The sequence below is a fragment of the Harmonia axyridis genome, chromosome 3, assembly GCF_914767665.1.
Source record: "Harmonia axyridis chromosome 3, icHarAxyr1.1, whole genome shotgun sequence".
Lineage (NCBI taxonomy): Eukaryota > Metazoa > Arthropoda > Insecta > Coleoptera > Coccinellidae > Harmonia > Harmonia axyridis.
The window spans coordinates 53,603,959-53,748,137 of record NC_059503.1 but is presented as its reverse complement, the minus strand read 5'-3'; the positions used below and the strand labels follow the sequence as shown (position 1 = coordinate 53,748,137).

At 34.8% G+C, this 144,179-nt stretch overlaps 8 protein-coding genes and 1 long non-coding RNA gene across 9 annotated transcripts; 4 read left to right on the top strand and 5 right to left on the bottom strand.

Moving 5' to 3' along the window:
- Positions 1–32,314: 32,314 nt before the first annotated feature.
- LOC123676359 lies at positions 32,315–37,019 on the bottom strand. Its single transcript, XM_045612222.1, has 3 exons — positions 36,557–37,019; positions 36,011–36,148; positions 32,315–32,574 (listed from the first exon to the last, which is right to left on the bottom strand). The coding sequence occupies exons 1-3, from the start codon at positions 36,611–36,613 to the stop codon at positions 32,452–32,454; spliced, it is 318 nt and encodes a 105-aa protein (XP_045468178.1). The 5' UTR covers positions 36,614–37,019; the 3' UTR covers positions 32,315–32,451.
- Positions 37,020–39,903: 2,884 nt separating this feature from the next.
- Positions 39,904–41,832, top strand: LOC123676358. Its single transcript, XM_045612221.1, has 4 exons — positions 39,904–40,048; positions 40,107–40,673; positions 40,815–41,016; positions 41,103–41,832. The coding sequence occupies exons 1-4, from the start codon at positions 39,998–40,000 to the stop codon at positions 41,384–41,386; spliced, it is 1,104 nt and encodes a 367-aa protein (XP_045468177.1). The 5' UTR covers positions 39,904–39,997; the 3' UTR covers positions 41,387–41,832.
- Positions 41,833–46,601: 4,769 nt separating this feature from the next.
- LOC123676480 lies at positions 46,602–52,723 on the top strand. The gene is made up of 5 exons (XM_045612382.1): positions 46,602–46,760; positions 48,664–48,822; positions 48,903–49,053; positions 49,138–49,462; positions 52,638–52,723. Exons 1-5 carry the CDS (start codon positions 46,689–46,691, stop codon positions 52,642–52,644), a joined length of 714 nt encoding a protein of 237 aa, XP_045468338.1. The 5' UTR covers positions 46,602–46,688; the 3' UTR covers positions 52,645–52,723.
- Positions 52,724–62,520: 9,797 nt separating this feature from the next.
- Positions 62,521–67,681, top strand: LOC123676441. Its single transcript, XM_045612321.1, has 2 exons — positions 62,521–62,659; positions 65,269–67,681. Exons 1-2 carry the CDS (start codon positions 62,606–62,608, stop codon positions 67,555–67,557), a joined length of 2,343 nt encoding a protein of 780 aa, XP_045468277.1. The 5' UTR covers positions 62,521–62,605; the 3' UTR covers positions 67,558–67,681.
- A 2,181-nt stretch (positions 67,682–69,862) lies between these two features.
- On the top strand, positions 69,863–85,778 carry LOC123676384. Its single transcript, XM_045612260.1, has 3 exons — positions 69,863–69,992; positions 70,185–70,258; positions 85,510–85,778. Exons 1-3 carry the CDS (start codon positions 69,921–69,923, stop codon positions 85,697–85,699), a joined length of 336 nt encoding a protein of 111 aa, XP_045468216.1. The 5' UTR covers positions 69,863–69,920; the 3' UTR covers positions 85,700–85,778.
- LOC123676385 lies at positions 77,754–78,465 on the bottom strand. The gene is made up of 2 exons (XR_006746929.1): positions 77,980–78,465; positions 77,754–77,927 (listed from the first exon to the last, which is right to left on the bottom strand). It is a non-coding gene; the product is annotated as an uncharacterized LOC123676385 (long non-coding RNA).
- Positions 85,779–88,602: 2,824 nt separating the features above from the next.
- LOC123676141 (splicing factor ESS-2 homolog) lies at positions 88,603–91,657 on the bottom strand. The gene is made up of 6 exons (XM_045611864.1): positions 91,388–91,657; positions 91,069–91,222; positions 90,507–90,948; positions 90,188–90,445; positions 89,582–89,716; positions 88,603–88,904 (listed from the first exon to the last, which is right to left on the bottom strand). Exons 1-6 carry the CDS (start codon positions 91,532–91,534, stop codon positions 88,622–88,624), a joined length of 1,419 nt encoding a protein of 472 aa, XP_045467820.1. The 5' UTR covers positions 91,535–91,657; the 3' UTR covers positions 88,603–88,621.
- Positions 91,658–92,833: 1,176 nt separating this feature from the next.
- On the bottom strand, positions 92,834–137,190 carry LOC123676140 (gustatory receptor 68a-like). The gene is made up of 4 exons (XM_045611863.1): positions 136,273–137,190; positions 94,820–94,891; positions 93,183–93,272; positions 92,834–93,000 (listed from the first exon to the last, which is right to left on the bottom strand). Exons 1-4 carry the CDS (start codon positions 137,143–137,145, stop codon positions 92,908–92,910), a joined length of 1,128 nt encoding a protein of 375 aa, XP_045467819.1. The 5' UTR covers positions 137,146–137,190; the 3' UTR covers positions 92,834–92,907.
- Positions 137,191–141,367: 4,177 nt separating this feature from the next.
- On the bottom strand, positions 141,368–142,420 carry LOC123675470 (craniofacial development protein 2-like). The gene is made up of 2 exons (XM_045610829.1): positions 142,299–142,420; positions 141,368–141,914 (listed from the first exon to the last, which is right to left on the bottom strand). Exons 1-2 carry the CDS (start codon positions 142,418–142,420, stop codon positions 141,368–141,370), a joined length of 669 nt encoding a protein of 222 aa, XP_045466785.1.
- Positions 142,421–144,179: the final 1,759 nt, after the last annotated feature.

The window sequence follows — 144,179 nt, the reverse complement described above, 5'->3', positions numbered from 1 at the left end:
GATTTCTATGAATAGAAATGCGTTATGGTTTCCTCCAAAGTGGGAATTTTGTAGAGGTATTCGTTGAAAATTTAATGAACTTCGTAAAATTCATGAATGAAATGAGTGTAATCTCTTGTTCTATTTCAATGTGAATATAATGAGTAAAGCTCATTACTTGAGGAGTATCTCAGATCTTCTTTTTGTTTAATGTCCGGAATTTACATTCCCTTCGCCTCTAATTTAATTTCTCCTATTTTCTGCTGTTGTCTGATCGGGAGGGTTTCCTCCCTACTTCATGTCACTTTTTTCTTCTATTTAGTTCTTTGAAAGAGGTTTTTCCTCTTATCGGTCTTTTTTACTTTTATTTGTATTATCTTTCTTAATTCCTTATTCTCGTGCTCTTTCAGCGTCTCTATTGTCTTCTTTCTTTGTTTATTGACTATTTCTTCAATAGTTTCAATTTTCAGTTCTTCTCTGATTTGTTGGTTAGTTATATACCATGGGGCGCCATCCGCTGTTTTTATTACTGAATTTAGTTTACTTTGCAACTGATCACTATTATTGTCTTTCGTATTGTACCAGGTAACTCCTGCATACGTAATGCTTGGTATTAGCACTATTTTTATTATCTTCAGCTTGTTTTCTAAAGAAAGTTTACTTTTAGGGTTGAGAAATGGGTACAACCTGCCGTGCAATTGCCTCGTCTTTTTTCTGTTTTCTTCTATCTGTTTGTTAAAATTCATTCTTTCATCCAGTATTACTCTCAGATATTTTGCTTCCCTTTTCCATTCTATCGTCTGGTTTTCTATTTTGACGTTTCCTGCTCTCTTTCTCTACTGTTGTTCCTCCGAAGTAGATTGCAACTGTCTTCGATGTGTTCACTTTGAATCTCCATTTCTGGAAGTGTTCCATCAGTTGAGGAGTATCAATCTTCACACAGTATCCATTCATGAAGAATCATGAGCTGAGTGCTGTCGATTCCGTCAAAATTTGAATCATTCTCCTAACCCAAAATCTACATGAGTTATCGACCGATCGGGCACTATTGACTCACCCTATATATACATATATACGAAATATAAGAAAATAATTATATGAACTTCGCTTCGCGTCATTCCTCTAAGGGTATGACTGTATGTTCTTACGCAAAATAGCAATAAGCGCACTTGTAAGGAGAATAACTATTTTTCACATGGGAAAACGCTATCTGCCCATACATCTATTTTAGTTCCTGATTGAAATTTTGGCTCATTTTTTTTTTAAGAATGATTCAAACTGACTAATATATTTGTTTAGGAAAATGAAAAAGTTACTGATATATATGCACATCATCAAAAGTCTTGCCCCCCCAGGTTTCTCAAGAAATAAACAATCTATGTTCTGGAGATGACATGATTTTTTTCCTTTATTTCAACTGCAATATATTTGATACAAAAAAAAAGTTTGTTTGTTACTCTTTGCTTTATGAAGAATTACACAAAATAGGAAAATATCAGAAGAAATTCTACATTTAACGATTATTTATTTTTGATTAATTATGGTTATTTGACAACAGAATCCAAATTCAATGGTTCTTGGTAACACATCTGCTTTCAATCAACTGCCTAATATGCCTAAGCATCCCACGAAAAAGGTCATTAATGAAATTTTTAGGCATATCGTTCCATTCTTCTTGAAGGGTTGAAATCAAATCCTTAAAAGTTGAAGGTGGGTTTTGGAGATTGGATTTGCTCTACCTCAGTAATTCCATACAAGGTAAATTGGATTCATGTTTGGCGAGTTGACTGGCCAGGTCATTCTCTGAACAATGTTTTGAACCCTTCGTGCGCGGTGTGGTGGGGCGTTATCATCCTGATAAATTAAATTATTCCCAAATTCGGTGCGCAGAGGAACATTGATTGGTTCACTGATGTTTTCTATGTAGATGGCATGAATTTGAGGAATGCAACCGTCTCCTTAAGGCACTAGTTGATACCACCTGTCTATAGGTTCTCAAAAAATGACTTCAAAGGGCTGTTACACATACCGTTCGATTTCTTTCAGTAAAATTTGCGATATTATGGTATTTCCTTCCAGATGTTACACTGGGTCGACCAGGCACCGGTCTTCGGGCAACGCTGCCGGTTTCCACAGGAATAGCATACAAACACAGAAGAGCAAATATCATACACCAAAGATTACAAGAAGGAGCAGATGAAATAACCAAATGGTGCATTAAATGGAAGATTGAAATAAATGGACAAAAAAGCCAAGCTATCCTACTACAACACAGAATATTAAAAATGGAGCAAAAATTATCAATTGACGGCAACGAAGTTGAATGGCAAAAAGAAGCAAAATACCTAGGTGTGATCATGGATACGGGACTATCGTGGAAACAAAATTTTAAGTATGCGGTGGATAAAACAAACAAAGCGATGAACCGTCTATACCCATTCATCGGAAGAAGAAGCCGAATGGACATAAACAGGATAATTAAAGCCGTTGCCAGACCCCAACTCACGTACGGCTCAGTGGCTTGGGGATACGCGGCAAAGAACCACAACAAGAGAATTCAATCAACGGATAAATAGATGGGCAATAGATGCCCCTTGGTTTGTTAGAACAATAACCACAGAGACCTTAAATGGGACAGAATAACTGACCAAGAGATAAATGGTTTATAGGCTTTATGCCCGAAACCTAAGAAGCAGCAGGTTAGGTTTAGTGAGTATTCTCGCTCTTCATGAGCCAGGACCCTCACACTTGTTCCTTTGATGGATAACGTTCGTCTGTAAATGGTTTCCCCCTGCTTCAACAACAAAAAAAAAAAAAATTCGGCTCATTTTTTTTTCAAAAATGATTCAAACTGACTAACATATATATTAAGTAAAATAAAAAAAACTGACTGATATACGCACATCATCAAAAGTCTTGCTCCCCAGGTTTCTCAAGAAATAAACAATCTATGTTCTGGAAATGGGATGATTTTTTTCCTTTATTTCAACTGCAGTTTATTTGATAGAAAATGTTTGTTTGTTACTCTTTGTTTTATGCAGAATTACACAACATAGGAAAAAATCAGAAGAAATCTACATTTAACGATTATTTATTCTTGATTAATTATGGTTATTCCTCCCAACAGCCTGTTATACCAGGTGACTAAGATAATACCAATTGAAGAACGAATAAAAAATCTCTGGAAAGAAGAAGCAGAGTAATACAGATATATTGAAAACCTACAGCATTAAAAGAGGTCCAAACAGAAGACCCAACAGAAAGACACCGCCGAACACCATATGTGAAGAACTCCAAAAGTTGTCCGCAACACCATAGTTCACTGTTCATAAAAAACTAATTTTTTTTTTTACATTTGTTTGCAATTAATTTTTTTCAAAATTTTAACATAGCATATTATGTTTTCAAAACTGGCTGAAGGACTTCGGTCTATAGCCTTTTGGATTGTTCCAATAAAGAACTGTTAATAATATATGGTTATTCGACAACAGAATTCAAATTCAATGGTCCGTGTTACCACATCTGCTTTCAATGAACTGCCTAATATGCCTAAGCATCCCACGAAAAAGGTCATTAATGAAATTTTCAGGCATATCGGTCCATTCTTCTTGAAGGGTTGAAGACAAATAATGAAGAGTTGAAGGTGGGTTTTGAAGATTGGATTTGCTCTACCTAAGTAATTCCATACAAGGTCAATTGGATTCATGTTTGGCGAGTTGACTGGCCAGATCATTCTCTGGATATTGTTCTCTTGAAGAATGTTTTGAACCCTTCGTGTGCGGTGTGGTGGGGCGTTATGATCCTGATAAATTAAATTATTCCCAAATTCGTTGCGCAGAGGAACAATGATTGGTTCAATGATGTTTTCTATGTAGATGGCATGAATTTGAGGAATGCAACCGTCTCCTTAGGGCACTAGTTGATACTACCTGTCTATAGGTTCTCGAAAAATGACTTCAAGGGGCTGTTACAGATACCGTTCGATTTCTTTCAGAAAAAGTTGCGATATTATGGTCTTTCCTTCCAGATGTTACACATAAGTTCTGCTTCGAACTGATTAACCTTCTGACCTTTCGTGAAAAAAAGTAGAAATAATTTTGTAGTTATAAATGAGCAAATGATCCATGAAAGAGTTTATGTTCTAAAATTTAACTCAGTTCCATCAAATACAATCAGAATTCAACCTTCAATTGTCAACCTGTTCAGTTCGGAGTATTTCATTGTTGATTGTTCTGTTTTGCATCTGTTTTTCTGGACGATAATTCACTTGAAACTAAACGTAAAAGTCATAAAAATGACGCAAATTTCACGGTTGAGAAATTCATGTTCTCATTCAATGGATTGGCTGTTCACTTGATGAACTCAGATTATAATATTTTGTTGTAGGTGGTGGTTCATTATAATAACGATTGAAAACGAAAGGTCAATGAAGAGTCTCCGATTGATTCGTTCTTTGCTTGAGGTGAATTTCTTCATTATATATAGGAAAAAAAATAATTATGAAATTCTTTCGAAAAAATGTTTGAATCACCGAAAAGAGTGTGACGGTAGAATTGGTGATAAGAATCGTGAATTTCTTGTGGAAATTGAAATTAATTTCTAATTCAGTTTATCCATGAAGAATCATATCTGAATTTCTCAAAATTATTATAAAAGGAGAATAGAATCCAATTCAACATTATTCGTTAAGAATTATAATCTGTCAATAAATATCAAAAATTGATCACCCCAAGTTTCAACATAGTTACCTGAACTTTTTTTACAATTGATTTGATGCAGATTTGAGAATCTGATTACCATTAGCATTATTTCTAATGATGAATCCATGCAATCAAATAAAATTTGAGCCTCCTGAAACACAATTCTCGTGTTGGCTTCTATAGAATCTAAAAATAGAATAAAAAAATTCATCTTTTTGCCGTCCAGGAATTTTTTTCAAAACCATATACAAAAGTATTGTTCTCAAATCCAATAAAAAATTTATTGATAAACTGCAATGATCTTCTAGTTGAATAACATGGGAAGATCCGTCTTTTGAGGAAGTTCGAGTTATACAGTCATGAAATAATGGTTGCTAACGTCTGTAATCATTGAATAATAATAATTATAATAATAACAGGCCAATTGAAAAGTTCCCGGTCTACCATAGTAAAAAACATTTTTTAAGCAAAATTCGATTTTATTATTCAACATAGTTGCCTTCGAGGGCGATAAAGCGATTATAGCTATCTTCTAACTTTTCGATACGACTTTTATTTCTTCATTGGCGCTATATTTCTTTCCAGTTCGCATTCTTTTGAGGTCTGAGAACAGAAAAAAGTCGCTGGGAGCCAGATCTGGCGAATACGGTGGATAAAGAACCAATTCGAAGCCCAATTCATGTAATATTGTCATTGTTTTCATTGACTTGTGTTACGGTGCAATGTCTTGATGAAACAGCACCTTTTTTTTCTTCAAATGGGGCCGTTTTTTAACGATTTCATCCTTTAAACGATCTAATTACGCTATAAAATGGATATTATACCTTCGGCATCCCAGAATACTGCTGCCATAATCCTGCCAGCTGACTGTTGTACTTTTCCTCGCTTTGGATGTTTCATCCGTTGTCACATATAGACGCAAAAATTCAGGTTTATTGCATTTAAACATCTTCAAAAACTGCTCAGAATCATTAACACTTTGTTGCTTTCGATCGATTGTGAGCTCGCGCGGCACCCATATTGCACACAGCTTTCTCATGTACAGGGTGGGCAAATTTCGATGTTTTAGCACTACAACTTTTAAACCAGAGGTGATAGACAAAATCTGATACCCACTTCTCGATCTCTTTTTCTGAGAAACTATCAAGGGTAGTATTCATTTTTGGCCACCTTCTTTTGTTTTCGAGTTATAAGCGAAAATTGGAAAAATGGCGATATCGAAAAACATTCATATCTCTGTTGATATTGATGATAGAGCTCTGAAATTAAAACATTATACAGGCACTTTTTTACGTAGAATCCAGTGGCGTACTCGTCTTTTCAAAAGGGTTTTTAATTACGAAGCTATGACCCAAAGTTATGTTTTTTCAAATGGGAACACTAGATTTTTGTGTCATTTTCTGAAAGCTTGATTTTTCCTGATTTCAAAAATATATAACATCGTATGATTCGAAGTAATATAAATAATAGAAAATGGCCAAAAACCTCTTTTCACCTAAGAGTCTCAATATTTCTATGGTTTCAACTGTTGATGAACACAGAAAAATTGAGCTTTCTACAACAAGACCAGTGTCCTTCCGTCAATCTGATTATTTCTATGCTTTTCACTTATTTCTACAAAATTCGAATCAAGATATGTTTTATAAATTTTTTATCTAAAAATTGATTTGGAAATAACGGAGAAACCACAAGGTCGAATTTTTCAATCGAAAGAGTTGTATTGAGATGCATGTATCAGGAGATTATTCACATATAGGTCTCCAGAATCAATACGCACAAGTACCAATCCATTTTAAACAGCATATGAAACAATGCATATATGATTGAACTCAACATTTTAATTACGAAGGGACAAACAAGAACTAATATTTAACCTAATAATGACAACAATTGCACAATGCACAGTCGACACCTCTTCTCGATATTTCAATAGATGAATATTTGAAACTGTGTTCGAGCTACCTAGGAAACTTTTTCCAAGTTCGTTCATCTTTTCGAAACTATATGTATAAAATAAATATAGATTCGATACTTGTAGAAATAAGTGAAAAGCATAGAAATAATCAGATTGACGGAAGGACACTGCTCTTGTTATAGAAAGGCTCATCAACAGTTGAAACCATAGAAATATTGAGACTCTTAAGTAAAAAAAGGTTTTTGACCATTTTCTGTTAAATATTTTGATACGAATCATACGATGTCATATATTTTTGAAATCAGGAAAAATTAAGCTTTCAGAAAATGGCACAAAAATCTAGTGTTCCCATTTAAAAAAACATAACTTTAGGTCATAGCTTCGTATTTAAAAACCCTTTTGAAAATACGAGCACGCCACTGGATTCTACGTGAAAAAGTGCCTGTATAATGTTTTAATTTCAGAGCTCTAGCATCAGTATTAGTGGAGATATAAAAGTTTTTCGATATCGCCATTTTTCCAATTTTCGCTTATAACTCGAAAACAAAAGAAGGTGGCCAAAAATGAATACTACCCTTGTTAGTTTCTCAGAAAAAGAGATCGAGAAGTGGGTATCAGATTTTGTCCATCTCCTCTGGTTCAAAAGTTGTAGTGCTAAAACATCGAAATTTGCCCACCCTGTACAAATATTCATGAATGATATGATGTACACGTTCAGATGATATCTACACAATGTCTGCCATCTCGATCAACTCCACTTTACGGTCATTCGAAATTAATCATATAACTTTTTTGATTTTTTTGTCGGTGACAGCCTCTATTGGGCATACACCACGTTCGCCGTCTTCGGTGCTCATTTCAACACGTTTAAACTTAGCATACCAATCAATGATGTTGATTTTCCTGGTGCAGACCTCGGAAACTCTTCATCAAGCAAGGATTTTGCTTCTACTGTATGTTTTCTCTTCAAAAAGCAATATTTTATCAGCACATGAAATTCTTTTTTTTTTCTTCATCTTTTTACGAATAACAAAAGTAGCTATACTCACAACGAAATATCTCACAAACTAATGGTCGGACTGCTGTCAAATTTTGACACGTATCGTTTGAAGGTTGGTACTAACTAAAAATCATGTGGATTTAATACTAGCATCGCCATCTGTACATCAGACCGGGAACTTTTCAATTGGCCTAATATAACCATATATAATAACAACCATTACTTCCTAGTTCATCTATGGCTTGAATTGTTCGGTAGGTCGAGGATTCAAAAAACCTGTATCTGATGTCGCTATATGTAGACGACGACACCTTGGAGGAAAGGTAAATAGAATCCTAATGATCACCGATAGTGTATGAGTTTCCTTCTAATATCTAAAGATTCTTGCAAAAAACACCGTAATTTGTAGGGGATACTATTAATCTTTGATTCTGAGAGAAGTGGTTCCTCGATATAAAACAAACGTTCAGCTTCCTCGGTAGCTCAGTTGATAGAGCTCTGGACTAGTGATTCGGAGGTTGTGGGTTCGAGTCCCGCTCGGAGAGCTACATTTTAAAAAGTTGTCTGCTATGCTGTGATATTTTTATTGAATTTGTCGCTCTAAGTGCCATTTTGTAACATGGCAGTGAATTTTATCATGCGAATGGTGATTTTATCATCCCATATGAAGCTCCTGATGGTATTTCACCATATATGTACTTGTCAAATTATGATTTCAATAAGCTTGCAAGATAATATAAGTAGTCTTCGAATGGTTTGAATTGGATTCGATATATGTTATTTCAATGATGTAAAAGTTCGAATTTCTATTTTGTTGTGATGGTTTTTGAATGAAAAATATATAATCCTCTCTTGATCGTTTAGAAATGTATAGATTCAAAAATTACCAGTAATAAACTTGGTTTGTCCCATGTACAGAGTAGTTATTCCCATTAAGCTGGGAAAAATATTTCATGAAAGTTTTCCAATGTATCAATAGAGAAAGAATTAATTTCCAATTGATCAATTTCTTTCCAATCCTTATACAATCTCTAAGTTTTCATGTCCTATCGTTCAAAACGGAAGTGAAAGAAAAATTCTCACACTGTCAAAGATGCCTCACCTGTTGGAATAATTGAATAATTATTCGAAAAGCAGTGATTAACACTCGAGGTATCATTATATGTAAATCACTTCTAGAACAAGATTAATAACCTGAAGAACAAAAGCGGAACAGAAACTGATCTATACGGACGATAGGGAGATGGAACAATTACAACGCCATTACCGTAGCAATCGATGTATTAGCGTATGTAATTCTATTAGAGTCGTTCTAGATGAATGGGCTGTCGGTTAGAAAGATTTGTGATCTTTTACTTGACCAGATAAGTGATAATAAGGTATTATCTTATGAGATTAGATACAGGTTAACTTATTAGAGTGATCGTCTTGGTATTATGACATGATATAAAATGGTGTTTCTCGAGTAATAAGAATGTTAATGAAATGAATCAAAGAAGAAAATGTTGAAAAACGATAAGGCTGAAGTGTGAGTTGATAATGTAACTGTTATACCCTACAGAGTGAACAAATTTTATGAAACCAACAGGGTATAAATGCGACACCCGGTATTGATATTATAGGAGTTTTTATGCACAAACGGTTTACACATTAACGTTCAGGAGAAAATAACTTGTCACTCAATAAAAAATACGACCAAATTGGACAAGTAGTTTGGACGAAAATGTATCTTGAACTCTTGCCTGATTTTCATATAGTTGCGCGTTAATTTATTGGTGAAGTGTATTATTTCACTTTGAATAATGGGAAACTACTGACATGAAGCTTTCGAGCGCTCGTTCAATCATGCGCTAATCTCTCTCTATACAAAACAGTATATAGGTATACAAGGTATTGGATAGTTATCTCTTTTCATCATCTGTGTGGTAAACTGAAGTTAGCCAAGCAATCGCCTGCAGTCTTTAGGGTAGTGGTCCTGAGTAAGACCGATTATTTGGTTCTGAGAAGAACCATTTGCCAAACTAGGTCTGTTTGGACTTGTACGCATCATAATTTCTTGGGTACAATTCCAAACAGACGCTACAGAATACTCCATAGTTCAACGGGGATATCTAGTGAAAAGAAATTTCGCTGATTAATACAAAATATACTCAATTTGACCTTATTAGACACTTATTACCTGGGCATATATTCAAATTCAGTTAAGATGGCTAACACAAGGAATATCAGGATTCAAGGCATAAACTTAAGTTGTGTTTCTACGTTCAGCTTTTATTGTTAAAAAGACAGTTATTGAAATATTTTCGAGCGAGGATTTCATCAATCGAATCACACCTTCTATAAAAGATAATAGGTATTGAAAAAAACTAAAACATATGGGAGATAATGTGAAAACAATGACTGAAATGTTGAAGAGCCAGGCATAAGGTTCATATGAATTTACAAAAGCTGATGGATCTTGTTTTGAAGTTCAGTTAACACTGCGTCAAAATGATCTGGATTTTTATTGAAAAATATCATTATTGACGTCAATGAACAATACCAATAGTAAAAGAAAAACTATAAATGTATAGAATTCAGTTCTAAACCAAGACAATCCTCTACTCAATTATTAACCACTTCTTCAAGCGGCGGAGTGCTGACAAAGGAAATCCATGTAATTGACCCTACGATCGCAGGTTCACCAACAGTCAGAGGAACTCCTTTTACGTACGAAATCTCATAAAACGACCGCGCTCAGCTCGAACAATGAATTTCATATTCACACGACGATATTTGATAACAACAAAAGAATATTTATCTCAAAACTAGGTTACCTTGTTCCTTTGTGCACTGCCGTGTACCGACAGAGTAACGTGATCGACAGTATCAGACTTCTTTGCAGCAGGCATGAAATCGTAGCTGTCTCTCTCTCTTTCGTAGCCATAAGGTCTATCACGACGTTTCATTCATTAACACCTAGGGACATGGAATTGATTGTGGGATCTTGTTACGATTCCATTCCGAGGAGGTTCTTTTCAATTTCACCCGGACAAATAATGATCTAATCGCATGAACGTGATTGTGGTATGGTCAATCGTCATGAATAGTGGCTAATTGGAAAAAATGTATTGCCCCTTGGCTTCAAGATATAGAAACGAGAGTTTGAGGAATTTTGCAATCTTGAATATTGCAAATAATTAGAGAAGTGTTGGACTTACTATGTTGAAACTATTTTAGTAACATAATGTAGAAGGAGATGTTTTTGCTACCTAATTAGTCTATTGTGATTCTTTCGATTCGATATGAATGACAACATAAAATGAATTCAGCTATTCAGACTTGAAATTTTGAGTCTGAGAAAATTGCCAATCACCTTATTAGAAGGGTTTCTGCTATTCCTTATAAAAGGTTTTCCATTTTCTTGAAAAAAAACTAGTATATGCAAAGATAAATCAGTCGATGTTTACATATTTCATTGCTATTGACGATGGAAAACGATATCACTATATCCTTTTTATGAAATTCCCAATGATCAACTTGATGATTTGCAACTGTGGTATGTTTTCGAAAATAATATAATAATAATGCGATTCTGTCCTTGTTTGTCTGGCCATCGTCCACTTCTATATCTTCCAATTCCAGCCATAAAAAATAAACAATCATAGTTCTTTAACACAACTAAAGAACACCATAACAATTGCACCAGCTCCATTTTTGAATAAGTGAGGTCAATATCTCCTCAGACTAAAAACCACAACAAACAGTGACACGTGGAGATGGAGATGTTTTTCAACAATCATTCTTAAATTTTACGAGCCTCAAATGTGGTTATTCTCCGAGCGTCCGAGGTTAAGAGGCCTCATTACTGAAAATAATTGTTTCTACATGAGGACGAAAAGTTTGTTGGCTAGTATACCTATAATGAGAAAGTTTCACTGTAATTTTATCAATAATATTTGAAATCTTCTTTTTTTTCTTCTTCGTCATACGTTAGGACTTCATTCTGTGTTTACATCAATAGTTTTCTAGCTGCAGTTGGGAAGATGAAGACCACCTATCATACCATCTCGTAGGTCGTGGTCGGGATGCATTTGGCCTATTCTCCTTTACAATCTTTGCCAACTGTTCATCTGATATTCTGTCTACATGGACTCTTCATTCCCTTTGCCGGTTTATTGTTCATCTTACCATATCCTGGATGCCACATATCTCCCTTATTTCCTAATTCTTTTGGAGTTAAATAATATGTGTCCCGCTATTGATCTCAACGTTTGCATCTCAGTGGTTTTTATAAGATGTTGTTCTCTGCTCTATTTGAAATCAGTTAGCTCAATATCTATAAGTCCATTCTGTTCTGACTAAACATAACAAAGGTTTTTTCAATTAGAGATTTCATTTATAGATATCGAAGAAAAAACAGAGAACAGGAGAAATCAATGAAAGCTTATTCCATTGTAAAGAGAATAATATGCCAAATGGACGTCACGGCTACGGTTGCAGCATCATATCCTCTTTATGACAAATTCGCACAGTTGCGGATATACAGATTTGGAAAATTCACTCGGAACCATGGGATTTCTCGTACAAATCTGCGAGTCGCTCTGGCTCCAATCGAAACATGAGTGCGATGCCATATGAAATAACGTGAACGTCTACTGATTCCATCGCGCACGCAGGTCGAGACCGAGAGACTTCAGACTAGGGCTGGGACTTTTTCGCCTTTTTGTATTCGAATATTCATTCTTAAATTTATTCGATTATTCGAATAATTCATTCAAAAAAATATTCATGCTTGATTATTCATGAGTAGTCATGAATATTCAACTAGTATAATTGATTATTCAGTGATTATTCAATGATTATTCAATGAATATTCAATAATTATTCAATGAATATTCAGTAATTAATCGCTAAATATTCAGTGACTAAACTCATGTTTTAATGAACCAATGAAATCCGCGCGTTTTGATATAGTGAATATATTATTGGAAAGTCGGGAGTACTCTGGTTTTACCGAAAAAATTAGTCTACAGGTACAAAAAGAATGATCCAGCGTATTCAGAGAACATTTAATCCTTCAAGAATACACTTAGTGTTTGATTATATGAAATTTTCAACAAATTTTGTTTTCTGATTCAGTTTTGTTGAGGGCGGATGTTACTCCAGTTGATATGTGTACATTTTTAGACTTCAGATTTAAAAAAATAGAAAGATTCATTGGTTCGCAATTCAGAATCAAATAATATTTGTCCACTGAAATAGAGTAAAATCTAGAAATGGCAATGCATACGGAATAGGAAAGCAAGGTTTCAAATGAAAGACCTCTGCAATCGATTGAAAAGACGGCATTTTATTTCGAATGAAGAATCTTATATAACTATTAAAATTCTTTATTTTAAATTCATATGTTAGAATCTTATATTCCATTTTCATATTTTTTCATTGATATTTTTCCTATTCGATTCATGTTTCTTTGGATGAATACCAGTTTCTACTATTAAATGAATAATTTTAATTCAATTTCGATATATGTTTTTTGGAAAATTTGTCCATAGTAAATTACAAAACCTTGTGAGTTAAATGATTATTCAAACTTTCATTCGTAACTCCACAAATGATTAATTACTCAACTAACTACTCATTACCAGTGAATATTTATGAATAGTAACGAATATTCATAAATTCAACTACTCGCTGAATAGAAAACTATTCACTGAGTAATCAGTGAATACTCAACTATTCACTGATTATTCATGAATAGAAAAGTAGTCATTGATTATTCGACTATTCAGTGAATACTCAACTATTCACTGAATATTCGACTATTCAGTGAATATTCGAATAATACAAAATGCAATTATTCGAATAATCATTGAATGAATATTCGAATATTCAAATCATTCATTCATGATTCCCAGCCCTACTTCAGACCCGACTAACTAATCTCGCACTATGCTTGCCAGCGGCCATTCGCGAAGACCAGATTTTTATTTGATATGGCATCGCACTCATGTTGCGATTCTTCCACTGTTCCATTGGAGCCAGAGCAACCTGCAGATTTGTACGCTAAATACTAGATTTCCGAGTGAATTTTCCAAATCTGTATATCTTTAATAACTCCACGAATTCCATTTCTAAAGTCTTGAATCTATTTTGGATCATTGGCATAGACCTAATCTTTCCCAAAGAAGTCTAAAGGCGGTAAGTCACAAGATATCGGTGGCCTAATGGTTAATAAGATGACGGTCCCTAAGAATGTAATCAAAAAAATATTCATATCCCATAAAATGATTTTTTTCAGAAGAGTTGAGATGTTTTTTGACCAAAGAAAGAAAAGACGGCAGAACTTGAAATCCTTCACGCGTTGGAGATACGAAAGTTTTTCTTTCAGATCTGAATGATAACGAACAATTTCGTCATATGTCCTATTTTAAATTTTACAACTCTATTTCATATGAAATCAGCATAGGTAGTAAAAGAGATGCGAAATTCAAATTTATAGATAAGCTATCTGCAAAAACCAGAGTATCAATAAATCCTTGTTATGTGAGACGCAGTACGGAGTGAAATGAATGAGATAGAAAACCAAATGGCTAGCCTAATGGTAATATACGTGGCCAGAGGGTTCAACACTTGATTAGAATGGCAACACTGACTTATGCTAAATTCTATGATTATACGTTTCGATGTTATCACAAATGGACTTGTTTGTGATATTTATTGGCGCGTTACCTATTTTCGATCAATTTTGTGACCGTAGGCGAACGTTGCCCTATAATTTCGTTGCGCCTTTTCGAGTAGACGTTTCTTTTTTGCTACGTGGTGGCAGTTTTTGCACAGGTTCCAGTGAATTTCTCTCATTTGCATTCCATCTTTGGGGAATAGAAGGAACGTTGTAGGTTTTGAATTGGGTCGTTTTTCGCTACTTCATGTTGGCGTAATTGTGCGGTTTGATTTTATAGAAGCGTGAATCTATCGAGCGTTTGAATAAAAAGTAATCAGACATTACGTAATATAGGGTTCAAGTTCTAACATTAGAATATGAAAGAAATAACGAGAAAGGCACCGACTTGGCACCAGTATTGCTAATTTCTTGCCTATCTCACCACATCCTGGATCTAGATATGTCCCTTATATTTCTTCATTTCTCTTGTGGTCGAATAATTTGTCCTGCAATTGATCTGAACGTTCGTAGTTCATTTGTTCCTCAAAGTTTAGTTATGGTGTTCGCTGGTCTATATAGGTAACCTATGTCTTAAGCAGGTCTCATATATTCTGACTTCTTCATTTTTTTTTTCTATATGATGAAACTGAATGTTTACTCAATTATCTGAATCGTTTTTTTGCCCATTCCTTTATATTTTATTATTTATTTACTTGATTCAGGTGAAAATTCATTTTCGCAGCTATTAATTTTCAGTACAAAATCAGTTCTGTCAAAAAGTTGAAAACATATAGTTAAGTAAAGAGTATGGCCTCCTCGAACATCATCCGCAGCTTGAAAACGCCTTTGCATACTTTCGATCAGATTGTTGAAATGGAATTGATCAATTTCTCTTCAGAGTTGCGGTTAAAGCCAATTGAAGTATATGTTTAGGTTTTGCATTATAAACCCAAGCTCTTTGTAGCTGATTCCAAACGTATACAATGGGATTGAGGTCTGGCGATCGCAGGGCCAAATTCGGAATACCATGGATTTCAAGAGGTTCATCGACAATTTTTGCACGATGAGGTATTATCGCCCAAAAAATGAGAACTTTGTCCCAATAGCAGCATGAAACAAAGGAATAATATTGTCAATAACTTGCTCCATGTAAATTTGTGCATTCATGGTAGCATCAAGAACCAACATTTTCTAACGTCCGTTGAAGCAAATGTCTACCCAAACTGTAACTGTACCAACTCTGAACGGATGAACTTTCTGAACCGATCTACAATTTCTGGACACCAGAGGATTGTCGACTATCCATCCAAAAACCGTCCATATCCCGACTCATCTGTGAACAGTACCTCCAAATTCACTTGCTCATTGGCCCATTCCATTTGAAGTCGCATAAGATTTTGAAGTGATTGTATTCAATAAACCTGGAACAAATAGAAAATTCCCGCGAAACTACAGGTCGATTAGTCTTTTACCAGCCCTAGGAAAGATTATAGAAAGAGAAGTTGCCAAGAGACTCAAAGAAGAAACCGAAAATCTGAATATTCTACCAACAGAACAATTCGGATTCAGAGATAAACATTCAACTGAACAACAACTTCTTCGACTAACAGAGTTTATCACCCAAGGCTTTCAAAATAAACAAGCTACTGGACTGTTATTACTAGATGTAACAAGAGCATGCGACAGAGTATGGCAGGAAGGACTAGCCTATTAGATGAGAAGAGTGGGATACTCAATTAAGATGCCGAATCATCAGAAATTACTTAAGGGATAGAAATTTCTACGTTAAATTAGAAGATGAAAAATCAACTCTATAACACTATGAAGCAGGAGTCCCACAAGGATCAGTATTAGGACCTCTCCTGTATGATATATACATACATGATATACCAAGGAATCCGAGGAATTTGCTTGCCCTTTATGCGGATGACACAGGAATAGCAGTCAAACACAGAAGATCAAATATCATATACCAAACATTACAAGAAGCAGCTGATGAAATAACCAAATGGTGCATTAAATTGGATAAATGGACAAAACAGTCAAGCCATCCTACCACAAAAGAGAAGATTACAAATGGAGAAAAAATTATCAATTGACGACAACGGAGTTGAATGGCAAAAAGAAGCAAAATACCTAGGTGTGATCATGGATACGGGACTAACGTGGAAACAACATGTTAAGTATGCCGTGGATAAAAACAACAAAGCGTCTATACACCAAACTCAGGATAATTAAAGCCGTTGCCAGACCCCAACTCACGTACGGCTCTGTGGCTTGGGGATACACGGCAAAGAACCACATCAAGAGAATTCAATCAACGGAAGATAAATATCTAAGATGGGCAATAGATGCTCCTTGGTTTGTTAGAAACATCCAAATCCACAGAGACCTGAAATGGGACAGAATAACTGACTTCATGAAGAAAAAAGCCGGAAGAATATTCGAAAAATTGATAGAACATCCCAACGAAGAATTGAGAAGATTAATTGATTACGACCCTGCCGAAGATGCAAGAAGAATGAATACCTACCGCAAAAGACCCAGGGATCAATTGCGAAACGATGACCTAAATATATAGGAAACTCAAGAAAATACATCAAATTGAAGAAACAATCCGAATAAAAAGGACTCCCGAATAACCCAGCACAATAGTGTGCAAGTAGAAATTTATCCGACCAAGAGATAAATGGTTTATAGGCCATTGATGAGCCAGGACCCTCACACTTGTTCCTTTGGATGAGGTTCGTCTGTAAATGGATTCCCCCTGCTTCAACAAAAAAAAAGAATAAGATTTTGAGTTTGTGGAATCCTTCTCCAAAGTCCTCGAGAATGTAGATTAATGCCTCAAAGTCTTCGACGAACTATTTCAATCAAAACCAAAACACCAGAAGTGTTCAAAAGCCACCTTTGTATGATTCGACAAGTACTCAAAGGCTCTATACCTACGTCTACGTGTAGACAAAGTCAGAAACTGAAAATTTCATGCATGACTCTTCTCGGTCACGTTTCCAGTTTCTCGATATCGATGAATGAGTCGGGAAACTACGCTTTCACTAGCTTGAAAGAAATTTGCAACATATTCCTGATTATGTCCTGCCCCGATCATACCAATACTCCTATTGGCTTCATCAGAACTAAGTTTACGTCTAGGCATTAATGGAAAACAAATTTTCAGATTTTGAATCAAAGTTATGAATATGCTAAGAACTTGAAACAATAACCTATCCAAAATCTTTAGAAACGCAAATGACGACAATTTACCTGAAAAGAAAACAGTTATCAAACGAGAATAAAGAAAAAACATTTAGATTTAAGGTTTCCAACTTTGCTTCCTCCGTTTTGCAATAGATGCCTGTAGCGCTAAGTGGTAGTCGGAATAAATAGTTCGTAGATTCCATACAATAAGCTTAGTTATTTGTAAACATAATGCCAACGAAATATAAGTCGATTTGTGTATGCATCATAAGGTTATTCTCGATTAAACACGTCAGCTCATGAGCCAAATCTGCTGGCTCGTCGATTGCTCTCAAATACCTATGAGTTGTTAAAACCGACTGAAACAGGCAATCGTTATCGAACGCAATTAATGCGTTTGAGCCGAGAATTGAAAGACAAACGGCCGCAATCAAGGTGAGACATGATAAAGTGATTTTACAGCATGACAATGCTCGACCTCATGTTGAGAAAGTAGTCAAGATATACTTGGAAACGTTGGAACGGGAAATCCTATCCACCCGTCGTATTCTCCAAACACTGCTTCCTCGTACTATCACTTGTTCCGATCAATGGCACACGGCCTAGCTGACCAGTACTTCCGGTCTTATAAAGAAGTAAAACATTGGATCGATTCGTTGACCGCTTCAAAAGATGATCAGTTATTTCAACGAAGGATTCGTACGCTTCCCGAAAGATGGGAGAAAGAAGTGGCCAGCGATGGACAATACTCAGAATCATAAATGTATTACCAGTTTTTTACAATAAAGCCTCGAATTTCGGAAGAAACGGCGGAAGCAAAGTTGTCCGCCTATGTAACAATTATTCGGCATTATTTGAAACGTAAACAAAATTTTTGAACTTCCTTAACTTTTGTGAAGCAACATATTCATTTTGCCAAATTATAGGTATCTCTCAAGTCCTCTGATATTAATGTTAACAGTGTTGTTTGAGATTTAACTTCATTATTTAGATTTCTCGAGATATATTATTCTATGTAAAAGAAGAATATAAATCATGGCTTGAATCAAAATCAATTCTGCAAGAATCTACGCTGTCTAATGAATAAAATTATTGGTTGTTAGGCAACCAAACATACGATATTTCGATTTCGCACTACGTAGAATCGTATCATATTTCAGAAATAAGTGTACATGTTTTCAGGCTAATGAAAAACAATTTGAATAATCAGAAAATTACGCTGATTTAATTTAATTGTTGAACGATTTCATAGATTCCCATGAAAATTTCAAGGAGTAAGTCTAGGAAAATAACCAATATCCAGTTCTAGTTCCTTATTCACACTGATTTGAAGTATTATGTATATTCCATAATTTATACTACATAATATGTGAAAACACAGTTTTTCAGTATTGTCAATCGTCTCGTTCAATAGATTAATCAATGTGGTTTTTTAGAATAATGCACAGGTTTTGTTATCATTTTTTCGACCTGATGGCTTTAAAAGCGTCCATACTTTCAATAACAAGACATTTTGAACATTTTCGGAAATAAATGCAATATAGTAATCTATAATAATAGGCTGAATAGGCCATAGAAGATACGTAGAAACACCGATTTTAACAACGTTCATAGAATAGGTATATAGCTTAAACCATAAGTTTATACATGATCAGTTAATCTGGAAAATGACATGGTCTTTTTCGCGGTAACGACGTAACACGCTAACACTACTACTGATTCATCTTCTGAAGTTACAGCACGAAAATAACATGTGAAAATTTTCAGTCTGAAATTTGTTGAAACGACGCTTGAAATTTCTGCTTTGAACTGAATTCGAATCTTATTATTTACCTTTTGAATCCATTCGAAAATGATTCATTAGGCATTATGATGAAAGGAAAGTCATTGATCTTTCTAATGGCAAAGCTAATTCCATATGCACGGTTTTTTAGAAGACTTTGTTACAACTGAGCTATATTATTCGAAGCTGAATCAATATTAAATCCATTTAGAGAAACATTTTTTGATAAATGTCAAAGTGACTCTTAGAGATTGTTTTTAGTGTTGATGGGAATGAGAAACACTGAATGATCTAATAATAAATAGATAATGCGTAGAAATAGAAAGAGAGGAATCAAATCAACATAGGAGTGAGACGAAATATGTTTTCATCAGCTGACTCTGATCACAACGAAGTTTTGATTGGTTCTGATTATCGAAACAATCAATATTATTCTATCATTGGTTGTCATTCAATCTTCTTCACACTTCATGCTTAGTCACTTGACAGGAGGCTCAACCTTTTCTTCTTTAATGGTGGAGTCGATTATCAGCACAGCACGATCCTCCATCTACGTATTAGGCATTAGATTATTGGTAAAGCTTCTGTAGGATATCAGATAATCAATTATTATTTATTTGTCCACTCATTGCAAGGAATTGATATGTAACAATGGGAGTTAGAGATGAATTTCAATCAGGAAAAACAAACTTCAGGGCAATTATAAAGTAAATGATATTTGTGATTCATATATTTTTCACATTCTTCCAGTAACAGTGGTACATAGATATTAATTCAAAGCGTAAAATCCTTCCAAACTCAAATTAATAGTCGAAGATAAATCACTTGAACTATCCTAGACTAAATTATGATATTTTGAACGATACCTAGAGTTCAGACCAGGTCAGATTAATATTATTTCGTATCACCCAGAGCAATGTTCAAACCAATAAAATAGATGTAGATCTCCATACAATAACCAACTCAATATCGAAAAAAAAATTGTTTCATTAGATTGAATTACCAAAATAGCTGTCACGTCAATGTTTCGTCCGAATCAATAATTTATTTGCGTTGGCGTATTAAGATAAGGCTATGCTCATTAAAATCATCGGCATGTATCAATCACTAGCACACTGTTTGAAATCATTTATATATCTTATGAATGACAAATCGAAGAAATGATGAAGGAGAATTTATTCCCATTAGTTAATGAACAATGAAACGATATTTTACTTGTATCTATTGTGAATTTGAACATTTTCTCCAATAGCTCAAATGAGTTCTCTCGATAATCTGGATCTAGGCCTGAATTTTTCACTCTTCTTCCAAGTTTATCGACATATTATGAGAAAAAAATTATTTTGGTTTATTAGTAGGAATATCCTGAATATTACATAGGCGTACAACTTTGCTTCCGCCGTTTTTCTTCCGAAATTCGAGGCTTCATTTCAAATAACCGGATATACATTCATTATTCAAATAATTGTCCATCGTTGGTCACTACTTTCTCCCATCTTCCAGGCAGCGTAAGAATCTGCGTTGAAAAAACTTGTCATCTTTTGAGGCGATCCACGAATCGATCCAATATTTCCCTTCTTCATAAGATCGGAAGTTCTGGTCAGCCAAGCCGTGTGCCATTGATCGAAACAAGTGATAGTTCGAGGAAGCAACGTCTGCAGAAAACGGCGGGTGTGGTAGGATTTCCCAGTCCAAAGTTTCCAAGTATGTGTTGTCCACTTTCGCAACATAAGGTCGAGCATTTTCATGCTGTAAAATCACTTTATCATGTCTCTCGTTGTATTGCGGCCGTCTGTCTTTCAATGCTCGCTTCGAACGCATAAATTGCGTTTGATAACGATCGCCTATGATTGTTACAGTCGGTTTTAACATCTCATAATACACTACACCGAGCTGGACCCAACAAATACTGAGCATGACCTTGGAACCGTGAATATTCGGTTTGGCCGTAGACGTGGAAGCATGACCGGGATATCCAAATAATTTTCTGCTCTTGGGATTATCGTTATGAACGTATTTTTCATCTCCAGTCACAATGCAATGCAGAAATCCCATCCGTCTTTACCTTGCAAGTAGCTGTTCACAAACAAAAGCCGTTCAACAACTCCGGTTTCAACTCGTATAGCACCCAATTTCCTTGTTTGTTATCATTCCCATTACTTTCAGACGTATTGAAATGGCGTCACTCCCAATGATCCTGAAATTCTTGTTGCGCTTGACACGAGTCTTGATCAAGTAATGCATCTTCGAAAACCTTCTCTCTTCCTCCTGGTCTTCGACGTCAAAATCACTGTTTTTGAAGCATTGAAACTACTCTCGGCACGTTCTTTCACTAATAGCGGTCTCACCATAGGTATTTGAGAGCATTCGATGAGCCTCTGCCGCAAATTTCTTTATATTAAATTAGAAAATTAAAACCTCCCGCAAATGACGAGAATTTGGCTCGTAAGCTGGCATGTTTAATCGAGAATAACTGTATGATGTTGACATAAATCTACTAATATTTCGATGGCGTTATGTTAACAAATATCCAAGCTTATCGTATGATATCTACGATCTATTTATTTCGACTACCACTTACCGCTACAGTCATCTATTGCAAAACGGCGGAAGCAAAATTTTATACCAATACATTCGAAAATAGGTTTGTTTTTGGTATCCAAATTGTTCTGTAAAAGTGAACTCATTCTGGAATATAGAATAAACTCTTCATCTGTGTATTGAAGTACCACGTTTTCTCCAAGTCTTTCTAGTCAACCTTTTACCTGACGATTTTCCTTTCACTTGGAGATAAGCTCATTTTTCAGCGATCTTTTCCCGAAAATATCGATCTATTCTACTTCACGATGTTTAGTGTTTCAATTTTAAACCGCCTATGGTCTCAAATATATATATATATATATATATATATATATATATATATATATATATATATATATATATATATATATAGAGAAGTCACATTTTTCAAGGGCGCATTAGACATATGAATGAACAAGCGCTCAGAAGTTCTTAACACAACATGGATTATTTATTATAATAATCTTTCACAGCATTTATTTTTCAAATGGATGTTCAACAACTAAGGACCGAATTTATTAAAGAACAGACCTATGTTAATGTATTTTTCTCGAAATGCTCAAGTTTGAATAGGTAAATGGAAGAAAATATTTCTCAGTACCTAGATATCTAGATTCCTATCAACTGCAGGGCAGTGTCAAATGAGATCACCGACGTAAAAACTTTTTTGCATTTCAAGTACTTCATGAATATACATACCCAATTTAAAGTATCCTGATGATTGTTCTTTGTCGGTATTGCTTTTGAAAACCTGTATTAATCCTACCATTCATCATCTTGACGCTTAATCCTTGTATTCAATCAGTTTTCATTCTAGATGTGAAAAGAATACCAACTACCAGCAATACGAAATAATTATTGTAATGCATTTGTTGATTATATTGCTTTCGAATGAACTGCTCAGGTGATCAAAACACAAGAGAATTCACACATTCGGTCGAATATATGAGATGATTATTCAACGCTTCAAATAATGAAGAGAAGCACTACTTCCCTCGAACTTTCTTAATTGACAAGTTCCATAGTCTTCAGTTAAAACTGATGGAAATCATGTGAAAAAGGTGTATTGGCTCATAAAAAGTTGAGAATTTTTCATTCAATTATATGATATGAAGTTTTTTCATCAATAAATACATCACCTGGATGATTGCTATCTTCCGGATATGAAAATAAACAAATGGACGGTTATGCAATGAGGAAATGTATTGTTTATGGTTGTTTGTCTGTGGGTTCTATTTATTGTTTATTCGTTTAGAGAAAGTAACATATCGTGGCAAAAATATGTACAAGTTTTACACAATGACTCATCATTTCTTATTCTCGTTTAATAAAATGAGAAACAATCCCATTGGCCGTAATAAATTAGTATAATATGGAGTTTAGACTCGGTTTTTTTCTGAATGTTATTCTCAATAATTTTTATCAATAGTGGATTATTACCTACTTCTAATATAGGATCAGACATTTGTGTTAAGAATATTGAGAATAAAATTAAAATAAAAAACTGTCCCTCAACCATCAACTTTTTCTGGAAAGAGCAATGATCATTTACAAAAAAATTGTTGAGGAAATTTATTTTTTCGGCAACCGTCCGGGAAGTGCTCACTTCCCGGACGCTTCTTCTCTGAGAAAGTAGCATTTCCCGGCCTAGTCCGGAAAGTACGTACTTTCCGGACTAGGCCGGAAAAGAATCATAGAATCCATAACAACCGAGATAACGGCTGACAGTTCATATGAAATTAGTTGTCAAAAATTTGCATGTTTTTTGATCGCAATCGCATTAAAATATGGAAAGCAGCAGCGATAGTGTTATTTTACATGGTTGCCGAAAAAATATTGTACGCAACACGCCCGAAAATGGTTTTTTTGGACTCAAATTCTTCCAAAAAAACCATATTTTCCGGACTTGTTACGTAAATTACTATTTTCGGCAACCGTCCGGAAAGTGCTCACTTCCCGGTCGCTTTTTCTCTGAGAAAGTAGCATTTCCCGGCCTAGTCCGGAAAGTACGTACTTCCCGGACTAGGCCGGAAAAGAATCACGTCGTTTGTGTCATTGTGAATATAAAAATCTTGATAGGTATATTTTTAATAAATGCAGTTGATCATTACCTTAGCAACCGAGAAAACGGCTGACAGTTCATATGAAATTAGATGTCAACAATTTTTATGTTTTTGATCGCAATCGTAATAAAATATGGAAAGCAGCAGCGATAGTGTTATTCTACATGGTTGCTGAAAAAATATTGTACGCAACACGCCCGAAAATGGTTTTTTTGGACTCACAGACTTCCAGGACTCGCTTACGCTCGTCCTGGAATTTTGTCTATTCGTCCAAAGAAACCCTATTTTCCGGACTTGTTACGTAAATTATTATTTTTCTGATTTCGAAATATAAAGTGACAGTTTTTGAAACTGATTGACGTTATGAAACGTCTTACTACTAGTTAGTTGCATGAAGTGAAATATTATGAAATTGGCGACAAAAAATGGATTTCAAGTTTATCGACAAAAATTTTTGAAAGTTTTACCAAATATTTCTTGGACTATCTACTAGTTTTTTAATATTTCTTGGACTATCTACTAATTTTTTAACATATACCTCCGCAACAGGGTTAGATTTTCAATCTCCGTGTCTCTTCAATTTTGAAATATCAGCGCCACTATCAGCTAGGAAAGTGGCAGAGATTCTTCTGAATTGGAATTTGAAAGGCGAAGAAATTGTGCGATAACTTTTGGCAGGTTGCTGAATTTGTTAACTCCCACAGGATTTCTCGTACACACATTTTCAATTTCCATATTTTACAAAAAATCTTTCGTGTTTAAGATTCTGAGGACGCAACTCAATATACAACTTGCCAAAAAAGAAACGTAACTCGTTATTAAATCTCGAACGAAGAATTATTAAGGAAAATCCTGGCACCTGTCGATTTTTAATTTCAAAAGCAATTCATCCTATGCTTTTTTGAATTCGATATTCCTCAAATGGGAATATATTGATTGTGATATATCAAATAAAAGGTAATTTGATTACCTACTCAACGGATCGAATGAAAGGAGAATTCGTTGTGCCGTTTTTTTTATTAAAATATTATAAAATAATGAATTGGGTATGGTTACTCGCTTTTTGAAATCGATGAGTTTCCTATTCAGGTATGGAGAATAATTTTAATGTATTAAATGTTCGAATTGAGCACTGTTGACTGCTTGACAATGTGCCAACCTTTCTTCGAAACTGCTCAATGAATTATTCAACGCAGCAACAGGTATTCGTCTGACTTATCTCTGAATTGTCGCAGTTCTTCCAAATTATCTGGCCCATTTCGGTAAACAGTAGGTACTCTTCAAATGACCCCACAGAAAATTGTCGAGAGGGTTCAAATCTGGAAATCGGGGTGGCCATTCAACTGATCTGATTCTCCTACAAATCCATTTCTCAGATAATGTGCCAACAATATACCTCCTCACTTCAATTCCATAATGCGGAGGCGCACCATCTTGTTAGAACCAAATATCAGAACTGCAGGCATTTCTCGAATGAAAATAGAAATCGGCAGGTGGGAGAGAGTATATTCCCAAATATTTATTATTTCAAGAATAAGAACCGGACACCAATCACAACTTGTTAATTTGTAATAAAAAAAATAGCTTAACAAATTCTTTTTCCAGTCACACTGCTCATTTTAATGCAATCGAATGTTTTTTTTGTTTTGATTTACTATATCACAATCTATATTGTATTCCTATTTGAAAAAAACACTAGAGGGGTGTGGAGCTTTAAATCAAAAAAACATAGGGAGACCGGCTTTTGAAATTAAAAATTCATAAATTTGTAGATTTCCCTTAATAGTAATTAGTGAAAAAATAATGGTCAGATTGCAGTTACCCCCTAATCACAAATTGTAAATTATTTCCTAATTTTTTAATAAAAAACGGTACATTCAATTCTACTTTTAACCATATCGCTGAATAATTTAATTACCCTAGCAACTTAAATGAGGTATACCTTTTTTGACTAGAAAAGTCAGGGATAGCACAGAAAAGTTGCAACGGTTTAAAGGGGACGAAATGATTGCCAGTGGCGTCCTCTAGAGAAAACAACCAAATCGACCACAAATTTGAATTTCTCACCTCGAAAAACCCTATGTACCAACTTTCATGCAATTATTTGGAATCAGTCGAAAGATATTAAAGAAAACGCGAATTATTTTTTCAACTTCAACACCCTGTACCTCGAAAACGAAGCATTTCCGTACCCATGTTCATAGGAACTTTTTTGCTTAAAATGATGTGATCTATCACCCGTTTCAGTTTGTCGGAAACAAATCAGAACACCCGGTATGTATTCCCATTTGAAAAAATTAAGTAGAGGGGTGCAGGGCGTAGGGAGTGAGAAATATCAAATTCAAAAAAGCACAGGATAAATTGATCTTCAAATTACAAATGGACAGGTGCGAGGATTTTCCTTAATAATTCTTCGTTCGAGAATTATTGACGAGTTACGTTACTTTTTTGGCACGCTGTATATGAAGAAACATAATATCAGAGAATAGAATTTTACGTTAAATAATGAAATTCCTTTATATTTATGGAGAAGTATCAATGTAATTAATGTATCAATGAAATCAAGTTGATGATTGTCATTTTTCAATCCTGTGAATAAATTTTTTTCAGTATGCTCAAACCATTCAAAGCGCTGTAATTTCTCTCGAAATTGAAAGAGAAAATATTCAGAAAAGATGAGGAAACATTACAGTGTTTGTAAACAATTTTGTCTCTCAACGAATCACTTTATAGGGTGTTCTGAATAAAAAATTACTTTTCATTTATCTGTACGCCTTTGATTTGATAAATAACGAAATGACTGAGGACGGCATCTAAACATTTATGTTGCCGAGTTTCAATTCGAAAGAAAATTGCTAAAATCAGCCGAAGGATTCGAGTACAAACTTTGTTGAGATATTGTCCGTTCGCCTCATTTTACCGGTGTGCATATTTTGAAAGAAACGTTGACTTTCATTCAAAGGATAATCCTTTTTCACAAGTCTATTGATCAATCAGATAACATTGAAATACTACAAAATTACAATAATTTTTTTCTGATAACACCTATTTTCCTAACCTCAAATTCTAGCGATTCTCAAATTGACAAGACCTCTACCGAGCACACTCACCTCTAACATAACTCATAATTCTAAAACTACTAATCTCTTCTAAACCCTAACATCACATTGAATATCACAAAGAATTGTATTATGACGAACATACTGTGTCGAATTCAAGGCCACGAAAATCCTCCAGTTTCTCATCTCATCAAGTCCACTTTTCCGACATTATCAAAGTTTTCCGACCGAGGCGAATGAGAGACTGGAACAGGAGAATCGGGAAAGCCAACGGTAAGTCTGGTTCTGACGGGCATAGCCGTCGCTGAAACATGTGATTAGGAAAATCAATACTTTCCCTGAAGGTTTAGTGCCTGTCTAGTCTTCGGATTGTGGGTTAGGTGCAAGGGCGTCGATGAGAATGGGTCATGGGAATTTCCCTCCCATTTTCATGATCAAGAGAATTTATCTAACTGGAATTTCTCAAAACAAATCAAGGGCGTATATCTTTTTTTTTCTTAGGAGGGTAATCGAAAAAAAAATTTTGACGATATTGTTTACTCATACCTATAAAGTGAGAAAAAGGGGTTTGATAACAAAGGTTGAACCAAATTATTCCAATTCGATTGTTCTTATCTTATACTGGGTATTCCTGAATCGGAGTTACGAAGGAAAATGAGTGATTCTTTGGATAATTTTAAAAATAAAATTGCCCATAAAGATGAGGCCGTAACGCTTTGTTTTCGAAATACAGGGTGTTTCTTGTAGTCCTACTTTTTTTTTGACGCTTAACCAGTTTATCGCATCTTTATCAATCTTCGCCACAGAGTTGGTAAATAAGTACCAAAACTTAAAATTATTTTATTTATTACAGCTCCGACCTAACTCGATCTTCATAATGATTTGGATTTTCCTGAGATTCACTATAGAGAGATGTTTGAATTTATTTCTCGAAATCGATTGCAGATACGACATAACTACAACAAACCAAAAAGTGTAGTACTGGACCAGAGTTTCTTTTCAAATTTTTCTAAACTACCTGTGGTTCACAAAAAAATAATTCTGGAGGAAAGAAGCGGGCACCCTTCTAGAAAAAATTCACCCTGTAGATTTGCATTCAAAATTAGGATATCACATAATGAAAACTTATAAAATCTTGTGAAGGGAAGGTGCTATGAGAGAAAAACTTGAACTTTAACACCTCTATCCCAAAAACAAAGCGTTTGTGTACTCATGTTATAGGACTATTTTTTCTTGAAATGATCCGAGAAATTTGTCATTATCATTTGTACCTCCAAATTGGGAACACCCTGTAGATATCAATTCAAAACTGATATCTTCACTAATAAATTGCAATTTGAATGAAACACAATAAATTGTACCATACAGCCCAGACAATTTTTCGATGCGAATTACTCAGTTTAGTTCTTTGATAAATACATCTTGAAATTTTGTGACGAGAATGATACAAAAATCCGAAAACAACGGATAAGTGTATACCGATGACGAATGCAAAAATCACAAATGGCAAATAAGGATTATCGCTAAGTAAGCGGATAAGAAAAGGAATATACCTCGGACAAAGACGAGCTCGTAGTGCAATAAAAAGACTCATCTTGAAAACGATAATAAACTCATAAACCGTGAAGGGGTCCGATTTTTTACTGACGTGTCGATTTCAAAGGAAAGTAATATGATTATTGTTTGGTTCATTTTATGGAGAAATTTTCGTTCTTCGTCTTTGCGAGTTTTCTGAAATTTTATATTCTGAAAATCTTGAGGGATAATTACACGTATAACCCCCCCATTTCTACGCCCTTGAAACAAATTGTAAATTTATTAGCTAGTTCTCTGAGTCGATAGAGTGTGTGGATAATGTGGGGAACAAAAATCATAACATTATTGTATATTTTCAAGAAAGACGCTTAAAGTTATGACATAAAAGTGTTACTTACACCTACTCACATTTTTACAGAGAGATGTCATAATTTTTTTTCTAAATGACCACTCAATTTTTTATGCTGATTTATTAGACGCAACTTGATGCCAACACACTTGCCAGAAAAGGAACACAAACTCCTTTCATCGGCCCGGAACCTTTCTGTGGTGTAGACAAATGCACCTACACAAAAGAGTTTCAGGAAAAGGGGGTAACCGAAAGGGAAAAACTCTGGCGGAATCTTCCTGGTCTGGATCTCTCCAAAAAGTTTCTTCGAAACTTTGACTCTACAAGTTCCAAGAAGTATCTGGATATTAGTAAGAATATGCTATACCTCCTCACTGGATTCCTCACAGGGCATTGCCGCCTTAGGAAACACCTCATGAGAATGGGTCTAACAGAAAATGACGAGCGCAGATTCTGTGGGGAGGAGGAAGAAACTCCGGATCTCCTGGTGATGGAATGCCTCGCCATAGCTAGCCAACGCAAAAACTGCCTTGACACGAAACTTATAGAAGTGAGGAATTAGCCTTCTTGAAGCCATCCCAGACATTGGAGTTCATCAGAACTCCGGAACTGGAAGGTGAGCTGTAGATCACGTTATGGAGAGAATAGCTCTGATGGAGGGCACAATAGACCTTTAGGTCGCAGTGAAACGTAACCTTCTTAATTCAATCTAAATCTGAATCTACCGAATTGATGGTGTGAAAAAATTGGTAGATAATAATTTTCTTGATAAAATAACACCTTTACTGTGTAAGTGTTACTTACACCAACTTACATTTTTACAGGGGGACGTCATATTTTTTTTAAATGACTACCCCATTTTTTTATGCCGATTTACTAGACGCAACTTACCGAATTGATGGTGTGAAAAAATTGGTAAATAATAATTGTCTTGATGAAATAACACCTCTACTGTGAGGGTTAAATAATAATAATCATTATTCAACAAATGAAATAATACAACATATTATAGGAGGATGTCAAATTTTGCAGGAAATGAATATAAAGAGACACGATGCAGTAAGGGAGATACTTCACAAAGAATTGGCAACCATATTAGAACTTATTCATTCTGAAAAAGTGCCATACTACAAATACCTGTAGGAGACCTTCTTGGAAAATAAACTCTTTAAAATGTAATGGGATTATATAGTTTCGACTAATTTTAAATGTTCCCCCCAAAAAAGAAGTATAAATGTGTCAATTCTGGTGAACGCGGTGGTCATTCAATAGGTCCTTCTCGTCCTATCCACCTTCCAGGAAATGTGGCGTGAAGTAGTATTTTCTGAGGAAGCCACTTTTTTTCTTAATGGAATAGTAAATCGTCATATTTGCAGGTGAAGGTCAACGCCACATTTCTTGGAAGGTAGATAGGACGTAGAGGACTATTAAGTTTCAACCGCGTTCCCCAGACTTGACTACCTTAGACTTTTTTTGTGAGATCCTTTGAAATCAAAGTTTCCTTTTAATAGGTGATATTATGAAATTACAGCCAAGAATTCGCGTTGAAGTGGAGCAGATCACTCCTGCAGTCGTGAGCCTAGTATACAAAGTGTTTACAATCGTATCAGTCGGTGACAAATGGTAAAGGAGCACAATTTGAACATTTGCGCTACATTTCATTTGTTTTTGGGTGATTAAAGATTTTCTCACAAGAATTTTTATGACGTTCTCTGTAAAAAGTGGAATTTTAATGTCACAAACCTATGTATATTATATAATATTTCTCTTCGGAGCAGAAAGGAATATGCTGAGGGACCTACAAGTTGATTAGTACGCTCTGCAAGATAAAATGAAAACAAGCATTATAGTTACTTTAGCTACCCAGACACAATATTCATTACCAAATTTCTTTACTTCCCAAGTAAATTTCTTCTTTATGTCTGGATATTTTCGAGATATTGACTTACCTGCTGTGGTGATATAACTGGTATCTGTGGTTACCAAAAAATATTTACTAATTACCTAACTATAAGTATACATAAGGGGTAGTAAAAATGAATCATTTTTGCATGAAAAACAAGGTTTAAATTACCATAGCAAGAATGATCCGGTTAAGGTCTGTTCGATAATTTGTGGCCATTTTGAAGGTTAAATCGTTATACTTCTCTCATAGAAGCCCTCGCCCTATTGGAAAAAATTGAGGCAATTGATATTCAAAAGCCTTTGTTGAAGCGAATGTTTCAGTTTAGAGTTAACAGTTGTGCCGTAGGGGAGCAGCTCATAGTAGAATAGTCCTTACCAATCCTAGCAATTACACAGAAAAAACTTTCTAGCCATCAATTCTAGCTTGGCCACCGTTTCCTACCATTTTTACTTGCCGTTGTCGTAAGTGATCCAATTTTCATGAAAATTTGGTACATGAGGTTTTTTTGCGTTAACTCCTGTAGTACTCTTATCTCGAGCTTCTTTGTGGAACCAAACGGTATTGCTCTTGGGCAATCGAAACAGTGTTTACATGACGGTCGGATTCGACAATGTCCATGATTTTATCGACAATTTGCCATCCATTGCATGGTGCATCTTTGACATCGCAACACATGATTGGCTGTTGAAGTATCAGAACCATAAACACCATTTACATTTTCAGCCACCTGGCTTGCATTTTCGCCTTTATCGAACAAAAACCATTGAATTTTATCTTATTTATTTATTTTATCTTTGCTAGTGTCCATCGTTGATGCGCGTTCAGACTAAACTGAATTAAATAATCGAAAAACTGTTGAAAAAGTTGTAGTGATTATGTCTGCTCACAGATGGCGTTATGAGTTTATAGTGACTTAATTAAACATAGTGTCGACAATTCGTTCAAATTGTCAGTATTTGATTGTATACATATAAAACGGATTTATTCAAGTGAAGAATACAAAAGTGACTGAATAAATTGGCCTTAGATTTTGAATAAATCCCAAAAATCAGCTAAATGGAGAAAGTGAACAAAAAGCCGCCATATTTAATCTCAGCCAATCAAAAACGAAACCACGCTTGTCACCACAGTGGTTTATTAAGTCACTGTACCGCGCCACACATACTTTGGCCACGGTGGATTTATTGGGGTCATAGCGTTGTAACAGAGTCACCTCTCCACGATGGTGTGAGAGGGTGTGTCTTAGGCAGAGATAGCAGGATAGCCTAACTGAAGAGTCTTACAGCAGAGAGGGCGCACCTTGTGACTTGGCTTGGAAAAAAAAATGTTTGTACAACGAAATCTCATCTTTCTAAAGCCATCTAGTGGAACCCGATCGGACTCATATATTACGAGATAAGTCATAAATAATGGTTTTTTTTTTACTACATCTAATATATCATGTAAGTTCGGGAAATCCTGAGGGGACAATTCTATTAATTTCACTTATAAACGACTCAAAATTAAAGAAAAATATCTCACTCAATAATTTTTCGATCAGCTTTAGTTTAAAGGAACTTGAAAAATGTATAATCAAGACAAATCATAAAAACTAAAAATAAAATTTACCATAATACTAACACTATCTTTATAATTGAAAAAATAAAGTATGTACAGGAAATCTCAGATGGGATCTTAAGTTTAATCTGTTGGCATTTTGAGGTTGAGATCATGGAAATATTGAATAATATCGATGGATCATCTACCCCAAACAGTCCTTTCCATTTTTCTGAAGTTCTCGAACAGGTCGAGTAGACCATCACTAATTTCGTCGTCTAATTCTTCTAGTTTGGTTTTGATGGAGCCTACAGCATCGGCAAACTGAAAATAAAAATGCAGGTCGAAGAAAAAGCTTCATTTGTTACATTTTACATGATATTGCATAAAATCCAAATACATATTATAAAAAACATCTGAAATCTTTTCATGGAAATTACAAGACCTATGCTTGAAATCGGTTGTATTTCTGTATTGATCCAGTCTGCTCAAGAATCTATTCAATTCTATTTGCAATTAGGTATTGAAGAATTTTTCACATGATAATATATTCAAAATTTATTTATATGACGCAAAGGCAACAAGTCTAGGCGTCACGCTGAAAAATCTAGGTCGAGCTGAAAAGTACTTTTGAATTTTTATGCTATATCACCGTACTCGGAAAAAAAGGTATTGAAAGTTAACAACAAAAATTCCTGGGTCTTCAAAGACTCTGAAGAATTTCACTCCCAAAGAGCTGGGATTGGTGGGAGATTTCACATGAGATTGTATAATATAATTATGATAGGTGTTGAGAAGATTCCATCCTCCTCCTGCTGTAGGAACCTTGGAGTATTTTTCGATTGTCGACTGAGATTTAGGGAGAATGACTCGATGCTGTTGAGAAATTCTTTTCTGGCACTACGTTATTTGTATAGCCAGAGACAGTTTTTAGATTTCCATTCAAGTAAGTATCTCTGCGAAACTCTTGTGTTGTCCAAGCTGAGCTATGGAATGACAGTTTCTCATCCTTGCCTAGATTCCATCGAGATATAAAGATTGCAAAAAGTGCAGAATTCGTGCTGCTGCTACGTTTTAGGTTTGAGGTAATAAGATAGGGGGATCAGTGATGGAATAAATGGGTTAACGTGGCTCAGGGTCGAAAATATTTTTCGGCTTCAGATGAGTATTACCTACTGTATATCGAATTTTGAGTACGGGCATTCCTCCTTATTTGAAGGCCAAGTTAATCTACAGAAAGATGTTCACCGTGTTGCCTCGATTTGGTTCAGCCATGTTTCAGCGCTCTTTCACCTTTAATGCGGTGACATTGTATAATGAGATGCTAATTGCGTGTGGGAGTTCTTCTTTGAACTCATTGAGAAAAGAATTGAAGAATGTTTCGTTTTTAAGCCAATTACAGATTTTGTAGATAAGTTCCATTTTTGGAGGTATTCGTGATGTATATTATTTATGTAGTATTTCCTTTCATTAATTTTTATTTTTGTTTTTTTCCTTTATTTGTATTTTGTTGGGGGGGTTGAGTGGAGTAGCCTTGGCTAGACTTCGCCCCTAGAATTTGCCAAATGAAGACTCTATTATTATTAATCGATGTTGATTTTAACGACTGAAGTACCTGGCATTTTGATGCAATGTTGAAAAACGCCCGAAGAAAAGTACATTACAGAGTTAAGCAGTAAAGTTCGAAAGATTATTTCGCAGCTCAGAAAAAAAACCCTTCGAGCCGATGATTTCTCCAACAAGACTCTGAAACGGTTACCAGACAACCCCGTTGAAGTTCTAAGAAATACGTTTATATACAAGTGAAATATAGATATTTTCCAGATAGATGAAAGAGAGCCACCGTGATGTTCATCTTGAAGTCAGGATAGAACTCGGGAATTAGAGACAATGAAGAGGCCAACACACTTTCCAGAAAAGGAGCACAAACTCCTTCAATATGCTCATAACCTTTCTGAGGTGTAGGCAAATGTACTTGAAAGAAAGAGTTTCAGGATTAGTTAGAGAATCCCTCTAAAACGAAGAATCTTCGACCTGACATAAGCGTCCAAAGCTTGCACTCCAAAATGAATTTTTTGATGATTGTCAATGGTGCGCTGTATCACTCAATCTGGTGACAGGCAATCCCAATATCTGCCATTCGAACCCTCTCAGATCGGGATCAAGGAGGCAATGACTCGTATATTCCAAACAGCAGTAAAGTTTAGTGAGAAAAAATTTCATACTGTTGGTCCATTCATAAGGCAGTTCATTCATGAGGCTTGCCTCTGCTTTCACCACCATTTGCCACTATAATGTCAAAGCGTCAATATCATTTTGCCAGGCTGCCTCCCAAAATAAATTAAGACAAGTATCTATTTTTAAGGGCGTATCTCTAGGTACCAAGGTGGGTGGGAAACCAGGAAGCTATCAACAGTTGTTGACAGTTTGAGTTGGTGACGATTGAGCAAGTGAAATGGGTATTAGAATTCACATTCTTTCCTAACGTTAACATTGCAGTAAATTTCCATAATTGTCTATAGTAGAGACTAGTGTTTATCTATTTCTTAAGGTTACAAGTTTGTTTCCGCCGTTTTGCAATAAATGTCTGTAGCGGTAAGTGGTAGTCGAAATAAATAAATCGTAGATATCATACAATAAGCTTAGGTATTTGTGAACATAACGCCATCGAAACATTAGTCGATTTGTGTATGCATCACAGAGTTATTCTCGATAAAACTTGCCAGCTTACGAGCCCAATTCTCATCAACTGCTTTATTCTGAAAAAATCTGCGGCTGAGGCGCATCGAATGTTCTCAAATACCTATGGCGAGCCCGCTTTTAGCGAAAGAACGTATATGGCATAGCTGGACCCCATGTTGCGAAAGTGGTCAAGACTTACTTGAAAACGTTGAAATGGGAAGTCCTACACCATCCGCAGTATGCTCTAGGTGTTGCTCCCTCGGACTATCACTTGTTTCGATCAATGGCACACGGCCTAGCTGACCAGCACTTTCGGTCTCATAAAGAAGTGAAACATTGGATAGATTCGTGGATCGCTTCAAAAGGTGACCAGTTTTTTCAACGCAGGATTCGTGAATCATAAATGTATAACCAGTTTTTTACAATAAAGCCTTGCATTTCGGAAAAAAAAACGGTGAAAGTAAAGTCGTACACCTATGTATATGAATACTACCCATACGACTACCATAGACGCAGATACTGAAAGATTTTTGCTAACCATCTGTTTTTCAACTGAATGTGTTTCAGCAGATTTTTTTCACTAAAAAGCACGGAAAAAATGCTCTGCATTGTGCCAACACCTAGCCATATAGTCTCTTTTGATGAGCAGAATACCTTCGAAGTTATTTATTATTTACTATAGAATAGAGTAGGTGTTCCACCCATAAACTACTAAAAACTAAAGAAACCTGCACATTTTCAAAGTCACCCAACTAAGTGAAGTCTAACTTACAAACTAAGTTGTAAATTTTGCAATAAGCTCAAAATATTTCCACGTCAAACTACCTGACGCCTAGACTAAACAATGCAATTAGAAATATGATTAATCTAAATATATCTTATTTCAACCTTACACTCCAAGCTTTATGCTTCAAATTTTCGAAAATTTTATTCAGAATTTGGAAGAAGGTTTTAAATCACAGAAATAATAGATTTTTTTTTTTTGAATTAGTTGGAATAGTCTATTTGATTTAGGAACCAAATGATCTTATATTTTAGTATATTCAAGAATGTACCTATTAGAAAATCTATTACTTACTGGAACACGGTTCATATTGTGTATGAAATTATTTCCGTATTTCCCAATGAAATTTCTTGTTCGTATTCTCAGTGGAAACCCATAAATTGTTCTGGTCTGGCGTCGTATCGTGAATGCTGAGGTATTCTCCACTATAATCTGAAATAAACAAAGTTTAGCTTGAAAAGTAATTCATTTTATCCACTAATATCAATTACCCAATCGAAAAAATTTGAATGATTTTAATTCAACAAAATTCATTTTATCTATACACGCAAAATTTCATCCCGATCAAATCTGTGATCACGGAAATAGCTGGTATTTCTTTTACAATATCCTTCAGAATTTTATTTTACGCCTTGAAATAATGATGTAACCTTAGTAAACAGCATGCATTTTTCAACAAAGAATCGTTCCACTATTTGATGCCTAAGCTAAAGGATATTTTTCAACACATCACGGCAACTGATTTTCACAGTGCGCCACCAACTTTCTAAAGGGTCCCCAAGAGTGTCATGTAAAGAGCGCTGGAAATAAAAAACAAAAGCAAATGAAGTAGGTACTCACTGCAAATGTGAGGGATATACACACTAACTGCATGAATTCTCTGTGGAAATTCTCCATGTCGTTTTCACTTCTTTCTTCAGAAAATAATGAACCATATTCTTCTGCATCGAACGATCGTTTTCTTCTCTAGATACACAACATAGTAAATTCAATAAAATACAATGTTATCGAATGGCACCTTATGATTTGGAATTTTTTATTGAGATAATGTGGAGAAATTTATGATATATTCGTCACAATTATTTATTTATTTCAGATATAACCTGGATTCATGATTATTTCCAGGAGTGTTATTTGTTTCATTATCAAATACCTTATGTAACTGACGATTTGTGCAAAGTTAAACTGAACTGACTTTGGTTTCTGGTATTGCTACTACCTACGAGTTGATGTGATAATAAGTTTTCGCGAATCCAAACAGAACAGTGAACTAATAAGACACATTTAAGTAATTTTTCCAAAAATTTGTGGAAAATGTAAGTAAAGAAAAGTATTAACCTCAACTTGAAAATCCTAATAAACTATTTTTATAGTTTATTAGGATTTTCAAGTTAAGGTATCTATTGGGAAGAGTGAAGATTTTGAATGTATACAGTTCTGTATATACAGAGTGGCCACTTTTTTAATGGCTTTGTATTGGTAACTTTCAAACCATAAGAGTTAGAAGGTCGGTCAAATGGAGAAAAAGGTGCATGCATAGAAGCATTATCAAGCAGTTCAAACAAATCGCGAGTATCAGGGCCGGTTATTGAGATATCATAAGAAAAGTAAATTTTGTCATTTTGATTTTCCTTTTTTTTCCAATTTATTTCAAATATTATCAAAAAATGTTACAGGATTTTTGTATTCGACAGTAAATTATCTCAATTTCAACGATATATTATACCATGTCATTGAAAGTTGATTTTCAGGTGATTGAATTCAGCGTTTAAAGTTATTTCGAGAAGTGTCATAAAATATGCAGGTCCGTATTAAAAACATGAGGTTGAGGGTGGCATAGAGAGTACGAAACGTTGGATACGAAACCTGATTACGTCAAATTGAGGATAATTTACTGTCGAATAAAAAATTCCTGTAACATTTTTTGATAATATTTGAAATAAATTGGGAAAAAAAGAAAAATCAAAATGACAAAATTTACTCATCTTATGATATCTCAATAACCGGCCCTGATAATCTCGATTTGTTTGAACTGCTTGATAATACTTCTATGCTTTTTCTATACCTTTTTCTCCATCTGACCTACCTTCTAACTCTTATGGTTCAAAAGTAACCAATACAATCCAATTAAAAAAGTGGCCACTCTGTAGATCGAAGACAATTATGAAATATCTTTCATAGTAATGTTGAAAATGTTTATTCAATATTCATTTAACGCATCTCGTAGGGATATTTCTTCATTCAAAAATAGATTTGCACTAATTAAAAGGGGCCTAAAAATATATAAAATGAATACTGTACATCTTATGTATCATGCAGTAAGTATAAATATAAAAAATTGACATATTTGTGTCTATTCCTCCACAATAATATATCTTTATGAATTATGATATATTTGGTTAATTTTTGTCTTGGAATCTTATTCCAATTCTAAAAAGGACAAAATTAATAATCAATCAAAAGAAAATTTCCAAATATGATATCTAAAACTGTACAAATTGAGTAAACGGTCAACAAATTGAATAACTACATTAACAAAAAGACAGACGTACGTTTCGGAATGTTTGTATTTAAAAATACAATTTTTCCTCATCAGTGCCTCATAGTTCAACAAAATTACTGAATTTACCAACTCACCATTTGTAGCTCTACTTCATGCAGAAAGTTCTAAATTCAATGAATGATTGAATTTGGATCTTCTTGCATGAGTCCCTCAGTTGATAATTTTTTCAATGGAATTTCGTCAACGACTACTTAGGTCATTGGCCTGTAAGGATTGCTTTATACATGCAAAATGTGAAGAAATAAAGAAGAAAAATAAATATAGGCTAAACCACAAAAATATAAATAACGCGATACAAATTTAGATAAAAGTGTGGGGACATACATAGATGGAAACTATAAAATATATAGATTAAATAAAATTGAAATAGAAGGTGCTAACGAAAATATCTGAAATGCTGAATAAATAAACATGAGAAATGAATAAACAGAAAAAATATCACGAAACCTTGAATGTACTCGATTGAATAGTTCAATACTCATTTTTGGGGTGAGTTAATTTTTCTTCAGTAATTGTATTTGATGGAGAAATTCCATTTTTAAAATGAATTCTAACAATTTCACTCATTTTTGTAGCGTGTATCGTTCCATTTTTAGTAATGGTGTAGTTTTCTCTTGTCAATTGTCAAAAGTGTCAGTACCTAGCCTAGGTAGCGGGATATTCAAAATGAAATGTCTTATTGGAAAACCCTGTATGATAAATCAATCTCCACTCAAATCTTATCCTGTGGTTGATAGTGATCTTGTCTCAGACCAAAAATATCTAGAAATTGTATTATATACAGGGTGATTCACGAAGACCGACTCGATATAAACACTTGAAATGTTATAGTTAAGCTTTTTTGAAAGAGATTAATTCTTGGAAAAACGTGTTTTTACGTTTTTGTCATGGCTGAATTTGATGTTCAAATCGAAGAACCCTGTATGGTCAATCGAATTTTTAATTAACGGAGAAGAAGCATTGGTATGTCTTCTGATAAAAGCAAGAAAATTGAAAATTTTCATGCAAAAATCTCAAAGTTGTTGATATTGAAACAAAGCCCCATTTGAGAATATTTGAGAATTTTTTCAGACAAATTTTATGGGAAAAAATATGCAGATGAAACATTGAAACAATGTAGAACTCAATGATTATCAATAAAAATACTGGGTTTCTTTGTTTTTCCGACAGTTATCTTATGTACAAACAGAATTCAATTTGACGACAGATTCGTCATTAACAACTCGAAACTCATCAGTTAAGACCTTCCTCGACTCAAAATATAGATAACGTGACGTAATTATATTTTTATCACTCTGTTCGAGAAGTGAGCGCTCAAAAAAAGGAAATCCCGTCTAAGATATAAAATCTTTCTGAAATTTTTCCATATGCATCGAAGTTTCCATTTTCAGCAATATTTCATATTCATTGAGATCCTACGACGTCAACAATATAAACATCATTCCAATAATTCTGACTCACTGAAGCAATATACTCAACTTTTAAGGAAAATACTATTAGTGCATCGACCTCAAAATCAATCCACGAATATAGCGTCTTCCTAACACGCTCTCTAACTGAAAATGGAACCTAAAGATGACCTTCTAGAGAACACGAAACGTTTAAATCCAATTCAAACAATATAGGATTGAACGAAACGTATAAAAGAATTTTTCGCAAATTGTTTTAATCAGTCCTAGTCACTGTAACCCATCGGTTTATAGTGCACTTAGTGCAAAATGTACAAAAATATCGTTGTTCTCTTCTTGGTGGCTACCGCCATCAGCCAGGTATATAACTTTCATCAAAGACGACAAAACGGAGAATTAATCTGAATAATTCTTACAGATCGAAGCTTCCTGCTTCAGAGGATGCGGCATTGGACCAGGATCTGATCCATGCTCTGACAACTGTCAACCCTTAGTTGTCAGACCCCAAGAAATTCCCAAACCCCCACAAGCAACTATTTCTGTTCCCGGTCCTCCACTCAAAGTACCACTCCCTACAATCCCACTCGGTGGTCCCTGCTTCTGCAGAAGGCCAACTGTTAAACCAGCAGTCCTTCCAAAACCAGTTTGTGGCTCATGCAGAAGAAGGGTCTGCAATACCTGCAACTCCTGCCAATGTCAACGCAACCAAAGAACCGAGGAGGAAGTCATTGAGAATCTTGGATGTGGTGCAAATGCCTTTGGAGCTTATGGCTCACTCCCTGAATATGGTGGAGTTTCTCCCTACGGACCTGCAGGTTTTGCACCATACCCAGTCCCTTTACCAGAAACCCGTGAACAACTTGCTCCAGCCGATCCTGTCTCTGTATCTATTGCTTACAATTTGGCCAAACAGGCACAAAATTTGAAAGAAGACATCTTAACATTCGGATTTAGGCAGATCCCTAAAGAAATCCCAGTTCAACAGGTGAGGATTCGTGAAAATTGTAACTTCTATTGATCCTTAGGATTGTTAGTCCATATATTTCATCATCTCTCTATTCATCATTCATTGTTGCACTACTTCATTCATTTGAATAATAACTCAATAACTTCTCTTTCTCAACAGAGACAGAGAGACAATATCCCTGAAGAGAACTTGTACAGTTTGAACGGAGCTGTGGTAGAACTCAAACCAGTGACAACTCTTGGCAAATCCGTTGATGAAGAGGCAGCCGAACAACTCATGGAGTTGCAAGAAGAAGAGACCGTTGGTGAAGCTGGTGTTCGCAAGCTCACTCTTGGAGAAGTTGGATACGGTTTAGCTAAAGGTGAGTGAATAATTATTTTCACTGGATATTCAGTGAAGCTTGGAGATCCGAATGGAGGTTTGAAAACAATTCACTTTTTTTTCTAGTTGAACCAAAAGCAACATACGTGAACGTACCACCAACCCCTCTCACTGTACCAGCATGCGCAGATCCAGGATTTATCCCCGGAAAAGTCATCACCGACTTGGTGCCAAAACTTGAACCTATTTTGATTCCTCCCGGCCCTCCAGAACCATGCGCACCAGAATGTCCATGCAGATATACCAACAAGGGTGAATTCGGCAGTTTCGGAAGTTTCTCGTCAAAGATCTCTTCCTCCAGCTCCTCTAAATCTCACTCTGGAATCCTCATCCACAAGCTTTTCGACTGATCTCTCAAATTTAAAAAGCCAACATTTAGTAACCTGGTTCTTATAGAAATTCTAAACTTCCGGAACTATCCAAAAGATTTTCAAAGAAATCAAATTCAAGGCTCTTGATTGCTTCAGATTCTTCTTTCTCAACATTTTTCAAACACTACATAACTCTTTCCTGGAACTTTTATGTTGTACCTTTAGTCATTTGTTTCAAAACAACCTCAGAGTATTTTCTTGACTGTATATTTTTTTTTGTTATTTTGTTTTTTGTACATTTTTTTTCAATTCTCCAATTTTTTTTTCATCTATCAATTTGAAATTCAAATCTGATCTTCGACTGTTATTTGCTATGCTGAACAATTTTTCCTGTATATTCCTCTCTGTAGTATAGAACTAGGTTGCTGTTTTATCTGTGATCTCTTAACCTACTAGTAAATAAAATTTCAAACGAATACATTCTATGTTATGATATTTTTTCCAGTTTTCCCTATCAGTACCAACAGTTTTCTTTGTTTCAATTACATGTTAAATTTCACGATATTCTTTTATATTATCAACTTCTTGATGTATACAGCATTTGTTGGAAATATTTTTTTTCCAATTATTTCTAAATTGAATTGAAAAATTAACAAGACTTAAGGAAGTCATAACCTTCAATACCACAGAGATATTTAAATTATGTATCAAGCCAAAACAATTATGAATAAACATACACATACACAAACAAGGTGGTTTCTCTTTAATTGGCCCTGACGTGTTTTCTATAGTGCATATATTGGTAGATATTAATTTTTAATCGATAATTAACGTAAGGGATGGAAAATAGTGAATAGAGTGTCTTACAACAAACTATTGAAATCAATGGAAGAAATATTGTTGAAAAATTGGTCATTTTGATTGCAACTGTTGGAGTGCAGGTCACAATGTTGTAACAATGGTACAACAAGCCAACCCAACGCAACCGTTTTGGCTTTATTGCTAGAAAAATTCCTAGGATGCGTAATTTTTTGTTTCGGCGATGTCAATTGGCAATCAAGATCTTGTGATTTATCGCCTTTGGATTTTTGTAGTGTTGTTTACTACTGACAATCAGAAAACCAACACTCGTTATTGGTGATATATTGCCCAACATGTGTAGACGGGTCATCGAAAATTACCTCACAAGGATCGAGTCCTGTAAGAGATTTAGGACATTTAAATGATGTTTTTTCCCCACATAATAGATCCAAACATTTTATTGAAATAAAATATTGTTCGATACCCTTAATGAAAGTTTTTTTATTAACGTTTACTTTCGCAACCTCAAATTAGAGAATCCTTCATATATAATATATTTTTTTAACAATGCTATGAAATATCGCATTCGAAACATCATTTATTTGCATTCAAAACAAAAGATTCTACATTTTATACGTTTACTTTCGCAACCTCAAATTAGAGAATCCTTCATATATAATATATTTTTTTAAGAATGCTATGAAATATCGCATTCGAAACATCATTTATTTGCATTCAAAACAAAAGATTCTACATTTTATGCGCAAAAATCATGTCTTTTCAAACTGAATGGTTAAAAGCCGTTTGTACATAATTATTTCCCAGAAAATATGTAAAATGATTCCGAACAGTAATAGATCAATGAAATCAGGCTTTTGAAAAGTCTTCATTAAAGAAACCTTAGAAATGAATTTGAAATAATAATTTTCTGTCTGAAAATAATTAAGCGAATATATAAATTGGTATGACTGACACTTCACAATTCTGGAAAAAGTGCCTCCTCGTGCGGGAATCGAAACCGCAACCTCCAAATTACTAGTACAGCCAATGGAGAGAAATACTATCCAGTGTCATAGAGATGTTAGAATCTAGAAAACGGGCGAGACCAGGGAAGAGCGAAGCCGTTCTTTTCAGCAGAAAGAAAAAAGATCACCAAGGACACGTCGTAATGTTCGGTAGGAAAATCGAATGGAAAAACGAGACCAAGTATCTGAAAGTGATACTTGACAAGAAGCTGAAGAAGCTCACTTGGAATCTCAACACCTCATATCATCTGTGACCAAAGGAGAGGCAGCAGCGGCAGTGTTGCAACCGCTACTTTGCAAAAGCAGCAAAATGTCTCTTTCCAACAAGCTCTTATTCTATAAGTCCACCATTCGGCCGGTCATGTCTTACGCATGCCCGGCTTGGGGATACGGATGCAGACTTCAAGCATAGTATACTATGCTTCAAGTCATGCAGAATACGATCCTGAGACGAGCCTTAACTGCACCATGGTTTGTCAGCAACGTACGGATCCATGAAGACCTGCAAATACCATTCCTAGACTCGGGGTTTCCTCGACCCTTCGTCGGTCCCACATAAAATTTCGAATTTTATATCAGAAAGGTGGCCAAAATTGCTGATATCTCATCCGAAAATAGGTTTTGACCCAACCGCGAGCACAAGATCGATCTACGAAAAATCAGTAACTTATTTAACTACCTCATTTTGTTCATACAAAACAAAGCACAATGTTCGAAAATGTCATCCTGAAAATGTAACAACTCAATCAAACCGAACCTGTGAAATAAACAGTTTTTCAATAAGAGGGTTCATTTTGATATGAAATAGTATATTATTCAACGAGCGGTAATGTAGGTCATAACTCACGCAGATGATGTTTGCAGCACGAACCGCAGGCGAGTGCTGTAATTCATCAAGTGAGTTATGACCATTACCGCAAGTTGAATACTATACTTTATCTACGACTATATCAATAAATACTAAGGAAAAAATACAGACTTAGAATAAAGACAGAAGGAACGGGAAATAAACATAATGTGCTCGATCCCGTACAAGAGAGATGGAAACTTATTGCTACCAATCACAATCGAACTAGCTTCGGCTAGCTCGAATCCAGTACAGAGTACAGACATAGAAATTTATTGAAAAACCTTAATAATTGCCTGTAAAAATGCATTAAAATATACCAAAAAATATTCCCTGTAAACGATGACTTAATGATCTTACTGCTACACCAATCTTGAAAATTTTTTCAAACTCCTTTATATTTTTTCGGGCAATTAATTCTGTATGGTAACATTAGCTGTTTGCCTTTTGGAAATGTATACCTTTATAATATTTCATCTTCACTATCTGAATTAATCGTTTTCAGCAAAACATTCACAATAATTAGATATCAACTTAATTTGAAAACGTCAAAAGTGACATTCCCTCGGACATTCCTCCCCTCAATAACAATAATGGAATGTTCCCTTGCGGCCAATCGAATAGAAGTAGAGAAGTATAGAAGCACAGATCCATATTTTCCGATTTATAATAGTGAGTTATAGTAGTGAGTTATTATAAATCACGCTGTTTGTTAATAGATACTATTAATTGCTCAAAAGCAGTTGAATAATGAGTTTATAATTCAATAGGAGTAGATAAAAACGATTATATTATGACAGAAATCAATAAATGTTTTTATTCAGTTGTAAATGAGAAGGTATGTCATTAACAATAGAAAACGATACCAGCTAAATGTATGCCACGGCTATGGTTGTTGCACCATATTTTTTTCTTTAAATTTTTCATGACTTATTCACACATTTGCGGCTGTATGTCTTCGATAATGAATTCCATCTTGAAGGGCTTGAATCAATTGTGGAACATTGGCATTTTTGGCATAGACCTTATCTTTCATGCGACCTCATAGAATAAAGTCTAAAGGTTTTAATTCACAAGATATCGGTGACGAATTGTAATCACCTCTTAATGAAGAACACGGCCAGGAAACTTTTCTTGCAAAATTGTAATTGTTTCGTTGCTTGTATAGCAAGTAGCGCTGTCTTGGTGAAAATGAACTTAGTCCACATCAATATCTTTCAATTTCGGCCATTAAAGATCATTTTTCATAGCTAATTCACAAGATCGACGAGGAATCGATAAGCCTGGGTTCCTACTACAGCAATATCCTCAGTTGCTCTCGAGCGACGAACACAGTTTCAATTCTTAACATCACTTACTTATCCCAAAAGTGCTTTAGTTTTGAGAACTGTGATGTTAAATTTGTACCGTTTTTGTAGTGAATTTTAACAATTTCAATGCATTGTTGAAACGTGTATAGTTCCATTTTAGCAATAACATAGTTCAAATTATCAAATGTCAAAAGATGACACCTTCAAAAGTGTCAGCTGGCCAGATAGCGAGCTATTCAAATTGTAATCTTTTGAAAAATACTATACATTGTATCTATTTTTGATTTTAGTTTCGATTGACTTCGATCATCATTCTTTACCATGTGTAGTTATTTCTCATTGGGCTAACTTCATCTTTAACGACTACAAAAAACCTACCGTTTCTGAATATATTTCACCTGATAGTTAATAGTTCAATTATACAATTTAGACATAATTCTGGTTAACTTCGTTCAAAAGTCTTTCATGAAGATCTCGTAAAGATTGGATATACATTACAAATGAATTTTTTTCTTTAGTCAAATACAAGGATACAAACAGATAAAGTACAAAACAGTAGGTATCCACTTTATTATTGAAACTTATCATAGTTTTATTTAACAGATCTAAACACCAAAAATACATTGGAAATAATAACAAATTTCAAAATTCACAATTTTCCACCTGAAAACCTGGAAATTCCACAATAACACTATGTAACTCACTGAAAATTTTCAAGCAGGCTTGATGAAACTCGAATATGGAGCATAGAAGAAGCATAGTTTTTGACATAGGGCTAGAGATGAATTTATGCCTAGGTTCTTCAAAAATGTTGAACATTTCATGTAGTCTTGATGAATCTTGTCATGTTCTTGCTGTTGAGATGAGTTTTCTTGACACTTCTTATGAAGTTGTTGAATCTAAACCTGATGAAGTACCTAATAATTAGGCAAAATTATTGCTGTAGGTATTGAATATTGTAAAAATAGAACTATTCAATCCAGGTATCCATCTTCAAGTGAGAATAGATATTAAATATAAGAGGATGATGGATGATCATTACTAAAATATAATTAACTTCAAAATGGAATATAGAAGTTCCTGGTGATCCAAATTGAACCCATCCACATGTCAAATCAAACAGTCTGCATATTTCACCGACCTTCACCTACAAATCGGTCAGAGGTATTTGAACCGCGAATGTCTACAATTTTTCTTCGCTACCATGCATTGGAACAACATCACGTCCTAGGATTCAACCAAAACTGAAATCGTGAAAATTTGTACAGGTTGAACTCGACTCGTTGGGATCTGGATGAAACTATATAATTGATGGAAAAATCGAACATCCACCATTTGAGTGCGAGGAGGTACTCGAGATGAAGGTTTTCTTAGGTTTGTGCGTTTTGGCTATTTTAGCCGGTGCTTCTGCCGACTGCGGTTGCTTAAAAGTGAGTAAAAAGATGTTTTCGATTGATTTTTCTGACAATATTTGGTCCCATTTAACTTGAAATAGGGATTGGTTTTCTGTGGCTACTCTTTGAGTAGGTATTGAAAAAAATCATTACTCAACCCATTTAATTAATTTCAAAAGTTTTTAGTACAAATGACTCATATAAGAATAATGAAAATTGAAAAGAAGAAACTGATGAGGTGCACTTGTTGGTGTCATAATAATAATAATAAGTCCTTTATTTCCAACAGGGTTAACCCCCAATTACAGGAAAACACAACTTTAATTACAGTACTTTAACAATATAACAATCTTATGTTTGTTTTTTCAAACACTTTTTCTGGGAATTATATTGGGTTTTTAATGAGCTTGAGAACTTTAGATGATAATACAAGACAAAAACATTGTTGGAATTAATTTTTCATAAATGTGGTTCTTTATCTTGTTGATGAGAAGAGTAAAATTAGTTCTATAACGATCAATAACATGATTGCTTGCTCCCTAGGCCGATTATGTTGACCGTAAAATGGAGGAAGGAGCCCCTATATTATCTAGCCATCTTCTTTGCGGTCTTCTTTACATCAGTTTATAAAGATGTTGTTCTTAAATAAGTACTTTTCGCTAAGCCGATTATGCTAGTCTTTTTTCTCTACTGAACTCAATTATTTCCAAGACAAATATATTTTGCTACGTTATCCAGCTTTGTAGTATGTAAGTATGTGTCCTTTTTACTTTTACTCCTTATCTCGAATTTCAACATATTAATTTCTGATCCAAACTTTTCTACGGTATCGGCTAGATCTTTCCACATTGCTGCAATTCATCAAGTCATAAACCGAATTATTTGAGACGAATATCTTTGTCATTAATAATATCTGCAATTATTGATGATTATTAATTCTTCAAGTCTTCGAATGTTAGGTACATTTTCTGTTGTCCCATCAATGCTGATGATGAATATGTTTATGCAGTCGTGTCTTACATACCTCCTCACATAGTGATATTTGCTACTACTTCATTTTAGGCAAATACCTGAACGAATTCTTCAATTGTGTCTCAATCTTTGAAATTTCATACATCGAAGTTTGAAAATTAATCAATCCATTCATCTTGAAAAGTAGTGGATATTTTATGTTATTCTTCTAAAGTAACCAAACTCCAATCATTCAGAAACTAAAGTCTTCTTTAGTTTCTGAAAATAACAACATCGCTTTGGAAAAGATCGTTTTGCGCTTGCAAATATTTTGTGGATTAGAATATAATAACTGCAACTTCAATTGATATATTTGTTCCTCTAGAAAAACTACTAATGAGGGATAGGATATGCAAGTAAAGAATGAGCTATAAGTTGTTCCCATGGGGTCTCCCAAAAATAAATCAAACTAAACGCCTACCCTAATTGTATCCTTTGTATTATCATCCAGGAGAGTTCTTCAATAGTTCGAATCAAATGACGTCAAAGAGGAGTCAACTTTCCGCAAAAAATTGAATATGTCATCAAAAGTCTTAACAATATCCAAAAATACCGCCAACTCTTAATTTTAGTGGTTTGTTCAAATATTACTTGTAAAATCAGGAGTGTGATTAGTACTTAAATTCTCAGGAATACAAATCACCTATAGTAGATAGTGTACTATTTATTTATTTTTTTGGAAAAAATCAACGTTTCTCTATGGATTTTTCTAAAATCAGAGTGAAATAGTTAATAGTGTATATCAGGCAGTAGTTATCTTATCAATTTGAATTGTCTGATTCAAATAATTGATTATTCAATTCAATTACTTACTTCATGTTATTCTTGATTTTTGAGTGGTGTTTTTGATTGATGTTTTGTTTTCAATTCTGACGAACATATGATTGTTCTTTAGTTTCCATTTCAGAATTTTATCATTTTCTTTCAGTGTAATCCAAACTTCCAAGTGGTCTCTCCAAGGTATAGCCCTTGCAAAGTTATATACAGAAACAACAACCTGAATCTCCCAAGTATAGCACCATACAAACTTCAAGCAGCAGTTCCACCACCACCTCCAGTTTTTGTACCCAAAGAATACGATTATAAGGTGAGTACATTAAAATATCTTCAAAAGTGCAAAATATATATCTACCCACAGGGAAAACATACTGACTATTGTTTCTTCAGATGCAATTCCTTCCTTATGCCACCAACCCTTACGTGGGTTCTGTCTATGAATATGGTCTGCAAGCTGCTGTAGTCCCCCCACCTGGACCATTGCACATTCCTCTCCAAAACTTGAGAACAGGAGTAGAACGTGTTGTAATGGATGCACCAGGTAATTACCTAAAAATATTTTTGTTCCCATTCAAAACTTTCTACAATACAATCTTTACAGTATAATAATTTATAACGTTTTTAGCAAACGCTTTGGGCTGTGGTACCTCAACTTGCCACCCAGGTTTCTTCAAAAAATCTCCCTTACCTGTTCCCTTACCTCTTCATCTTCACCATCATCACCATCACGATTGTGGATGTGATTCATGCCGAAGTGATTCTTGTGGATGTGGCTCATCCCGACGAGATTCTTATGGATATGATTCTTATGATGGAGACTCCTGTGGTTGTGACACTTGTGGATGCGATTCTTGCAATAGAGACCGCAACACACTCCTGAAAGAGGAAGATGCAGATGCTGGTTACAAAGGCCCAATAATAGAACCCCTACTGGCTCCACTCTGTTCAAGGTATGCACAAAATTTCATCAGAAATATCCTCCATAGCTCACGGAGTATGTTCGAGGATAACCTCAATTCAAATTGTAAGAAATTCAGAAGAAAAAGGAATACAATCGAAACCACAAACCATGTATCGAGAAATAAGAGGGATATAATCGATTTGCCAATGAATTTTATGTTTAAGTTCGTTCCAAATCTAGTCAGAGGTCCTATCATTCATGCAATGCATACTATTCAGCATAATGCCAATCCTGCTGTTATTAGAGCTAGAGCTAATGCTAATAAACATAAAATTCAAGCTAACTTAGCAAAGTCCAAACTTAAAATGAAAATGCATAATAATCATCTTCCTCGAGGTAACATCAAAACCAAGCCTCTGAATGCAATGAATCTCCATCAGAATTTCAGAAAGAACAATCCACTTGACTGTACCAAAACTGAAAAACTACTTCTTCACGTTTCTTCCAAACCATCGACAAAAACTAATAACTTAGGATACAAAACGAAAAATATTTTTGATCATTTCGTAGCATCAAAACCACCAAATCGATTGAATCATAAACATGCTGATGATGCAATAGATCAAACTTCTTCAAGATATTGGACAATCCAACCAAATCTTAAGAGCAAGTACAACATAGGCGATAGTGAGAGAGATGATATGGCTGAAGATATTCTTGGCAAAACAAATAATATCCTGAGAGAAATGTTCAATACTTTCAGTATACGAAAGAAATTACCTAGAGGATATTTGAATCATCAACGCCATAGAACTCTAGATGAAATGAAAAGGAGTTTTCGACAAAAGGGATATTCAGATGAAGATATAAGAAATATTTTACTCTCCAAAATGCAAAGATTCAACGAAATGTACGAGAAGAGTGCTGCAAACTCTATAGAACCATATAAGGATATAATTCATGCAAAAAGCAGAAAAAGACGAGGAATTTTGTTAGACACTAATCAGTTCCAGTTGCCCTTCTTCGAAATAGAAGATGAGGTATTAGATAACTATAACCAAGACTCTCAAGATCAAATAGTTTCACTTAAGCATAAAAAGAGGAGAAGTAGAAAACACTATGACGATTCAGAAATGGAATCTGGGGAAGAAATACTTGGAGCTGGGCATCCTCTGTATGACCATCCATTCGTAGTCTTGCTTAGAACCCCTTTAAAACTATTGCATCATTTTCATGACATCAGAAAAAATTTTCATCCTATACTATATAGTTTTCCAAAAATACTTCAATCTTCTAGAAGATATTTAAAAGACTTTGGAAAAAACCTGCAGACCGGAGTGCTTGACTTCGCTAGTAACATCATGGGTGACTTCAGTAACCAAGTACCGAAGAAGTATAATTCTTTTTTGATGCCTAGTAGACAACGACGAAGTTTAGTTGAAAGGATGCCACAAAGCCATCAGAATAAAGCTAGAAAAAAGAGATACATATTGAAAGTTGTTGATGAAAAGGAGGTTCAAGAATTCTTAGAGGAAAAACTTGGTGGTTATTTCGGTGATGAAGAAGAAGACGAAAAAGAAGATAAAGAAGACGAGGAAGAAGATAATAAGTCTGAAGAGAGAGTTGGAAAAGCTGAAACTAAAAAACACACCGGAGAGAAAAAATTCATCGTTAAAAAACTATCACCAAAATTAATACTTGACAACAATGGAAAACCTTTTATAGAAATAAACGGGAATAAGAGGCCTTTATTTTTCGGTAAAAACAAACATAAAGCACCTATTCTGCAGAAGTCTAAGCAGAAAAAACCCGAAGCGAAAGATTCGGGTGAAGATGTATCAAATAAAGAAGAAGACACAGAACATGAAAATAAAAACGGCAAAATAGACGAAATTATTGCTCAAGCTAAACAAAAATTGAGTGAAGAGCAAATTTTGAAAACAGTCAACTGCGATGAGATGCCAACACAAACTATAAAGGAAAAAATCAATCAAATATCTTCCTACATACAAGATCTAGTGAATCTGGATTGTTCAAAATATGCAAACTTGTTCGAGAATTTATCCAAATTAGAGAAAATGAGGAAAACAATTGCTGAGTATTGGAAGAAAGTTATGATTAATGAAAAAACGAACGATATACAATGTAAAATAAAAATACTTAAAAGTATAAGAGAGATGCAAAATGAAAAAGATGATGCAACGAAAAAAATTGCTGAAATTTTAAGAATAGGAGATAATTTCATTGTTAAGAAACTCGTGAAATTGTTAGTTAGGCTTCAAAAGCTACAATGTCTCATTCAGAAAGTTGTAGATCATTTTGAAAATCGTATGAAAATAGGGACAATTTCAGATACAGAAAAAGAAATCAAATTCGTTGATTTTCTTTCTTCTCTTTCCTTTGAATCGGCCAAAAGTGAAGAAGAGTTCGTTTCCTCTTTAAAAAAGGAAAAACATGAATATCTCCATAAGGAAATTCAATTCTTGGAAAACTTAAGGTTACTTTTACAAAAAGATGACACTTACATAACTAATGAAGTCGCTAAACAGATATGGGAAATGAGAAATGTAGAGAAACTACAGCAAGAAGCAATTGAAGAAATGAATACCAAACTTGAAAGCAACATGAAAATTAGAAAAGAACTAAAAATACTTTTTGACCTTCTGAAACAAGTAGAAGCTTCAGAAGATGCTTGCGAAAAACTATTGCAGAAGGTTGGTGAAAGTAACGTAGTGGGTTCGAAACTTCTTCTGAGGAATAATAAACGACAAAAACAAAGTTTATCAGAAATATTAGAGAAAATTAGACAAAACGCCAAATCAGCATTGTCGGCACGGAAATCATCGAGGAAAACTTGAAGCTATTTGAAATGATTCATAAGAAGGCTTAGGTATTAATTGATTTTATGCATCAATCGATAATATCTTGAATATCTTGAATATATCTATCTAGGAAATGAATCCTATGTGTAACGTCTTTGTTGAAATACTATTATGAAATTATTAGGATCAGTATTTTTCAATGTTCATTCAGTAATTGAAATATTTGCACAAGAATAATCAACCTGTGTTATTGTAAGTATTGTTCATTTGTGAAATAAGAGTTAAATTTTTGTATTTTTTTATATTTATTGTTGTTGTCCTTGTTTACCATTGATTTTCGTTCCAACAAAATTTCAATGACTCTTATTCTTCATCTACTAATTTTTTTTTCGTTTGTTTTAGGATCTAAGGACCGAAATCAATGGCAAACATCGGAAGAAAATTTGATGGATCTTAAAATTGAAGCCAGAATAAAAGAATCAAACCTATTTCTCTTTGTTCCTAAAATTTCTTCACCCCTGTCCTGAAATATTCGAAAAAAAAATGAAAGGAATGAGAAAAATAGAATATCATTAGATACATCAGTTAACAATTCAAAAGGTTTCAAAGTTTTTCCACATAACTAAATGCTTTGAATGTGAACTACCAAATGAAATATTGAATAGAAAAATCTCGTTCCAAGTTATAATTAATGGTGGGAGATATAGGTCTTAGGAACAAAAAATTTATCAAGTCTTACTCCATTCTGTCACAACGTTTCATCCTATTGGGCCTTCTTCAGGCTGAAAAATAATAAGTTGAAATCAGTGTCAAATGAACATGGAGAAATCGAATATTATGTGCCTTAAAATGATTACATAAATTATTAAAAAACATAAAACACCTGAATTGAATACTGAAAGTGAGAATGTGAAACGAAAAAATGCAAAACTGAGTTATAAATAAAATGAAAAAGAGAGAATAATAAAAACTTCGATATTTTCATCTACAGAACATAGTCATTCAAAAATAATCGATGCTCAGGTTCAGTGGAACTCGTTTTCGTGTGTTATTTTCGATTTCGAATTTTCCATTAATGAAAATATTGAAGTTTTTATTATTCAAATTTTTTAATTTTTTATTTTTTATTTTATTAATTTTTATTATTTTTTCTTTTTTGTTCTGTTTCTCCATACCGATGTTTTGCTTGATCTGCTTTGAAGTTGGATAACTCAATTTTCGTTTTACATTTTCACTTTATCAGTATTGAATGCATGTGTTGTCATTTATCTATAGTTTTCATGTTTTTCAATAATTTATGTTATCATTTTGAGGCACATAATATTCGATTTCTCCATATTCATGTATCACTGATTGTAAATTATTATTTTTTAGCCGGAAGAAGGCCTAATGAAGGCCGAAACGTTGTGGAAAAATGGAATAAGACTTGTTAAATTTGGTTGTTCCAGAGACCGATATCTCCCAACTTCAAAAAAATATTATTCCAAATCATTGGAAAAGTAGGTTTTTACAAAAAAAAATAACAATCAGATATATTACGTTTCTATGAATATTTTCCAGTGCTAACTTTTGCAAAAAATATCGAATCAAAGATGAAATAGTAAACCCATTCCACAACACAAAAAATGAACAATATTCATGTTCAAAACAATGCATTTTTTTGATTCGTCTCAAAAAAAATTAGAATACTTAAAGAAAATCAGTTTACCATTCGAGCGTTCTGCTTAATTTTATAATTAACAAAAATTCGAAGCCTTGAAAGGAACTACAGAAATTTACGTATTCGATATTGTAGTTCGATAAAATAATCTATAAGTTTGAAGACTTGATATAAGGTACCTAATACTATATCTCAAAAAAAACTTCCAAATCACTGTATAACTAGAAATGTTGAAGTTACAAATAAACTTGTTTCTCCCCAGAATTCTTCATAATAATAAATACATTTTCGAACATTTCAATCGATCAATCAGAGTGCAGAATAAACAATAGTCGAACACCATCATATTTATTATGAAAAATTATTGTGGTAATTCTCTGATAAGGAAGGACTTTCTTAGACTGAGGAGATGGCAGCAAAATCCCATATACTTGGTGTCTCCCTGTATAATAACTTTCCTGATGGTGGTGTCAGAACTCAGAAATCTTTCAACTAAGCAGCTCAACTAGACTAGCAAAATTTTTCACACAAAGAAGTTTATATGCTTTCGATGAATTTAATGAGATTACGATGGGTGTCACAGATCTTTCATGAATTTTATTTATTGTTTATTTATTTGTGGATTTGTTTCAAATGTAATGTGCATAAATTCCTTGACCTGTGAAAATACCAATAAAGAATCAAACTATCAAGGTATTGAATGGTGAATATTTCGAACTCATAAGGATCCATCACTACAAAGAAATTAACAACAAAATATAAAATTGTTGAACGAGATAAAACTTGTTTTAAAAATTGCTTGATGTTGTCTATTCATAAATTATTAATATAATTACTGTGCATATCGGTAGAAATATAAAACGAAACCTCAACTCAAGTTAAGTGCGTAGTTTTAGAGCAGAATGAAAAAAAAAAAGATGCAAGAACATTCTATGGTAGGATCTAAAGGTATCACACAATCCGTATGTGTCGCTTTTAAATAAAAAAGTTCAGCTTATCCAAGTATCTAGTGATTTAGAGGACCAAGAACGGTAGTGTCTCCTTCTCCACCTTATGAATAGATGTAAGTCATCAAGCTGGGGGAGAAAATCATCCGTCTCATTAGAATCACGAAAAATATCCATAACAATAAAGTTTTTGGGTATAGATGTCCCTCAATGATCTTCATGAATATATCGCATAATGAAGATGAGAATATTACATGCCATTGCCAAAACCCTCTCTTGTCTATATGAACTATATTGAAATTGGTGAAAATTTTGACTGAGTTTTTAATTTAGCAAGATTTATAAGTTCATACATTGGTTGAACAGACTATGAAAAAGAGAATGTTTTTAACTCTATGCAGCCATCAGGTACTCTACTAGAAAAAAAGGTTAACTACTTCGAAATAACCCAAAAAAGAATGTGATGGATGAAACAGAAAAATGGATGTTTTTTTTTCAAAAAAATCGAGGGAATTCTTACCAACAAAAAATAAAGGATTTTCCAATAAGTGATTTCATTTTGATATAAAAAAATATCAAAAAATTCAACGTAACAATTGCATCAGCCTCATTTTCGAATGAGTAAAGTTCAAACATACTACCAGCTCAAAAACCGCACTGAACATTGAAGATGGAGAGGCTTTTCAAAAATCATTGTTGGATTTTCCGAGCCCCAAATGCGACTATTCTGCTCATTAAAGTAGTTTCCGAAGTGAAAATGGGCCATTCCTGAAGATGATTTTTAAATGGAAATCCATTCATTTCGATCATTGAAGAAATGACGAGGACGAAGTATCGACAAACTTAGATCGGCGTCAACACTTCGGATTAAAGCATCAATTTTCTTGATCGACGCACACGGTTTTGATTCGTCACATCACTAACTTCTTCAAACAACTCAAATTTTTCCACCAGGTTCACTATTGTCGGCCGAGAAGATTACCCAAGTGCTTTGGTTTTGTAAACTGTGACTGCCAAATGTCCATCATTTTTGTAGTGAATTTTTACGATTTCAATGAGTTGTTAAAGCGTGTACTGTACTATTTTAAATTATGGCGTAGTTTTTACTTATCAAATACCAAAATATGACATCTTCGAATGAGACAGCTGCCAGATAGCGGGAACCTTTTATTGGAAATCTCTTCATATAACGGGTGTTTTTTTTCGAGGTATATAACTTTAAGTTGACATTACTGTTCAAGATGGCGACCGATTTGACAGTTGTCAAGTGATTTATTCTCAGTTTGGTTTGGCAATTCATCTTGAATAGACTCACGCCTGAACAACGTTTGAAAATAGTGCAATTTCATATCGACAATAATGGTTCTGTCCGGAATACGTATCGCGCCACTATGTCCATTTTATCGTCGACAAAATCGTCCATCAGAGCTGTTAATTCGATTAACCATGGAACGTTTCCGCACCACGTTTACTCTTATTGATAACTCGCATCCCCAGAGACGCCGTACGGTGCGTACAGAAGAAGCTATTGCTGCTGTAGAGCGTAGCATTGAGGAAGAGCCGAATGAGTCTATCCGCCATCGAGCACAGGAATTGGATCTGTGTCCATCCACTTTATGGAAGATTTTGCGGAAGGATCTTGGTTTGCGTGCAAAATCCAACTCGTGCAAGAATCGAAGCCAAACGATCATCAAGTAAGGCGTAGATTCGTCGAATGGGCCCAAAATGAGATTGCCGTTGTTCCCGATTTTCATAAGCGAATTTTGTTTAGCGATAAAGCGCACTTCTGGTTGAATGGTTACGTCAACAAACAAAACTGCCGCATTTGGAGTGAAGCTAATCCTCAAGTGTATGCCGAAACACCGTTACATCCAGAAAAACTGACTGTTTGGTGCGCTTTATGGGCTGGTTGAATCATTGGTCCGTATTTCTTCAAAAACGATGATGGCCAGAACGTTACAGTCAATGGTGATCGGTATAGAGCCATGATTAATAACTTTTTCATTCCTGAATTGAAAAACCATGATGTCCAGGAGCTTTTGGTGACCGCCTAATTTCACGTTTCGGACCTGTGAATTGGCCTCCAAGATCTTGTGATTCAACACCGCTAGACTACTGTCTGTGGTGCTATGTAAAGTCATTGGTCTATAAGGACAAGCCACAAACCCTTGACCATTTGGAAGACAACATTCGCCGTGTTATTGCCGATATACGGCTACAAATGTTGGAAAAAGTCATCGAAAATTGGACGTCCAGATTGGACTACACCCGAGCCAGCCTTGGCGGTCATATGCCAAAAATAATATTTAAAATGTAATGCCACAAGATTATCTAGCGGATAAATAAAATTCATGTCAATCGAATAATCCATCGTTGTTTGATTGCAATTTAGTTCTATAGCTCTAAAAAAAAAACCCTTTATAATCAATAAATAAAATCAAATCATATGTATTTACATGGACGGTTCTAAATATAGCTGAGATCTGCTATTTTAGAATTTGCTGAAAATGTTTGTGCCGAGTAGTATAGAGGTGAGACTGAAATCATAAGAAATTTTATAGTTGCAAATATATAAGAATGAGCTTGTTGAAAGTTCTTGACCTTAAACCTTGGCTACAAAACGAGTGAAGTCAAGGTCATACATTGACTCTAAGAATCTTCATTTTATTATTATTTACTAATAATTATTTCCTCATTGAAATTCTTCGTTACCAAAATGCTGTGTTGCTTCTTCTGATTATGTAATAAGTTACTATTCTTATCAATGCTCCTTAGATTAAACATGCAATATTTACCTATATAACGAGGTTGAATACGATTCTCCAATTCTAATACCACTGCAATTTTCACATTTTATGTACAATACTTCTTCAGGAAAAACCTAACTTAGTGGTTGAAAAAAAAACAAAATCTGGTGGAGCGAGTCAGACATTTGAATGAGACGGCATCAATAATTTTTGTGGGAGGAAAACGCCTCTTTAAAAGGAAAGCTTACAGGAAGAGTAGTCCAATCCATTTCTTCAGCAGTTTCATACAATGAATATAAAAACTCCCTATTTTTTCATTAGGATTATGCGTTTCGTACGGATGAGAAACTGTCATCTAAGGAGATTGTCATATAGCTAACGGATGTTTTTCAATTGCTTAAGAACTTACGATAATGTCAATGGTTTGACAGGTACGAATATCAACTTGTGTTGACATTTCTGTTCAGAAAGGTTGCTGTTAACGCCAGATCAACTCTTCAAAAATGGTGAAAATTCACTTTGAATAAATAAATCTATTCGTGAACCTTATAGAGCACTTTTTCCATTTCACGGTCAACATAATCGACCTAGTGTTCATCTTTGTTGATCGGAGTGTATGAAATACAAGCTTTGCTTACATTTCTAATCGGATACTTATGTATTTTAGAATATTGTATATTATATATTGTGATGAATAAATTAGAATTAGAATTTGAATTAGTGAGCAAGCAGTTCCTGCAGTTATGGATCGTTTTCTCACAAACTCTACTGTTCTTGATTCAAACCCATCAAGAAGACAAAGAAATGTGCGCACCAAAGACAATATTGCTGGAGTATTGAAGAAGACGATAAAATGTCGATACGTCACCGTTCTCAACTTGTTGACCTTTGTCTTTCGACTATTTTGAAATTTTACGTAAGGATCTTGGCTCACGTGCCTATAAAATACAGCTCGTGCAAAAATTAAAGACAAATGGCCATCGTTCACGTAGCATTTTAGCTAATTGGGCTAATTCGAAATTTGTCGAAGATGAGCATGTTTCTGGAGAATTATATTTGCAGATATATCTCATTTCTGGTTAAATGGCTTCGTCAATAAGAAAATTACCGTATATGGATTATTGAAAATTAAAACACAACCTCATCCTGTTTTTGAAGGGAGAGGGGATGATTTATATACAAAGACAATCCTCAAGCCACTAACGAATCACCATTACATCCTTTAGAATGACTTTTTGGTGCAGTTGACATGCTTGTGGCTTCATCGGTCTCTATTCCTTCCGAAAGCTAAACATCGCAGTCATTTGGTTTTAACAAGACGATGCAACTTGCCATATAGCGTGCTCAACCATCAATTTATTGCAAAATGAATTTGGTGACCACTTTATTTCCAGAAGTGGTCCTGCTAACTGACCTCTTCGTTCGTGCTACTTAACTCCTCTCGATTACTTTGTATGGGGCTCTGTTGAGTTCTGGATTAATGCCGACAAACCATCAACTCTTCAAGCATTGGAAGCCATTATTCAAGCCACCATCGACACCATACGGCCAGATTTATCGGAAAAATTAATGGAAAATTGGTCTGTTCTAATGGACTCGTAACCGCGGCGGCATATGCAGGAAATCACATTTAAAAAAATTAATGCCATGAAATTATCTATCAGATAATAATAATAATAATGAAAAATTCATTCCAACAACGTCCAATTAGCATTTTGCCTGCTGCCTCTAAAATATTCGAGAAGATTTTGAATCACCAGATTATTGAACATCTAAATGAGTTTGATTTACTTCCGTCAGGTTTACTAAGTAGATTCAGTTGCATGACTGCTCTTCTCAAAATAAGTGATGATATTATAAAGAATTCGGATAATGGACTTGTAACAGCGTTAGTCTTGTTAAATTTTTCTAAGACATTTGATACGATCTCTCATAAGTTATTACTTGCCGTGTTGTCTTTCGTAGGATGATGCAGTAGCATTGTTTCGGAGCTACCTTTCCTTCAGAAGCCAGCATGTCACAATCAATGGTTCTCTGTCTGATTATTTGCCTATATCCATAGGAATGCCACAGGGGTCTCTCCTGGGTCCCCTGCTCTTCATCATTTATACTTACATGTTTTGGAGGTTCTTTAAATTCTATAATGCCCATTTTTATTCTGATGACACTCAGTTCTATCTCAGTTTTGATGCTGATGATGTTGAAGAAGGAGTCAGGAAGTTAAATCATGACATTGCGACCATCCAGGAGATATCTGAGCAACACAACCTTTCGATTAATCCCAGTAAATCTTGAGCAATACTTTTCTGCAATCAGTCTGTATGTGATAGGTTAAGTGAGGTGATCCATTTTTTCATTGGTGGTGATGAGATCCCTATTGTGAAGAGTGTTCGTAACATGGGTTTGATAATGGATTTTTTTTTTCGTTTCAGGTTTCATATTGCAGGCTGTATTAGCAGCTCGCTGTATGCCTCGAGGCTTATCTATCCTCACCGCTCTATTTTGCCTGTTGAGGTGAAGAGGGCAGTTTGTGATTCCTTGGTATTGTCCAACTTTAATTATTGTTCACATGTTTTTTTTTCCTGTTTGGATCAAGTGACCTTGAACTCTATCCAAATAATTCAAAATTCTTGCTTGAGATTCATATATGGAATTCGAAAGTTTGAACGTATATGTCATAAATTGGTGGATGTCAGGTGATTGAACATGCGTAACAGATTTTTGGTGTGGGCTTTAGTCTGTTACCACCTTATTCTTTTATCTAAAAAAGCATCATATCTGTATCGAAAGATAATATTCAGGTCTGATGTACATAATCTTAACACACATAGTAGAGGACTTATATCCCCTCCTCCTCATAGATCACTATTTGAAAGATCTATTAGTTTTTCCAGCTATAGATTTTATAACAGATATATTTGTAGTTCATTTGTAAATTTGTCTGTATAATCTTTCAAAGCTCAAGTCAGGGATCAGTACGGGCTCAGTAATCAGTAATTTTCTTTTTTTTGTCATATGACTCACTTATAATTAATTTTTGAAACTGGAAAGTTATTGAATTTTTTTTTCATATATTTTTCGTCAGGGTTTGAGTGGAAAAGCAGGGGCGTATGGCTTCATCACCATCTGAAATCCGCCCTGTGATAATTTTTTTTCTGATGTGTTTTTTGGATTTGTAATATTTTTCATCTACTCCTATTGAATTATAAACTCATTATTCAACTGCTTTTGAGCAATTAATAGTATCTATTAACAAACAGCGTGATTTATAATAACTCACTATTATAAATCGGAAAATATGGATCTGTGCTTCTATACTTCTCTGCTTCTATTCGATTGGCCGAAAGGGAACATTCCATTATTTTTATTGAGGGGAGAAATGTCCGAGGGAATGTCACTTTTGACGTTTTCAAATTAAGTTGATATCTAATTATTGTGAATGATTTGCTGAAAACGATTAATTCAGATAGTGAAGATGAAATATTATAAAGATATACATTTCCAAAAGACAAACAGCTAATGTTACCATACAGAATTAATAGCCCGAAAAAATATAAAGGAGTTTGAAATTTTCAAGATTGGTGTAGCAGTAAGATCATTGAGTAATCGTTTACAGGGAATATTTTTTGGTATATTTTAATGCATTTTTATAGGCAATTATTAGGGTTTTTTCAATAAATTTCTATGTCTGACTCTGTACTGGATTGGAGCTAGCCGAAGCTAGTTCGATTGTGATTGGTAGCACTAAGTTTCCATCTCTCTTGTACGGGATCGAGCACATTATGTTTATTTCCCGTTCCTTCTGTTTTTATTCTAAGTCTGTATTTTTTTCTTAGTATTTATTGATATAGTCGTAGATAAAGTATAGTATTCAACTTGGGGTAATGGTCATAACTCACTTGATGAATTACAGCACTCGCCTGCGGCTCGTGCTGCAAACATCATCTGCGTGAGTTATGACCTACATTACCGCTCGTTGAATAATATACTATTTTCTTCTCTTCAATAAAGGCATTATTAATATCATTATTATTATATTTCTGTATTGTTTTTTTATTTAAAGTTCTCACGCTCTAGAAAGTCTTTGTTCGAGGTAACATGACAGCGCAGCGTTACCTTCAAGAAATAGTGGAGTCATATGTTCTTCCTCCCTTCAACCGGCTCGAAAATCCAATATTTCAGCAAGATAATGCCCGACCTCATGTTTCCAGAGTTAGTTTAAACTTTTTCGACGCGACCCATGTGAATCTCTTGCCATGGCCGCCCAGTTCCCCCGATCTTTCGCCCATAGAGCATGTTTCGGACATCATGGGTAGAAAGGCTTGGAAAATTTACCCCAGTCCCCACGGATTTTGGCGGCTCTGAGACATGATAGTACAGGTAGCTTGGGATAGTATCCCTCTAGAAGAAATAAACCATTTTATTGCATCAATACCAAAACGCGTTGGGGAGGGCATAGATAATCGCGGTGGACAAACACATTATTCACAGATTTAATTAAAAAAAATGGTAAACCTCTTGTTTTTTTATCCACATTTCAATTATTTACTGCTTGCTAAACTATCTACGTTTTACCAAAAAAAAAATTCAATTTAAACAGCTCCTTCTGGGTGTTGCAGTTTCTTTTGTCAGTTAGTATATGTAACTGAAGAAATCTAACTGATGAATTGCAACCGAGATTGCAACGTACTCATTCGTACTCAACCAACCATCGAAGTTCCTGAAAGCTCTCGGCATGAAAATGTGGAATGGAAATTCTGGTATAGGTAATCCTTTCTCGTGTTGACAATCCACAAAACATGAGTAGGTGAGTTTTTGTTCCAGTGAACTCCAAATTTTGTGATACATATTCTTCCAGAGTTCAATGTCATTCGTTTCAGTGCAATGAAACACGAACTGATTTAATATTATTCAATGACAAATCCGAAGACGTGACGATTCCGTTTTAAAAATATCGCTATCATTTTGTTCGAGAAAACTTTTATAAACCAGAGGAATCGAAAATTATAGTCAGTCATGATGTTGAAGTGCTTCATTTTTTCATTGCTTTGTTTGCTGTTGGTGTATACTGTAAGTACTAGAACATTTTGCAAGCATCCCTTAAACCAGAGAATGTTATTCTGAACTTCAATTAATCAAAAAATATACTAACTGACAAAGACACTGCACCACCCAGAAGGGACTGTTTAAATTTTTAATTTTTTTTTGGTAAAACATATATAGTATAGCAAGGAGTAGGAAAATGATTGAAATTTGGAGAAAAAACGAAGGGTTTACAATTTTTTTTTTAAATTTGTTACTAATGTATTTGTCCACCGTGATTATCTATACACTCCCCAACACGTCAGGGCATTGATGCAATAAGATGGTCTATTTCTCCTTGAAGGTTACTATTCCAAACATGCTCTATGAGGGAAAGATCGGAGGATCTAGGCGTCTATGACAAAATATTCACAAATATGCTCGAAAAAGTTTAAACTAACATTGGCAATATGAGGTCGGGCATAATCTTACTAAAATAATGGATTCTCGAGCCGGTTAAGGTAAGGTAGAACATAGGACTCCGCTACTTCTTGAAGGTAACGCAGCGTTGTCAAGTTACTTCGAATGAAGACTTAAGGTGACCTACTTGCATGTGCAATAGCACCCCATACCATAACACCTAATTTCGGTGTACAGGGTGAGCAAATTTCGATGTTTTAGCACTACAACTTTTGAACCAGAGGGGATTGACTAAATCTGATACCCTATTGTCGGTCTCTTTTTCTGAGAAACTAACAAGGGTAGTATTCATTTTTAGCCACCTTCTTCTGTTTTCAAGTTATAAGCAAAAATTGGAAAAATGGCGATATCGAAAAACATTTATATCTCCGCTAATACTGATGATAGAGCTCTGAAATTAAAACATTATACAGGCACTTTTTTACGTAGAATCCAGTGGCGTGCTCGTATTTTCAAAAGGGTCTTTAATTACGAAGCTATGACCCAAAGTTATGTTTTTTCAAACACTAGATTTCTGTGCCATTTTTTGAAAGCTTAATTTTTCCTGATTTCAAAAATATATAACATTGTATGATTCGTATCAATATAAAAATAGAAAATGGTCAAAAACCTTTTTTCATCTAAGAGTCTCAATATTTCTATGGTTTCAACTGTTGATGAGCACAGAAAAGTTGAGCTGTCTATAACAAGAGCAGTGTCTTTCCCAACCTAGGAATGTTTTTTCGAGTTCATTTACATTTTCGAAACTATTTATAAAATGAATCTAGATTAGAATTTCGTAGAAATTAGTAAAAAGCATAGAAATAATCAGATTGACGGAAGGACACTGCACTTGTTATAGAAAGCTCAATATTTCTGTACTCATCAACAGTTTAAACCATAGAAATATTGAGACTCTTGGGTGAAAAAAGGTTTTTGACCATTTTCTATTTTTTATATTGATACGAATCATACAATGTTATATATTTTTGAAATCAAGAAAAATTAAGCTTTCAAAAAATGGCACTGAAATCAGTGTTCCCATTTGAAAAAACATATCTTTGGGTCATAGTTCGTAATTGAAAACCCTTTTGAAAATACTAGCACGCAACTGGATTCTACGTAAAAAAGTGCAATTTCAGAGCTCTATCATCAGTATTAGCAGAGATATAAATGTTTTTCGATATCGCCATTTTTCCAATTTTTGCTTATAACTCGAAAACAAAAAAAGGTGGACAAAAATGAATACTACTCTTGTTAGAATGGGGTATCACATTTTGTCTATCTCCTCTGGTTTAAAAGTTGTAGTGCTAAAACATCGAAATTTGCCCACCCTGTACATGAGGCTCAATCATGAGGATCCATCTTTCTCCTGGCGTAGTGTAACCCTTTTTTAGACCGTCATGTGCACCCAAGGAGAATCGATATTCATCAGAAATGACGACCTGATGCTATTCCATATTCTAATGTTGGTGTTCTCTCCACCACTGTAATTGTTGCCGGCGATGCTCAACCGTCAGAGGTAACCCATGATGGGGTCGATAATGCTGCAGTCCAAAAGACCTTATCCGGCGGTAAACCGTTCGGACAGTTACAGGATGGCCTTGTTCTCCTAACCACTCATCAGCCAAAATCGAGTTGTCGCAAATGGATCTCTAATGGTCATAAGTATTAGATCTTGAACTTTTGTGTCCCTTTGACGTCCGGTGCATACTCTTCTCCAATTTTGGGCATAATCAAACCACGCTTGACAACATCTCATAACAATAGTTGGATTTCTGTTCGTACAATTAGCGATTTCTGGAAATTACAACCCCGATCTCATTCAAATTCACTTAGCTGGCGATAAATTGCGCGTACACGTGCTCTAGGCATTTTAACAACAACTGAACATCGACCTTCGATCTCCTCAAACAGCTGGTTTGTTGAAAAATTCAAAAAACTTGCGAAAAACGACTGCAATATTTAAGTAACAAAAATTGTTCACATGAAGAAACCTTCACGATTTGTTTCCCCAAATTCAATCATTTACTCCTTGATATGGGTACTATCTATATTTTACCAAAAAAAAAAAAATGAACAGCTCCTTCTGGGTGTTGCAGTTTCTTTGTCAATTAGTATAAGTTGTCAATAGAAAAAACTCTCGAATTATACATCATTAAATTCAAATTTTCTAAAAATGCTGTTTTGTTGAACAGACAAAAGCTGACACAAAATGTAACCTGAGAGCTATCTTCAAAACTCCAAGAAGGAGCAACTATGATGAATTCGAGCTGATGGAAAGGTCCAGTTTCTTGAGCGAAGATCCAAAGATACGACCTGCCGAACCGAACATTCCAAACACGTACTCCAACGCTCGAGTTCTTCTAAGGCTTGGAGATTATAAAAATGCCGTCAAGAAGAATAACAATAACGTCAACACCAAAATAACCCTTGCTGGTCCCAACCACAACAATTATTATCAACCCCCATTCGTTCATCCTTATTATCCACCAGTAGTCCCTTCAATGGGATATCCCTGGAACTATTATTACCCTTCTCCCAGAATCCCACAATACACCCCTCAATACTACGTTATTAACACCCCAAAATACTTGCCTCAGTATCCAGTTCCTCCACCAAATGCTCCCGTACTAAGTCCATATAATATTTCCCCACCACAACCTTCACACAAACCAAAACTGGTGATAAATGATCCTGTCCTCCCTGTCAGCTCTGTGATACAACACATTCCAATTGCTTCGATTCAACCCAAAAGCTCAGCATCAAATGGATTGAACACGATGACCGTTATTCCCAAAATCCTCCTAGATTCTATATCTAAACCAACTTCTGTGAATGATAAAATGGAAAACGAAAAATTGTCAGAGCCTGCTAATTCACTTCCTGAGAACATAACGAACATCCAACCATCTACTGAAGATTCGAAAAGCGATAGTAAAGAACCCGTCATACAAGAGGATAGTAAAATACAAGATTTAAAAATTGAAGGAATTCAGATTAACACTCAAAATGCAACACCAGAGGTACCAGTACTTGTAGAATTTTCTCCAGAACTCGTTCAAAATATACCCAAAGAGGTAGCAAATATTGGGATTGTGGATCTATCAGCTGTTAACCCAGAGCCTTTACCCTCAAATAACAATTTGAACGAACCACATGTCGGTGATGCAATCAATAAAGCTACCGATGAGGACGCAAATCGAGATAATTTTCAAATTATTGAACTTTCACCTTTGAATTCGAATACTGTGCCATCAGACAGTAACTTGAATGTACCAGATGTTGATAATTCGATAAATACCCCTGTTGAAGAAAAGAAAGAACCTGATGTGGTAGTTGAACAGGAAATACATCTCTCAGATCCTATACCAGAACCACCTATAGAACCTATTCAGCCTGAGACACTGCCAGAGGATACTTCTATACATAACATGAACCATCCACGCGTGCTTCATCCTGTCACACTCTCCAACAATATAGAAAATGTGGAAATAGTAGGCGCAGGCAATGTCAACATTAGTTTGAATGGAAATGCTAGACCTACTATTGAAAATTGCACCAATACTAAAGACTTCGAGCTTGTAAACCTTCTGCAAAAATCTTTGGTACCTTTTATCAACTTGAAAACCAACGAGGAACCCAAACTTTTGGTCAGTTATCCAGTCATCAACAATGTCGATAAAAACATTCCTGATCATCCTTCAGCTATTATTGTGGAGTCATTAAGGAGAGAACCAACATTCTGTGCTGGTTGTGCTGATTGTGGAAAGTCCAAGAAGAAAGATGTTGATATCGATAATTTGAACATATTCAAAATTGCTTCGATGATGCCTCAAGTGTTTTCAGATATTCACGAATCTTCTAGTGGTTTTTCACTTTCCTCATCCTCGGCATCACAGTCTGTACCTTCATTTAATGTTGAACCAAAAACAGTGGTTAGTGGATATTCAATTTCGTCTGCTTCTGGATACTACGAAGATCCTTCAAAGAGGATTGTTTACCAGAAACCGACAGAAATAACTGTAGTGCCTCCCCAAATAACAGAAAATATTCCTCATCTCAGTCAACCTACTTTGGTTCCTCATCATCCAATTTACTCGTCTCCAGCACAAGAAATAATACCGCTAACTTCAAGACGTTATGCACAACCAAGACCACAACCACAAATTATAGAAAGATCGAAATTGGTCGATCTCTTGAAATATCTCCTTTCAGAAGTTACTTCTGCTCCGTCAACATATTCAAAACCAAATGTATGTCCTTACTGCGCTAATGTGATAAGGGTACCAACAGTAGTGAGGTGCCCACATTGCTCGAACTATCATGACGTATCAAGAGCTTATTCCTATCCCGAGATACAGAGAAATTTCTGTCCACATTGTATGGCTCACAGTCAAATGGCTCAACTTTGGAATCCACCAAGACTTCATCAAAGATGCCCTTATTGTGCCAAATATAGAGGTGAACTCAATCAACTCGGCTGAAATATGGGAATTATATAATAAACAGATTTGAAACCTGGAAAATTGGTCAGTTGTAATATTAGAGTAGAGTAGTTCATGTAATGCAGCTTTTGAAGTTATGAAAAAAATAGAATTTGAAAATGAAGCTCTTTTGTATGTTTTCAATAAATGATAAAATATAACCTTTTTTTCTATATTTTGAAATCATCGCATCTGAAGATGCAATCAAGCTCATTTATAAAGGTATTCAGCTATTTCGATTCATTATCACTAAAACATTTTTACAATATTCTACTGGAATTTTTTTCTGGTTTTGGCAACGCGATCAACATGAAAATTTGAATAAACATGAAACTGTTCAAACGGGTTATATTTAAAAAACGGAGGTAAAAAACTACTGACTTCTCGATAATTATTGAGTACTCTACTGGGTGTTCAAAATGAGACAATGTATTGATAATTCATCCAAGCCTTAATATATGGCTTATTCCAAATGACATACACTGCATTTTTTTATTAGTACCAAATCTTATTATCTAAGAAAAATTATCTACCAATTGAGAAAATAAAATAGAGGATGTGTAATTTGGAATAAGCCTTATCATTATTATTATTTGAACTGAGTTGTGGCTCGGTAAGCCTTCCGGGAACTGTGACCATGTAGATCTTTTGTTCTGTACCATACTCATTCATGGAAACCCAAGGAGGTCGTCAATGGCGTTGATAAAACTGACAACATCCTTAGGGGCCTTGGCCATTACCTCTCAGGTATCCAGGTAGGTGAAATCGTCACGAATTTCTTTGATGGAACAAGTCTAGCAGTGTTAGTCCAGTGGATTATCCTGTTGTTCAACTCCCATAGCTGGACCGCATCTTTATATTGGTCTTTTCCTAGCCCACAGAAAGGCTCAGGTCCAGCAGGTGTTAACCTTGATGCACTTTTTCCAAGTTCATCAGCTCTTTCATTTTCTTCAGCACCACAGTGCTCTGGAGCCTATAGTAGAGCCACTTTATTGCCTCTGGTTAGTTGCCTCATGGTGTTACGGCAATCCCAGGTCAGCAAAGACCCCTGGCAGTACGATTCCAGGGATCTCAGCGTGGTCTGGCTATTCGTGGTGATGTAGAAATGCGCCCTCTTGAGGTTCATTTCAAGACACTTCTGAGCGCATACGTATACACTATACAGCCAGTATCTTGGTCTGTAACATAGAAGGCTCACTTCCCAGGGCTTTAGAGATCCTCAGTTTAGGTCCATATAGACACAATGCCAGTACCTCTCTCTGATTTTGATCCATCGGTAAACCATACAGATGACTTTTTTGTCATCCGTATGGACTTTTTTTGTCCAAACGATTTACAAAATGCCCCATATAAATGTAAAATATTTGAATAAGTCATGAATGAATTAACTCATTTTGAACACCTAGCACACTAGTAGAGTTGTCAATAATTATCAAAATGTCTTACCTCCAAGCTTTTAGTATTTACTTTCAAAATCTCATTAAAGATTAATGTTTATCATATTTATCAATAGATAAATTTCTACATTTCGGTTTGTCCAAAGACCCTACAATATTTAAAAAATCCAAAAACGTTGAGTTTTAAGCATATGAAATTTAGAACGAACTTAAATTCATTTGTCCTATGCATGCAATCGGAAAATTCAATGAAAAACAGTTCCATAAGAAAAACCATACTTTTTTGGTCGTTTACACCTTTTTGGTACAGCCTGTGTATTTCCAAACAATTTGAGAAGGTAGCTCCAGTGGAGCCCAATCATACTATGTCGAAAGATTGTGCTTGAATGTAACAGAGCGTCGCATCAATTTTCGAATACCTGTATATACAGGGTGAGTTTCTATACAAATATTTCAATAGAAGATTCCTGAGGTCGAATAAAACTCTTTTTCTCTACCATTTTTTTCTATTCGGCTCGGTTGAGAAGATATATCCTGTTGAAAATTCATAAAAAAATGTAATTTTCAGTTATATCTCGCAAATGTTTGTATCGAAAGAGATGATTATCGAAATTTAGGTTTTCCTTGATGTGATTAATCTTCTGTGGGCTCTAGGAATTTCATCAAGAAGATTTTTCAGCAACATTCCTTCATTTAATTTTTTCAATAAACGATATTTCCGAAAAAGAAACCTTCTAATTCAGAGGATATCATTAATTGACGCTCTATTTGCGTTGTTCTTCTTGAAATACCTGATGAAACAATAAATAATGGATGCATCTTTCGGACGAGTTTACTTTTCGTTCAATAATATTTGAGAACTTTGACATTGAATCCAGAAATATTTTGTAAACAATCCTGGGTCATATCAAGTACCTAACAATTAATATCCATAGGTATTGTTGAGTGAAAGAATGCTTACAGACCATGTCTCGTTTCAGTTGCAACAGTTTAACTCGAATTACCGTTTTCTTGTGCTTCTTGGGAATTGTTATTCAGGTTAGTGCTTATGGATTAGGTACCTAATACTCTACAGATTCATTCAAACAAATTTATAATTGTTTATTTGAATTAATAAATGATATTTCGATACGTGAAGGGTTCAGAAAATAATTAGGTAGTGTGTGGATTAGACACAATTATTCCACGTGGCAAAATATTTTTTCTTAAGTACAGCATTGTTTAATTCAGGTTTCAAGAGCGACAACTGATTTGGATGATGAGGATGACAAAATATTTCTCAACCAGAATAAACCATTCAGAAGGTGAGATATATTGAAATTGTTATACAATAACTCCTTGCTTAGTATAGAAAAAAAAATTTTCATGAGTTTGGCTGAATAGAAAGTTATAGGATTATTTTTTATGTGATTAAAATTTCCCGAGTACATTATGATTTCAATTCTTCATTCAATTCATCAAGTCTTTAAGCGTTATTTATTCATTTCTTCAGATTGGATTAGACACAGGCCGCCGTCAGACATTTTAGCGCCCCGGCAAAATAAAATTTGCCTAATTTATCTCAATTTTCTTTTGGAGGAGCCTCTATCAATCCTCTCAGCATCTTTCCAATTTCATATGAAATCGTCTTTGTTAACTTGAAATCACCTTGTCAAATTTAGTCAAAAGGACGTTTTATCGATTTCATCAAAAATCGTCCTCAATGTTTAAAATGAAGATGAATGTTCTTGAAGGTGCACTTTAGAACCTATATTTAATACAATGAGAGCGCTTATTCGATTGAAACAAAATTGGCTTGGCCAATGTTATTGTTTTACTACGAAAAAGTATTTTAACTAAGAAAACATTTTTATGTCAAAAAGTATGTCTCGTTTTTTAATTGATTTTGAGTTCCTTTGATTCGGCGCCCTGACTAAATGTCCGGTTTGCCGGTTTGATAAGACAAAATAGTTTTTCTTTTCTACAAAATTTTGTTACGTTATTTTTCTCAACAAGTGAATTATTTTCAAATATTCTCTAGATGTAACATAAATAAGGTAAAATGAAGCTCGCGGCTTAGCTCTAGTGGAGAAGGGGTGGATTCTATAATTTTTTTCTTAATTTAAAATGAACAGCTCAATAAATAGGGAGGGCGCCAGATAGTTTTAATAATATCAATCGAATATAAACAAGATTCCTACTTTTCTGTAAAATTTCCAAAACTACCAAATTACTAAGTACTTGAAGAGAAAAGCGTTATATTTATGATATGAAATGTAATTAATGAATTTGAATTGAGTGCACTTAAGTATGAACAATAATTTAAAAGAATGAATGCCGGCTTTCATTTACAGAGAATTTCACAGATAATGGTATTCAGATAATGGTATTCACAATAAAATAATAAACTGTAGGATTTTAGTTAAATTTCAGAGTCTATATATGGTCCAATATGGTTATTCAATATATTCAAAATAAATGATTAATTTTGGTAACTTTCTCTAATGAAAATAAAAGGGTTGTACTCATCCAGAGGGAGAAGTCCAGTTGATGGAAATGTTGAATTCGGTTCGCTCCCAACCGGTTAGAAGTTATTCCAACCCTCAGTATAAGGCAATGGGGGTGCCTATGTCCAAGGGATGTCTTTGCATCAACCAACACGCCAATAATTCAGGTTGATCCACTTATATATCGAATCAGTAAAATATTCAGAAGAATTGAAAGAATTGAAAGCCTGCAATTAAAACTCATGAAGACAATCATTTGAAATTCGTACTTTACATTACCTAAGATGGAGGGCGGCTTTTATAGAAATTTCTATCAGAGTATGTAGAATTTTTATCCCGTACAAGACGGAAATTCTGCTTGATTCCAAAACGTGATATAAATATCCAAAATAATCAGCAAAATTATGATATTATCTGCAATTTTCCAAATAATCCAACTCAAATGGTCGAAGACAGAAAATCTTTATTTGGATTAGCTGAGATGCTCTACACTCGAGAAATACGGAAAAAATGACTTCCAATTGATGTATCTATATTTCACAGATGGGATTCAAAACAAGTTTTTGCGACTTGACAATTTGACGAGAAAAGATGTTATATTGGTTGCCTATACTTGAGGAGCGGGAAATGATATATTTATTTGAAATGACCACCCCAACACAATTCAATACCAGAATCGCGAACAAGACAAAAACAATTAGAAAGTGTACCTGACGATTCCACTTCAGCGGTACATTCATTCTCCAAGCAGAAATAATATTAAAATAAAAATGATAAAAAGAAAAAAAACGTTACAACTCCCCCCCAGGTAAAATGAAGAGTTAAGCAAACTCTTCAACAGATCCTTCCTTCAGATCATTCACGTGCCATATTCCACAAGACTTACTCGAATCATCCTCCAGTTCATAAGACCAACGACCAAGCTTAGATTTTACCCTAAATGGACCGACATATCGAGGGCTCAATTTAGCAGAAAAAAATTTAGACTTATTTGATAGAGCATGATTTTTATGCCAGACGATGTCACCAACATTATATTCTACGGGACGTCTTCGAAGATTATATCTTCCCTCGGAAGCTCTATAAGCTCTTTCCAATTTTTCTTTAACTTTATTGTATAAATGTAAAAAGTTACCAGACCTATTCAAATCGACGTTATCACGGACCACATTGATATTTTTATCAGGAATCGTTATATCATGAAGATCTCCACGAATAATATGTTCACGCCCAAAATTTATAAAATACGGAGTGAATCCTGTGACTTCATGGACTAATGTGCGAATGGCACAACTTGCAGACGGAAGGAATAAATCCCATTTCCTATGATTTTCTTGTACATAACAAGATAGAGTAGTCTTAACAACCCTATTAACTCTCTCTACAGGATTATGTTGGGGGTGGTAAAGAGCATTGAACAACATTTTCACCTTATATTTATTGCACAAGTCGGTAAAGTGTTTTCCCCTGAATTGAGTACCATTATCAGCTATGATATACTTTGGCACACCAAATAAAAGGAATACATCATTTTCCAAATGCTCGCATATCTTCAATGCGTTCGCCGATCTTAGCGGAAAAGTTAAGACAAACTTTGAGAAGTAATCAGAGATCACAAATATAAAACTATAACCCTTCGTAGATCGCGGAAGAGGTCCCATCAAATCGATACTAAGCATCTGAAAAGGTTTCGTTATAGTTGGTCGACTACCCAATAAACCTGTTGGACTTTTTTGAACTGATTTATGACCTATACATATCTTACACTTCTTAACAAAACAACTAACGTCAGAACGCATTTTAGGCCAAAAATATCTTTCACAAATTTTCTTATATGTTTTGAAAACACCAGGATGGCCACTTGTCGGAACACAGTGAATGGCATGAATAACAGACGAACGATTTTCTTTGGGTACAACAAGTTTCCAATTCAAATCATCACCTGACAACACAGAAAAATCACACTTAACATATTTAAATATTTTATCATTTTCTACTCTCCATTGTGGAAAGTTTAAAGGACTATCAAGAATTTTTGATCTCATTGATAAATACCACTTATCTTTAACGGTATTAATATCAAAATCAGAATGATCTTCCTCAGGAGTAATACTATCTATTACCGGGACAGAACGAGATAGAAGATCAGGAACAACATGATCCTTGCCCTTACGATGTATAATCTTGAAATCAAATTGCTGTAAGCGAACAGCCCATCTACACAGTCTCCCATTCGGTTCTTTTAAGTTGTGCAACCAAATTAACGAATGATGGTCGGTCACAACAGTAAATGACGTACCTTCCAAGTACGGCCTGAGCTTTTCCAATGCCCATACAACGCATAAGAGTTCTTTCTCTGTTGTGGAATATGCACGTTCCTGTTTGGTCAGTGATCGACTAAGGTAACAAATGACCCTTTCACCTTGATCAGACTCCTGGGAGAGAACGGCACCAAGACCATAGTTACTTGCATCAGTCTGCACAATAAATGGCAAGCTGAAATCAGGACACTGTAATAATGGAGCACTAATAAGATATTCCTTCACAGAATGGAAGCTGGCTTCACATTCTGAATTCCAATTCCACTTGGAATTTTTACGCAGCAGCTGACAAAGAGGATTTATTCGGGCAGAAAAATCGGGAATAAACCTCCTATACCAAGAAGCCATGCCAATAAATGACCGAACTTCTTTAACACAAGAAGGTCGAGGAATCCTTAAAATAGCTTCAACCTTCTCAGGATCCACTCTGAGACCGAATTTATCCACAACATACCCTAAATAGCGAAGTTCAGACCTACAAAACTTACATTTTTCTTTATTAACTGTAAGTCCAGCGTCAAATAGTCTCGAAAATATTTTTTCAAGGATTTCCATGTGCTTCTCGAAGGAGTCAGAAATTATAATGATATCATCGAGGTATACGAAAGCATACGGTTCCAAATCAGGACCAATCACCCGATCAATAAACCTCTACCAAGCAGCAGGTGCATTCTTTAAACCAAATGGAACGCGTTTAAATTGATACAATCCTCTATTAGGAATCGTGAAAGCTGTATATTCCTTAGAAGATTCTTTCATAGGAATCTGCCAGTAAGCTGACTTTATATCGATGGAGGAGAGATATTTTGCTCCCTTGAGGTTGTCCAAAATCGCAGAAACAAAATGTAAAGGATAGGCATCTGGTTTCGTAACTTTATTCAATTTCCGGTAGTCCACACAAAACCGATATCCACCTTCTTTTTTGCGGACTAATAATATTGGCGATGACCACGGACTACGAGATTCCTCAACAATACCCAAATCAATCATTTTCTGAAGTTCAGAATCAATATGCTGTTGAACAACATGAGAGACGGGATAATACCGTTGCTTTATAGGAGGAGAATCCGTTTGTATCTCAAATTCCGTGAGATGTGTACATCCCAACCGATCACCTTGCAATTCAAACTTTTTATTTATAAATTTATCCAAAGTATCACGTTGTGCGTCAGATAAATCATTACTATCGGTGATTTGACTTTCGGATTTATTCTGCACATTTATTTCATCACAAGAAAACTCCCAACAATCCCGATTCAAGTTTGGTACTATCTCCATCGATTTCCAAAAATCTAACCCTAATATTAATGAATGTTTCAGCGATGGAACGATCAAAACGTTCACAAGTTTAATTTTACCCATAAGCTCCATGGGAACACAGACCGACCCAAGACTTTCACAGACATTTCCATTTGCCACACTACAATTCGGTGCGTCCTCACTATTCAAATTGATTCCAAAAGGCTTCAATAATTCCCAACTATCATTTCCCATGATAGTCCTAGTAGCACCTGAGTCTAGCAAACCAAGAAATTCTCTTCCGAAAACTTTAACCTTAAGGTAAGGTCTTTCATCATGACCGGAGTGAGAAATTATAAAATCCAATAAAACTTTTTGTTCTGAAGTGATATGAGAAGTTTGATCGAAACTAATGTGTTCTTTGGTAGAAGCATAATGATCATCAGGGTTCTGCCGTCTGCCTTAATTGTTTTCCGACATCGCAGTGGTACGTGAACATGTTTTACAATCTCGAACAGTAACACCAGGAAAACCGCATTTATAACAATGTTTGGTTTTGGTCGCTCTACAAACCCGAGATGTATGACCGAGCTTCCTACAATTCCAACATGTAACCGATGATACCTGTGAACCCATATGACTAGACGACGAAGATGCCCCAACATATGCTAAATCTGGTTCAAGATCAGTTTTTCGACGTAAAGGCTTCGAGAAATTTTCTACAGAATGTTTCTTTATTTCTAATTCCGAACAAAGATCAATGAGATGATCTAAGGAATCCACCTCAATTAATCCAAGATGGAGCTGGAAGAAGGGAAGTATATTCCGCAAAACTAAGCGAAGCTGTACAGATTCAGGAACATTATACGATAGGCGCGAAAATAGAGTTGTCATACAAGCCACATAAATACCGATGTTTTCATTTCCTCCCTGTGTGCGTTTCTTGATTTCTTCAAATAACCGATCGTCATAGTCGTGCGGAAGGAACTGTTTCTTTAAGGCCATCCCGATATCATTCCAATTATTGAATTTCTTTTTATTTGCTCTAAACCAAGTTAAAGCTGAACCACGAAAAAGGTCAAAAGCCGATTCAAAAAGTTCTTGTTCTCCAATATGTCTAGAAACTGATAGTTCGTCAACACGTTCAAGAAAAGCTAATACCGACATATCTCTACTATCTCCAGAAAATTGGAGGTTCCATTTAGTAATAGGAATCGATTTTGGATGTAATGCGCTAAACTCAGTTGGATGTGACGTTTTGTTTTTAGGTGTCGAATTACAAATATTACCATGTGCTGCTGTTTCTTCTTCAGAAGATAAATCGTCTTCCAAATCAATATTGAAAAAACTCGGATTCAATATGCTCGCTTCTTGAAATTTTAAGTTTTTAATACGAAATTTCAACTTAGGCATCAATGTTAACGCTTGAGAAAGGAGACTACTTCTAAGTTTAATTTTATCCGACTCAGTTGGATTAGTCCTATCTATTCTTTTCATAACGTGAGCTATTTTTGATGAAATTTTCTTATACGCCGTGGTCTTATCATCACCTTCGAAAATTTCAATCGAAGAAACTATTTCCTTTATTTTATCCTCAACAATTTTAAACTCCTCATCACAATTCAACGCATAAGCAGGGTAAGTTAATGACTGACCTGACCGTTCTAATTTCAAAACATTCCTAAGACAACTTCGCATCTTGTCCACTGTACCCACATCTTCAAAACCTCTTATTTTCAACTCATACTCAAGCTCATCTTTCGATAGCCTATTACATTCCCACTGCAAATCCATATCGATACAACTTGAATGAAAACACAAAAAAAAGAGAAAATTGCACTAAACCAATTGAGAAAATTGAACCTATAGCCCAAATTATTAACTAAATCAAATGAAGTCAGGACTTCAGGAACAAAAAATGAAAAAAATATCGAAAATATTCCGAAGAATTTCGAAACAACTTTATTGGCGTGTAGTGTATGCAAACCAAGAATTGACCGAATATGAAATCAGAATACACAAAAACCCGTTGTAATGGAAGCGATAATGAATCTAACCAAATGTTAGCAGCAAAAAAAAAAGAAGTAAACAAATCTAATCTGCACTAAATGAAGTTTTTCAATAATCAATTAAGTTAAACTAAGGTATATTTTTGGAATAAAATTCAGAACTAATTTATCAAGAGGAATTATGGACCATATATTCAAAAAAAAAAGGGGGCCTCACACGTTGCGGTGCCAATTATTTATGTTACGTTATTTTTCTCAACAAGTGAATTATTTTCAAATATTCTCTAGATGTAACATAAATAAGGTAAAATGAAGCTCGCGGCTTAGCTCTAGTGGAGAAGGGGTGGATTCTATAATTTTTTTCTTAATTTAAAATGAACATCAATCGAATATAAACAAGATTCCTACTTTTCTGTAAAATTTCCAAAACTACCAAATTACTAAGTACTTGAAGAGAAAAGCGTTATATTTATGATATGAAATGTAATTAATGAATTTGAATTGAGTGCACTTAAGTATGAACAATAATTTAAAAGAATGAATGCCGGCTTTCATTTACAGAGAATTTCACAGATAATGGTATTCACAATAAAATAATAAACTGTAGGATTTTAGTTAAATTTCAGAGTCTATATATGGTCCAATATGGTTATTCAATATATTCAAAATAAATGATTAATTTTGGTAACTTTCTCTAATGAAAATAAAAGGGTTGTACTCATCCAGAGGGAGAAGTCCAGTTGATGGAAATGTTGAATTCGGTTCGCTCCCAACCGGTTAGAAGTTATTCCAACCCTCAGTATAAGGCAATGGGGGTGCCTATGTCCAAGGGATGTCTTTGCATCAACCAACACGCCAATAATTCAGGTTGATCCACTTATATATCGAATCAGTAAAATATTCAGAAGAATTGAAAGCCTGCAATTAAAACTCATGAAGACAATCATTTGAAATTCGTACTTTACATTACCTAAGATGGAGGGCGGCTTTTATAGAAATTTCTATCAGAGTATGTAGAATTTTTATCCCGTACAAGACGGAAATTCTGCTTGATTCCAAAACGTGATATAAATATCCAAAATAATCAGCAAAATTATGATATTATCTGCAATTTTCCAAATAATCCAACTCAAATGGTCGAAGACAGAAAATCTTTATTTGGATTAGCTGAGATGCTCTACACTCGAGAAATACGGAAAAAATGACTTCCAATTGATGTATCTATATTTCACAGATGGGATTCAAAACAAGTTTTTGCGACTTGACAATTTGACGAGAAAAGATGTTATATTGGTTGCCTATACTTGAGGAGCGGGAAATGATATATTTATTTGAAATGACCACCCCAACACAATTCAATACCAGAATCGCGAACAAGACAAAAACAATTAGAAAGTGTACCTGACGATTCCACTTCAGCGGTACATTCATTCTCCAAGCAGAAATAATATTAAAATAAAAATGATAAAAAGAAAAAAAACGTTTTTTTCTGATCGAACCAATATTGAGCTATATCGCCTTAGTTACCATGTGTCATAACACACTCATATTTCCCAAGGGAAATATGAAACGTCAGTTCATATTTCCCTAGGGAAATATGAAACTATTTCTTTATTTAGTAACAAAATGGAAACTGCAATTGTTGAAATTTCCACTAAAAGTATTTCCACCAGATACAAAGGAAGAAGAAATATCTTGTTCATAATTATTCGACGACGAGACTACAGTTTTCTTGAGAACATTCCTTGCAGCAGCAGTCTCGGACGATTCTCCCAAAACGGTCTTCAAAGATTGTGATGCTGCAGATGGCTCACCCTCCACACCTGCTATCATCTTCGCTACCTTATTTTTGTGCAGCATACTGTCCGCCAGATAGCCTTCTGCAACAGACGAACTTTTCCAACCACCATGTCTCTTGAGTGTTGTCATTGAGGCTCCCGCATCGGCAACCAATGTCGCGGATGTTCGTCTTCCACAATGACCTGTATAGGTTTTCGGATTATCTAAACCCAACCATTCAGCAACCTTACTCGGAATTTTTCCGAAGGTATTTTTGCCGACAGGCTGAAGAGTACACTTCTTATTCCTATAAGCTACGAAGAACCTAAGAACGCCTTGCGGGCGCAACGCTGAATACTCCCTCACCAAACGAGCAGCACCCAGATCTTCTTCATCAATTATAGTGAATATTCTGTTTATATCATTCTTAGTCTTTGAGACTTTGATTATGATTACCGAACCACGATCTTCGATATCTGAAGATAGCATATTCACCAACTCTCGTGTTCTGCAGGCGCCAAAGATTTCCATTATTAAAACAACCTTCAAAATTATGAATGTAAAAATCTTATCAACAGAGGAAATCAAAATGAAACTTTTACCTTATACATCAAAAAAACGTCATTAGGAGCTTCACTCAAGAATGTCTTGAGCTGCTCCCGGGACAACACTGATGATTTTTTAGGAACGTATCCTTTATTTTTGTTCTTAACAAATGCTTCGACTTCATCGAATAATTTGACATCAGTTTTTTCCTTCAAATGTAGCATTGATCTTAACATCGATAGTTTCGGCCATAACGTGTTTGGAGAATATTTCTGGGACTGGGGATCGAATGAATTAATCATACATCAAGAATAACAAGAATCAGAGCAACATACCAAATCTTGGAAATATGCTAACAAAATACTATCGCTCACACCGTCCACCAATTTTTTTCTTTTCCACTCCTGAAAGCATTCGTACTCTTTACTGTAGGCAGCTTGAGATTTGGCTGGAACCAAAGATTCACGGGCCTTTGCCGCTTGAGTTTCGACGTAGTTCGACATTTTTTCATTAATTTTATTTTTGACAAGACGTCAAAATGAAACCAGTCAACCAAGATTCTCAGAAACATGGCCCATAGCAACGTTAAAAATTTAATTATTACAAAAATATACAATCTAATAATAATTTTTCCTTATCAGATTGTTTCAATCAGAAAAAAACTATTGATTACACCACGGGAAATATGAATACATTTCCCTCGGTTGTCTATACATCCCTCGGGCTCCGCCCTCGGGATGTAACTTTGACAACCTCGGGAAATATACTATTCATATTTCCCTAGTTGTAATAATAGCTATACAATTTATTATTAATGGCTTTTCAAATCAGGATTATTAATGCGTCATTGCAAGGGATTTTCATACAAAATTTCATGGAGATATTTTAATAGGATAGAGATTAGCTTCAGGCGATGAACGGACAAATAATTTCATTCGATGTTTGGATTTCTTGGTCAATTCCGAAAAGTTGCTATTGGAAATGAAGCAAAAATCACTTGATTTGAGATGTCGAAAACTACGAAAACTAATAAAACACATATACACTGTCTCCGTGAAGTATGGAACAAATTCTTTTCTAGCTAAACAGACCATTTTAAGAAATAATCCTGAAACAATTCGATTTTTTAATTTAATTTACCGTATTTATATATAATAATTCAATATACAGGGTGAATTACTTTCGAGTAATGATGTCACCGTCTTTTTTTTTTTAAATGGAACACACCATTTTGTCTCAATTTTCCGAATACTCTAGCTGAGCTGATTCCAAAAATGTGTCACATGTTGGTTCCAATTGGTACAGGGTGAACAAAAATAATGAATTAAATCTAAGCAATAATTAAAACATTCACGAATACCAAAAATAGACGACTATGTTTTCCTTTAAATTGATAAGAAATAAAATCTTTCATATTCTGTCTGCTAGACTACAGGTACATGTTTGGAAACAGCTCATTTTTATTTATCTAAAAGGGTGTTACTTTCGAACCAATTGCAGCTAGACAATAAGTATTTTTGATAAAATTGTTAATTTAACTAATGAAGAATGTTACTCGTTACTTTGTGAGCACACACAAAACTATTGTACCTATTCTTGTCCACCCTGTACCAATTGGAACATATGATACATTTTTGGAATCAGCTCAGCTAGTGTAATCTGAAAATTGAGACAAAATGGGGGTGTTTTATTTTAAAAAAAAATGACAGTGACGTCATACTCGAAAGTTATTCACCCTGTATATTAGATTATTATTTTAAAATACGGTAAATTAAAATGAAAAATCAACGTGTTTCAGGATTATTTCTTTAAATGGTCTGTTTATCTAAAAATGAATTCGTTCCATACTTTACGGACACAGTGTATGTATATTAGGTATCGTCTATAGTTCTTTACTGCCATATGCATATAGACGTAAAACTTTGCTTTCGCTGTTTTTTTCAGAAATTGGAGGCTTTAGTGTGAAAAAACTGGTTATACATTTATCATTCAAAGTATTGTCTATCGCTGGCATCTACTTTCTCACATCTTTCGAGCAGCGTACGAATTCCGAATTGAAAAAACTGGTCATCTTTTGAAGCAATTCACGAATCGATCCAATTTTTCACTACTTCATAAGCCCAGAAGTGCTGGTCAGACAGGCCGTGTGCCATTGATCGAAACAAGTGATAGTCTGAGGAAGTAACATCTGGAGAAAACGACGGGTGGGATAGGACTTCCCATTTCAACGTTTCCAAGTATGTCTTGACCACTATCGCAACATGAGGTCAAGCATTGTCATGCTTTGAAGTCACTTATCATGTCTCGCGTTGTATTGCGGCCATTTGTCTTTCAAAGCTCGGCTCAAACGCATTAATTTCGTTCCATGATGATCGCCTGTGGTTGTTTCAGTCAGTTTTAATAACTCATAATACACTACGGCGAGCTGATCCCTCCAAATACTGAGCATGACCTTAGAACCGTGAATATTCGATTTGGCCATCGACGTGGTAGAATGACTGTGATATCCCCATGGTGTTTTGCGCTTGAGGTTATCGTAATGAACCCATTTTTCGTCTCCAGTCAAAATGCGATGCAGAAATGCCTTCCGTCTTTGCCTAGCAAGCAGCTTTTCACAAGCAAACAAACGCCGTTCAACATCTCTCGGCTTCAACTCGTAAGGTACCCAATTTCCTTGTTTCTGAATCATTCCCATGACTTTCAGGCGTTTGAAATGGCATTGTTGCGTCACTTTCAATGCTCCCGCCAATTTTTGTTGCGTTTGACACGAATCTTGATCAAGCAATGTCTCCAATTCTGCATCTTCGAAAACCTTTTCTCTTTAACCGCCATGCTGGTCTTCGACGTCAAAATCACCTTTCTTGAAGCGTTGAAACCACTCTCGGAATTTTCTTTCACTTATAGCGGCCTTACCATAGGTATTTGAGAACATTCCATGAATAACTCAATTATGCAGACTTGCAGGCACAAATCGACTAATATTAGGATGGCGTTATGTTTTCGAATTGCTAAGATTATTGTATGCGATCTATGATCTATTTATATCGACTACCACTTACCGCTACAGCTATCCATTGCATAACGGCGGAAGCAAAGTTGTACACCTAATAATAAACTAAACACCTATAAAAAAAATGTTTTTAATAAATTATGTTATGTTAAGTTCCAAATTTCTAAGAAACAGTTTCCTCTAAATCTATGGATTGAAAACAAATATTCTGTATTTAGAATACAAAAAATTTGAGTACGACTCTGGTCGATATTTCATTCAAACACATGGGCGCCCGCAGAAATTTTTCTCAGGGGGGGCAAAATGAAAATTATTGAAAAATGATGAGGCGTCCATGATTGTCCTAGGCGATATTAGTATTCCGTTTCTTTCTATTTCTGTATTTATATTCATAAGTGGGGGGAGGGCTGTGCAAAATGAAAATTATGAAGTTTTCCACTTCAACATTTTTTTAAACGTCAACAACATGAGGTGATGTGGAATAATACGGCAACTCTTTTCGAAACGAATCACAGTCAATGTAACAATTTTTACACAAAATAAAATATAAAAAATATGGAGAACGGAATGAAATAATTATTATAATTGCTAATAAATAAAGAAAATTCAACGGATAATCACGAAATTAAAAATATATACATATACGCTCGATAAAACTATGTTTATAAAAATAATAAATTAATAATACTAAATCTTGAAATTCACACGCATGACGCAAACAATAAAGTTTAAAACTTGATACTAAAATATGATTCAAAATAACACAGAATTGCTCCAGATTGTGAAAACAACAAATAAGTATATTATCAAAATTACCAAATCATAAATTGCAAAAAACAACTCATAAAAACAATATTCTGAAGACAAAATACTTAATCGCTATACAACAGAGTATGCATATTTTATTCTAAACTAAAAACCAGTCTTCTTTTACTCTTACAAAATTCGTCTAATATTAAATTTGGAAAATTAGTAATATCCGATTTCGATGAATACTCAACAATGCTAAACCAACAAGTCGGTCTTGTCCGATTGTAGCTCTTATCCAGGTATTAATTCTTCGGAAAGTGCTGAAACTACACTCTATAGTACAAGTAGTACATGAAAATGTAAGGAGAATAATAAGGCATTCTTTGACAACAGGAGAAAATTTACATTGTCCGATAAGATCTTCAATTTTTATATTTTCATCCATTTGTGATTTAGATGAATACTCATTCCAAATGTTCAATTCACTTTCTTAATTTTCAATATTATACATATTGCCGACCTTAAAAGCGAAAGATTCGATATCTAGTAATTTTGAATTGTTTGGCAAAAAATTGAAAAAACATTACATGTTCTTTCGAGAATCTCGTTTCTAGGGCTGAAATCAAATTATCCAAATATGGGATGAATATAGACTTTTTGAAGTAATCTTCAACTAATCTGCTTCATAATTAGATCTGTACATTTGTCTACCGCAAATTCGTGGTTTTCCAATCTTTATATTGAGACTCTGAGCAATAGATGATGCTTTGGAAAAAAATTCTGTGAAGCATACATCATCTGAGCGATGTTTTCCACATATTTCTATGATTAAATTTATATGACGGTGAACATCTACAAAATTGATAGAAACACCTTGTAGTGTATTTGCTATTGGTTCCAATATATTTGAATATTTACTTGCTACTTTGCTACTGTCAAACAAACCACAAAAGTGAAAGAGTTTATTGCAACCCATAACTAAGCAGATCTTTTCGTTGTTGAAGAATTAATTGAAATTTCTCCAGATTTTATAGCAAAAAGAGTTTTGAATATAGTATTAAAGTTTTCAGCGAAAACTCGCAAAGATTTATATTTAGCTGACCAACGAGTTTCACAAAACAAAGGAATATTTGGAATCAGATTTCTTCCTAAAGTACTCTCTCAAAAAACGATTAGGCTATCCCTATAGAATTATAGATGCTCAAACCTGGAATTCGCCTTTTTTCTCAATGATGATATGACTATAATAAATGTTCCTCTTTGTAATACTTATGTATATTGAGAAAATAAAGTCATTATTATTATTAACGGTGCCAATGCTATTACGAATTTCAGTAATTTTACTGATGTCATTTATTACTAAATTCAACCTATGGAAGGCACAACAGAACTAAATTGCTTTCTTGTACTTATCTCTTATGATATTTTGAACCCTGAGAATTTCACCAGCCATTGTTGAGCATCCATCATAACAGTGTGCTACAAGTTTGTCCAAATTCAAACCAGATTTTTTTATAAACTCAAGGATTGATTGATTGAACTGCTCATGTCCAGAAATATTAGCAGACTCGTGAAATACATTACAGTAAAATACTTCAAAGAATTTGCTTCTTCTACAATATTTATCATTATTACATGCCCAACTATCGAAATGATCTCATTTTGAATTTTGTGAGAAGTATATTTCGAGTTACCAGCTGCGTTGAATAAATGGATCTCTAAATCTTTATCACCAGCGTCTACTCTGAATTTCGAAAGATCACTAAAATTGCCAGAGTTCTTGTTGCTCTCATGTATAGGCATATCGTGAGTTCCGCAGAAAAATATTGTTTTTATAATCTGTAAAATTTTTTTTCTATTTTATGCAACACTTTTTTCTTACCTTCATCTGTTAAAGACAATAGGAGAGTATATGTATATAAGATGGACTTATAAAAAAATTGACACGCATGGATGGCGTTCGGTTCCGCGATTTTTCTTCACCAAGAAGTGCTCAACGCGCCTAAAAATGTTTTCAATTCAAAAAATACCTCTTCAGATTATGGATATGCGTATTGTATATTATGGACCGGAAAATTGTTGTGAATCCATTACTTTCCTCTTTTCCTTGCCCTTTGGATTGAGAAAGTAATATTGAGGGTGTTGAGCTGAAAAATGAGGCAATCATAATCTCAGGGGGGGCCATGGCCCCCCCTGCGGGCGCCCATGTTCAAACATATAGTGAAATCGCAAAATAAACGCCTGAGATCTGAACGGAAATAATACAAGACGTTCAAACTCGAGTAAAAAGGACGATTGTTCTGAACTGTTTAGCAACAAAAATAATTTCGACGATTTCCATAAAAGGAAATTCTAAATGTAGCCATTCCTTGTAACTCATTGATTGTATGTATTCAAATACCTCATCATTTGTAGAAAATCAGCCAGGATGGCTTTCCTTGAAGAGAGTGACGATCCTATGTTCAAATTCCTCACCAAAATCCTCAATACGGCTCAATTGAGAACCAAAAATAGAATGGCGAGAGCTCAAAATGGAATAAAACAAACTCAAGACCTCAAGACTACAATTACGAATGAGCTAATGAAGAACCAATATTTCCAATAGAAGATTACCTATATATGAATAACAGACTGAAATTCCCTATCAAATACTTAGGGTTTAATTTTTTTTTTTTTTTGTTAATTATTGCATTAATTATATTTTATAATTTTTCATAAGTGTTTTTTTTGTGGTTTTAATTGTTCTAGAGAACAGAGTGATGCTCCTGTGAACACAATGAATAATTGAATAAGTCATCGAATTCTTTGATAGATAAATCTAATGATACTGATACCTATGTATTTATAACGTATTTTATTTGTATTACAATAACATTGTGATTTGTAAAGATAAGGGCTTAATAGGTCGATGACCATAGGGTGTTTCACGAATGATTGTACAGGCTTTCAGGGCAGATGTGGGACAATTCGGTGAGTATGAATCAGTCTTCGAAATATGTCCTAGCTATATTCGTTTAAGAGATAGGTACAGTCTGTTTTATGTATTTTATCAAAAGCTTTCAGTGACCAGTGTATAACAATTTTTATCACTTACCTAACTCTTGGCGAAGACTCAAGTTTTGAATGAATTTAAAAAAACAATTAAGATTATGTCAGTTAGTAAATGTTACTGTTCTGTTACCGAATACCTATTTTTCTGATTTTTGTGAATAATTTTCTAATTTGATTTGTTTTTCCTTCGACTTAAACTATACATTTTTGTCTGACAGGATGAAGTAAGTATTATTATTATTATTTCCGATCTCCGGAGGACCACTGCCTTTTTGACGAAGCACACCGTTCCATCTGACCACAAGTCTTATTTTGGTGGATGCGCCAAGATAGCCCTAATCGGGATTTATTCTATAGAACCGTCTTTCTCAAGTGGAGTCTGTCGATCGGGGTTTTTATTGTGAGTCAATTCTTATTTGAAACCACCAGGCAATACTCCTTATTTTGGGGAGAGGAGTCAATTATTTCTTATCTCCGTACTCCGGATCACCAGTCTGTTCTTTTAGTGAAACACTCTGTCCCATCTGACACGAGTCTCATTTTGGAGGATGCGCTGACATAAATACTCTAGGAACGGTGCCCAGGATAGATATTGATTTGATGATAATAATAATATACTTGATTTGCAAAAACAAATACAAAAATTTATAACGCTTTTCTTCACCAACAAATTTATAACCACAAAGTCCGAAGACTGTCCGTGTTAAAAATTATAAAACTGTGAACAGCTCTAGACCCAGAGAAAATCAACCAGTAACAAAAACTTAACTTTAAATTGAAAGAATTACCAAATCACCAGTCACATTCACGAATCCCACAACCAACAACACCACGAACCTCAGAATGCTGAATCCTGACGAGTGAAGTACCTATTTGCTATACAATACAATAAATAAATGAAGTAGTATAAATGTGTAAAGTCTATCTGAAATTGATGATTATAGAGTATGGAATTCATAAGTCTGTACCATTCAGTGTTGCCCTTCATAACCTATAACCCCTCCGAAGAAAAAACTATTTGTCAATCACAACGAATTTTCGACTACCTCTTAGTTATTGAATTTTCCCGCAGAGAACATTTTCTGGATTCAATACTGGTACCATTGCTGCTGGATTTTGTACCATTGTTGTTATTAATTAAATTGAAATTAATTGAATTTAAAAAAAGGGAAGTAAATTGTAGTCTGGATGTCTGGAATAATACAAACACACATGTTATATGTAGATACTTGAATAAACTGCTCCACATGAGGTTGTTGAACATTTCTTGAGGAATTTGGTTCTATAAACGGGGCAGAAGCTCTTTCAGATCATTTAAGGATTCTGGGGTAGGTTGATGATTATCTAATCTTCTTTGGAGCATATCCCATGCATGTTCTATGCAATTCAAATCTGGTGAGTGCGGACGTATTGGTAAATGTGAAATAACAAGCTCCTCGCGCGCCTTTTCAACTTTGGCTACACGGTGTAGTCTAGTGTTATCGTCTAGAGATGGAAAAGTTTCACCAATAGCAGCGTGCAAATTTGGCACAATATTGTCAATGGCATGCTCCCTATAGTTTAAGGCGGTCATATTCCCAGGACAAATTTGTAGATCTGTGCGCCCGTTGAAACATATCCCGGCCCATACCATAACACTACCCCCTCGGAATGCATAAACTTCTTGGACTTAGCGACGATTACGGGGTATACGTGGGATTGTCCATGCCCTTATTCTTCGAGAATCTGAAAATCAGCCATATCTGGATTCATCAGTGAAAAGGGCACTACGCCAATGATCGTTCCAATTGATATGTTGCCTTGCCCATTCCAGTCTTAGACGCTTATGGTCACGTCTCAATGGAACAGATTCACCTCTCTCAAACATCGTCTGATGGTTTCGATGGAAACTTGGACCCCATCTGCATTTTGAAGAGTATTCCGTAGCATTCTTCAAGTAGGGTTTCTTCTAACCGAAACGGTGATGGAAACGATCCTGAGCAGGTTTTGTTTTTCGTCGCTGACCAAGCCTTGGTCTTTCCCTGAACCTATTCCAAAGTCGAGATATCACACTTTGGCTGGCTTGGAGCCTTTCCGCTACAACAACCTGAGGTAGGCCACCCTGTAGCATTCCGATAGCCCTATTAGCCTCACCGTTTGTTAATTTACGTCTTGCCATTTTCAGAAAACTTGTTTCAAATCGAAGCCATTGATAAACTGACTCCATTTCGAAAGAAGAACATTCATGAAGCATATGCAAAGAACCAAACTTCAGAAAAAAGGTGACCAGATTGACTTAATGTCTCATACTGATTTTTATTGGATCGATTCAAGTTGTTATTGAGTTTTAAATGATTTTACAGCAATTTTCTCGAAGATTAAATACTTTTCAAAATGATTGAATACGATATCCCTAACTCTTGTGGAGCTGTATATTTAACCTTCGCAAAGAGGTAGAGTCAATCAAACAAATATCAGTCTGATATAAATAAATTTATTAAAAAAAATCCGATGCTGTCAATCTCTTTGGCAACTGAATTTTCAATAGATCGTCTGTCAAATTTTCCTTCTTCTCTATAGTTCTACTAGTAGGCGTCTTGATCTTCGGGGTAACAATTCGTTGTGGGGTCTTCGCTCTCAATCCAGATGTTAATGAACTCACTCGTGGAGTTCTTTGAGGGGTATGCAATCCAATTTTCAAACTAGAAGTAGCTAATCTTCTTGCTGCAGGCGACATCGAAGCCAACATATCCAAAGATGAATTTGTTCTGGGTGAAGGACTGAAAGAAATTCGAATATTAATTTCAGTTTGTAGTTATGGTTTGAATTTTTTTTGTTATTCATCTGAACCAACAAATATTTGGATGAAGTAGGTATTGAACTAATGGTTTGGCCAGTTTGCATGCCTGATCACAATCCAATTGAGCATCTCTGGGACCAATTTCAAAGACATTCATGCTGATGTGCACTTGAGATCGACTGAATGCAGTCATTTCTTATTAGCCATTTAAAATTTGTTTATTATTCTTTAAATTTCTTTGTTCTTTTTAGATTTCTGATTGAACTTATATTTTATTGTTTATTTGTTATATTTTCACAACATTGTCCGAGGGGTTCTCTTTAAAAAAAAATGTATCTCCATTAAAAACAGAGATAATGTTGTGGTAAAAAATATAAAATTTCACTACAACTGCCATAGCTATTACACTTCACAGGGCTTTGCAAATTTCAGTAAACTTCGCCTCATTTTTGAACTCCGTATTTACTCAAAATCAATTTTCAATGAATTAATATTTGAAAAAAAAAAAACTTCAAAATAGAATGATCAGTTTAAAAGAAAGCTAACTTTTAGTGACCAGCTGATGAAGATCAAATTCTTCTGTGATAATATAATAAAGATAAGATGAAATCCACTGGCTACCTAATAAATAATTAAAATAAGAAATAAGTAACTTACCTTGCAATTCTTTTAGCAGCATCCATTGCTTTCCTTTTTTTGTCCTTATCTTTCCCAGAAGCTTTCTCTGCTAATTCTAATGCTAGTTGCTCTCGTCTTGTAGGTTCTGACATTGTGAAGGAAGGTCCAGGAGTCCTAAAAAAAATATTTCAGTATAAAAATGCTAAACATTTGGAGCAAAATTGGAGTATTGTAGGACAAGTTAAATGAGAAGATTCAGCTCAAAAGTATTAGAATTTTTTTAAGACTATTCATCATGAATACTAGTGTAATATTGTAATGCTTCTAGTATCTAGATGGCATTCTAATTACAGTTAATTAATAACTTATTGGCAGAACTGTTTTCTGTATCACAAATTTGACAGATGATAGATAACATAGTAACAGTAGAGTCACAAGTACCAACATAATAATGATATATAACTATGAAATCTGTACGACACTGAGATATTCCCGAAAGATTTTTATTTATTTATTTAGATATGGAAGAATGAACAGATTAGCCACGAATTAGAGGAAAATCTATCTATAGTTGAATGAATACCACGATATTCATTCAGAGTTGAGAAAAAGAAACTATCAAATATTTGATAACAACTAATTTACCTTCGAAGTGGAGTGTCCCCTCCGTCTAATCTGAAAGGTGTGCCTTCAATCATTCCCCAAGTCATAAGAGGACTTGCCATAGCATCGGGACACGGAGAAGGATCTTTAATGAAACTATATCCACCTATTCGAGGAGTCTCTTTATTCAATTCTTTACCATCTACACCTACCTTTCCATCCAGCGATTTAGCTTGTGTTTTGGCTATTTCAGATATTGCTTCCTTGTTCTGATTTTCATTGAAAGGATTTTCAATAAACCTAAAGAAATTAGAAGAACTGATTTATATAGAATACCAAAAAAATATATATAAATACCTACCTTGTATTTGTATAATTTATCTGAAGTCTATTTTCATTGATTTCTTTCTCCTTTTCATCTGTCATTGCGACTCCATCAGGAACATACATTATATAATTTCTATTTTTGTAACCCCAAGTATCTACATTGAATTTTTTTTCGGGCAACATTGCTTGTTTTTCTATTGAAGGCAATGCCAACATTTCTCTAAGTTTTTCTTCACTTTTTCCTTCTTCATTATAGAGAAAAGAATATTTTTCTTTATGTTTCTTATCTGATTCCTCCAATATATCCCTGAAACTGTCGTTATCCTCAGAATCATGAGAGTTTAAGAACTGATCAAGGCTCAATTTTGGACCATGTTTGGAATTGTTTGTAACTGAAGGCAACAATTCATCTGCATTTGGTATTTGTGGGGTATTATGAATGTTCGCAGGAGTTTCAAAAGTTGCAGGACTTGGAACTGAAATCAGTATTATTTGACCAGTTAATTATAGCAGTTTACTTTTCATTACACTACTTCCTAACCTGACACTTTCCTTCATTATATACTTATGAAAAAAGAAATATGTAAATAACTTACCTCTGATTGGTGGTGGTTTCTTTCCACTGTATTTAGTATATAATTCCCTCAATTTTGATATATCATTTCTTTCGACTGCATCTAAGTAATCGTTTTGAACCTTCATTTTTTCTAACGATGGAAAAAAATCTCTTTGAATTATTTTTCCGATTTCCTGAAAAAAGAAATCTAATTGGGATTTTGTTTTTGATAATAATAAAGATTCGCTTTAGCTTATTATATCTCAAACTAAATTGGTTATTGATTGAAATAATACAATATATAAAGGTACATTGATCTAAGGGATCATGTAGAAAAGGAGTCATTCAGTAGAACTCACTTGAACGTAATCATCTTCGTCCAAAATAATTTGTTTACGTTTTCTCTTCACAGGTATCTCTGGTTTTTTGAATTCTATCAAATCCTTATGTACATTTTTCATTTGTTCCAGTGCCAAACGTCCAGGTGAATCTTCGATTTCTGACATTCTAACCGTTAAACTATTGCAATATTTTTCGAATGATTAAATTGATAACAAAGATGAACTTCAATAAAATACTTAGGAAACAGATGATTTCTTCTGATTTTAAATGTCAACTCAAACGTCACACTGACGTCTCTTCTCTTGTAGGTTAGGACAATTCTGATAGTACACTGGAACTACTGATCATAGAATAGCATGATAATATAATACATTTTGACTACCTCAGTAGTATGGTAGACTGGGAGGTTGACTGTGGTGCCGAGGGTATCAATTTCCGCGAACTTTTACGAAAAAACGACATACGTGAGCGATCCCGTTAACAAAATAACTTTGACTAGAAAGAACTCGAAAAACGTCAATGAAAAACATGCCCTTGCCTACGAGCAGTTACCCATATTCAATAGAAAACACATTAGCTACAAAAATAGCTAACATGTAGCTATTTACTACTGTAATTATTGTTGTTTTTGATGTTGTTATTGTTGATGTTATTTTTTATATCTCATTTTATATATTGTTGATACTGCTTGAGCCCAGGATACTGGGAAACAATGAAAACAGGTTTTTCTCTACATTTTCCTGTGAATACTTTGAATTTTAGTGCTAACTTAAAACATAAAAAAAAACAAAACCTCTGAATATCTAAAGGCGTCCAGCCAAAATATTATTATTATTGTAGGTAAATCATGTATAGATGGGAACTACTAAAATATCAAACAACAAATGATGTAAACCATTATAACATGTACATATATTAAAATATAATAAAGACTATAAAAGCAAAGCAAAGCAAAAAGCCGAGGGTACCGGGTTCGAATTCCGGCTAGGTCATGGATGTTGTGCATGTCTGGTGGTGGTTAATGAATTTGATAGAGTCTTATAGATAATGGAATGATCGTTGTGTAGATGAGCCAATGTAGCCTAGCACATATATAAAGGAAAAAAAAACAACACATTTTACATTAACTTTCTGAGTGAAATACAATAAAAAAATGCTGGAATAAATTGAAAGATTCCAAAGTAGAAGAAATCCAGTGCGTCCAATGTTTAAGATAATTCGTAGAAATAAAACTGATTGAATAAAAATTCAAAGTGTTCTGTAGCGTCCAGTGTCAGATCTAGGGGGTGTCAAGCATGGGGTCTTTGCCCCGGATTATATATTTTGAAGGGGCGAAAATTTAGGGCTCGACAAATTCTTTATGTAAGTAAGTTTTGAAACAACAATCAAACAAATTGGAGCGAAAATTCTTCCAACTGTTGTGTCCGCTGAACGCAGCCATTATGATAGGAAAAACAAGTAAGTACTTTCAATATACTTTATTGACACAACATATCATATTTCATTTCACTCTCTTCATTATTTGAGAAATATTGAGTTATGGAGCTCCCGTCGTAGCTGCTATTCTATCCTGTTCCATTTCTCTGAATTGAATCAAATAAACCAAATAAGTTGTAATTCCTGCTACCATCTGGAACAAGGCAATAAAATATGTTAAAAAGCCGCAAACTTGTTCGATTTAGTACAATAAAAGGTTGAGTATGTGTATTTGTGTTATTCTTTTGTTATGGCCTGAGTCAGAACATTTGTTGACTATAACCCTAACCTCTTAGCCAGGAACAATAACATCTTGTATATCATCAAATTACTTACAGAATAAATTAAACTCCAATCAAGAGGAAAAAAACCACATACAGAGAACTTCAGTTCGTTCAGTTTTGATTTCAAGAGAAATAATTCCATCTGTAAAAGAAAAGTGGTTTAAGTGTTTGGGACCTATACAACAGTCATATATCTTTTTGAACTGAATATTTTTAAATTTATCTGAAATAACTGATCAGGGCGGGCCAAATTTTTTGCCCGAGGCAACCGCCTACCCGATAATCCCAAGCGCAGAAAATCATGGGGATATGCCGGTCACGTCGACGGCCAAAACGATATTCGCGGTTCCAAGGTCTTGCTCACTATTTGATGGGACCAGCTCGGCATAGTGCATTATGACTTGTTAAAACCGACTGAAACAATCACAGGCGATCGTTATCCAACGCATTTGAGTTTAAACTCAGCATTGAAAAACAAACGGACGCGATACAACGAGAAATAAAGTGATTTTACAGCATGACAATGTTCGAAGCCATGTTGCGAAAATGATATACCTGGAAACGTTGAAATGAGAAGTCCTACCCCACCCGCCGTATTCTGCAGACGTTGTTCTCTCAGACTCTCACTTGTTTCGATCAATGTCACACGGACTGGCTGACCAGCACTTCCGGTCTTATGAAGAAGTAAAAATTGGATCGATTTGTGGATCGCTTCAAAAGATGACGAGTTTTTTCAACTCGGGATTCGTACGCTGCCGAAAGATGGAAGAAAGTAGAAGCCAGCGATGGACAATACTTTGAATCATGAATGTATAATCAGTTTTTCACAATAGAGCCTCGAATTTCGGAAAAAAATGACAGAAGCAAAGTTGTACCCCTATATGTAGTATAGTATTGCGTGTAATAAATTGATTCCAATTTTCTTTTCATTTAACAAAGTATGAAAGAATTACTGCCAATCAAGATGTTTTTTGGTCCTATTGCACAATTACACCACATTAATTTTGAAGAAGAAGGTGGAAGAGTTAATACATTCGAACCTTTGAACTGATTTTTTATTTTCCACGATTAGTTCTTTGGCTGATGACTACTATCGTCAGTCGTTACCATTTAAAATAGCGAATGATAGAATTAGGAGGTAAAAATGACCCAACGACGTCCTAAGAAATTTCGCCTGGGTATGTATACGATGGCCATAAAAATGTGATCATCGAACATGTTATAAGTATATAACAGAATATTAAAACAGAATATAACAGAAGAATATTAATAAAAGAAAATAAATTAAAACACCTAACTATACGTTTCACAATTTATTAATAAAATATATAAAATCTTGTTGACATGCGTGTTTCGGATTTTATCCCATTCTTAAAACTGACTTTTGACATGCATGTCAACAAGATTTTATATAGAGATAGAAGAAAAACTTTATTGAAACAATAAATATAATATATTTTATTAATAAATTGTGAAACGTATAGTCAAGTGTTTTTATTTATTTTTTTATTGATATTGAAACTATGTTTCACCAAGGGATATGCCAGGAATCAATTTAAATTAAAGACTTAAGACTGAATTCAACGAGATTTCTTGTGAATATTAAAGTCTCATTCTTCTTGTACAAGAAACATTTCGATAAAAATTTAGTTGAAGAAATTATTATTTGTCTACTATTTGTGTACTCACGCTCTTATAAGGAAGATTTTTCCGGCCAATCCTAGTTTGGATGTCATAGATATTCTCTACAGCAAGCTTGCTCTGCAACAATAAAAAAAGAAACAATCTAAAAGAATCTACTTGAAGAAGGCAATCGAATATAAATTTCAAAATTATGACATCATTGTCCCAAAACCTCCACTATCTGATATATCTTTTTGATATATTCGTTTTCTTTATCTAGGAATACAATTCCAACTGACAAAATAACCAACCAAAATAAGAATAATCTTTTTTCAAGTAGGTATCAAACCATGACGGTATCTATGGAACTTAGCCATCTTGAAACAGTTTAGAAAAAAATCACAGTGAACGAGAGATGCTTGCACTAAGATGATAATTCTTGAATTCCAAAAATCAATAACATTTCTGATATAAAAGGAATATTGGTTTGTTTCTCTAGTTTAGGAGAGAATAATAATCAAATTATAGGTAGTCATATTCAATAAAAATAGCTCACCTTACAGACAGCACCTTCAGAAAGTTTGATGTAGTGCAAACAGATCCATATCAATAGGACATTTTCAAAGAATAAATTGAGCCAAGCAAACGTAGAAGAAGAATATCTCCATAGGAATTTATCAAAAAAAATAATGATAACGTAAATGTTAGAGAGTAATTTGAAAGCAAATGATTCTATTCTGAAAAATAGAATTTTTTGAAATATCTCTTGAAAGTTTCTATGAAGGCAATGAAATTTGAGCTGAAGTTGATTATATTTCTTAGAATACAATAATTCAGTGTTATCTGGTGAATTTTGCACTATCATTCCATAGAGATGGTTCGATATCATGTAAAGTGAGGAGTAGAATAGTTGAAACTGAGTATCAAATATACAAGCTACGGGATCCAAGATCAAGAGTGAATTTAAACTAAAATCAAAACTACTTAAAGCAAAAGCAATCAAATTATTCAAATTATTGAGGAGAAATAAAAACATTACCAAAAAAATTTTTCTATATATACATCTAGTTTTCATTCGGAACCCATTTTTCAGAATGATTTCATGGATTTCTTGAATTTCTTTGAAGGCATCAAGCATTTTTTCCTGGTTCAAGTGACAAATGAAGATTGTCAAAATAGCTTGTATATTTGAATATACTTTGAGCAAATTAAAAAATATGGACTGAGAATCTTTCTCCACAAGAGTCATCTCTATCAACCAAATAACGGAAGAAAAGAGAAGAACAGTCAAAATTAATCTCGAATATCTTTTTTCATTCACAAAAACGTTCTGGCGAAGTTTAAAAATTGGTAGTAGTTGAGAATGATTCCATATCTTGAAAATAGTATTCATGCCGTACAATAGATCATTCTTCTCTTTATTAATCTCAAGGGAATTCATCTTGTGTCTTTGAGTAATTATATCTGAATGAGAAAGTTATTACACCACTTATTGTTTTCATTGTTAGTAAATGTGTTATTTTGCTCGTTAAGCGAATCAATATTATTCTTTAATTGTTGATTTATCGACATCAGTCTTGGAAGTGAATGTATACCCTAAAACTAATTCATGCATTACTTGAATATTCGACAGTGGTAATGTAATTACAACTCAGGGGTGATAAGAGCTGAGACCTTGATCTGGATTCGTCTTTAGGCTGTTCATATTGTTATCTATACCATTATTAATCTGCTTCTTCTTTGCGGAAGCTTATTAGCTTTCGCAAGCTATTGCTTGTTTCGCCCATTTCAACCATCTTCTTGCTGTTCTTGCGATATCAAACTTTAACTATGTTTTTGGTGGTCTGCCTGGAGTTATTATAGACGCTGGTTTTCCATTTCTTACCACCTACAGAAGTCTGTAATCTCCCATCTGTGTTACATGTTCATTCCATTATATTCTTCTCGCTCGGATCCACCTTTCAGTTTGCTTCAGTTATCCTTTTTGATCTCATTGATTAGTTACGTGATTACCCTTAGAACTCTAATTTTTTTTGTGCGTGCCTTTCTCTTGGTTTCTGATGCGTCAGCTCGTGCTTCAGTCGTGTATGTCATTACAGGTCTTACATATGCCTTGTACATTCTCACTTTGCTATTAACAATAATAATAATAATAAATTAACTTTATTCAACAAATGTACATACAGGGTGTGGCGTAATTAATGGATAATCCTGTACTGGCGAATAGGGGAGGTCATGGCCGACCAGAAAATGTAAAGTTATGTTCAGTAAAAATATCATAGTTTTCGAGATATCGGACAATTTAATTTTTTTCTAAAAAGTGCACCTTTACTCACTAATTTCAATGCTGTGATCACAAATCTTGTTATTTCTTTGGGCATTGTTTTTTATTTTACTCTCAAATAGCTGTCTTAAGAGATAAACTACAAAATTCCTACCATCTTGCTTAATAAAGAAAAAAAAAGTTGGATTATCCTTATGTTTGCAAATTCACTTACTTTTTTCTTCAAGTTTCAGTCGTTATGGTGAAAAAAAATTGTATTGAGACCTTTGTGAACATTTCATAAATAAATTGTCTATTTCATTGCGGTTCTAAAATGGTATAATACATGTTATTCTTTTATTGGGTGCTCGGAGTACGTTTCATTATCCCAACTGAGGTACTAATTTCAATGAAAGAGAGTTTTAGGGATTTTTGATAATACTTAATAATGGTTTAATAAAACACAGTAAAATTTTCAATATTTATTTTAAATTACAGTAAGTGCTAACATAAGTGCACGCTGAACATCTTCTAATGAAAGATCGTTTTTTTCGTCGCGCATATCTGGCTTGATTAATATTTCGAGCTGCTTCGATAATGCGTGTGCGTTATTCTTAAACTAAATTTATCGTCTTGTCATATACCTTCTCTTTGAGACATCGCCAATAGAATAAAATCTAATGGATTTAGATCAGTAGATCGTGGTGGCCAAGAAATTGTACCCATACGTCCAATCAATCTTCTCGGGAATTTTTCATTTAAGTAATCACGTACCTGTTGTGCGAAATTTACAGTGCAGCCATTATGTTGCAGCCATATCCGACTCCTTCCTCAACCTGCATAATATGCATAGTTGGCAGGTCTTTAATCCACATCTAATGAGACAAGAAAGATCCCAGTACCAATTTGAAATTAATTTGTGGACTGGGATTTTTGATGGGCAAGTCATCGGCCCATTTGAGTTTCCAGAAACACTAACACCTGACCGATAACCTTCATTTTCTAAGAAATACACTGCCTCTTTTACTAGAAGATTTGAATTTAGAAGAAAGGAGACGGATGAGGTTGCAACATGATGGCTGCCCTGCACATTTCGCACGAAAGGTGCGTGAATATTCAAATGAAAAATTCCAGAGAAGTTGTATTGGACGAATGGGTACAATTTCTTTGTCACCACGATCTCCTGATCTAAATCCATTAGATTTTATTCTATTGGGGATGTCTCAGAGAGAAGGTATATGACAAGCCGATAAATTCAGTTGAAGAATTACGCACACGCATTAACGAAGCAACTCGAAATATTAATCAAGCCAGATATGCGCGACGAAAAAAACGATCTCTTATTAGAATATGTTTAGCGTGAATTCGTGCAGAAGGCAGACATTTCGAGCACCTACTGTAATTTAAAATAAATAGTGAAAATATTACTGTGTTTTATTTGAACATTATTAGGTATTATTAAAAATCCCTAAAACTCTCTTTCACTGAAATTAGTACCTCAGTTGTAATAATGAAACGTACTCCGAGCACCCAATAAAAGAATAACATGTATTATACCATTTTAGAACCGCAATGAAAAAGACAATTTATTTATGAAATGTTCACAAAGGTCTCAATACAATTTTTTTTCACCATAACGACTGAAACTTAAAGAAAAAAGTAAGTGAATTTGCAAACATGAGGTTTATCCTACTTTTTTTTTCTTAACTAAGCAAGATGGTAGGAATTTGGTAGTTTATGTCTTAGTACAGATATGTGAGAGTAAAATAAAAAAAAATGCCGAAAGAAATAACGAGATTTGTGATCACAGCATTGAAATTAGTGAGTAAAGGTGCACTTTTTAGAAAAAAATGAAATTGTCCGATATCTCGAAAACTATGATATTTTTACTAAACATAACTTCACATTTTCTGGTCGGCCATGACCTCCCCTATTCGCCAGTACAGGATTATCCATTAATTACGCCACACCCTGTATGTACATTTTCCATGAAAAGGCGAAGATTAGCAAAAGCTACTCTTGAACTCTTAACTTTCATCACCTATTGGTTGTCATGTGGTAATTTGTTCGAATTGTGTTTCTTAGTGCGCCTGATATTCGGACCTCTTTATTCATCTGGTTTCTCACACTTTCGTGCCAACTCTCTCAAGTGGCCTAAAGCTCTAGCTTATATCGGCATGGTTCTCTGACAATCACCATGCTCTTCGTTTAAGATGTTAAGCTTCACAACCTTTTTGTTGAATGCATGAAGTAACCACTGTGGACTTCTTTCACTAGGCAGAAATAACCCTAATTCTCATCATGCAGTCGATGGTCACCGCTTGTCTCTTGTTGACCAGTGTGATGATCTGAGTATCATTACATTGTGTCCTATAATTTGAGCTGATCTCACCACGTGGCGTCTATGGCAGCAAACATGATTCAGAGATTTTTTAGGGGTGCAGGCAACATGTCGTGCACTGTATTGCAACTATGTGCGTCCTTTGATGGAATATGCTGGACCGGTGTGGTATCCTTCTCTCAGTAGCGATTAATTTCTCCTGGAGTCTGTACAGCGTTGGAATACAATGATTCCCTTTGGTAGGATAAGTCCAGACTATCATCCTCGTTTGAGATTACTAAATCTGCAAACTTTTGAGGATCGCCAAAGTAGAGGTGATCTTGTTGTAACTTATCGGGCTGTGCATGGGTTTTTTGGTGTGAATCTTGATCACCTCTACATGAGAAACACCATCCAACTACGCGGTCATGCCTTCAAACTAGCAAAAGAGAATTTCAGTACCTCCCAGCGTCAAACGTTTCTTTCCAACAGAGGTTTCGCTGGATGGAATGGGTTGCCACATATATTTGTTGGTGCAAATTCAGTGAACTCCTTGGCCAGTTCATTCGAGTAAAGAATTGCACTCAATAAGTAACTGTGAATTTTTGCGGGTTTCTTTATTATTTCGAGAAGTATATGCATTTCATTTTATTTTTGTAAGTTTGAATTTGGTTGTGAATATATGCAGGTTTCTTCATTATTCTATAGTTGTTCAAGAATTCCATTTTATTGTTGTAATTTTTTACGTTGTCTATTATTTTGTCTTAACGGTGTACACTACATTTTCCACTAGGTTCTTCAGTGCAGATTCATGATGATTCTATGCGAAAATCGGATGGTTGATTCTTTTAATTTTTGGAAAAATCCTTTTTCCTACAACTGCTATTGAAAAGAGCGTATTCTTCATAGCTTACTTAATTTCAAAACTATGTATTGCTCCTACTGTGGGAAATATTATTATTATTGCTCACACCTCGCTTGGTAGACCGATGAAATTGGGCTTTCGAGTCGTTTCTATGGAAACGCAATAAACTAGCAAATACTGTCAACAAATGTCATTTTGATTTGAATCAAGTCAGATGCCTTTTTTTGTCATCAGAATGTGAAAATTTTGAAATTCAGCATTGAAATAATTGAGTTACAATTGAATTACTTTTCAATTTTCAAATTGATCGCCTTTCAGGCTCGTGCCGCAAACTTCCACACTCGCGAGAAAAGTTGGACTTTCCCCACTTGTTGCACAATATACTATTTTATGGCTGTTCAGAATAAATTCACTGAATTCTTTGCAGAGAAAAGTTTTTGTCTTAAGTATATCAATTTGAAAATTGAAAGGTTATTCAATCGTAACTCAATTATTTCAATGTTGAATTTCAGAATTTTCACATTCTGATGACAAAAAAGGCATCTATATAGAGTTTAAAAAAATATAGGTTCCCGTGTATTTCAATTTCAAATTTTGGTATTGGTGGATTCTACACTTGTGGAAGGAAAACAGCGACCGTGCAAGTTGAAGTGGCTAGCTGACGGAATAATTTACCACACAATTATTTTTTTAAAGGAAATTCTTCATAGGTATATTTCTTTTTATGAAATTCGGTTATTCGGTTCTTTTTTTGATCTTCTAGCTACTGCTCAAGTACACAATCTGACTTCGGGCAGCGTGCTGATATCTGTGCCATGGGCCAAAACATTTCGAAAATTTTTCCTGTTCTTTCACTCTCAATTTAATGAGTGAATATTTGAAAATTAAGATCTGTTATGCCTTTTTTTATTATTTAACTAGTGCTCTTCGAGAGCTAAAACCAAACAGTAAGTGATACCAGATGCGTACAATACGAAGAAAATAGTGAAAATAAATTCTTCTGATATAAGTTGAAATCAATGAGAATATTTATGTGTACCTAGCTGCAATTCAGAAAATTGACAGCAATATATTCCACCTACCTGGCAATTAATATTAACATCTAGGTAAACGACATAGATCACCATGGACAATTCCTTAACAACCCAAACTGTCAAAGCTATCCATAAGATTATATACTTTTGAAGATCTAAATCAAAGCTGAACAAAGACATTTCTAGAGATAAGCTTACTGTGATACTCATGGTTGCAAAGATGTATTTGGCCAAAAATATGATATTGAACATCATAAACTTATTTGATATCAAATATAGATTGTTTAATAATATCATAATTATTTTCATGTTACCGGACGAGTAGATTTTGTATCTCAAATATTCTTTCAAATCCATGAAGTCACAGAAAACAACACACCTAATAGTGACGAGAAATTGTTGCACTTGGATATCTATAATATAGTGCAGATAATTTACCGTTATATAGGTAATCATATAATAATCTGGGTGGAAGGACCAAAAATTGAAAATATTCAATATATCGACAAGAAGTAGGAATATATATGAAGTTGTCAGATATATACACCAATTGTGTACCATGTTGTTTTTCTTTCTCTTTCTGACACCAATTTTCTGTTGTAGCTCATTGATGATCTTTGTATTTCTAGATAACTTTTCTATTTTCCCAACGGCATAGTGAATTATTAAAACCGATAACCAGGTCTTACAACACAAAAACCAGTTGTAAATGATATTAGAAAACCTATTCACTGGTCTTAACGGTTTATCATTATACATTTTCATGAGAAAAACGGTCAGGATGGTGTGAACCAGAAAAAATAAATATTGAGAAAATCTTTTTTTGTAATTGAACACTTTATCTATAGTACTGTAAACGAATTCTGGCAAGACGAATCCATATTTCCACATTTTAAACAGAAAATTTTGAGAGGAATATTGATGACACATTTTGTGCGCACTCATATGTGAAATATTCAAACCACCTGTTTTTGGTTATATTTGTGATGAAGTTCCTACTGGAATCTTCACCTTTCACCCAAATACTGAATACAAATGAGACATCTACTGTATGTTCTCTGTGTCTGAATTGAATAGATACCTATATCATTCATGATAATGATTTGGAAATATTATTAGTGTCAATAGTTAATTGCTCTTCCTTCTTTATGTATAATTATGCCCATGACTTGACATATTAGATACTCATTCAAAAAGACAGTTTGATAATCAATAAACATGTTGAAAGTAGATTTTACTGGTCTATAAAAATATGGGTTAAAAATTTCAATTACCATCGAGCTGTAGCTATACAAAGATTTTTACAATTAATTAATATTAAGTGTTAAGTGGTCTGAAGATAAATAATTCAATCTCGAGATCCTGAGTAATTTTCTTCAGCACAATCAGTTGAAAATCTCGAAAAAAAACATCTTATAGAAAAATATTTCGATTGAAAGTTTATTTTGAATTCAATTCTTCTTTGTGGGGTGTCAACTTTGAAATTTCAAATGTGAACCCCCGTTTTTAATTGCAGATTCAAAAATACAAAAGTTTATATTTTATAATTCTTCACGAATCGTAACAGATGTATTCGACTTTAAATTTTTCGTCTGAACGAACTTGAGAGGGATTACCACCAAGTGGCTTTCCGCGTATCAGTCAAACAGTAGTTACCCATTCATTTCTTCTCTGGCGCTCCTGCCATGACCAAACTTTGTGCGGTGTACGAAGTTGTACATTCATTTTATCTTCACGAAGCATATAAGAAAGGGGAGCATTGTACGCTGGTCAATAATTTTTCTTACAAAATTATAGTTTTACCTCTTCTGTAATGATTTTTCGTAGGATTTTTCACGAATATTTTCAAAAAATATATCAGAGCTTTGTACAGGGTGGGCAAATTTCGATGTTTTAGCACTACAACTTTTGAACCAGAGGAGATAGACAAAATCTGATACCCACTTCTCGGTCTCTTTTTTTGAGAAACTAACAAGGGTAGTATTCATTTTTGGCCACCTTCTTTTGTTTTCGAGTTATAAGCGAAAATTGGAAAAATGGCGATATCGAAAAACATCTATATCTCCACTAATACTGATGATAGAGCTCTGAAATTAAAACATTATACAGGCACTTTTTTACCTGGAATTCAGTGGCGTCCTCGTCTTTTCAAAAGGGTTTTTAATTTTAAAGCTATGACCCAAAGTTATGTGTTTTCAAATGGGAACAATAGATTTCTGTGCTGCTATTTTTTGAAAGCTTAATTTTTCCTGATTTCAAAAATATATAACATCATATGGTTCGTATCAATAAAAATAATAGAAAATGGTCAAAAACCTTTTTTTTACCTAAGATTCTCATTATTTCTATGGTTTCAACTGTTGACGAGCACAGAAAAATTGAGCTTCCTATAACAAGAGAAGTGTCCTTCCGTTAATCTGATGTTTTCTATGATTTTTACTAATTTCCTTCGTAATTGAATTGTTCAATCATATATGCATTGTTTCATGTGCTATTTGAAATGGATTGGTATCGTATATCCAAAGTCACTTGGAGGAAGATGAATATTTCAATTATACAAGGTTTGTCCAAGTTTCCAGAAATTCCTTTGGGTCCAGTGAATTAATTGCCTAACAATACTTTTAGATAAACCCCGGTATTTTGAAGATCGCGGTATCTACTTCAAAGGGACATCTATGGCCAAGAGTTTTTATGGAATAGTTCAAGTGACTTTGAATAAACTATACTTGTGCGTATTCATTTTGGAGGCCTATAAAAATAATCTTCTGATGCATCCATCTCATTACAAGTCTTTCGATTGAAACAATCGATTCTGTGAATCTCTTCGTTATTTCCGAATCTATTTTTAGATAAAAAATTTATAAAATATACCTTGATTCGAATTTTGTATAAATTAGTGAAAAGCATAGAAATAATCAGATTGATGGAAGGACACTACTCTTGTTATAGGAAGCTCAATTTTTCTGTGCTCGTCATCAGTTGAAACCATAGAAATAATGAGAATCTTAGGTAAAGAATGGTTTTTGACCATTTTCTATTATTTATATTGATACAAACCATATGACGTTATATATTTTTGAAATCAGGAAAAATTAAGCTTTCAAAAAATAGCACAGAAATCTAGTGTTCCCATTTGAAAAAACATAACTTTGGGTTATAGCTTTACAATTAAAAACCCTTTTGAAAAGACGAGCACGCCACTGGATTCCACGTAAAAAAGTGCCTGTATAATGTTTTAATTTCAGAGCTCTATTATCAGTATTAGCGGAGATATAGATGTTTTTCGATATCGCCATTTTTCCAATTTTCGCTTATAACTCGAAAACAAAAGAAGGTGGCCAAAAATGAATACTACGTTTTTAGTTTCTCAGGAAAAGAGACCGAGAAGTGGATATCAGATTTTGTCTATATCCTCTGGATTAAAAGTTTTAGTGCTAAAACATCGAAATTTGCCCACCCTGTACATTGAACATATCAATTTTTTTTTGCAAAATATGAAAAAAAAGCTACATTTATTTTCATTCGTGAATTAAAAATATTGTCATTCTACAAGTTAGATTATTTTTTGAAGAAATTATGTGAAAATCTCATAAAAATTCGTGGTAGACAGATGAAAAATCTATAATTTCGTTTTGAACAGAACTGAATAGAAAGTAGTGGTATACCCTCACAAAATACGTATTCAGGAGATAAAATTACTATTCATTCCGTACGAATTTGAATAAGATTATATTGGTCTTGGAATAAAGAAGTAGAGATTACCCACCTGACTAAAAATGTTCATATCTAGGAATATGATGAATATAATCATGGAACACTCAATGACAATCCAGACAGTAAATGATGAATAAAGGACGATATAATCCTGAAGTCTTATTTCCGTGTATTTCACCTCCATATCCATAAATAGGGATGATGTGATACTAATTGTTGCGAATATGTATTTGGCAAAAAATATTATAGATAATATTTCGAGGTTCTGAATTGTTATTTGAAATTTACCACGCAACTCCATACATTTACTCATATCATCTGATTTGTTGATATTGAATTGTAGAGATTTAGTCACATTTCGGGTATGGTATAAAATATTCCATTTTTCACTAACAATAAATTGTTGTATTTCGATATCCAAAAAATAGTGACAATAATAAATAACTAGAATCGAAGGACTGACACCATAGCCAACCATTATCAGTAATATGTCACACAACAACATAAAGATATACAAAATTGATATATAAATTAACCAATAGATTTCCACATTATTTTTTGGTCCACTTTTATTTATAAGGAGTTTCCTTTCTAGTTCAATTATCAACCTCCTAATTCCAGAAACCTGTTCTATTTTCTCTGCAGCAAAATGAACAACAAATACTGATAAGTAAGTTTTACCTATCATCAAAACGACATAAGACATGGCTACATAGGTATTTACTGAAGAATATTCTTCATATTTTCCTTCCAACAGTAAAATATTCATTGAGAAGAAAATAAGAAAATAAATTAAAGGGGAATAACTCCTTTTATATCTGAATACTTTGCCAGAAGGATCGTAGCGGAATCGAGGCAAAATTAATCCATATTTCCACATTTCGAAAAGGTATTTCTGTCTTCGGAATTCCATTTGTATGTTATTACATGTGACAAACTTTCTCATAGAGATACTTGAAATATCCATGAAACTTAATGAATATTGATATGGATGAGTGCAGCCATTAGTTAATGAATAAGATCATTGTTTATCACAATGAGAAGCCGGTAAATATAATCATATCATCACTGCATTACTATATGGCCATATAAATAATAATGAGAATTGTACAGGGTGGGTCAAATTGGACACTTTCGAATGAAGTTCTATTTCTATACTAGATAAACGAAAAATGAGGTCGGGCGAAAACCTCAACTCCATAGCTATCACCGTTACATATTTACAGGATGTTTTTAAAAAATGTTTCATTGCTCATCGAAATATTGCTGTAAATTTTTTCAGTTGAGAACTTTTCATTTCTTCGAAAACAGTCTTGTGGCAGCTCTTTACGTATAGAATTCATTGACGTTAATTTAATATTCTGCAAACTGATACTTCATGAGATATCAGTATGATTTTTTTCAAATTGGACTCCACGTATATTTCATATTTTCACATATTTCGGTAGAAATATTCAATATTCCCCAAAGGTAAAATTTCATGGACATTAGGCCAGTATACCTAGCTAGCCACCTGTTGGGACTTTGAACATAGACATGCTATGGACATGAAAAATATCGAGTATGCTATATTTTTGAAATCATAATTTTCATCTCTATCGAAATATGTAGCAATATTATCAAGAGTTCTGTTAGGTTCATTGCTGAACCATTGGCCTATATTATTTATATGTCCTCCAAAGAGGGGATATTCACTGAAAATAGCTGTAGTGAAACCCCTTTTCAAAAAAGGGAGTTACGAAGATCTTGGTAATTATCGACCAATAAGTTTATTGACATCTTTCTCGAAGGTTTTCGAAAAAATAATCGTTAATAGGCTCCTAAATTTCTTCAATAAACATCGAATTTTCTCGAAGTGTCAGCACGGTTATTTGAAATCTAAGAGCATAGAGACTGCCGTGTATCAGCTGATTCGCTCTGTTCTTCGTGCATTGGAAGATGGAGAAGTTCCAACCGGTCTTTTCATAGATTTCTCAAAAGCTTTCGATTGTGTCAATCATGACGATCTTGTGAAAAAACTTAACTTTTATGGAATTAGAGATAAACAATTGGATTTTATGAGGAGCTATTTAAGGGATCGTCGACAGAGGGTTTCTTTGGAAATCAACGGTGTTGAATACCTATCGTTAGATGCAGAAGTGAAGGTAGGTGTACCTCAGGGAGGTATTTTCGGTCCTTTCTTATTCTTAATTTATATGAACGACCTACCAGACAACATTTTGTTGAAGGATGAACTGGTGAGCAGACCAGAGAGTAGGGAAATAGAATTGCGTGATAATTTGTCTGCAGATTCGGATGTGCGGTTGGATCCGGAGGTCGTCATGTTTGTGGACGATACCAATCTACTGGTGGCGGCTTCTAGTATTTCGGAGGTTGTCATGATGGCTGAAAGAGGTTTTTATGCCATCGCAAATTGGTGTTATTCAAATAAAATAACCATTAATTCAAGCAAAACGGAATGTGTTGTTTTCAGAACTTCGCATTCAAGAATTAATAAACCAGAAAATATTGTTCTCTCTGGACAAGCTGTGAAGGTTTCCGCCAGTACTAGCTTCCTGGGTGTTCTAATTGATCATCAGCTGAATTGGTCGGAACATATCAACTCATTGCGTAGTAAATTGAACTCTGTTCTCTACACTCTCCGTGTTTTGGCATTGCAGTCCGACTCTGAGGTTATGAGGACAGTGTACTTCTCTAATTTTCATTCGATCATGTCCTATGGAATCATAGCTTGGGGTAACGGTTCGGATGTTGGGAGGATTTTTGTGGTCCAAAAAAGAGCACTCAGAACCATGCTTGGTTTCACTGCGAGGACATCTTGTCGCGGACATTTTAAAAATCAGGGAATACTTACTACTGCCGGAACTTATATTCTCAAATGTTTATTATTTTTTAAGAACAACCATGATCTGTTTCGGGAATATGAGAATTCCAATAGAACAAGGTGCATCCACCCGTTTCACTTTCCCAGATATTCACTTTCACTGACGCAGAGAAATATGGAATATATGTGCTTGAAGCTGTTTGATAAGCTCCCGAGGAGTTATCAAATACTAAAAGGAAACATTTTTAAAAATCAAATCAAAAAATTATTGATAAATCTGGAACCATACAATGTCGAGGAGTACTTGATTTCTGTTTTTCAAATCTGAACGTTTTAGTTTTGCATAGTTTATTCAGTTATATTGACGTATTCTCTTTTCTATGTATGTTTTGATTATGGAAATAAATATTTTATTATTATTATTATATGGGGGTGCCTCATTTTGAAAAGAAATTTATAGCGATATCTCATGAAATATCAGTTTTCGGAAAATTAATTCATCATTGAATTCTACGTAAAACCGACTAGCAAAGAAAAACTCAATAAACACGCTAAATCCTTATGACATTGATAGGTAAAATTAGAGGAAATTATTTCTGCATATATTTTTATATGTCTAGCACATGTGAAAGAAATATAGATCAAATGTACAAAAAACCATCCATGATAAATATTCATGTTACAATTATTTACGAGGAGGGTCCATGAATTTTCACGATATGTCTACATACAGTTAGTTTTCAATAATAAAGGGTTTTCCAATAAGAGCCATCAATTTGAATAGCCCGCTATCTCAACAGCTGTCAGTTTTGGAGCTGCCTTCTTTTGACATTTGATAGGTGAAAAATACGCCATTACCAAAAATGGAACGATACACGCTTCAACAATGCATTGAAATTACTAAAATTCACTACGAAAATGGTGAAAATTTGCAGTCACAGTTCGCAAAACTAAAAAATTTTGAGTCCTCGTGACGCACCGTCTCGACCGGAAATAGTGAAGAAACTGGTGGACAAATTTGAACTGTTGGGTCAAGTAAGTGAGTTGAAGAATTGAAACCTTGTGACTGAAAGGTAGCCCTAGAATGGCATTCATGAAAATGTCGTATGAGAGTCTAAGAACCAAGATTGATTTATTTCGGTACCACCGACGGATAATCAGAGATCCCTGCGTTATACACCTATACATATCCATAGCAGAAAGCATGGTGATCTATTTTTTGAAATATTGAAATAATGTATAATGAGAGTTTTTAGATATGACAAAAAATTCAATTGTACATTCAGACATACCTACCTCATTTCCAGCTTCCACATTCAGGAATATAAGAATCGTTAGCATAGATATTTCAATACTAAACCATAGAGCTGTGAAGAAAAATAAGCAATAGTATACTATGGAATTAAAATGATGAAATCCCAAGTAAAGTTCTGAAAATAACGCTATTATAAGACAGCCGAATATATACAAATATTTAGTTAAGATGCTAAATGAAAAAACTGCCATAAACCTTTCAGCAGTTCTATCTAGCAAATCTCTGTAACAAGTTATATCTCTGAAGTTGAAATCTCCATGTCCTAACGAATAATTCACCACTTTAAAATGATGTAATAGAATAAGTTCAAGAGTAACAAGAAATTGTTGTTGAAAAATGGTGATGATAACGTTGAACTGAAAGTTGATAATAGAAATGATAGATGTTACTGATTTTTCGTGGAGTAAGTAAAATACTGCAATATGAAAAATGGAAAATATTAGGTATATCATCATTATACAGACAAACCAGGTCATTTCCCAAATTTTTCTTGGCATAAACAGATACTTCTTCTTCCAACAATCCATCATTTTTATATTCATCAATACAATTTCGATATCTTCGTATTTTCGATATATCTCGAAAATGGTTATCCATATATTAGCCCAAAGTAACAGTTTTTGATATCTTACTATAATAAATCTTAAAAAGTTACTAGTATCTATTCCATTGCTCGAGAATGTTTGGTAAAAACCCAGTAAACAAATGACAAAACTGAATACCAATCGTTTTATGTCATTTTTAAGATGAAAAATGTGATCACTTTTCTTGTGAACATATTTCGGTAGAATGAAACTGTATTTCCATAATGTGAACATTATATTCAATGAATGGATTGTGTTGTGTTCCATTTGCTCTTTCACTGTAAGAACAACAATGTATCGAGTAGAAGTGAAAACGAGGGGTATAGTGACTGCTTCATTCATTTATCAACATATAATATCTATAATTGAATACAAAAGGTAACTTGTATCAATCCATTTAAACAGAATATTGTTATATAATTTCATGTAGGTACATTTAAGGAATAAGCTCAACGTTATCGAGTACCTAATTGAAAATTATCATAAGTAATTGCACAAGTGCATCAAAATTACCGATAATTTTGCATGACAGCGTGTTGTCATAAAAACTGCATGAGTTCATTTTCATTGTTGGAGAAAGAGCCCGACACCGAAGGTGAAGGGGTCTTTCTCCAAAAATGAAAATGACCGAATGCAGTTTTTCAAAGAAAACACGCTGGAATGCGAAATTATCCGGTCATTTTGATGCACGAGTGTAGGTAATTCGGGGGAATATTTCCCGAATAAACTGTTACATTACTTGTCAAACTGATTTAGAATAAAATTGCCATAGATTCGAACTGTGTAAGATGCATAGAAACTATGCATCTATGAACAGAACAATTATTGCAGTGCAGTTTCGCTTCCTACAATGCAATTATCGCTGTAATTTTCGATAATTGTTTTCCGTATACATAGAATTTTTGACAGGAGGGAAATATTCTTTTTTGTGATGTGTTTTCACGAAATTTTTCCACTAAAGTACGTATGTCGATTTTTGTTTCAATACAACTTTAAAGGGCGAACAATTGTATTCAGTATCATCACACCACTGTATATTTTCAATTTTATGATTGTGTTCAGTTACCGAGAAATATATTTTTAATTTCGTTTCCTTGCTGTATATTCTCTGGAAATTCTCAGGTATGGCATACCATTCTTGTAGCAAATTTTAAGTATATTGATATATACTGCTCCACAGAAGTTCAGAGTTCAAGAGGAAGTTCAGAAATTTTGAGACTGTTTCAAAAGTTTTCCTTTTTTTCATCCATTTTTTTAAATATGATATATCTAGAATCTAGATGTTCACTCACTTATCATTATCTTTTTGGGCATTCCTCTATGAGTTTCACAGTGTATTTATTTTATGTATTTGTACAAATTAATACAAAATCAGTTCACTCAAAAATTGAGTTTAGTAAAAAGTATGTCCTCCTCGAACACAAACCACAGCTTGACAACGCCTTTGCATACTCTCGATCAGATTGTTGAAGTAGCCTTGATCAATTTCTCTCCAGAGTTTAGGTAAAAGCCATTTGAGTTCTTGAAGCGTATGTGGAGGTGGTTGGTGAGAATCTGAAGCTCTTTGTAGCTGATCTCAAGCGTGTTCAATAGGATTGAGGTCTAGCCACCGAGGGGCCAGACCAAATGCGGATTTCTAGAACTTCATCGACAATTCTCGCACGATGGGGTGGCGCATTATCGTCCTAAATGAGAAATTTGGTCCAAGAGCAGCATAAAATAATGGAGTGTTTTTGTCAATGATTAGCTCTATTTAAATCGGAGAATTTATGGTAGCATCAAATACCAACAAATCTGTACGTCTGTTGAAACAAATTCTCTCCCCCACCCCAAACAGTAACAGTAATTGATGAATTTCCTGAACTTTCCTGAATCGATATGTGATTTCTGGCTACCAGAGGATGTGTGCATATCTGAATATGCAGACTATCCGAAAACCATACATATCTCGACTCATTTGTGAACAATACAGACCTCCCTTGATTGTTTCAATTCATTGGCCTTTACCAATGACATTCGCATATGATTCTGAGTTAATGGAATCCTTCTCAAACGTCATCGAGAATGTAAAGGGTGTTTCTTTTAGAGCTATAGAACTTTAAATTGCAATAAAACAACGATGGATTATTCGATTGACATGAATTTTATTTATCCGCAAGATAATCTTGTGGCATTACATTTTGAATATGATTTCTGGCAAACGACCGCCACGGCTGGCTCGGATGTAGTCCAATCTGGACGTCCAATTTTCGATTACTTTTTCCAACATTTGTGGCCGTATATCGGCAATAACACGGCGAATGTTGTCTTCCCAATGGTCAAGGGTTTGTGGCTTATCCGCATAGACCAATGACTTTACATAGCCCTACAGCCTTGTCAAACTGTTTCGTTCATACCTGGTTGATCGACGTCAGTTCGTCCAGCTGGAGGGTGTACGGTCATCTGAGTTTATACCCACTTCTGGAATACCTCAGGGCTCCAATCTTGGGCCCCTCCTATTCATTTTGTTTGTGAATGATCTGAGGGATGATCTTGAATTGCCGCATCTGATGTTGGCGGACGATTTAAAATTATATTATAAAATTCAGTCACTGGAAGACTGTGTTCAACTTCAGCTCGAGCTGGATAGTGTTGCCAAGTGGTGTGGGGAAATCTTTTGAGTTTGAATGTTTTAAAGTGTAGTGTTGTTACCTACATAAGGAAAAAAGATATGCTGAGATATGAATATTTCGTCGGGGATCAAGTTGTATCTCGAGTTGATGGTGTGAAAGACCTTGGTGTGGTTTTTGATCAGAAGTTTACTTTCATTCCACATATCTACCAACTCATTTCATCTGCTTCGAGAACATATGGATTCATTGCTCGTAATGGAAAATATTTCAGCAATACTTCAACATTTTTTAGTCTCTTTCATTCACTCATCCGAAGCAAGTTGGCGGCATTATTTGGCATCCTGTTTATTTTTGCCATCAATACCACCTTGAGGCCGTTCAGAGAAGGTTTTTGAAATTCTTAGTTTGGAGGGAGGATAGGGTTTATTCACCAAGAGGATTCGACCATGGTGCATTGTTACGTCGATTCAATGTGGTTTCGCTGCGGGATAGGAGAGGAATTTTGTGTCTCAGATTCCTATACAAACTACTGCACAACAGTATAGATTGCCCACCTCTTCTGGCTGCTTTGGGATTCCGCGTTCCAAGACCTGCGTCCCGTGCGGTGGAGTTATTCCACTTGGGGACACCTAGGACCAATTCTTTGGTACAGTCCCCCATTTGGTTCATGGAGTCTACTTTCAACTCAGTTGCGAGAGAGTGTGACATTCACTTTGATTCGTTGGGGTGTATTGTCGATAAATATGTAACGGGGTTAGATTGAATGTATATGATTGTATTTTTTTTTATATTTTTGGTATACAATATCTTCTTGCTCTTGAGATATTATATTGGTTATCAGTGTTGATTTTTGATGTGTCATGTATTGAAGCTAATTTAGATTATTGTGAATCGATATTGTCGGTTCATTTCTGTATTTTTTTTTGTTTTTTTTCATCTCATTTTGCACTGTAGCTTGGTTTTTTTATTACTTGGTTAATTATTTTCTGTAATTGGGTGTTTATCTGTTGAAAATAAAGATCTTATTATTATTATTATTGAAAGTAGTCTAGCGGTGTTAAATCACAAGATCTTGGAGGCCAATTCACAGGTACAAAACGTGAAATTGGGCGGTCACCAAACCTTTCTTTCAATAAATCGATTGTGGAACGAGCTGTGCGACGTGTTGCGCCGTCTTGTTGGAACCACAGCTCCTGTACATCATGGTTGTTCAATTCAGGAATGAAAAAATTAGTAATCATGGCTCTATACCGATCACCATTAACTGTAACGTTCTGGCCATCATCGTTTTTGAAGAAATACGGACCAATGATTCCACCAGCCCATAAAGCGCACCAAACAGTGAGGTTTTCTGGATGTAACGATGTTTCGACATACACTTGAGGATTAGCTTCACTCCAAATGCGGCAGTTTTGTTTGTTGACGTAGCCATTCAACCAGAAGTGCGCTTCTTCGCTAATGGACGTAGTGCGCGATACGTATTCCGCACAGAACCATTATTTTAGAAATAAAATTGCACTATTTGCAAGCGCTGTTTAGGCGTGATGAATTGCCAAACCAAACTGAGAATAAATCACTTGACAGCTGTTAAATCGATTGCCATCTTGAACAGAAATGCCAACTTAAAGTTATATCCTCGGAAAAAAACACCCTATAGAATAATGCCTCGAAGTCTTCGACGAACTGTTTCAATCGAAACCAAAACACTAAAAGCGTTCAAAAGCCTCTGTTGCATGATTCGACAAGTACTCAAAGGCTCAACGTGTAGACACAGTCAAAAACCGATCTTGTGCATGAGTGGTAGATATTGGGCGTCCACTTTTCGGGTGTAATTTTGAGGAAAAAAATATATATTCTATCATGAGATATGCTTATTCTGAATGCAAATCTACAGAGATCTAAAATATTACAAATAATAAAGAAAACTAGTACTTCAATACTCAATGCCTCAATTGAGTTACAACTTGAGTACTACTATACATTATTGTAGCTGGAGTAAAACAATATATTTAACAGAACGAGCCAGTAGTCTAGTAAGGTCTATAAAAAAATTCGTCTTTATGCTACAATTGAAGCAAATTTAATGATCACTCACCATTCTTCCTGTATTAGTAGCTGTCTTAGTCGTCACAATGAATTTGATAAAAGAAATCAATGCCCACATCAAGCACCATATTGTCCAAATAAATGCAAGTGGGTAATCCTTTTGCGGAACAAATAACCAAGACAATGTTACAAGAATACTCTGAAGAACTCTGTACCACTTTTGAGTAAAATTACAGAAGAGTTGCATCGGAAAAACTTCATATATGTCGAATGAATATATTCTTGAATCTTTATAACTTCCACCACTCGAGATGCAGTTATGTTTTTGGGTGAATTCGAGATTATCAAAAAATGAAATTGGAATAAAGTATTCATCGACATAAAGAATAGTTGGAAACAAAGCATAAGGTAAATACATTTATGCATGACAAATATTTTGAAGTAAGTCCATAAATCTATATCAAGGGATAAGTATATTTCATAAGATAACATCACCACATACCAAACCACATGAAATATAAACCAATATAGACTTTCTCTAGAAATATTCTTATTGGTTTCAAATCCTAGATTACTCTCAATTTCGTATATTATATTCATCTCTGAAAAAATTCCCTCTAAATTACTCAATTGCTCATAAATTATAAGCATTGCTATTAAGATTATTGTTGAAGCAGAACAATCTGTTATTGCTATGATATTTTCCAAAGAAGAGTCAGCTTCTACTACTCTGTTTTTAACAATATAAAGAGAAACCAGAAGTAATATTTTAGAGTAGAAGGGTCGAAGTGGTCGGTTCAAAGCTTCATAAAATCCTTTTCTGTGGTTAAACTCAAAATGCGGTGAAATGAGAGTTACTTTCCATATCTTGAAGGTGATTGTTTGTAATTCGCCATATTCCATTGATATTCCACATATTTTCTCTGAGGGAAATATCATCATTCCATAAAATAAAAACAGGTATATATTGAAATGTTATGTCGAAAAGGTTTCAGTAAATGTATATGAAATCGAAATGAATAGGTAAATAATTATGGTTTTATCGTAAATTGACTCCTCATCATATATTCAGGATAAATTACTACATCCATAAATGAAACAATTAATTTTGGAACTTGGAACTTCTTTCTCTTTTGCAGATAGGCCTTTTACTACTCAATCTCAATATAATTCACCTCTGGTAAACTATTTTGATCTGCTCTAGCAGGTGAAACTATGCCACTCAGAAGGTTTGTGTAATCATTACACAATCTCGTGTGTCAGTTGAAGTTCGGCTTTAACACACACTTCTGAGGAAAGCGCCATCTCGGTATTTGATGATTTCTAGAGGCTTTTTTATCATAGTCGCAAGCCTTTCTTATAAGAGGCTTTGCTTGATTTTTCATTTTACTGAAGGTCTTCACGCTCAGGTCTCTTAGATGGACGTCTAGGAATGGTATTTGCAAGTCTTCATGTATCCGTATGTTGCTGACAAACCATGGTGCATTCAAGGCTCGTCTCAGGATCGTATTCTGCACGACTTGAAGTCTCTGAAGATGAATCTTTGCGGCGTATCCCCAAGCCGGGCATGCGTAAGTCATGACCGGCCAAATTATAGACCTATAGAGAAGAAGCTTGTTGGAAAGATTCATTTTGCTACTTTTGCCTTTGCAAAAGTAGCAACCGCTTGTAACCGCTTCTTTAAGCGGTTACAACGCTACCGCTGCTGTCTTTCCCTTTGTCACAGCTGATGTGACGTGTCTTTTCCAAGTAAGCTTCTTGTCAAGTATCAATCCTAGATACTCGGCCTCGTTTTTCCATTCGATCCTCCTACCGACATTACGACGCATCCTTCGGAATCTTTTTTCTTTTGGCTGAAAAGAACAGCTTCGCTCTTCCCAGGGTTTACTTCAATTCTCCATGGAGCAAACCAAAATTGAAATCTGTAGATGGCTTCTTGTAGGTTCTTCGTTGCAACTTTGGGACACGAACTGCCAAGTATGGCGGTATCGTCAGCGTACAGCGCCATGGAAGTTTTCTCCGTTTTTGGCATGTCGGATACATATATTATAAATAATAATGGAGACAGCAGAGATCCTTGCGGAACTCCGGCTGAAAAAGACCTCTCTGAAGACAATACTCCATCAACTTTGGCTCTAAACTTGCGACAAAAGGTGCTTTCCAGCCAACGTCAGGAACACTTGTAGTGTTCCAGTAAACAGGGCGTCGAGCCCTCGCGTTACCTTCCCCTTTCCCCTGAAACACCCCCGCATTTGCGGGGCTTCGAGCCCTGATAGATGTGAGAGAGAAAGAAGACCGTTACTTCGCATAAAGTACGAGACAACTGTAGAACGCTGGTTTGTTTTCGTTGAATTTGACAGTTTCGTTTTGGCGCGTTCCACTCATCGCAAGGGCTCGAAGCTCTAGTGCGCCGAGCCCCGGGGTGACACGTACCTGACTTGAAAGCAGCTAATGCAAGTAAGGGGCTACAAGTTGGACCATGGAAAGTGGGAAACCGGCCGCAAGCAGTTTGTATGGCAGTCCTTTGTGCAATACTTCATCAAACGTTTTGGCCAGATCCAAGAACACAGCCCCTGTAACTTGTTTGTGGTTATATCCATCCGTGATTTGTTCCACTACCTGGAGCACTTGTACAGAGGAGTGTTGGCTTTGAAAACCGAACTGTTTTAACTCTATGTATGATCTTCTTCTTCCGTTATTGTCTTCAATCTTTTCAGCATGACCGCTTCCTTAATCTTTCCTATGCAAGAGAGAAGACTGATCAGACGGTAGCTCTGCGGAAATTTAGCATCTTTGCCGGCCTTGTGGATTGAAACCACGTTGGCTTTCATCAATTGCTTCGAAAAGTACCGTCGTAGCGTAGCATTGACTATAATCGTCTGTGCTACTAAGGCTTTTCGGGGGAGATTTTGCAACGTCAAGTTAGTGATGTCGTCCAGTCCTGGTGCCGTTTTCACTTTACTCGACATAAAAGTGTTATGGATTTTCTGAACGGTTGCGGAACCAATACTTTCCGTAGCTTCCTCTTTGAATTTTCTTCTCTATTTGCGGTTTATGTCCTCGATGTGGTCCAAATTCACATTGTTCTAATTAGAGCTGCATTCGCTTTCCAGATTATCTGCGAAATTTTCAGCCTTTTCTTCTGGACTATTTACCATTCCTTGCTGACTGTGAATCGGTAGGGTTGGTTTCCTATCTGAGTGCAGTGCTTTGGCCATTCGCCAAACACTGTTGTCTCCTTTGGAAGCTTATTTATAAATGAAACGTTTTGTACGATAAAGAAGCAGCGCACTCTATTTTGGGGATCCGAATGTACTTAATTTTAACGATGCAAAATGAGTATCTCTTTACTTTATGTTGAATAAACCTTTTTGTCGATCGCTGTATTCAAACTTCAACTCTGAGGTTTTTACCTGAACTACCTACTTGGGTATCCGCGGCTTCCCTCAGTGGGGACGGGGGGATTCTTCAGAATGGTAAGATATGATAGGTAATCCAAATTAAATGGGCGCCAGGTGAATTTATTCCCGGAAATACCCTCCGGTCAGAACAAACAACTCTAAAATTTACCAAAAGAGTGTAATGATAAAAAGGTTTATACAGGTAGCACAAGATACAGCTGCCAATTGACGTTGACAAGAAGTAAGAGCAAATTGGTCGCAATTGAACGATGAGGAGGGGGTCACTGATACAAAACAGTGAGAAAGAGAATGTGAAATTGAGGAAATCTAATATCAACCGCGTCGCGTCGCTTAAGACATCTGTAACAAATCTGTCTCTTCGAATTTTTCTTCTTCTTCTTTATGTGCCGTCTCCTTTAAGGAGGTTGGCTATCATCATGGCGATTTTTACCCTTGAAGTTGCGGATCTGAACAATTCAACAGAGCTACTGTTGTACCACTGCCTTAGGTTGTTCAACCAGGAGATGCGTCTTCTTCCTATACCTACTTCTTTTACCCTGTATTTTCCCCTGTATAATGGTTTGCAACAGCGTATACCTATCCCCTCTCATCACGTGGCCCAGATACTGCAATTTTCTGATCTTGACTGTGTCGACTATTTCCTTCTCCTTTCCCATTCTTCTCAACACCTCCTTGTTCGTTGTTCTGCTCACCCAGCTTATTCTGAGGATTCTTCGATATGTCCACATCTCGAATGCTTCCAGCTTATCGGTGTCGCATTTCTTAAGCGTCCAGGCCTCCATCCCATATAGCAGTACTGGAAATACGTAGCATTTAAGCATTCTGATTTTAAGATGTAGACTGAGATCTGTTCTGGTTAATTTTTCTACTGTCTTACAAATTGTACGCTCAGATAGACGTTTTTGTCGGCCATAATCTGCGCGTAAACGTTCTCAATACAGAATAATTATTTTTGTAGTAAGTTTTTAAATTTCATAGGTTCAATAATGCTTGCAGGCATAACGCCTGAGTCTGGTTTTTCTTTCCATAATGTTGATGACCAGACAATAAAGTTGAATCTATTTTTGCTGCAGGCAATACAGGGTCTTTCACGAGGAACCTCACCCATATTTATACGGGAAACTACTGAACGTATTTTCATGAAATTCAGCACTAATAAGTACCTATTTCACGATGCTGATGAAATCTAAAATATTTTCAAGGCATGAGCACCTCCGGTTTTTCCGGAAATGACGTCAACTTCCGTTTTTCAAATTGGAACACCATTTTTTTATTGCAGAAATAGATTCCTTAGAAAATTTCAAGTTATTTTGATGTAACATTTTTCAGTTTTGTTTGGAAAATTCTCTCTGAGCGGGAAAATTCGAAAAAAAAATCGAAAATAGAGCTCCGCTGAAACAAGAATAACTTCGAGGTTTTTGGATGGAAAATTTTCATTTTTGGGATTTTTCAAGATGTAAGATTGATGTATCCACTTTAAAAATCGAAATCGCGATTCATGATACAGGGGGTGAAAAAATCGCTTTCAAAGTTAGGGATGACAAAATCGTGAAAAATCAATTTTTTCAAATTAGAACCCCATTTTTTTTATGGCAGATATTGAATCTACGTTAAAAAATAATGTGAGTGTATGCATCATACCCTTGCCCTAAAATGGATATTTTCTGAGTTATTCACAAAAAACTGTTTTTCGTCTTGAATTTTCAGCTATTTCTTTTCCCTTCACGCCAACAAGATGAAATTTTCAGGAACTGTTATTTGAACCATGCTGTAGATTTTTCACCCCTTCTTGAAACCGACTTCAAGTTACTATTAGGAGAACCATGGCAAACTCTCGCAGTTATAACTAGAGAAGTTATTACAGGTTGATCCTAAGTAGATGGCGAATTTTGATTCGAATTTGTATCGGAAACCTCTTTATTTCAACTAATCGGCCATCGGTTTTCTCTCCAGTGATAAAGAAATAATTCCTTACGAACCATATGCAAAAACTTACCATGTTTTATATTCTTTTTTTTAATGATAGATATCATTAATTACATCTGCCAAATTCCTCTTTATTCAGTAGCATTTTGTGTTTAGATACTATTAATTTGGTGATAATTCGTATTAAGTTATAAAATCGATCACTGTGCCTAATTTTACCAATGAAGATTATTTAAATCTCATTCTAGTTCATGGAGAATGTAATAAAGTTGTAGATAGAACGATTCGACTGTTCATTGAGAGGTTTCCTGACCGACCCAGACCAACGAGAGATACCATTAACAGAACCATGACAAACTTGAGAAATGTCGGATCTTTCGTTAAGAAAACTATACACAGAGAAAAAAGTGTAGTAGAAGATGAGAACAACGAAATTACAGTTCTTGCATATTTTCGTGTGAATCCTCAAAATTCTCTCAAAGATGCCGAGATTGATCTGGGATTATCTCAATCGAGTGTTTGGAGAATATTAAAAAAACATAAAATGCACCCATATAAATTCAATAGGGTACAGCATTTGAAGGAAACTGATTTCGTCAGGAGAACAGAGTTTTGCGAAGCTATGATGATTCGATTTCAAGAGAATGAAAACTTTTCGGACTGTATAATTTGGACAGATGAATCTAAATTCACAAAGAATGGTTCTTTCAATAGGCATAACAGTCATTATTGGGATGAAGAGAACAACCACCACTTCAGACAATGGAACTTTCAAGAGACCTGGAGTTTCAATGTTTTTTGCGCCATCAAAAATAATGCAATTCTCGATGTTCACATTTACGATGGGACTTTAACTGGTAAGATAGAACACTACACATGTTTGCATTATTTAAAGAATGTTCTCCCTTAGGAGATAGATATTCTGACATATTGACTCAAATAATTGAGCCGCTAGTACAGAACCATAATGACTTATGGTATCAACAAGATGGCGCGCCTCCACACAATTCACTCAATGTGTCAAATATCCTCTACAGGTTATTTGAAGATCGATGGTTGGCGAACAATGGTCCACATCTTTGGCCACCACGTTCTCCCGAATTAACTCCTTTAGACTATTATGTTTGGGGTAGGATAAAATATATTGTCTACTCAACTCCCCTGACTGATAAAGAGGACTGCATAGAACGAGTCAGAAATGCGTTCAGGTTTGTTTAGATTTTTAGATTCATAGTTTTGAAACTCAATTTGGTTTTTAAACACTTTTACAGATCTCTTCCTCCCGATGAAATAAGAAGAGCAACGCACGAAGCATTCCTGAGACGTATAAATAAATGTCTAGAAATTAACGGTCAAAACTTTGAGCATCTTCTCTAGTTATAACTGCGAGAGTTTACCATGGTTCTCCTAATAGTAACTTGAAGTCGGTTTCAAGAAGGGGTGGTTCAAATAACAGTTCCTGAAAATTTCATCTTGTTGGCGTGAAGGGAAAAGAAATAGCTGAAAATTCAAGACGAAAAACAGTTTTTTGTGAATAACTCAGAAAATATCCATTTTAGGGCAAGGGTATGATGCATACACTCACATTATTTTTTAACGTAGATTCAATATCTGCCATAAAAAAATGGGGTTCTAATTTGAAAAAATTGATTTTTCACGATTTTGTCATCCCTAACTTTGAAAGCGATTTTTTCACCCCCTGTATCATGAATCGCGATTTCGATTTTTAAAGTGGATACATCAATCTTACATCTTGAAAAATCCCAAAAATGAAAATTTTCCATCCAAAAACCTCGAAGTTATTCTTGTTTCAGCGGAGCTCTATTTTCGATTTTTTTTTCGAATTTTCCCGCTCAGAGAGAATTTTCCAAACAAAACTGAAAAATGTTACATCAAAATAACTTGAAATTTTCTAAGGAATCTATTTCTGCAATAAAAAAATGGTGTTCCAATTTGAAAAACGGAAGTTGACGTCATTTCCGGAAAAACCGGAGGTGCTCATGCCTTGAAAATATTTTAGATTTCATCAGCATCGTGAAATACTTATAAGTGCTAAATTTCATGAAAATACGTTCAGTAGTTTCCCGTATAAATATGGGTGAGGTTCCTCGTGAAAGACCCTGTATAGCATTCACGAGATCTTAATATAATATTTCGAATAAAAAATGTTGAAAAGTTTTCAATTTCGAAACTTATAAAATGGTTTCTCTGTTTACTTTATGCCCAACGGTCCTAAAGTATTCAAAATACATATGCTTCTCAGAGTAATAAACATTGATAGAGGCAGCATATGTCATTTTCAATAAGCAAATTTCGTCCCCAACAAGAACTATCAAATTTGACATGATGCGCCCAGAAATGTAATCAGTGATACAATATTTCACTCAATTCGCGAGTTTATCCACGAAGAACGCACTACTTATGTCCCATAGTGAATCAACGTTTCATATTAACTTAAAATATACATAATGCAATAAATAGTTACTATGGTTTCCTTTATTTGGATGTGTCCGGTTTTTAATGATGATGTTTGTTTCATATAAGAATATTTAATTAGACGTTTCGGTGAGTCTCTCCTTCTTCAGTAATAATAATGAAAATTAGATAGTTCACAATATAAAAATTAATTAAAATTGAGCCTTCAATTTCTCGTCAAATTACAATGTTGGAATAACATTGAACCGAATAATGCAATAAATATCTAAATATATCAGAAATTCAGAAAACAAACTTCAAGCGTGCCAAACGACGTGAAACAACCGTTGACACTAGGATAGCACAGATGACAAATAAGGGATGATTCCGAGAAAGCAGAGAGATAAAGGAAAATAATAAACCTCGGATAAAGACGAGCTTGTAGTAAAAGTACTCATCTTGGAAGCGATAATAAACTCATAAACCATGAAAGGGTCCGATTTTTTACTGACGTGTCGATTTCAAAGGAAAGTAAAATGAATTTTATTTGTTCATTTTATGGATAAGTTTTTGTTATTCGTCTTTTCGAGTTTTCTAAAATTTTATATTTTGAAAATATTGGGGAGGGGGATAAGTACCCCCATACCCCCCATTTCTACGCCCTTGGTACCTACTGGGTGTAATTAACCCCTTGCAAGACGAATAACGAAAATTTCTCCATAAAATATTTTTCCATATGTAATTTTTTCATTCGTTATCGGTATACACTTACCAATAATGTTAGCTGTTTTTTATATCAGGCTTGTCACAAAATTTCAATACTGCAGTTATCGAAGAACGGAACTGAGTAATTGACTAATTCTCATCGCAAAATGTAAGTTTTGAAAGTTTTTGACTATACTGAGTTTTTATAAAATGGAGGCACAATCTAGAATGACAGATTCCTCGGATCATTTTAGGACGAAAAGTCCTATAATGAGGATCCGCAAACGCTTTATTTTCGAGACACATGGTGTTAAAGTTTGACTTTTTTTCAAAGCACCTTCCTTCCCTTCACAAGATATTTAACTTAAATTTGGCATAGATATTCCAATTTTCCAAGTTTTCATCATGTGATAAGCTAATTTTGAAGGTCAATCTACAGGTTGATATTTTTTCTGAAAGAGAACCCGCTTCTTTCCTCCAGAACTTTTTTTGGTGGATCACTGGTAGTTTAGAAAAATAGAAAAAGGACTTTGGTACAGTTATATACTATTTGGTTTTTTGTAGTTTTATTGCATGTGTGTTTGTTTCGAGACAAAAATTTCAAACAGCTCTCTAGCAATCCTCAGGTAAATCCAAATTATTATAAAGATCCTGTAAGTAAGCTGTGATGAATAAATTAATTATAATTTTTGGTACTTCTTTACCCAATCTGTAGCGAAGATTGATAAAGATTCGATAAGTTGAAATAAGAAACACAAAAGAGAAGGACTACAAGGAATATCCTGTATCTCGAAAACAAATCGTTTGCTGGTCCATGTTTATAGGACTTTTTCTCCTCAATTCTATCCAAGGAATCTCTCACTTACTTTGTATATCCAATTTAGGGAAATCCTGAATAAGGTATGAACAATTGAATTGGTAATAAAAAAATGCTATTATTTCGAGTATTTTGGTTTGAACTTCGTTATCAAATCTCTTTTTTTCACATTGTAGATGTGACTAAACGTAGTCGTTAACAAATTTTTTTTCGATTACCCTCTCCAAGAGAATACAAAGATCTACGCCCTTGCGATAAAGACAATTTTGAACGATAATAAGAACCCATGACATTTTCGGCATTATCTTCATATAAATTCAAACGAAATACTCACCTCTTGTTCAACTCTGGCGAATGTAACCACAAAACACATTATTCTGTAACTGGAACAGAATAGCCATGAAAAGTTCAAGAAGGAGTAAAGAGCTAATTTGATCGAAGATAAACTGTTTGCAGTGATAATCCAAAAAAAAGAAAAAATAACCGAAATAAATTGGTGAGATAAACCAATTAATATTGTAAACGAGAAAATTCGATTACATTCTTTTGTTGTATGGCGAAATTCGTCGAAAAATTTCCAAATTTCTTTTACTTCAATTTTCAAATTTTTGTCTCTCCCAAAGCTATTGAATGCTTGCAAATAGTATTCAAGGGCGATTCCCAGTACATTATATATCAAATACAAATCGGAAATGATGAAAGAACAGGCGTAATAAAACAGTATATCGATAAATGACAGAAATCCGTATTCGTAGAAAATGATACTAGATTCTACGAGAAGCATGCAGACATGATTTGTTAAATAAAATAAGAACAGTATGAATTTCTTTCTCTGAACGATTGCTGGGAATATCACACCGAAGCATCTTAATTTTCTTGGAATACCATTAATTTTTTGGAGAATCATTAGAATATCCTTCGCGTGACAGTGGATATTGTAGAGAGTTAAAATCATTGTAACAGTAGCACTAATCGTGTCAATGTGAATGGCTAAAGAGCCCACAGAAAATTCGAATTCTTGATTGGAGAGGATAAAAACTGATAGACGAAGAAAAACAAAGAAAATACTGTGGACTATGCGAGAGACACCATTTTTAGTTATAAATATTTTCTGACAAGGTTTGAATTCGAATATTGGCAACACTAAACTCCATTTCCATGATTTCAAAATAATTATTTGCTGATTCATAATGCCGACAATCATTGCTTATCGCTATTGGTCTTCTCTTTACAAACATTGAACTTGAAGTGAGAAATGTTCAGTTGAAACTTCAAAAATAAAAATATTCGGTGAATTTCCACCAAAAAGAATAACTGGTAGTTATACGTGATTATATTCTCATCTATCACATTTGTATCGTATTTTATTTTCAGTCAAATGGAATAAATTTGGTAATAAGAATAATAAATCTTCATTGATCCAGTAAGACATAGCATGTATAGGATAGTTCGACAATGCAATGAAAGAGAGTACACACACCAAGATACAAAAAAAATCAACGTGAAACTTGCTAATGAACACATATAGAGATAAATTAATTCACACTTTGTACTCAAAGGCTGATTTCACTGAGATTCCTAAACACTATAGTAGGTATGCCTTTCTTCGAAGAAGTTCTCATAGTCTGCTTTTAAAATTTTTAAGGTTTGTTTTTTTATTTGTATCAGGTAATTCATTGCATAAAACAAGGCCTTGAAATAACATAAATGACTCATATTTTTCGTATCGTGTGAAGGACAATTTTTATACATCGAATCATAGCTAGTTTTAAAGTACACCAAAATAATCAAAATGAAATGTCAAAATCTTATGAGCTATGAAGAATGTTCTACATGACTCCCTGTGAGGGATACTGAACATATTCCGCAAGATTCACTATTAGGCGATTACCTCTTTCTCACTATGTACGGAGCCCAAAACAGGACTTTGTATAAGGTGTCAGTATATTACGCCATAATAAAAAAAAGCAACGTCAAGTGCATTATGAATTGTAAGATACAGGAAGTATTATTTTTTTTACAAAAAGCATCTACTCGCTGCTCCCATCTTTGATAGCGGTATACAAAACCCCAAAAAAACGAATCTATTTCACGCATTAGATATCAACTATAACGAGACGTATCTTTACCAACAATGTATATTGGATGCTGGTTCACTATCACTAAATCATGAGTGAACAATGATCGAAAAATCAATCAAAACATTAGCAGTAATAAAAATTAAACGTCGAAGCAGCACTAGGTACGGTTATAGGCTTACATCAGACATAGAATAGAATGTTGAAATACGTAAGTCTATGAGCTATCAGCACTGATTGCTGTATTTCCTAACCATTTCCTAAGCCATCTCAAAGATACCTCGGGATGCAAGGTTACAACCTGTATAGAAAATGGAACAAGAGCAGCGATATACGTGAAACAAGAAATCACGTCATATACACCAGCAGAACTGACTCTTAAAAAACTAAAAGTAACAGGTTTCGTAATAACAAAGTCAAACGCTCACACAACATGAGATTTCAACGTAAAGCATCCCGAATGGTTTAACCAAACTACAACTCCCAATGACATCACTTCAGAAGCGTTCATTACCTATACAGAACCCCGATATTGTGGTAATGGTTCAAGGGAAACCAAAGTACCACAATTATTCATCAGGAATCCCAGATATCCAAGGCATTGCCACAGTGGAAAATGTCATTGACCTAACAACCAGGATCACACTAAGCTCGGTTCATAATTCTGTGCTTATGCATATTGAAAATTGCATGAACCCAGAGCAAAAGAGGAAAGATTTAATCGATTGTACGGAGTTGACTGAATCCATAGAGAGCAAGTTTCAACAGTCTACAAGAAAAGACTGAACAAAAGAAAAAAATCAATAGCAGATTTAGAAGATGCCGTAAGCATCGCCCTAACAGAAGCAACCAGGGCCAGCGAAAGTCAGCCGTCGCAAAGCAAATAGACGATAAACTGATCAAACCGAAACACTTCGCAAGAAGAATAGCACATAATAATAATGACGAAAGCACATAAGCACCATCCGAAAAGTATCATTGAGAGAACGACACTGTCGATGAATAAAGGAGGCAGAGGTCTGCTGGACATCATGGAACTTGCCCATGGGCAAATTGAATGCCTACGAACATACTTCAAAGACAAATCAGGCATGTCAGAGATCTACAAAGTACTGTGTGAAGCAGACGAATCAACACCTTTACAACTGCACAAGGAGCAATTGTCATACAATCGCCAGACAATCCAAGAAAAAAAGCAAAGATGGAGAGAAAAGCCCCTATTACTGAAATTACATTTCAACGAAGTGAACCACGATCATGTCGACATTGAAGCGTCGAACTATTGGCTCACATCAGGTGCGATGTATCCAGAAACGAAAGGATTTCTTTTAGCCATCCAAGATCAAGTGATCTCAACAAGAAATTACTGCAAGCATATCATAAAGGATCGAACTATTACTGACGACCGATGCCGTTATGGGTGTCCAACGAATGAGACAATCCAACATATCACGGGAGGATGTCAAATGTTTGCAGGAAATGAATATAAAGAGAGTTATGATGCAGTAGGAAAGATATTACACCAAGAAATGGCAACTTGATTAACACTAATTCATTCTGAAAAAGTGCCATACTACAAGTACCGACCGGAAACCATCCTGGAAAACGAACGCTATAAACTGTTCTGGGATCGTACAGTTTTGACTGATAAAACAGTCCCTCACAACAGGCCAGATATATTGCTAGTTGATAAACATCAAAAGGCAGCAATACTCATCGACGTAGCAATACCTAATAACAACAACATGCGTCAAAAAGAGGTCGAAAAAATTTCGAAATATAGGGACCTCGAATTTCAGATAAAGCCCCAGCGGGGAATGATATCAACGAGAACTATTCCAATTATCATCTCAACGACAGAAATAGTACCCAAAAATCTCAAGAGAAATATCAAGCAACTAGGACTTAGGATTCTTGGCTATTACTTTCTGAGTATCCAGAACTCACTTTCCCATGTGAGTGGTTCTTAGGCCAATCAGCCCCTGACATTTGCACACTGTGTGTTCGGTTGTTTCTACCTCCTTTCCACAGAGCCTGCAGATCTCATCTGCTAACTTACCCATGTGGTATAAAAGGTATTTGCACTTGCAGCTGTCCCACCATAACCCGATGCTCAGCTAGGGGTAGCTTCAGGAGCTTCTTGGTATCGGTACCTACTCACGACCCAGGGTGTTCCTCCAAAGGGTTTTCCTAATGTCCCACTCCCATTGTTGGACTTCTGCCTAATATTGGTTTTTTCCAAGGCCACAGAATGGCTCAGGACCAACAGGAACTTAGAAAGTAACTGGAGGAATAGAATTTCATCATCAGATATTCATCATCAGTTTTTTTAACAGGTGCCATAAAATATTGCCTAAATTATAAAATCAAAAACCTCTCATTTTCTTCATATACAATTCTTACATAATACTCACCTCTCGTTCAACACTGGCGAAGGTAACCACAAAACATATTATTCTTTAACTAGAACAAAATAACTATGAAGAGTCCAAGAAGTAGTACAGAACTGTTTTGATCTCTTTCGAGGAATGACTATCCAAAAAAAAGAAAAAAGAACCGAAGAAAACTGATGAGAAATACTAATTACTATTGAAGATGAGAAAATTCGATTACACTAATTTGTTGTAATGCGAAATTCGTCGAATAATTTTACAATTTTTTTTACTTCCATTTTCAAATTCTAGACATGTGCGAAGCTATTGAATGCTTGCAAATATAACAAATGAAAATCGAAAATAACGAAAGAACAAAAGTAATAAGAAATGATGTCCATAAATTACAGTAATCCATGTTCGAAAACGAGAAGAGATTCTACGAAAAGCATGCAAATATGAATTGTGAAATGAAGGAAGAGCAATATCAATTTATTCCTCTCCTCAATTCCTGGGAATATCACACCCAATCATCTTAATTTTCATTTTCATCATTAGGATATCCTTCGTATGACAGAGAACATTGAGAAGTATTGATATGGTACTTACAGTGGCAGTAATCATATCAATGTAGATGGCTAATGAGTCCTCAGAAAATTTGTATTCGAGAATGGAAAAAAAAGAACTGAAAGACGAAGGGAAATCAACAAAAGACTGTTGACTATGCGAGAAAAACCATTTTTATGTATGAAAATTTTCTGACAAGGTTTGCATTCGATTATTGGCAACACTTAACTCCATTTCCATGATCTGAAAATGATAATTTGTTGATCCATAATGTCGACCATCATTTCTTATTGGTATGAGTCTTCCCTTTCCAAATATTAAACTGTTCGGTTCAAACTTCAAAAACAAAAATATGGTAGTCGTAAGTCATTATAGAACCATCTATCATATGTTATTTATATCGAATTTCATTTCTGGGCATTCCATTCAGGTAATAGGTGTATCATGTGACCATGATAATAAATATTTAGCTGTATATGGTAAAATTATGAATCATAATACATAATGTTGTAGCGCTATCGATATGTTTCACGGTTCAGTCAAATGAAATGAATTCGGTAATGAAAATAATAAATCTTTACTGGTCCAGTGAGACATAGCATGTATAGGATAGTTCGACATTGCAATGAAAAAGTGAAAAGAATAGACAATAAACAGATAAAGAGATACATAAAATAATTCTCACTCGAGGAAATACTCGCACAATACAGGTTTTTGTCACTGAGATACTCCGAAACCGTAAAATATGCCTTGTCTGAAGGAGTTCTTTTAGTCTGATTTTAAGAGACCTGAGGTTCACACTTTTATGTTATACGTTTATGTTGGGACAAGCTGTACTTCATTGTTCATCAGTAGACGGGGTAGACCAAACACCATTTATTCTGACAACGGGACAAACTTTCGTGGAAGTAATAGTTTGTTTAAAAAATTAAATTGGGAGGAAATTGAAAATTTTTCGGGACAAAAAAGAATTAAATGGATATTCAATCCACCTTCGGCTTCGTGGTGGGGCGGATGGTGGAAAAGATTAGTAATGGTTGTAAAAGAATTATTGCGTCGATCGTTGGGAAAAGCATCGTTATATTATGTTGAATTATACACTGTGCTTTGCGATGTAGAAGCAGTAATTAACGAACTGCCACTCACCTATGTTTCCAGCGCCGATGAGTGGGAGGTTCTTAGTCCTGCAAGGTTTTTAAGGCCTATACACTCACAGTCGTTAGGTACAAATTTTTTGGGTGAAGTTGCGGATTTAGACGAGGTAGACGCGACATTTTTAAAAGGTCGTTTTACACATTTGCAAAATGTTCGAAATTCATTACGGGAAAGATTTAAAAATGAGTATCTTGCAGAGTTAGTTAATAAAGGTCACAGGAAGAAGACGGAGCAGATTAAAGTTGGTGATGTAGTTTTGGTTGGAGCAGATAATCTGAAACAGGTACTTTGGCCAATGGGAAGAATATTAGAAATTTATGATGGAAAAGATGGAGTTATCCGGGTCGCAAGAGTAAAAACGAAGAACGGAATAATAATTAGGCCATTCCAAAAGATCTATCCATTAGAATTAGGAACAGCATCAGAATCAAACAGTAAAGAAGTTATCACTACAGAAAAGAAACAAAAGAATAAGAAAAAAGAAGAGAAGAATGAAAACCCAGTCGAAAGATCAAGGTTTGGTTGAATCTTGAAGGCTCCAGCAAGGTTGGGTGTGGAATAAGCTTGGGGCCGGAGAATGTTGGGACATGCTGTACTTCATTGTTTCATGCTTTACATGTTTAATTTTTTGTAGTGTGTTATTGTCATTATGACACAAGATTAAGTTAGAACGAAGTTGTCAATAAAAAATCGTCACAAAAAGTCACCTTCCAAGTATGTATTTTATATAATTAGAAAGCAACTCAACACTAGAGATGGCCTTTATTTTTCTGTTTTCTTTAAGTGAATACTGAGAAAGTTCGCTCTTCTTGTTTTATAATTATGAAATCTTGATTTTTTTGTCCATCGCATCAATTAGCTTTCTAGAATACTAAAATGTTCAAAATAAAAATGAAGCAGTAAGTCAGAATTCTGTGAGTTATACACAAGGGTCTACAAGATGTAAACATAATCCGCATCACTTTCTTTCAGGCGATTCCTCTATGTACGAAGGCAAAAAGTATGAATTTATATGAGAACTGACAGTATATTTCACCATAATAAACAGATGGCAACGTAAAGGCCGACCGACAAAAATTCCTAAAGACTTTATACCGTCAACAGACTAGATAATGGAATTCTCAAATTGAAAATTGAATAGGTACACTACCTTCAGAATTTTCAGACTTAAAATATTTGTACTAACTGACAAGAACAGAAATTGCAACACCCAGAAGGAGCAGATTGAATTTTAATTTTTTTTTTGGTATAACATTTATAGTATAGCAAAGACTAAATGATTGAAATGTGGAGAAAAAAAACGAAGGGTTTACAATTTTTTTTTAAATGATTTTTTTCTTATAAATACACTACTCCCAACACGTTTCAGCATTGATGCAATGAGATGGTCTTTTTCTTCTTCAGCGATACTATACTAAGCTACCTGTACTTCATGTCTCAGAGACGACAAAGTCCGTGGGGGCTGGGCTAAGTTTTCAAGCATTCTACACATGATGTCCCAAACATGCTTTAGGGGCGAAAGATCAGGGGATCTGGGCGGCCATAGCAAAAGATTCACATGAGTCTCTTCGGAAATGTTTAAACTAATTCTGGCAACATGAGGTCAGGCATTATCTTACTGAAATATTGGATTCTCGAGCCGGTTGAGGCAAGGGAGAACCTATGACACCAATATTCCTTGAAAGTAACGCATCGCTGTCATGTTACCTCGAACAAAGACTAATAAAGGGATACCTACTTGCATGTGCAATAGCACCCCATACCATAAGGCCTACTGTCCGTTGTACATGACGCTCAACATCAAACTGAGGTTCACGTCTGTCTCCCCAACGTCGTCAAACCCTTCTTCGGCCATCATGTGCACCGATGATCGAGATTCATCAGAAAAGATGACATGATGCCATTTCAGATTTCAATGTTGACGTTCTCTGCTCCATTTTAATCGTTGTCGGCGATGCGAAACCATCAGAGGTAACACAGGTTGGGGTCAATAATGCTGCAGTAAACCGTTCGGCCAGTTACAGGATGGCCTTGTTCTCCTAACCACTCATCGACCAAACATCGGGTTGTCGCAAATCGGTCAAAGATTTGCGACAAAATTGGAATGGGGAATGGCATTAGGTCGTTTTTTCTGATGAATCTCGATTCTCCTTGGGCGCACGTGATAGCCGAAAAAAGATTGGACGACGTCGGGGAGATAGACGTGAACCACAGTTTGATGTTGAGCGTCATGTACACCGGACAGTAGGCTATACTACCTATGTTTTACCAAAAAAAATCTAAAATTTAAACAGCTCCTTCTGGGTGTTGCAGTTTCTTCGTCAGTTAGTATACATTTATTTTCTTTATTACGTACCATGTAATGACAATAGCATTGTAACGAAGGCTACAGTTGTTCCAAAAAAAACTTGAACTGATACAAAAAAGTATATTTGTAATGCACAAACACAGTGATGTCTACATGCACCCCTTTTCTTTGAAAGCAACATTGGAATCTATCTTGGTTTCCCGTTTTAAATATCGGCTCTTTCGAGATGTATCTTTGCCAAGAATGCATACAGAATGCTAGTTCATTAGCACTAAATTATAACTGAACATGCAACAAATAATGCGAAAATCAATCGAAATGCTAACAGTCATAGCAATAAAACTTCAACTACGGTTTTAATATCAGACACATACTAGAATGTTCTACTGAGTATGGTCTATAATGGCTAGACTTGAAAGTTATGTCTTTCACTCTAATTAGTGTTTCAGATAAAATAGCTTTATGTTTTCATATCGTTCTCTATCGAGAGTAAAAGGCAGTATTGTGAAATGTAATTCAAACATTCTGAACAACTTTCACACAATTTGATTTTAGATCTCTTGGATATACAGTCCGCATTATGCACTCACAAACTTGAAATTGCCAGGGTCTCAATATTTGGTTGCGTTTAATCAGCACGATTTGAATAAATTTTTTTTTTATTTTCATGGAAATTTCAGCTATGAATTTTAGTAGAGTTTAAATTACGGTTGCGGAAATAATAGAACCACCTCGGTAGAGACACCGTGAAGAAGAACAGGTTACGACCTAAATAAAAGAGGAAGAAGAAGAAGAAGAAGAAATATTAGAAAATAAAGCACTGTAGAGGGCTGATTTCAAGAACCAGCCACACCCAATGCTAAAGTATACAGGGTGTCCCGTAAACCGATGTTAACCCGGCGTATGCTGATAGCTTTGTTCTGATTGTCACTGCTACAAATGTCGGTATTTTGTTATTCTTCTTCCGATCAAAAATTACAGCCGGATCAGCTTATCCCAAAATGACCAAAGATTTTCTCAAGATGCCTATGGTATACTTAGAAAAAAAATGAATAATTCCAACTTTTCAATCAACTTAAATTTCGTCATCCAACTTTGATCGTTCCTGCTATGAACAAATTATATCAGACAAACTCGGCATATTATGTCAAAAATTCTTCTTTCAAGTGAAAATTTTGATAAAATATATTTTTCGGCTTGAATCAAAGAAAAAAAATGATATTAACATTTATTTAATGAAATGGGATTATCATTTTTAGACTTTCATTCGGATAATTTATTGTCAATATGTTATTATTCTTGAATTAAATGTTGGAATTGCTTGCCACTGGCTTGAATGCAAAAATGGTCTTGTGCATCCGGAGGGCATTTAGTACTCCAATTGCTTTGAGTTTAATTTCAGTATTAATTGGTTTGTAATACACCTTCTCCTTTATGCAACTTCAGAAGAAAAATTCTGATGGATTCAAATCTGGCGACCAAGAAGACCACAAACATTATTTTCCAGCCACATTAATCCATATGGAGCCAATAGTATTTCTTCTAGAAGATGCGCTAGTTGATTTTCTAAAAAAATCCAGATAAGTGTCACCGTTTAAAGGTCCGCTTATCAATAAGGACAATAATAAGGTGATTTTAATTGACCGAAGTATACTCTATTGAAGAACCTGGGATCTTCAATATATTTCTGCAACATTATGCGAATTTATTTTTCGTAACTTTAACATTAACTCCACCACTTTTGGAGTGGTTGAAGCCCAGTTCTCTAATCTTTGAGTTATCAACTTTCATTGGTATCTTCTAGAAGTAATACCTTTAGCTTACGTGGATTAATGTGGCTGATATGTCACGTAGCGGGTAACACGCGTGAACGTACTGTGCAAATTTAGTTTTGTTTAACTGATTCTATTTTTTCGAATTGAAAAAGTTCTGTTTGTAGGCATTGTTGTCTCTATAATTGGCCCAATTTCTAATTTTTTTCTCTGTCGAGATGACTGGAAAAACGCGATCAGGTACTACAGACTACCTTCAAGATATAGGATGTTTGTTTCTGCGGGAAGAGCTTTTGAACAGAAAAATGTTTGGACGAATGATGGTGATATGTTTGTCCGTGCACATGACAAAAAGTACAAATTCAGTAACATCGATAGCCTGGGAAAATTCATTTAAAAAAATCATTAAACCTGAAAGAAAATCTACTTAATGCACTCCTGTACCCTGTACCTTATCATTTGCATGTATGTAATCTCGTTATGTAGAAGTAATGTATGATAATTTAATTTGATAAATTTGCACTGTCGCATTCGACTGACATCTGTGTTTTTTTTTGGCGGAATTAACTTCTTTCTTGCCTTATTTATGTAATTATCTTTATTTTCACATTCATGAATTTGAAAATTGCAAATTTAAATGTTCGTTCTTTATTAGCTGGCTTTTCTGATTTTGATCGCTTAGTATTATCTAATGATTTTTGTTTGATTGGTGTAACTGAAACTTGGCTGAGTCATGATATACCTAACAATTTGGTTGCATTGCAGGGATATCAGTTTTACCGATGTGTTAGAATTTCTAGAGGCGGTGGGGTGGGAATTTACGTCAAGGAGAGCTTCAGAGCCACTTTGATTTTTTCAGGGTCTAATGAGGACTTAGAGCAGGTTTGGATTAGGTGCAGATTGGGAAATGAAACTTATGCTTTCGGTGTGATCTATAGACAACCCAGATCTAATCTTTCTAACTCTATGAACTTGATGCAGGTCGCGTTGTCTCAGATTTTTCTTAGTGCTGATCATATTGTTTGCATGGGCGATTTTAATCTGAATTTTGAGGATCCGAGTGTTTTGCAGGTCGAGCATTTTGTCATTTGATGGGTAGTTTTGATCTCAGACCTTGCATCCATGAGGCTACTAGAATTAGTAATTTATCGTCAGAATTTTGTATCAACTCCTATCGGTGTAGTGTCTTGTGGAACGCTAGATTCTGAATATATTTCGGATTACAGATTGACATTCTGTAATATACTTGTTAATGAACTGTTGAAAAAGGAGAAATATTTTCAGGGATTTTCATTACTTTTCAGAGGATAATTTCAAACGGGATCTCAGGCTTGTCGATTGGCGCCCTCTTCACTCAAGTGATTCTGTCGATTACAAAGTCAGTTTTTTGACAGCCCAGGTGATCACTTTGTTCAACTAACATGCTCCAATGAGGAGAGTGCGAGTGACTAAGAAGAGAGCACCCTGGTTGACTGACGTTATCAAAATTTTGATGTCCGAGAGAGAGAGGGAGTCAATATGACACAATAATAAAATCAGACATATTACATAAATTAAAACCAACTCATATTTAGGCAATCAGTATTTGAACTTACAGTTTTCACTTAATGGTCTGTCTTATCGTCAAAATTTGATAAAAATATTCGAAATAGGTAACACAAATATGTATATAGATACCGACACATCGAGAGAATGATCTTTACTGAACTACAAATCTAAGACACATGACAATCCTAAGAAAAAACGAAGCCGGGAAAGGAAAAACAACGCAGCACAATACAACCTGAGGGGTTGACCTACGGCTTGACTATTTTTCTTTCATTCTATTAATAAGATAATAATAAGCTGTATTTAAGTGATCGATATCTGTTCTTTTGTTTATCGTTCGATTACCTTGCCTGATGGAAATCATTTCAAGCAATAGACTTTTTTTAATTTGTGTTTTTTGGTAACAAATACCATCAGGTTGACGTAAGCCACCTGGAAGAGGAAAGATCCCAATGGACACGTCGTAATGCTCGGTAGGAAAATAGAATAAAAAACGAGACTGAGTGGGATTGACACTTGACGAGAAGTCTACTTGGAAACAATATGACACAACAGCTGTGATGAAGGGAAAGACAACAGCTTCTTCGTTGCCACTTTTATTGGCATTTGGCTAACTGCTAGAGCAAAAATCATTACTTCACACTGAGATAAAGCAGTGAAAGACCAATAGCCTAACTTTAAAAGAGATAAAAGTCCAAAAAACTGTTCTGTTCTGTTAATTTCAAAACTGAGATTTCGATCGAAATGAATATTTGCATTACGATGTGAAATAACAGCCATAGAAATAAAAATAAAACAAGAATTTCAAGCTCCGTACTGAATTTCCCTTGTATTATAAATTCAAATGTAATACTCACCTCTTGTTCAACACTGGCGAAAGTAACCACAAAACACATTATTCTGTAAATGAAACAGAATACCCATGAACAGTTCACGAAGAAAAAAAGAACTCCTCTGATGGAAGATAAACTTTCTCCATTGATGATTGCCCAAAAAAAAGAGAAAAGAATAGAAGTAAACTGATGAGATATATCAATTAATATTGTGTATGAAAAAATTCGATGACATTCTTCTATTGTATTGTGAAATCCGTCAAATAATTTTACAATTTGTTCGACTTCCATTTGAAAATTGTCGACTTTTGCGAAGCTATTGAATGCTCGCAAATAGAAATCAAGAGCGATACCCAGAACGATATATAACAAATGAAAATCGAAAATAACTAAAGAACTGAAGTAATAAGAAATTACGTCTATATATGATAGAAATCCGAATTCGATGATAACGAGAGTAGATTCTACGAGAACACTGCAAACATAATCTGTTAAATGAATAAAGAGCAGTATGGAATTCTTTCTCTGTACGATTCCAGGGAATATCACACCAATGCTTCTTAATTTTTTTGGAATACCATTAATTTTTCGGAGAATCATTAGGATATCCTTTGTATGAGAGTGGATATTGAAGAGTATTAAAATCGTAGTAATAGTAGCAGTAATCGTTTCAAGGTGGATGGCTAAGGAGCCTATTGAAAATTTGGCTTCGTACATGGACAAGAAATAATCTAAAAGACGGAGGGAAATCAACAAGATGCTGTTGACTATTCGAGAAAAACCATTTTTATGTACGAAAATATTCTGACGAGGTTTGAATTCGAATATTGGCAAGACTAAACTCCATTTCCATGATTTCAAAATAATAATTTGCTGATCCATAATGTTCACAATCATTGCGGTTATTGGGATAGGTCTTCTTTTTCAAAACATTAAACTAGATGTAAGAAATGCTCGTTTGAAACTACAAAAACAAAAAAGTATAACTGGCAGTTATTAGTAATTATATTTCCATCTATCATATTTATATCGAACTCAATTTCCAGGTATTCCACTCAGATAATAGGTAGATTACGCAAGGCCGCTGCCAGGACCGGCATAGCGGACATTCTTCGGGGCGCCAAATTGTAGGGGCGTAAAGTCAGTTATTAAAACAAGACATATTTTATTGACACAAAATATTTTTTTAGAAAAAACTCCACTCTTTGGGGTGAAGTAAAAGCGCCAATTTCATTGAATTCGAATAGGCGCCAGAGCCGTCACTAGGGAGGAGGCATTATGTATAATTAGTAGTTACACAGAAATTTTTATTGTCATTTGGCCAACTGCTAGAGTGAACATTACATCAACAGAGATGAATAACACTGAGATGAAGCTGTGAAAGGCCAATATCCCAACTTCAAAAGGGATAAAATTTTAAAGAATTATTGTTGTTTGTTAATTTCAAATCTGCGATTTCGATCGAAACAAATATTTGCATTACGATGAAAAAAAAACAGCCATAAAAGGTTCGAGAAGAATATTCAAAATAAAATATTGAATATTTCCGTGACCACAGATTTGGTAGGTTGATGAAAATTAATAATTTCAAGCTGATCGCCTGATTAGAACTGATCAGAATTATAACAAAATTATTAGAAATATTTGAATATATATCCAATATTTATTTGCTTCCAGGTAAAATAAAGAAAAATTCAAGCTCCGTTCGGAATTTTCCTTCTACTATAAATTTAAACGAAATACTCACCTCTCGTTCAACACTGGCGAAAGTAACCACAAAACACATTATTCTGTAAATGAAACAAAATATCCATGACCAGTTCAAGAAGAAATAAAGAACTGCTCTCATCGAAGAGAAACTTTCTTCAGTAATTATCCAAAAAGAAGAAAGAAGAACAGCAGCAAACTGATGAGATATATCAATTAATATTGTGAATGAAAAAATTCGATGACATTCTTCTGTTGTACTGTGAACTGCATCAAATAATTTTGCAATTTGTTCGATTTCCATTTGAGAATTGTCGACTCTTGCGAAGTTATTGAATGTTCGCAAGTAGTAGTCAAGAGCGATTCCGAGAACGATATATAACAAATGAAAATCGAAAATCACTAAAGAACAGAAGTAATAAGAAATTATGTCGATATATGACAGAAACCCGTATTCGCTTAAAACGAAGGTAGATTCAACTAGAAACATACAAACATAATCTGTTAAATGAAGAAAGAGCAGTATGAATTTTTTTTTCTGCACGATTCCTGGGAATATCACACCAAAGCATCTCAATTTTTCTGGAATACCATTTATTTTTTGGAGAATCATAAGGATATCCCTCGTATGACAGTGGATATTGAGGAGTATTAAAATCATAGTAATCGTAGCAGCAATTGTATCAATATGCATGGCTACGGTGTTCACTGAAAATTTGTAATCGTCCATGGAGAAGAAAAAAACTAAAAGACGAAGGGAAATCAACAAAATACTGTTGACTATGCGAGAAAAACCATTTTTATATATGAAAATATTCTGAAGAGGTTTGAATTCGAATATTGGCAAGACCAAACTCCATTTCCATGATTCCAAAATAATGATTTGCTGATTCATAATTTTGACAATCATTGCTGTTTATTGCTTCTAAAACATTAGACTGGATGTAAGAAATGCTCGGTTGAAACTACGAAAAAAAAAAAATTACTGGCAGATATTAGTAATTATATTTCCATCTATCATATTCATATCGAACTTCTTTTCCGGGCATTCCATTTAGCTTTTATGTAGATTATGAGAAGTAATATAAACCTTGTTTTATTGAAATGATGGAAAATAATAATGCTGTAACTGACCGAACCTTACTTTTCGTGGTCATGAATATAAAATAATTATTCCAAGCTTCCTGCAAAATTTTGTATTAATTGCTGCGTCAAAATCATAGAGAATTCATGCAGAAAAAAAAGAAGAGCACTGACGTTAAATCAGGAGCTTCTAAACTCTTGTTAATGCCTTAGCCCATTGCACTTTGGAGACCACATATACCTATTTATAATTTCCTGGTATTCAAGTGGGCAATTTGCACAAAAGCGCTGAAATACATTCGTAATTTTTTGCATCGCTTTGGTTCATTATCTTCTTCTTCATACGTTAGGACAAAGTCCTATGTTTTCTACAATATTCCTCATTCCTGGGATGCAGAGGTCCAACTTTCATACCAGCGCTTTGGTGGTCTTCCTGGAAGTCTTGCGGTGTTAGGCCTTTTCGTTTTTGCTATTTTGGGCAGTCGGTTATCAGGCATCCTATCCACATGGTCTCTCCAATTTCTGCGCCTTATTCTTGCCCATCTCACTACATCTTGTATCCCGCAGATATCTCTGATCTCTTCATTTCTCTTATGGTCGAGTAATGAATAGCCTGCTATATGTCTCAGCACTCACATCTCAGTTGTTCTTAGTTGTCTCTTTGTTTCGGCATTTTCGGCTCTTGTTTCAATACCATACGTCATGATTGGCCTAACACAAGTCTTGTATATTCTGACCTTGCTAGATAGGCTATATATTTGTTCCTCCATATTATGTCGCGCAAGTATCCCGATATCAGCGAGGCTTTTGTAATTTGGCTATTCACCTCCTCTTTCAGATTTCTTCTACTTGTTATATTGGAACCAAGGTATGTGTATGACATAACCTGCTCTATGCTTTTGTTATATACCGCTAGCTTGCATCTTATTGGTTCCCTGGATATAGAGAGGCATTGGGTTTTTTTGGTGGAAATAATCATGTTGAATGAATCAGCCGCCCTTTCGAAGGCGTAGAGGAGCCTCTGGAGGTTCTCTTCATCTTCTGAAATCATGACGGCTCGTCCGCATAACACAAAATTTTAATTTCTTCATTTCCCATTCTATATCCTTGGCCTTTGATCTTTACCTGTCCTATGATTTCGTCCATAATAATGTTAAATAATATTGGTTTCAGGCTATCTCCTTGTCGGATCCCTGTTATGATTGGTATTTCCTTCGTCATTCCTGAGTCTGTCTTGATGAATGTTGACGCATCAGTATAAAGCTCGCTAACGACCCTAATTATGCTTCGGTCTACTTTTCGTTGTTTCAGTAGCCTTACTATGTCGATTAGATGTACTCTATCGAACGCTTGGGTAAGGTCAATAAAACACATAAATGCCGTTTTGTTGAATTCTATGGCTTTTTCAGTGATCTGCCTAATGGTAAATATCGCGTCGATTGTCGATCTGTTCTTTCTGGAGCCTTGCTGTTCGTCGGATATTCCTGTTGATGCTATCTCATCTGATATAATTTTTGTAAAGACCTTGGATACTGAGCTAAGAAGGCTTATACCACGATAGTTTTCAGGACAGGCCTTTTCTCCTTTTTTGAATATGGGAATAGTGATGTTTTGTTTCCACTGTCCTGGTATTCTTCTTGTTGTGATTACTTTGTTGAACAGCATATAGAGTTCTTGGATACAGTTGTCCCCTACGTATTTGAGCATTTCATTAGTTATCTCGTCTAACCCAGGTGACTTTCTATTCTTTAGTGTTCCGAGTGTTTGCCGTATTTTATCTTGTGGTATGGAATAGTTTCCATTCTCGTCTGCATCATAATTTTCATTTACAGCTGCGCTTGATCCGCCATACAAACGATGGAAGTGTTGTTCCCAGGCTTCTGATGAGATTTTTGTTATCTGTAGGTGTTCGTTAATTGTTTTTTTTCTGTTTCTCAGCATGTTCCAGACCTTTTTCTGAGCACCATATAGATCATGCTCCATATCCGAAGAGAATTTTTCCCAAAATCTCCGCTTTATGGCTTGAATTTGCTCATTTACTCTATTTCGTATCATCTTATATCCTGCGTATGTTAGATTACTGCTCCTGTATCGAAGGTAAGCTGTTCGTTTTTCCTCTGCAACTACCTTGACATCCCGTGTGAACCAAGGTTTCGATTGTCCTCTTCCGTTAAGAATAGTTTTTTTTCGTCCCAGGGCTTTTTCAGCGGATGTGATCAGATTCATCTTCAGTTTTTCCAAAGCAATTTCGACATCATCCACCTCCATAATTTTGTTCTTATTTATTTGTAGTGTCAATCTCCTTTGATAAAGCTCTCTTGTTGAATCATCAGACAACGATTCGATTATTTAACTTTTTAATTTGGGTTGGTTTGGTTTTACTTCCCCTTTGCACTTCGTTTCTGATTTTCGCCAGGACGAGGTTGTGGCCGGTTATAGTATCAGCTGGGCTCAAGACTCTCACATCTAATATTTTTGATGGATGGATATTTTTATTAGTGATAACATAATCAATTACTGATTTCTGACCTCTTGAGTTTTCAAATGTGAATTTATGCTGTGATTTGTGCGGGAAAAATGTGTTGTTTACTCTCAATTCATTTTGTGCGCATGTTTGAATTAGTCGTTCGCCGTTTTCATTGATGGTCTCCTCATTGAATCGGTTTTTCAATCCTCCTATCACACCATTACCAACCCTAGCATTGAAGTCTCCCAGCAAGATGACTTCCTCCATTCTTGGTATTCGGTCGAGAACCTTTTGCAGGTCTTCGTAGAAGGCTTCTTTCTCATCTGAGGGCTTGGTTATATCCGGTGCATACACGCTTATGATATGGGTAGTTACCGTGTCTTGGAGTTTAAATGATGTTTGCAATATTCTGTCGTTGAAATATGGTTCATTATGTTCAATAATAAACCTCTGGAATCGGTCCAAATTTCAACCAACCCACTATGAAATTTTTAGTTTAGTTTAGATTAGATTGGAGGAGGGGCAAAAGATCATCGGACCTCCCTTCCACCTTGACGTAAAGTTCTTTAGTGCATCCCCTCGCTGTTTACCAGTCAGACAATAGTGTCTCAATGAACTTTATCACCTTTCTGCGAGCTACATCCTTCACTTGTTCTGACTTTAAAAACCAATAGCCAAGGTATTGTAACCTTTTAAGGTGAACAGCTTCACAAATGTTTGGCTGTCTCAGTGGCTTCTTGACAGAAGCGACATGTATCTGCATGCGCTCTTCACATGTTTTTTCAAATGATACCTCAGAGGACAATGTCCTGTGAGTGCGCCCGTCAGTTTTCTTAGTTCCTGTTTCCTGAGTGATAGAACGTTTGTAGTATCATTGATTGTCAGCCACAAACAAGGTTTCTCTTTTGTTCCCATTCCTTAAAAGCCCTGGCTTGATTACTGGCTGGGAAGCCACAAAATGGCTCTGACCCTGCCAGTCGATCTGTCATTTCATTGACGGGTATCCCGAATTGGCCAGGCATCCAAATAATGTTGACCTGGTCCTTTCTCCAAGGACGTTGATGGACGTTTTACATTTCCAGACTAACTTTGACTTGATAAGGAGTCAAGCGCTAGCAGAGCTGCTTTGCTGTCGAATACTATACAGGGTGAGTCAAAAATGTGTTCCGAGCTTTCTGGGGGAGATATATTGAAAAATAAGTTTAGTTTCATGAATAAACTTATGACCCAAAATTCATATTGAAGAAGATATATCCCTCAGAGAAAAGAAAAGATAGAGGTGCCCTTAGAAGTAAATAGCGTTGTATTGTAATCAATTGCAACAGTATGATGATAAAGTGAGATAGGACAACAACAAACCTGCAAAATTGACAACTAGAGGAACGGTAAACATTTTAGTGGCGTAGTCAATGGTTCTCTTACTGCCTCTTATTAAGTTTTCGGTGCTGAAATGTTTGGAACAAACATGCATATTTCGGCAAATTGTTCATTTGCAATCCTAACGCGTGGCACCCTATTTTGCTAAATTCGAAGGAAACCTACAAATGTTAGCATTGAATTAAGTTATCGATATCTCACAAATACCAAGCCATAGACGAGTATATTCTACGCCTATGGACTCAAAACGTGAACTTACCTATGATAAGTTAGGTTTTCATTTCCGATGTTTTACACACTATACATGTTTTTCGAGGTTTTACCATGATAAAATTAACAATATGTAACTTAAAATTCACAAACTTTTAAAAAATAACGCCGATTACAAACGTGAAATTAAAATGAACAGTTAACCCTCAACGTCCCTCTAGTTGTCACGTGCAATAACAACAACAAAACCGTGTGGCGAAATCCAAAGAATATTCGCAAAACATCTATGCCACAGAACGGAGAAAAGTTTATTTCTTCCTCAGAATGGCAACGCAGTACATTATAAGTGTTTGTAAACAAAAATGTTATAGCGATGTCAACAAATGCTTTAAGGCACCTCTATCTTTTCTTTCCTCTGAGATATATCCTTTCAATGTTGATAAAATTGAAAAAATTTCTACACATAACTTTCAAACGGTGAATTCCACCAGATTGAAATTTGGTGCATAAATGTACATATATTATGTTGTGAAATACTTTTTTATTGCACTTCTACATTTCTGATATTGTTATAAAGTGTGTTTTTAGAGGCTCAGTCATGTTTTTTTTTGGAAAAACTTCAATGATTATAAATGAATCTCGCGATGAAAGAATCTTCTGATATCATATGACTATACAAAAACTCAAATATCTCGAAAACGGTTCAACGGAACGGAAGATGTACCAAAAACTCTTACTCACCCTCTAAAAACACCCTTCATAACAATATCCGAAATGTAGAAGTGTAATAAATGTATTTCAACAACATAAATTTTTGCACGAAATTTCAATCTGGTGATGTTCACCGTTTAGAAATTATGCGGAAAATTTTTTTCAATGTTATCAACTTCGAAGGATATATTTCCCTTAATATCCACTTGGGGCCATAAATTTATTCATCAAACTATACATATTTTTCAATGTAATATCACCCCCAGAAAGCTCGGTACACATTTTCAACTTGCCCTGTATATATTTTTGCTCTTCGGTAGTTGCGTTCCGTACAATGCGCAACGCTCTTCATAGCAAGGGTTTCTGCCTTTCACAG

Bases quoted from the DNA above. Each gene is read 5' to 3' on its own strand.
- LOC123676359 (XM_045612222.1), bottom strand. From the start codon at position 36,613: ATGGAGAATTTCCACAGAGAATTCATGCAGTTAGTGTGTATATCCCTC. The intron at 36,149-36,556 runs GTGAGTACCTAC...TGTTTATTTCAG, and splicing joins GTATATCCCTCACATTTGCA to ATTATAGTGGAGAATACCTC. The intron at 32,575-36,010 runs GTAAGTAATAGA...TTTTATTTTCAG, and splicing joins ACAATATGAACCGTGTTCCA to TTTGCCGATGCTGTAGGCTC.
- LOC123676358 (XM_045612221.1), top strand. From the start codon at position 39,998: ATGTACAAAAATATCGTTGTTCTCTTCTTGGTGGCTACCGCCATCAGC. The intron at 40,049-40,106 runs GTATATAACTTT...TAATTCTTACAG, and splicing joins TGGCTACCGCCATCAGCCAG to ATCGAAGCTTCCTGCTTCAG. The intron at 40,674-40,814 runs GTGAGGATTCGT...CTTTCTCAACAG, and splicing joins AAGAAATCCCAGTTCAACAG to AGACAGAGAGACAATATCCC.
- LOC123676480 (XM_045612382.1), top strand. From the start codon at position 46,689: ATGAAGGTTTTCTTAGGTTTGTGCGTTTTGGCTATTTTAGCCGGTGCT. The intron at 48,823-48,902 runs GTGAGTACATTA...TTGTTTCTTCAG, and splicing joins CCAAAGAATACGATTATAAG to ATGCAATTCCTTCCTTATGC. The intron at 49,054-49,137 runs GTAATTACCTAA...TAACGTTTTTAG, and splicing joins TGTTGTAATGGATGCACCAG to CAAACGCTTTGGGCTGTGGT.
- LOC123676441 (XM_045612321.1), top strand. From the start codon at position 62,606: ATGATGTTGAAGTGCTTCATTTTTTCATTGCTTTGTTTGCTGTTGGTG. The intron at 62,660-65,268 runs GTAAGTACTAGA...TTTGTTGAACAG, and splicing joins GTTTGCTGTTGGTGTATACT to ACAAAAGCTGACACAAAATG.
- LOC123676384 (XM_045612260.1), top strand. From the start codon at position 69,921: ATGTCTCGTTTCAGTTGCAACAGTTTAACTCGAATTACCGTTTTCTTG. The intron at 69,993-70,184 runs GTTAGTGCTTAT...TGTTTAATTCAG, and splicing joins TCTTGGGAATTGTTATTCAG to GTTTCAAGAGCGACAACTGA. The intron at 70,259-85,509 runs GTGAGATATATT...CATCATTTGTAG, and splicing joins CAGAATAAACCATTCAGAAG to AAAATCAGCCAGGATGGCTT.
- LOC123676141 (XM_045611864.1), bottom strand. From the start codon at position 91,534: ATGTCAGAAATCGAAGATTCACCTGGACGTTTGGCACTGGAACAAATG. The intron at 90,949-91,068 runs GTAAGTTATTTA...TACTGATTTCAG, and splicing joins GAAACCACCACCAATCAGAG to TTCCAAGTCCTGCAACTTTT. The intron at 90,446-90,506 runs GTAGGTATTTAT...TAATTTCTTTAG, and splicing joins ATAAATTATACAAATACAAG to GTTTATTGAAAATCCTTTCA.
- LOC123676140 (XM_045611863.1), bottom strand. From the start codon at position 137,145: ATGATTGTGAACATTATGGATCAGCAAATTATTATTTTGAAATCATGG. The intron at 93,273-94,819 runs GTGAGTACACAA...TTTCTTTTACAG, and splicing joins AAAATCTTCCTTATAAGAGC to ATGGAATTATTTCTCTTGAA. The intron at 93,001-93,182 runs GTAAGTAATTTG...GCCTTGTTCCAG, and splicing joins ATTGGAGTTTAATTTATTCT to ATGGTAGCAGGAATTACAAC.
- LOC123675470 (XM_045610829.1), bottom strand. From the start codon at position 142,420: ATGGGAACAAAAGAGAAACCTTGTTTGTGGCTGACAATCAATGATACT. The intron at 141,915-142,298 runs GTATCATTTGAA...TTTCAACGACAG, and splicing joins ACAGGACATTGTCCTCTGAG to AATATTGCAAACATCATTTA.